Here is a 118,233-nt window from a genome sequence, read left to right as displayed (position 1 = left end):
GCAAGCATATCATGTCTTCTACCTAATCTTGTTGTATGACATTTTTAAACATTATATCGTTTGTAGACAGTTTTAGCGTAATTACTTGGTCAAGAAACTCGTTGAGACTGCCTTGTCTTAGTTGCCTTCTTTGTTTGTTTGTTGACTGTTTGTTGTATACAGTGTATTTGGTATGAGCGGAGATTGCAGTAACAAATAGCGTCCGGTTTAAAACGATTAGTGTCTGTAATCTCGTTTGCTGACCGATCCACCACTGTTTGTATGTTACAGTTGAACAGTGCTGTAAGAGAAACGCTGTCAGCGGAATAAAGAAACTGAGTTTATCTGTATAATTCAAGCGTGCTTGCTCAATTAGTGTGTACCTATTTCTCTCGAAATATAATTTGTTTGTTTGTTTTTTAATTTCGCACAAAGCTACTCAAGGGCTATCTGTGCTAGTCGTCCCTAATTTAACAGTGTAAGACTAGAGGGAAGGCAGCTAGTCATCACCACCCACCGCCAACTTTGGGCTACTCTTTTACCAACGAATAATGGGATTGACCGTCACATTTCGAGAGAAAGAAAGCTGTGGAAATAATCACAATCCAGTAGAAGTAACGGTCTTTTCGCGTGCAAAAATTATGCTGCTTTTTATTTGTATTTGTTTTACAATAAAGATGTTGTTCATATGGTTACATTTATTTGTCTAGTCAAACACACACACGTCAATTTGTTCAAAGTACAACATTACAGGACATAAGCATATGACAGAATCTTAATAAAACAACTTACAAATTTGATTCCACACACACACACACACACACACATAGTGCATGTTACTTATACATATATATATATAAATTTTAGTTAACTTTAATTTTAATGAAATAAAATGATAATTAAAGACTGTTTTCTCCATTATAAACTTTAAAACTAAAAATTTTATGTAAATAAGTTAGTAATTTACATCATTAGATGGCGAGAGTGTACCTCTAAAACAATTTTTAGGCGTTTGTGCTGGTACGTTGTAATTTAGGGGTAAGAAATGGTTTGTATTGAAGTAAAGAAGCAGCATTTTTGACTTAATGAAATTAATTAAACATCGAATTTTGTCTTGTTTGGAAGTGTACTTTGTTTATTAGTGTATAAACGGTTCTTGAACGTAACGTCATCGTATAATGTTAAAATATTTCTGAATGAAAACCGAAACTAAACGGAATTTGATGGTTTTCGTTCTTTGTGTGTTTTAGCCAAGTAAACTACTGGAACTTATTGAATGCTACAAATTTTCAGTTTTCAATCTAGTGTTGGCAAAATATTAGTGATATAACAATAAACAAACTCTGGATTTTAAGACCTTTCTAAAATAACTGAAGAGTTATATCAAAATTACGTTCCAAAAACTAGTGACGTCACAACTAATTACCGCAGTGTTTTTACCAAAGGTTACATCTGCGTACATTTACCCAATCTCCGTAAAAAAGGAGACAAGATACTATCTCCAGGTTGTAACAATCTCCCAGATCCTATCTTACTAGTATAGACACTACGCTTTCATATGTCTCTGACACTTTAAATCCTGTTACATTTCGGAGGAGTCTCACTCATGTAAGTCAGAGTGTGAGAATCCTCAAGACACGCGTGCATCAACAGTCAGAGCTTTGATGTCGATTGCTCGTATAAAAATATTTAGTAAGTTTTTATATAGTCACTTCTCTGCTTCACTTAAAGCAAAAATCATTTAAGTATTTCTTCCGCCAGATTCTATTATTTATGTAATGTCATCTTCTGAACATACCAAAGGTAATGAGCATGCACCGCAATCTTCTTTCAAAGCTTCTCACCCAGAACCACCCTACAGAGAAGGCGCGTATAGCATTTAATAAACTCGGTTATGTATATTGATCAACCGTGTATCCCCTAGCGACTAAATCGCGTATTTATTAATTAGACTAATTGGTTTAATTTTTATCATGTTTCAAGCTTGACCTTTTCACAAAAAAACCGGTTCACTACTAACGTGACTTGTGAAATACTGAAATAAACGAATAGTTCAGTTCGAAATACAAATAATGACTCATCTATGTTAAACTAGTTTTGAAATACTATTTCCTGTCATTAGCAACTTTAATACACTATTGCATAAAACAAATTATAAATTGAAACCACAGGCTAAAACTGAAAAAAGTGTTGTTCATTAGTATAATTAGCATTTCAAGAGGTCAACGTTCGTTACATAGTTAAACATCTATTGTTGGGTCGTTGAATAACTACTTCACTATTTGAACTGTTCAGTAGGCTTAGGCCAGTAGCGTTAAAAACTGTATAATCTCTACCATTATTAGAATATATAATAAAACTTTAAAATGTCAAATTAATCTTATGAATTTATACCGATGAACTAACACAGTCATATTTCTATCATTTTTAATGTTGTTTCAAAGCCATACCAAACTTTGCACATAAAGACTTATTTAACATGTATATAGCAATTGAGTCGCTTATTTACACCGAAATACTCTTCGAATTACAAGTCGCTAACCCTAATGGATAAATACTGAACTTTCACTGGTCACAAGTATGAAGGTCAAGCCCTAATGAAAAGCAGGGTTGGTTAAGGTTACCTGAAGATATGGTGGCTTCAAAGGTTGTTCTTTACATGTTCTGTGCAGGGCAATTACAAATGGCGAAGGAACTTAAATGATTTATCAAAAAGTAAGAAACATGCAAGTACATTTAGGAAATGAAAACAGTCTGCTCTAACCGTCCCTAATTTAGCAGTGTAAGACTAGAGGGAAGACAGCTAGTCATCACCACTCATTGCCAACTTTTGGGCTACTCTTTTATCAAATAATAGTGGGATTAATCGCCACATTATAACGCCCCCACAACTGAAAGGGCGAGCATGTTTGGTGCGACGGAGATTTGAACCCGCGACCCTCAGAATACGAGTCGAACGCCTTAACCCACCTGGCCATGCCAGGTCAAATGAGTCAAACTGATAAAGAGTAGCCCACGAGTAGGCGGTATTGACAGTCTTTATTGACAGTCTTTCAAAATTATGGACAGCTAGAGCAAATGGCCTTCTAGTAGCTTTGCGCGACATTCAACAAATGAATAATCAAAAACATTGATGTCAAAATATTTAAAGAAAACATACTTGATATAATATTAATTGCATATAATTAATCTCAAATTAATACGTGTTTTAGTTAGCCCTAACGTAGAAATATTTAATTATATTCCAAACAATCATTTTAGTAAAATAAAAATCAGTAAATTCATGAACCAAAGAAACTGTGGCAGCTTACTGCAACACTTGTGTTGTTTGATTTTCTGGAACACTTTTTTTACTGTCTAAAAATGTCTAAAATGTGGTCCTACTGTGTGTATGAAACATATATTATGATAAGTTTATCATTTCTCCGTTCTTATACCTTCATATGTTAATTTAATAAATAAATAATCATTCTCTTTATCACTTGTTATCATTAACACAGCTCACACTGTCGAAGTGTAACAGGAGAAATAATATGGACTTCATCATGTAGTTATTTCATCACTTGCTAAGTTTAGTGTTAGATATTAGTTCAATAAATAAATCAATGTCTATCAAGGGTTCGTACCCCCGTTTGTCAAGTTTGCAGCGTCAAAACTTAATTTAATGTGTGTTGTTCTCTATCACGTGCTCCTACTGTTACTTCTTAAGTTCACAGAATCATCTATCAATTAGCCTAACAACTGTAAAGAGGGCTCCTTCATGTTCCTATAACTGCTTATCTCACTTGTCAAGTTTACAGAGTTAATTATTATTCCAGTAAAAATAAATTGTCACACCATTATTTTTCAGGTTGCAAGATAAAATATGGCCCGACATGGCCAGGTGGATTAAGGTGTTCGACTGCACGTCGCACCAAACATACTCGCCCTTTAAGCAGTTTGGGCGTTATAATGTGACAGTCAGTCCCTCTGTGCGTCGGTAAAAGAGTAGCCCAAGAGTTGGCGGTGGGTAGTGATGACTAGCTGCCTTCCTTCTAGCCTTACACTGCTAAATTAGGGACGGCTAGCATTGATAGCCCTCGACTGGTTTTGCGCGAAATTCAGAAACAAAACAAAAAAAGATAAAATATTAACTCGGTAAATATTGTCTCTTTCAAGTTTAATACCACCACTTATCAAGGTTAAAGCATCAAATAATAACCCAGCAACTGTAAAGAATATTTTATCACGTGCTTATAACCGTTTATTTCACTTGGCAGTTTTACAGACTATAAATAAAGAATCAGTAAGTGTGAATAAGTATATAAAAGTTTCTCATACCTTCTCTCATGAGTATTTATAAGTTTCTCATACCTTCTCCCATGAGTATCTATAAGTTTCTCATACCTTCTCTCGTGAGTATCTATAAGTTTTTCATACCTTCTCTCATGAGTATCTATACGTTTCTCATACCTTCTCTCGTGAGTATCTATAAGTTTCTCATACCTTCTCTCATGAGTATCTATAAGTTTTTCATACCTTCTCTCATGAGTATCTATACGTTTCTCATACCTTCTCTCGTGAGTATCTATAAGTTTTTCATACCTTCTCTCATGAGTATCTATAAGTTTCTCATACCTTCTCTCGTGAGTATCTATAAGTTTCTCATACCTTCTCTCATGAGTATCTACAAGTTTCTCATACCTTCTCTCGTGAGTATCTATAAGTTTCTCATACCTTCTCTCGTGAGTATCTATAAGTTTCTCATACCTTCTCTCGTGAGTATCTATAAGTTTCTCATACCTTCTCTCGTGAGTATCTATAAGTTTCTCATACCTTCTCTCATGAGTATCTATAAGTTTCTCATACCTTCTCTCGTGAGTATCTATAAGTTTCTCATACCTTCTCTCGTGAGTATCTATAAGTTTCTCATACCTTCTCTCGTGAGTATCTATAAGTTTCTCATACCTTCTCTCATGAGTATCTATAAGTTTCTCATACCTTCTCTCATGAGTATCTATAAGTTTTTCATACCTTCTCTCATGAGTATCTATAAGTTTCTCATACCTTCTCTCGTGAGTATCTATAAGTTTCTCATACCTTCTCTCATGAGTATCTATACGTTTCTCATACCTTCTCTCGTGAGTATCTATAAGTTTCTCATACCTTCTCTCATGAGTATCTATAAGTTTCTCATATCTTCTCTCTTGAGTATCTATACGTTTCTCATACCTTCTCTCGTGAGTATCTATAAGTTTCTCATACCTTCTCTCATGAGTATTTATAAGTTTCTAATACCTTCTCTCGTGAGTATTTATAAGTTTCTCATACCTTCTCTCATGAGTATCTATAAGTTTCTCATACCTTCTCTCGTGAGTATTTATAAGTTTCTCATACCTTCTCTCATGAGTATCTATAAGTTTCTCATACCTTCTCTCGTGAGTATTTATAAGTTTCTCATACCTTCTCTCATGAGTATCTATAAGTTTCTCATACCTTCTCTCATGAGTATCTATAAGTTTCTCATACCTTCTCTCATGAGTATCTATAAGTTTCTCATACCTTCTCTCGTGAGTATTTATAAGTTTCTCATACCTTCTCTCGTGAGTATCTATAAGTTTTTCATACCTTCTCTCATGAGTATCTATACGTTTCTCATACCTTCTCTCGTGAGTATCTATAAGTTTCTCATACCTTCTCTCATGAGTATCTATAAGTTTCTCATACCTTCTCTCATGAGTATCTATAAGTTTTTCATACCTTCTCTCATGAGTATCTATAAGTTTCTCATACCTTCTCTCGTGAGTATCTATAAGTTTCTCATACCTTCTCTCATGAGTATCTATACGTTTCTCATACCTTCTCTCGTGAGTATCTATAAGTTTCTCATACCTTCTCTCATGAGTATCTATAAGTTTTTCATATCTTCTCTCTTGAGTATCTATACGTTTCTCATACCTTCTCTCGTGAGTATCTATAAGTTTCTCATACCTTCTCTCATGAGTATTTATAAGTTTCTCATACCTTCTCTCGTGAGTATTTATAAGTTTCTCATACCTTCTCTCATGAGTATCTATAAGTTTCTCATACCTTCTCTCGTGAGTATTTATAAGTTTCTCATACCTTCTCTCATGAGTATCTATAAGTTTCTCATACCTTCTCTCGTGAGTATTTATAAGTTTCTCATACCTTCTCTCATGAGTATCTATAAGTTTCTCATACCTTCTCTCATGAGTATCTATAAGTTTCTCATACCTTCTCTCATGAGTATCTATAAGTTTCTCATACCTTCTCTCGTGAGTATTTATAAGTTTCTCATACCTTCTCTCGTGAGTATCTATAAGTTTCTCATACCTTCTCTCGTGAGTATCTATAAGTTTCTCATACCTTCTCTCATGAGTATCTATAAGTTTCTCATACCTTCTCTCATGAGTATCTATAAGTTTTCATACCTTCTCTCATGAGTATCTATAAGTTTCTCATACCTTCTCTTGTGAGTATCTATAAGTTTCTCATACCTTCTCTCATGAGTATCTATACGTTTCTCATACCTTCTCTCGTGAGTATCTATAAGTTTCTCATACCTTCTCTCATGAGTATCTATAAGTTTTTCATATCTTCTCTCTTGAGTATCTATACGTTTCTCATACCTTCTCTCGTGAGTATCTATAAGTTTCTCATACCTTCTCTCATGAGTATTTATAAGTTTCTAATACCTTCTCTCGTGAGTATTTATAAGTTTCTCATACCTTCTCTCATGAGTATCTATAAGTTTCTCATACCTTCTCTCGTGAGTATTTATAAGTTTCTCATACCTTCTCTCATGAGTATCTATAAGTTTCTCATACCTTCTCTCGTGAGTATTTATAAGTTTCTCATACCTTCTCTCATGAGTATCTATAAGTTTCTCATACCTTCTCTCATGAGTATCTATAAGTTTCTCATACCTTCTCTCATGAGTATCTATAAGTTTCTCATACCTTCTCTCGTGAGTATCTATAAGTTTTTCATACCTTCTCTCATGAGTATCTATACGTTTCTCATACCTTCTCTCGTGAGTATCTATAAGTTTCTCATACCTTCTCTCATGAGTATCTATAAGTTTTTCATACCTTCTCTCATGAGTATCTATACGTTTCTCATACCTTCTCTCGTGAGTATCTATAAGTTTCTCATACCTTCTCTCATGAGTATCTATAAGTTTCTCATACCTTCTCTCATGAGTATCTATACGTTTCTCATACCTTCTCTCGTGAGTATCTATAAGTTTTTCATACCTTCTCTCATGAGTATCTATAAGTTTCTCATACCTTCTCTCGTGAGTATCTATAAGTTTCTCATACCTACTCTCCTGGTATCTATAAGTTTCTCATACCTTCTCTCATGAGTATCTACAAGTTTCTCATACCTTCTCTCGTGAGTATCTATAAGTTTCTCATACCTTCTCTCGTGAGTACCTATAAGTTTCTCATACCTTCTCTCGTGAGTATCTATAAGTTTCTCATACCTTCTCTCATGAGTATCTATAAGTTTCTCATACCTTCTCTCCTGAGTATCTATAAGTTTCTCATACCTTCTCTCATGTGAGTATCTATAAGTTTCTCATACCTTCTCTCGTGAGTATCTATAAGTTTCTCATACCTTCTCTCGTGAGTTTCTCATACCTTGTCTCGTGAGTATCTATAAGTTTCTCATACCTTCTCTCATGAGTATCTATAAGTTTCTCATACCTTCTCTCATGAGTATCTATAAGTTTTTCATACCTTCTCTCATGAGTATCTATAAGTTTCTCATACCTTCTCTCGTGAGTATCTATAAGTTTCTCATACCTTCTCTCATGAGTATCTATACGTTTCTCATACCTTCTCTCATGAGTATCTATAAGTTTCTCATACCTTCTCTCATGAGTATCTATAAGTTTTCATATCTTCTCTCTTGAGTATCTATACGTTTCTCATACCTTCTCTCGTGAGTATCTATAAGTTTCTCATACCTTCTCTCATGAGTATTTATAAGTTTCTCATACCTTCTCTCGTGAGTATTTATAAGTTTCTCATACCTTCTCTCATGAGTATCTATAAGTTTCTCATACCTTCTCTCGTGAGTATTTATAAGTTTCTCATACCTTCTCTCATGAGTATCTATAAGTTTCTCATACCTTCTCTCGTGAGTATTTATAAGTTTCTCATACCTTCTCTCCATGAGTATCTATAAGTTTCTCATACCTTCTCTCATGAGTATCTATAAGTTTCTCATACCTTCTCTCATGAGTATCTATAAGTTTCTCATACCTTCTCTCGTGAGTATTTATAAGTTTCTCATACCTTCTCTCGTGAGTATCTATAAGTTTTTCATACCTTCTCTCATGAGTATCTATACGTTTCTCATACCTTCTCTCGTGAGTATCTATAAGTTTCTCATACCTTCTCTCATGAGTATCTATAAGTTTTTCATACCTTCTCTCATGAGTATCTATACGTTTCTTATACCTTCTCTCGTGAGTATCTATAAGTTTCTCATACCTTCTCTCATGAGTATCTATAAGTTTCTCATACCTTCTCTCATGAGTATCTATACGTTTCTCATACCTTCTCTCGTGAGTATCTATAAGTTTTCATACCTTCTCTCATGAGTATCTATAAGTTTCTCATACCTTCTCTCGTGAGTATCTATAAGTTTCTCATACCTACTCTCCTGGGTATCTATAAGTTTCTCATACCTTCTCTCATGAGTATCTACAAGTTTCTCATACCTTCTCTCGTGAGTATCTATAAGTTTCTCATACCTTCTCTCGTGAGTACCTATAAGTTTCTCATACCTTCTCTCGTGAGTATCTATAAGTTTCTCATACCTTCTCTCGTGAGTATTTATAAGTTTCTCATACCTTCTCTCATGAGTATCTATAAGTTTCTCATACCTTCTCTCGTGAGTATTTATAAGTTTCTCATACCTTCTCTCATGAGTATCTATAAGTTTCTCATACCTTCTCTCGTGAGTATTTATAAGTTTCTCATACCTTCTCTCATGAGTATCTATAAGTTTCTCATACCTTCTCTCATGAGTATCTATAAGTTTCTCATACCTTCTCTCATGAGTATCTATAAGTTTCTCATACCTTCTCTCGTGAGTATCTATAAGTTTTTCATACCTTCTCTCATGAGTATCTATACGTTTCTCATACCTTCTCTCGTGAGTATCTATAAGTTTCTCATACCTTCTCTCATGAGTATCTATAAGTTTTTCATACCTTCTCTCATGAGTATCTATACGTTTCTCATACCTTCTCTCGTGAGTATCTATAAGTTTCTCATACCTTCTCTCATGAGTATCTATAAGTTTCTCATACCTTCTCTCATGAGTATCTATACGTTTCTCATACCTTCTCTCGTGAGTATCTATAAGTTTTTCATACCTTCTCTCATGAGTATCTATAAGTTTCTCATACCTTCTCTCGTGAGTATCTATAAGTTTCTCATACCTACTCTCCTGGGTATCTATAAGTTTCTCATACCTTCTCTCATGAGTATCTACAAGTTTCTCATACCTTCTCTCGTGAGTATCTATAAGTTTCTCATACCTTCTCTCGTGAGTACCTATAAGTTTCTCATACCTTCTCTCGTGAGTATCTATAAGTTTCTCATACCTTCTCTCGTGAGTATCTATAAGTTTCTCATACCTTCTCTCCTGAGTATCTATAAGTTTCTCATACCTTCTCTCGTGAGTATCTATAAGTTTCTCATACCTTCTCTCGTGAGTATCTATAAGTTTCTCATACCTTCTCTCGTGAGTTTCTCATACCTTGTCTCGTGAGTATCTATAAGTTTCTCATACCTTCTCTCATGAGTATCTATAAGTTTCTCATACCTTCTCTCATGAGTATCTATAAGTTTTTCATACCTTCTCTCATGAGTATCTATAAGTTTCTCATACCTTCTCTCGTGAGTATCTATAAGTTTCTCATACCTTCTCTCATGAGTATCTATACGTTTCTCATACCTTCTCTCGTGAGTATCTATAAGTTTCTCATACCTTCTCTCATGAGTATCTATAAGTTTTTCATATCTTCTCTCTTGAGTATCTATACGTTTCTCATACCTTCTCTCGTGAGTATCTATAAGTTTCTCATACCTTCTCTCATGAGTATTTATAAGTTTCTCATACCTTCTCTCGTGAGTATTTATAAGTTTCTCATACCTTCTCTCATGAGTATCTATAAGTTTCTCATACCTTCTCTCGTGAGTATTTATAAGTTTCTCATACCTTCTCTCATGAGTATCTATAAGTTTCTCATACCTTCTCTCGTGAGTATTTATAAGTTTCTCATACCTTCTCTCATGAGTATCTATAAGTTTCTCATACCTTCTCTCATGAGTATCTATAAGTTTCTCATACCTTCTCTCATGAGTATCTATAAGTTTCTCATACCTTCTCTCGTGAGTATTTATAAGTTTCTCATACCTTCTCTCGTGAGTATCTATAAGTTTTTCATACCTTCTCTCATGAGTATCTATACGTTTCTCATACCTTCTCTCGTGAGTATCTATAAGTTTCTCATACCTTCTCTCATGAGTATCTATAAGTTTTTCATACCTTCTCTCATGAGTATCTATACGTTTCTTATACCTTCTCTCGTGAGTATCTATAAGTTTCTCATACCTTCTCTCATGAGTATCTATAAGTTTCTCATACCTTCTCTCATGAGTATCTATACGTTTCTCATACCTTCTCTCGTGAGTATCTATAAGTTTTTCATACCTTCTCTCATGAGTATCTATAAGTTTCTCATACCTTCTCTCGTGAGTATCTATAAGTTTCTCATACCTACTCTCCTGGGTATCTATAAGTTTCTCATACCTTCTCTCATGAGTATCTACAAGTTTCTCATACCTTCTCTCGTGAGTATCTATAAGTTTCTCATACCTTCTCTCGTGAGTACCTATAAGTTTCTCATACCTTCTCTCGTGAGTATCTATAAGTTTCTCATACCTTCTCTCGTGAGTATCTATAAGTTTCTCATACCTTCTCTCATGAGTATCTATAAGTTTCTCATACCTTCTCTCGTGAGTATCTATAAGTTTCTCATACCTTCTCTCGTGAGTATCTATAAGTTTCTCATACCTTCTCTCGTGAGTTTCTCATACCTTGTCTCGTGAGTATCTATAAGTTTCTCATACCTTCTCTCATGAGTATCTATACGTTTCTCATACCTTCTCTCGTGAGTATCTATAAGTTTCTCATATCTTGTCTCATGAGTATCTATAAGTTTCTCATACCTTCTCTCGTGAGTATCTATAAGTTTCTCATACCTTCTCTCATGAGTATCTATAAGTTTCTCATACCTTCTCTCATGAGTATCTATAAGTTTTTCATACCTTCTCTCATGAGTATCTATAAGTTTCTCATACCTTCTCTCATGAGTATCTATAAGTTTTTCATATCTTTCTCATGAGTATCTATAAGTTTCTCATACCTACTCTCATGAGTATCTATTAGTTTCTCATACCTTCTCTCATGAGTATCTATAAGTTTCTCATACCTTCTCTCTGTAACGTGCCCATACTACAATTTGCATCGCTTGTTAAATTTAGATTATTTAATATTAACTTAATGTAAACCTCTTTCTTTATTAAACATTAAAAAGTACAAATTCACGAGTAAAATAATCAGGTTATTATTGCTATGGTTTGATTAGGCTTGTCTTTCGGACCTCCAACTACTTGTAATATTACACTTACTTCTGGATCTTGAATAGTGTACAAAAGTTAGGAAACTATTATGACAGTTATAACTGCAGTACTTGTTTAGCGTTACTTGAATTGTGGTAGATAACTTTAGGTAGAAAGATCAGACTTTAGGATATTTAAATTATTAGGAATGTATTTGTTTGTTTGTTTTGGAATTTCGCACAAAGCTACTCGAGGGCTATTTGTGCTAGCCGTCCCTAATTTAGCAGTGTAAGACTAGAGGGAAGGCAGCTAGCCATCACCACCCACCTCTAACTCTTGGGCTACTCCTTTACTAACGAATAGTGGAATTGACCACAACATTATAACGCTCTCACGGCTGAAAGGGCGAGCATGTTTGGTGCGATGGAGATTCGAATCCGCGACCCTCAGATTACGAGTCAAACGTCTTAACACATCTGGCTATGTCGGGCCCACTTCGGTTTACCGCCTTCACCACATCCGAAAGCAACTTATTTCAAATATCAACTGTCCTATCAGAAAAATAAAACTATCTTAGCTAAAGATGATTCCTACTCTGCCAAAAGTTATATCTGTGTTTTGCCATCCTCACTATTATGTAAGACAGAAATGATGCATTAACACTATAAATTTCCTTAACAACCTTAAACACCTAAATCAGACCTCCTTTAACTTTTCTTTTTACAAGAGAAATAATTCCAGAGATTTTAATTTCTCCTTGTACAACAACCCTTTCAACCCAGATTTCATCCTAGTAACTATTTTCTGAACCCTTTCCAACAATTCAATGTCCTACCCAAGGTAAAAAGCCCAAGACTAAACATCGTACTCCAACCCAACGAGGCCCAGCATGGCCAAGTGGTTAAGGAACTCGATGCGTAATGGGAGGGTCACAGGTTCGAATCCCCGTCACATCAAACATGCTCGCCCTTTCAGCCGTGAGACCGTTATAATATTACAGTCAATTCCACTATTCGTTGGTGAGAGAGTAGCCCAAGAGTTGATGGTAGGTGGTGACGACTACCTGCTTTCTCTCTTGTCTTACTCTGCTAAGCTAGGGACGACTAGTACAGATAACCCTCGTGTAGCCCTGCGCGAAATTAAAAACAAATCAAACCACTGACACGGTGAGTAAAGATAAATTGCAGTCAATTTTTATAAGTTTATTCTATTTAACAAGTTTTTTTTTGGCATCTCAAGTATGTTGTGTAACAAAATATTCTAGAATCCAACTTCTCTTTTCTTTCTTACTTTTTACAACAAAAAAAGCAGATGACGTACTTTGTTTCCTTTCTTAGAATTTAACCAACTGTGACCACTTTTATGCTTCCGCCGTTAGCAACAGATGGAAGTATCTTCAAAATACGGGAAGTTGTTTTGTAGGTCAACATCAATGCTTCATATAAATGTACCAGAACTAGGTATACATTTCAAAAAGAGTTTCCTACCAGGTGATTCATCCGTGTTTCAACCTCTTTTGTTGTTGTTGTTATTATTCTGTTTCTGTTTAATATTATATCGAGAAAAAATAGGCTTACGTAGTTACATTGAATAGACAACCTTGTAATGGCCCAGACCGTCAGTTTCGATTTTTATTCAATAGCAAATTACTATTGAATTAATCAGCATCTAGTTGTATAAATAAATTGACTTTTAAAAAAATATTACGGGTGTAAGTTTCAAGGTTTAGGTCTGAAAACCTTGAAGAGTCTGGACTTTTTGTATGTCCGTTTAAAATAGTATAATTTAGCAAGTTACCATGAGTCACTAGGTAATTTGATGTATTACTGATTTATATTAGCTTTGACGTTAAATTCTAAAATAAATTTGCCAAATTTAAATGTAAAACATTTCTACATTGCCGTCCTTATTAGGGATAGCTTTCAAGAGGGAAATCCAGTGCAACAAAAATAAATGTTTTTGCCTCATATCATATGAATGGTATTGTATTTTACATCACTTATCCTGAACATATGGCACTAAATAAACAACATATTTTAATCTTCCTTTTTTATTCGATACATTTGGAGTAAATAACTAATTCATTTTTTGTTTTAATTTTCTTTGGTACACTAGCACATGCTCGTAAGTAACCAAATATAATTACAACAATAATAATGTAAACGAAAATATGCGAATATGTTATAAGAGACAACGTTATTTTGTACTGAAAGTATAAATATTTGTTTTCCTGAGCTTTGGGAAATAATTTTGCCTCTTATCAGATAAAACGTGTAGGACTGCGCAATGGTTAGATAAAATAAATAGGGCAGTTGTTCACTTTGTTTATAATAATCCATACAAAAGGTTTCTTGGTAGCTAAACAATAATCTACAGGGATTATAACGTTCATACTCTGGAAGACAATTCCTGTTGTGGACATAACACTACAATAAACACAACATCAACAACCCATTCAGTGGTTAATAGTTGTGTTCCTATAACCTTTCTTTGTTGGTGTCAAAGGTCTTTATACGTGATTGATTTTTTGTTCATTATAAATCTCGACCATTTCCATCTTTACATTTATATTGTATACATTATCGTAAACTCAATAAGAGTTTATATATTAATAACAACATAATTAATCTGTTTATTCAGTTACTTTTCATTATGAATTATAGTATTTAGGTAACTATCAAAATGAGAGATTTGTGCACATAAATTCTGTCATTCTGAATTTGATAAAACAATGAAAATTTTATCAGATGTCGTATTAATTTCATGATAATGAAATCAACACGAAAACAAAATAGAGGGTATATTATTAACATACACAACATGGATCACATGATTCCATCCCAACAGATGAAGATCTTGTCCAGTTTTGCTCTATACAAAATAGAGGGTATATTATTAACATACACAACATGGATCACATGATTCCATCCCAACAGATGAAGATCTTGTCCAGTTTCGCTCCATACAGCTCCACCAATCCACTGTTTAACTGTTTGTTCCACAGAAGTGATACCTTCCTTGGTTGGATATAGTTTCCTTTTCCAAAGTTATTAAGCTGTGAAACATGAATATTTCAGTTATTCTATTAAGTTGATAGAGTGATGTAATAGTTGTTCCCAACATGAGATGAATCAGGTCTTCTTTACGTTGTTTAATAGTACAGAAACTTAACTGTTGTTTGTTTGTTTTACTGGTTCATCTTCACTGATGGATTTTATGTTTTTCACCATTTCAAAAATAACAACATTTATTTCCCTCAAATAGAGTAAAATATAATATAGTATATACTTAGTAAAACAAAGCTACTTTATTTATAGATATAATGAATGTGACTAAAAACAGACATTACTATGTCAAAGATACATGGAAGTTTGATTTATAACCAAAATTATATGTAATGACATACGTTTAAAAGCTGGTTCATCAGACTATCTCCCACATACTATGACTGCATAAGTCTGATTAATAACACTGTGAAGGTTTTATTCTATTGAAATGTTTACATGTTCTACAGTAATTCCTGTACACTGAATTCGAAAATGATGTCATTTTTTTTTCTTTATCACATACGGAGTTTTCACAAAACGTCATATGTACTTTTAAATAAGTGAATCACTTTCTTTTAAATTAGGTCTCATTTTATTATGATTAAAATCGTAAGAATAATTGGCTGCAGATTTCTGTAGATCAGTTGCGGCGTGACAGTTTTATTATTATATATATAGATATATTAATATCAATGTTTGTTTAAGTTAAATTTATATTTAGAAATGCACATAACTTATTCTGTCAAATCTGTATTGCGAAACACCCGCCTATTCACTAAAGTTGTAGATTATTCTAGTCTATGAGAATCAATAATGTATGTGTGTACGTAAACACTAGTGTATCGTCTTCGTTATTGTGCAGGCTGAAATTTCTAGAAATTTTCCTTACGTCTATAAATGTAACCAACGCGACGAGCAAAGAGACATTATATATTATTGGTTTGCTATAGTTAGGATGTTATAAACCTCGGAAACTACAACTGCGTTTAACGTGTATTAATCAGGATCTTCAGATATTTGACCAGGAACGCTTATACATTTCAAACATTACAAATCATTTAAATTCGGCAAATTCACATTGGACATTAATACTTTCATGAAAACATTATATAACTTCATTTATGGAAAATTCGACGTGTGACTAGGGAAGAAAGAAGAATACAGAGACACCTAGCTATCTGTTTGGTGAATTGAATTGAAAAAAAACTCGAAATTAATTCGCTTATCGTGAACCCTCGATAACATATCAAGGAAGTTTCAAAGTAGGTATAAAACTCAATATTGTTCGTACGTGGTAAAACTTTTGTATATAGACCATTATTTGAGATAACCATTATTGTATATTTTGTTATTGTTTGTATATTAAAATATATTTGTGTTAAAACAGAAAACAATGCGTATGTCAGTTTTGTTGGCAACTATTATGAATTAGGTACGTCTTGATATTTGTTTAATTTCTAAATTTAAATTTCATTTAACTCAGTTTAGGGCTAATTATAATACATAACAATAGTATTTGTTTGTGCGTGCACTTTGACATTATTTTTTCCTTTCCATATTACTTATTAATTGTTAAGGTAAGAAGAGGCTGTGTAAATGACTCATACATATTCTGGTATATTTGTGGATTTGTGGTAAATTTTGTTGTAAAGAAACAAAGGCAAAACATTACAGAACTCGCCAAAAAAGCATATTTTGTGTAGTTTGGAATAAAATTTGGAGATCCAGGGAAATCATGGTCACCACATAAAGTTTTACCATTTATATGAAAAAGTTAAGACAATGTACTAAAGGTACGAAGGAGTCTTTGCGTTTTAGAATTCCAGTGGTCTGGCGTGAGCTTAAAAATCATGGAGATGACTGCTACTTTTCTAATGTAACATGCAAGGCTACAGCATTCGAAATAAAAATATAATTTCTTATCCCAACCTTCAAACTGCTATAATTTTAATAGGGGCTATTTTCAACCTGAAACGCCTGATAAACAACAATTTTTTGCACAAGGTTAACATAATGGTTTGGTGAGAGATTTGGGACTTCCAAAGAATTCTACAGATTTTGGGGTCTACACTTCAGAATGAGAACTTTCTCGAGGGACATCATTTTAGTGGTACAGAAGTCATGAGAAGAGTTTATACTTTGCTTTTCACAAGAAGGTTAATTGATTTGTTGCAACAATATTGCTGAATTAATATCAGTTCTAGGAACTGCTGTTTATAAACCAAATGAATGGCCATTGTTCACTGATTTCTCCAATAGAAGTCTAAAAGGTGTTCTTCTTTACAATGGTAAGATATATGCATCTGTTCCTTGCTCATTCGGTTCATTTAAAAGAAACGTACGAAAATCTCGAACTTTTTCTCAATATGGTCAAGTATAAAGGACATGATTGACTGCTTTGTGAAAACATAAAAGTCATTTGTATGTTGTTCGGTCAGCAATCTGATTATACAAAGTTTCTACGTTTTTTTTGTGTGAATGGGACAGTAGAGCACAAAATCAGCTCTGGGTAAAGAGGCAATGACCACACAAAGTCAGCTTGATACCAGGATCGAAAAACATTGAACGTGAAGTTTGGTTGACACAAAGAAAGTCCTATCACCTCCACTTCACATAAAACTGGGTTTGATGAAGCAGTTTGTCAAGACCTTAGACAACGATGGCTACTATTCCAACTATCTATGTGCACAATGGTTAGATTTATCATAAGAAAAACTCAAAGAAGAGATTTTTGTTGGACTTAAGATTAGGAAACTGATTTTGGATGAACAGTTGGAAAGGACAATGAGGAAAGTTGTAAAAGAAGTGTGGATTGTCTTTAAAGATGTTATTCACAAATTGTTAAGAACCAATCATCAGTAACATGATGGATGAATTCAAAGCGATTGATTGTAATATGAAAGCTTATTTCTTACATTTCTCTGAAATCAAGACATCATGATGGCTAATTACTGCTGGTCATTGGAACAAGATATTCCAGATAAACTGCTTGATAAAAAGACCACAAACACGTAGTTTCGACTAAAAGACGTAGATTTCAAGTTTTGACTACAAAACTTAGATTTCAAGTTTTGACAAAAAGACGTAGATTTCAAGTTTTGACTAAAAAACGTAGATTTCACAAACAAAACCAGAATGAATGAAAATGCATATTCGTTTGACGTCAACTTTCTTCCATTTTCTTCAGTGTGTTTGTATATATATTAACAAACATTGTTCATTATGGTAGACAAAATAATAATTTGATCTAAGTAAGAGTTTTTCTTCCTGGTTTATAAAAAAATCCTGAAGTGATAGAAACAAAAATGAATATCATATTCGAAATATGTGTAACTGATTTATGTAAAATCAGTTATTAAAACCAAAACAACTTTTGTGTAGTTTGAGTGATGACGAGAAAACCCACTTGTAGAGAAAAATATATATGTAAAAACGGCTGGTTTGGATTGAGAAAATTTTTATGTAAAGGAGCGAACAACGTTTCGAACTTCTTCGGTCATCGTCAGGTTCACAAAGTTATCCTTTTCTTTCTTTGAAAGAAGGTTGAAACGCTGTTCGCTCATCTACATAAATATTTTCTCAACCCAAACCAGCCGATTTTACATATACATTTTGTGTAGTTTAAATTTGCAGGCCTGTGTTATTAAAAGAGACGAGGTCTTTATATTTGGAAAGTTCCTCAGATATCTCTGAACATATTTCTATATTACATATAATGTAAATGCATAGATAGAAAAAATGTATTATAATTTACATTTATTTTAATAAAAGTTTCCACCTCTCTGAAACCAAAGATTATAGAGACAGTCAATTGCTTTTAATAATAAAAGCCTTTCTTTTCTTAGTAGAAGGTATGGGTGTGACAAAGTGACAACTTTTCTGTTTCCTAACACCCAAAGTTCAGGTAGCTTGATGTCAGCAAAATGAATTATCAGAGATGATTAAATATAAATACGTGAAACTAAAATTTTAAATTATTGTATGATATACAAATAGGCTTCTTTTTAGAATAATAAGTGATTTATAAAACATCATTAACATAAACTGTGTGCTACAATCGTTGCCTCGTTTGAATAAAAATTTTCGTGTTCTTTGGAGGATGATAAATTTGAAAGTATGTTTAAATGTAGAAAATATAATCAATATATGTTAATAGTGCACTAAATCATGGTTGACTGACTCGATCAACAACTACAAAAGGAATAACCATGGTAAAAACATTTCAGCAGTAAACTCATTGTGTTAGCAACATTATCATCCTATAGGAATAAAAGTAAATTAAAAATAAGATGAAAGCTGCATGCTGTTCTTTGGAATTATGGAAATATCTTCCCAAAATGTATACAATTAAATGTATGTCGACATCTGTATAGTAACATTGCTCACCATTGTAATACGAATAATTATATAGATGAAAATAAAAATATAAGTTGTGAAAGCAAGATTTACGTATAAATGGTTAAGAAATGTAATCAAACATAGAATTAATCAAATAGTTGTTTAAACAAATAGTATTAAATCTAGCCATGTTGAGACACGTTCATCCACTTCATTAACATCATTGTCAATGACGTCATGTCCACCTTCATGGCAGTCTAAAAACTCGCCCCCAGCAACGCCCTCTATGGCGACATCAGTGCATAGCACAATCTCCCTCTGGTTCCGCTTTATTGAACTATTATATAAATGTTTCTGTTGTTCCGTTGTCATGTACACCTGTTATAGCAGCCTAGAAACGCGTCCCTAGCAACGTATCCATCTTCAGCGACCTCATCATCTCTTCAGCGACATCATCATCTCTTCCCTGTTACTTGAAGATGACATTCATTAAAACAGGGTGTTGTGTTGTTCATGGGATAACTACTGACACATGACCACAAAAAAATAACCAATATCTCGCCCTAGCCTTCCTTATTCATTAGATATGATCGTAAGTAAACAAATAATATACTGCTTTAGCTTTCCTTACTTATCAGACATGATCGTAAGTAAACAAATAATATATTGTTTTAGTCTTTCTTCCTTATCAAACATGATCGTAAGTAAACAAATAATATATTGTTTTAGCCTTCCTTCTTCATTAAACATGATCGTAAGTAAACAAATAATATACTGCTTTAGCATTCCTTCTTTATCAGACACATGACTGTAAGTAAGTAACTAATGTATTGTTTTAACGTTCCTTCTTTATCAGACACATGACCGTAAGTAAGTAATTAATGTATTGTTTTAGCGTTCCTTCTTTATCAGACACATGACTGTAAGTAAGTAACTAATGTATTCATTTAACGTTCCTTCTTTATCAGACACATGACTGTAAGTAAGTAACTAATGTATTCTTTTAACGTTCCTTCTTTATCAGACACGTGACCGTAAATAAGTAACTAATGTATTGTTTTAACGTTCCTTCTTTATCAGACACATGACCGTAAGTAAGTAATTAATGTATTGTTTTAACGTTCCTTCTTTATCAGACACATGACCGTAAGTAAGTAACTAATGTATTGTTTTAACGTTCCTTCTTTATCCGACACATGACCGTAAGTAAGTAACTAATGTATTGTTTTAACGTTCCTTCTTTATGAGACACATGACCGTAAGTAAGTAACTAATGTATTGTTTTAACGTTCCTTCTTTATCCGACACATGACCGTAAGTAAGTAACTAATGAATTGTTTTAACGTTCCTTCTTTATCAGACACATGACTGTAAGTAAGTAACTAATTCCTTCTTTATCAGACACATGACTGTAAGTAAGTAACTAATGTATTGTTTTAACGTTCCTTCTTTATCAGACACATGACTGTAAGTAAGTAACTAATGTATTGTTTTAACGTTCCTTCTTTATCAGACACATGACTGTAAGTAAGTAACTAATGTATTGTTTTAACGTTCCTTCTTTATCAGACACATGACTGTAAGTAAGTAACTAATCTATTGTTTTAACGTTCCTTCTTTATGAGACACATGACCGTAAGTAAGTAACTAATGTATTGTTTTAACGTTCCTTCTTTATGAGACACATGACCGTAAGTAAGTAACTAATGTATTGTTTTAACGTTCCTTCTTTATCCGACACATGACCGTAAGTAAGTAACTAATGAATTGTTTTAACGTTCCTTCTTTATCAGACACATGACTGTAAGTAAGTAACTAATTCCTTCTTTATCAGACACGTGACTGTAAGTAAGTAACTAATCTATTGTTTTAACGTTCCTTCTTTATGAGACACGTGACCGTAAATAAGTAACTAATGTATTGTTTTAACGTTCCTTCTTTATCAGACACATGACTGTAAGTAAGTAACTAATGTATTGTTTTAACGTTCCTTCTTTATCAGACACATGACTGTAAGTAAGTAACTAATGTATTGTTTTAACGTTCCTTCTTTATCAGACACATGACTGTAAGTAAGTGACTAATCTATTGTTTTAACGTTCCTTCTTTATGAGACACATGACCGTAAGTAAGTAACTAATGTATTGTTTTAACGTTCCTTCTTTATGAGACACATGACCGTAAGTAAGTAACTAATGTATTGTTTTAACGTTCCTTCTTTATCAGACACATGACCGTAAGTAAGTAACTAATGTATTGTTTTAACGTTTCTTCTTTATCAGACACATGACTGTAAGTAAGTAACTAATGTATTGTTTTAACGTTCCTTCTTTATCAGACACATGATCGTAAGTAAGTAACTAATGTATTGTTTTAACGTTCCTTCTTTATGAGACACATGACTGTAAGTAAGTAACTAATGTATTGTTTTAACGTTCCTTCTTTATCAGACACATGATCGTAAGTAAGTAACTAATGTATTGTTTTAACGTTCCTTCTTTATCAGACACATGACCGTAAGTAAGTAACTAATGTATTGTTTTAACGTTCCTCTTTATGAGACACATGACCGTAAGTAAGTAACTAATGTATTGTTTTAACGTTCCTTCTTTATGAGACACATGACCGTAAGTAAGTAATTAATGTATTGTTTTCACGTTCCTTCTTTATCAGACACATGACTGTAAGTAAGTAACTAATGTATTGTTTTAACGTTCCTTCTTTATCAGACACATGACTGTAAGTAAGTAAGTAATGTATTGTTTTAACGTTCCTTCTTTATCAGACACATGACTGTAAGTAAGTAACTAATGTATTGTTTTAACGTTCCTTCTTTATCAGACACATGACTGTAAGTAAGTAACTAATGTATTGTTTTAACGTTCCTTCTTTATCAGACACATGACTGTAAGTAAGTAAGTAAGTAATGTATTGTTTTAACGTTCCTTCTTTATGAGATACATGACCGTAAGTAAGTAACTAATGTATTGTTTTAACGTTCCTTCTTTATCAGACACATGACTGTAAGTAAGTAACTAATGTATTGTTTTAACGTTCCTTCTTTATCAGACACATGATCGTAAGTAAGTAACTAATGTATTGTTTTAACGTTCCTTCTTTATGAGACACATGACTGTAAGTAAGTAACTAATGTATTGTTTTAACGTTCCTTCTTTATCAGACACATGACCGTAAGTAAGTAACTAATGTATTGTTTTAACGTTCCTTCTTTATCAGACACATGACCGTAAGTAAGTAACTAATGTATTGTTTTAACGTTCCTTCTTTATCAGACACATGACCGTAAGTAAGTAACTAATGTATTGTTTTAACGTTCCTTCTTTATCAGACACATGACCGTAAGTAAGTAACTAATGTATTGTTTTAACGCTCCTTCTTTATCAGATAGAAAAGATAACAAGAAGGAAACATTAGTCCCGCTATGGAATGGTTAGTGATATCTGTTTGATATTTTTAAAAACTGTGTTGTTGTTTGATAATACTTAAACATGAAAAAAAAATCTTACTCTTTATATGTCTGGAATTGTACATGAAGAAAGAAATGATTTTACAAATTCGAATTTGAATTTAATATTTATTCGAAATCGTTCATAACGCACAGGATATGCATGTATCAGTAGTTTAGTACTACAAATAATGATAATTATAAATAAAACAAAGAATATTCACTAATTGTTACTAAACTTCATTTCGATAAAGATCATTACAGCACAAGCAAGCTAATGGCAACACTTTAATAAGGCCCATGTGCATAATGCGCTGTAAGATGGCAGGTAATTTTAGAAAAGGCTTAACTAGAAACTGTTAAGTTTTACACTGGTTTCTTGTCCAACATAATCTACTAATTATAGGGGGATGTTAAAGGATTAAGCTCCAGACAGCACGGTCTCTTCCTCTTCTGATGTAGTGGATTAGATTAGATGTAGTAAAAACCAGAACTGTTACTGTACTCTCAAGATGGCAGGTATGGTTATTAAAACTTTAAAATAAAGTACAGGACAACGTTTTGACCTTATTAGGTCATCTTCAGGTTGACAAAGAGTGTTTGTAGTTAACCTGAAGATGATCTAAGAAGGTCAAAACGTTGTCCTGTACTCTAATTTAATTAAAGCTTTAATACCCACACCAGTATTGAGAATGTATTTATATTTGGGTTTCTCGTCATCACTAGTAGCTATTACTCTCATATTTAATATGACAAGCGCGATTATGAGATATTTATTAAGATCAATAAGCCATTAAGTATAGTTTATACCTTAAATAATGAATATATTAATTTTTATAACTAATATCAGAATTTACTTTGGAGATTATAAAATATATATTAATTTGATACATTTACATTTGATAAAACACTGCAAACATGTGGTCTTTTCTACTTAAGAAATATTAAAACCAATAAATTCTGGAAGTTTATTTAAAATTAACATAAAAAACATAATAGTAAAGAAATAGTAATAATAATGTGGGTGGCATGTGTAAATTGTGCCCAATGTGTATTTAATTAATATCACCACATAGTTCGGTTATTGTAGTGTATAAACTGGGTAATAGGTTATCTGTGCTTTACCAACAACAGGCATCGAAACCAGATTTTTAGCAGTGTAAGCTTGCTGAGTTACTGGAAGAGAGGAGGGGATAACACCATACATTTCAAGAAAACGTGTTTCTGAAAATAACAAAAAACATAACATTACCATGGGAACCAAAAACAACGAAAGGCGGCTGAGACCCGGTGGTAACTTTTTTGTTATCACGTGATCTTTAAAATACTGAAATTTAAATGTTCAGCTTTCTGCTGAACTTCAAATAACACATAAGAAATTATTATAAATACTAATTTTACCAAAGATCCCCTACTAACCAAGGAGGGAGCCCACAAACTCAAATTTAGTTAAATATGACAGAACTATATAAAGCTAGTTGTAGGCCGCCACAAATTCGCTCGTACGTTTCTTCAATCGGTATGATATGGCGGCGTTACGTTTCGTGTGGCATCAACATGTGCGCTTTTCGAGTTAGGTTTATGTTCTGTTGGCATCTAAACAGGCTTCTAGTTTTCGGTTTTAACCAATAAATATCGACAAAACACCCCGATGCAAGAAATAAATACAAGAAATTGATGTTTTATCAAAAAACACAGGAACGTTCATTCAGTTTCTTTTACTGTGTGTGTGTTTTCTTAAGGCAAAGCTACATCGGGCTATCTGCTGAGCCTACTGAGGGAAATCGAACCCCTAATTTTAGCGTTGTAAATCCGAAGACGTACCGCTGTACTAGAGGCGGGCCTTTATATTACTTTCCAAAGTTTCGTTCGTTGGTGGTAAGTTTGATTTTATAATTTAATTTAAAATGTAATTGCTCTTACAAACCTTTGACATAAATAAAACTATATCTTGTATCTGTTATTAATTCCATAATAGAAATTACCAGAGGTGGATTTACGTCAGATGAGGCCGGAAACAATAACTACAAGTGCATAAAATATTCAAAACTTCTTGTTTTTGGGGGACCCAAATGGGCAGTCCCAGATGTAGTTGTTCCCCACCCTTAATATGAAACCAGGAAATTATTGTGCAGAGAATACGCGATTTATTAGTGTACTCATTACAGTACTAAAAGTGAAAACCCCGAGAAAAATCAATTTTAAGGTACTTATATAAAACAGCTAAAAACAAATATACAAATACGTAGGCCTTACATGTAATTTCATCTGCTCATGGCCCGGCATGGTCAAGCGTGTTAAGGCGTGCGACTCGTAATCTGAGGGTCGCGGGTTCGCATCCCCGTTGCACCAAACATTCCCGCCCCTTTTAGCCGTGGGGGCGTTATAATGTTATGGTCAATCTCACTATTTGTTGGTAAAAGAGTACCTCAAGAGTTGGCGGTGGATAGTGATGACTAGCTGCCTTCTCTCTAGTCTTACACTGCTAAATTAAAGATGGCTAGTGCAGATAGCCCTCATGTAGCTTTATGCAAAATTCAAATCAAACAAACAAAACCCACTCTTCATTAGTAAAAGAGTATCCCAAGAGTTGGCGGTGGGTGGTGGTGATGAGCTGTCTGTCTTAGCTTTGCGTGAAATTAAAAAAAAAAAACCAACAAAAACAAACATCTGCTCATTGGAATATTTAATAACTTTAATATGTCACGTAGTTGTAAATCATTATGTTTTTTACATGTAAAAACTGTAAGAATCCGAAATAAAACTAATAGGGAAACTACTTACGAATCTCACACAATAACAGAATTATAACTTTCAACCTAAAAGGGGACACATAGGGTGAAAAGCCAAGTCTAGGTTACGGATGTGGACGTTCTATAATTTTGAACTACTGCTGATCACAGTAACTAATCAGGCTGCAGCACTCGCCGCCACAACTGAATAACGGAATTTACTGTCACTTCCATAACACACCTACGGACGAAAGTACGTAATATGCTCAGTGGCATCACGACTCGAATCTTGGGTTTGTTTTTTGAATTTCGCGCAAAGCTACACGAGGGCTATCTGCGCTAGCCGTCCCTAATTTAACATTGCAAGATTAGAAGGAAGGAAGCTAGTCATCACCACCAACCGCCAACTCTTGGGCTACTCTTATACCAACGAATAGTGGGATTGACCGTCACATGATGACGCCCCCCTACGACTGAAAGGGGGAAGCATGTTTGTCGTGACGGGGATTCGAACCAGCGACCCTCAGATTACGAGTCGAGTGCCTTAACCACCTGGCCATGCAAGACTGATGCTGGTTTTGATATTTCAAAAAAATCACAGGGCGTAAAAGATGTTCTTCCAGGTCTAGGTTAAAAAAAAAACAAATTTGATCGTGTTGTGATAATACGAGCTTTAGAAAGTGGTTTACTAATGTTAACTAGTTGGCACAGCACTTTAAGGGTACATTCCTGCCGACGGATGACGTAAAAATCGAATTACCAGAGAAAGCTGATGCGCAACGTGTAGTCAGCCCTTCTTGACTGACAGATAAGCCCTTGTTTACCAGAAGGGAATAATACAGTCGTTTGAACTGTTGAAAAGTGCTTTACAAACGATTCATAATGTTTCAACAGTGTACCTCAGTTTGCAGAGCACTGGTCAGCCCAGAGTTATTTCTGTTCTCTCTTTGCAGAATAAAACATGATATTCAGGGTTATAAGACCTCAGACTTGCCACTGAACCCGGGGGAAGGGACAACCGAGTAAATAATTTCGGACGAAAAAAGGCGTTAATGACTTTATTATTCCACAAAGTTGGGTTTTGAAACCAGATTTCTTATGTTTCAGACAATTGGAGTTGTAAGAAACATCAATGAAACTTTATTCTGTTACGGAATTGCGATCATGACGACAAACTGTAGTTGTCCAATCAGAAGGAATCCACAATATAATGTCTCATGTTTAATTATAATGAAGGCGCTCCAGCCTATTTCTGATGTTAAAATAAAATATTACAGTTCTTTATCACAATAACGTGTGAAATTGTGATTATTTTATTTTACGAATTATGAAACATCGTAAGTAACAGGACTTCCCATAGTTTGAAGGAAATGGTTTGTTTGATAAATTAGATTAATAAGAGCCTGATACTGAAAAGAAGTCACATAAAATTATGAACGAAGAAAAACAACACAATAAGAGTGAAATTAATTCTAAACTGTTGTACTGCTAAAATAAACACTGACATCTATAGGTGGTTTTAAGTAGCTTTAAGTTATAATAACAAAGAATTAATCCGAATTTAACTTGGTACACTTTGAATGGCATGTTAAAAGTTTTATAAACTTTACCATAAAACTAGGGTAAATAACCGTTTCTCACTGTCTTTTAATCGCTGGTGTTTTGATCATTTTTATGGATGATAAAAAAGGAAGGAACTGATAATTATACTGATCTGTTTGTTAGAATGTGTTTGAACTTTCATTTCACTTCACATTTTGTTCACTCTGTCATACTTTGAAATCAAGATATTTTTTTATGACTGTCAATGTATCCTGACATCCGTATCAAATTCCATTCTTGTCTGTTTGCACTGGTTCATAATTCCGTAAATATTTTTTTAACACCGGAAGATATTATTTCCTCCAAGTTCATGAGCACCGTTTTCCATATTTATCTTGGTCACTTACCTTTCTATCAATATAACATCTTCTAAACCATCCGTATTAATTTCCAACTTGACATTCATAGTAACGGTTTTCATTGGCTGTTAAACCTCTGACGCAAAGACGAATCAGCCAATAGGGTAAGCATCATAAGATGAGATGCATACGTATATTTATTTTTACAATTTAATATCACGAAACGTTACATATATTGCATATTTCTACATAGAGGCTATTAACGTTCATATTGAGAAAAATTCGTTAAGTCCGTGGCTAAAGTTAACATAAGAAGTGAAGGCCATGTCTTTATTTCTGTAAGCGTTGTGACATCAGTGATTTAACAAAGCGTTTGGTGACAGTTCATGTAAGAAATGAACAAAATGTCTTTATTTTTGTAGGCATGACAATCACTTTGAGAAAGATGATTCCAATGGTGTCTTTTCTTGCTGCCTTGCGCATTCTCACAGAAGGTAACTATTTAATATACGTTATTTATATATTGTCTTTGTTAAGTATTGTATTCTGTGTCTCATATTTGTTTATTCAAGTGGATATGAATTACAGCGACGAATGATAAAACTTTGTTTTTAAAAGTGTGTGGGGAACATGTTCCCTGTGTAAATTACGCCTGTGACGTGTTGTTATAGAGATTGTATATGTTTCAGAGTTTGTAAGCTTTGTTAGGCTTAGCTAAATACCTTAATATAACACAGCTAAGAAAAGTTTTAAAATACAGATCATTAACCATGTAATTATGTAGCACTTGGGATCTCACCTGTGGTTTTTATAACATGGAAATATGGAATAAGCGTTTAATGATTATTAAATTAATTATATGAATGTGTGTTTTTCGTATAGCAAAACCAACGCCGATCTATCTGCTGAGCACCCCGAGGAAAATCGAATCCCCCATCTTAGCGTTGTAAATCCGTAGACTTACCGCTGTACCAGCGGGAGATTCTCATGCATAGTTATTTCAAGTTTAGGTTTGGATAAGGTTCGGCAGTATTTGTTTCATAAATTAAATACTTCGTCTTGCTATATATAAATTTGTAGTATTAATCTACAATGTTGAGAGACATGGCTTCATTTCGACATCCATATTTAATGAGGGTAAAGAAAAATATCTACCTGTTTCGTAAATTCCTCATGTTTCCGGTAGACTTAGAGGCAACATCCGGTTAATGTATTGTGAGATGTAGAAGTGACTGCCGAACTCGAGGCCACGAACCCATGAAATCCCATTTTATTTCCGGTATATTTTCACGTCAAAAGAAACATGTGATGAAAATATAAATATGGAGCATGTTTATAAGCTTTGCCTGTATACACTAGCGTTATTAAACTTCCTGTTCCATCAGCCCGCAACACTTCTGTTTCGATCGTGCCAAGTATTAAAAAAACGGAAGTAGAACTGTATAGATGAGCGAATTTGATAAAAAACTTTGTGACTAGAGAGCGTGCACATTCCGAAATGAAAGCGGTTAGATTTGCATAAGAAAACACAATATTTTATCTTCTCTGAAAGTAACAAACAAGTCAAACCTACATTTTAGTTGCATATTAAACTTAAATATAATCAGCTAAATATAACCTCCTTTAAACAAGTCACGGGGTGAGATTTAAAATATAATGATATATGGTATATAAACAGCACTTGAGTTAAAGATATGTGTTATATTAAAACCTTCCGTCAAGACGTCACACAGGATTTTAAAATTTTAAAATATGTGTCATATTAACTCTATTTAAGGAGTCATGGGGAGATCCATGAGTTGATAGAGTTTATTTGATATATTTTAAACCTATACGACAAGTAACTAGAAAACTTATAATATACATAAGTTGAAATACTTTTTATGCCAAATCAATATTTATTGATTATGAAACACATAACATGTATGCAGTTCAGTTTGTTTTTGTTAAACACGAACTTTATAAAGGTTTTTCAAAATTTAATTTAAATTTTAAAATGCTTCAAAACATACTGTAAAAAACTAAATAACTTAAGTAAAACTAAACTTTTCTTATATTTTTTATCTTGTATTAAGTAAAAATTCGGTTTAATGGTGAAGTATTATACAATTTATAAACAGTGGCAGGTATAACGGCCGGTGACAGTGACTGACTGGGCTTGTATTTCCTTTGCTTGATGTATAATACCTGTACGAATAGAGTCCGCTGGGTCCCATTTGTTTATTTTTTGACTAGGTATTTAGGTCTAACTCCAGCCCTGTGAAGTGCTTAGTGTTGTGATAATCAAATTATTCCAGATACAGACAAAATTTTTGTCTACTTAAACAAAACATAACTGTAAAACAGTCCAATAAAAAAACTATTGAAACACAATAACATTTGTCTACTTAAACAAAACATAACTGTAAAACAGTCCAATAAAAAACTATTGAAACACATAATAACGTTTGTCTACTTAAACAAAACATAACTGTAAAACAGTCCAATAAAAAACTATTGAAACACACAATAAGGTTTGTCTACTTAAACAAAACATAACTGTAAAACAGTCCAATAAAAAATTGAAACTATTGAAACACATAACAATAAGGTTTGTCTACTTAAACAAAACATAACTGTAAAACAGTCCAATAAAAAACTATTGAAACACATAATAAGGTTTGTCTACTTAAACAAAACATAACTGTAAAACAGTCCAATAAAAAACTATTGAAACACATAATAAGGTTTGTCTACTTAAACAAAACATAACTGTAAAACAGTCCAATAAAAAACTATTGAAACACATAATAAGGTTTGTCTACTTAAACAAAACATAACTGTAAAACAGTCCAATAAAAGACTATTGAAACACATAATAAGGTTTGTCTACTTAAACAAAACATAACTGTAAAACAGTCCAATAAAAAACTATCGAAACACATAATAAGGTTTGTCTACTTAAACAAAACATAACTGTAAAACAGTCCAGTCCAATAAAAAACTATATGAAACACATAATAAGGTTTGTCTACTTAAACAAAACATAACTGTAAAACAGTCCAATAAAAAACTATCGAAACACATAATAAGGTTTGTCTACTTAAACAAAACATAACTGTAAAACAGTCCAATAAAAACTATCGAAACACATAATAAGGTTTGTCTACTTAAACAAAACATAACTGTAAAACAGTCCAATAAAAAATCTATAAGGTTTGTCTACTTAAACAAAACATAACTGAAACACAATAATAAGGTTTGTCTACTTAAACAAAACATAACTGTAAAACAGTCCAATAAAAGACTATTGAAACACATAATAAGGTTTGTCTACTTAAACAAAACATAACTGTAAAACAGTCCAATAAAAAACTATCGAAACACATAATAAGGTTTGTCTACTTAAACAAAACATAACTGTAAAACAGTCCAATAAAAGACTATTGAAACACATAATAAGGTTTGTCTACTTAAACAAAACATAACTGTAAAACAGTCCAATAAAAACTATTGAAACACATAATAAGGTTTGTCTACTTAAACAAAACATAACTGTAAAACAGTCCAATAAAAACTATCGAAACACATAATAAGGTTTGTCTACTTAAACAAAACATAACTGTAAAACAGTCCAATAAAAACTATTGAAACACATAATAAGGTTTGTCTACTTAAACAAAACATAACTGTAAAACAGTCCAATAAAAAACTATTTGTCTACTTAAACAAAACATAACTGTAAAACAGTCAAATAAAAACTATTGAAACACATAATAAGGTTTGTCTACTTAAACAAAACATAACTGTAAAACAGTCCAATAAAAAACTATTGAAACACATAATAAGGTTTGTCTACTTAAACAAAACATAACTGTAAAACAGTCCAATAAAAAACTATTGAAACACATAATAAGGTTTGTCTACTTAAACAAAACATAACTGTAAAACAGTCCAATAAAAAACTATTGAAACACATAATAAGGTTTGTCTACTTAAACAAAACATAACTGTAAAACAGTCCAATAAAAAACTATCGAAACACATAATAAGGTTTGTCTACTTAAACAAAACATAACTGTAAAACAGTCCAATAAAAAACTATTGAAACACACAATAAGGTTTGTCTACTTAAACAAAACATAACTGTAAAACAGTCAAATAAAAAACTATTGAAACACACCATAAGGTTTGTCTACTTAAACAAAACATAACTGTAAAACAGTCCAATAAAAGACTATTGAAACACATAATAAGGTTTGTCTACTTAAACAAAACATAACTGTAAAACAGTCCAATAAAAAACTATTGAAACACATAATAAGGTTTGTCTACTTAAACAAAACATAACTGTAAAACAGTCCAATAAAAGACTATTGAAACACATAATAAGGTTTGTCTACTTAAACAAAACATAACTGTAAAACAGTCCAATAAAAAACTATCGAAACACATAATAAGGTTTGTTTACTTAAACAAAACATAACTGTAAAACAGTCCAATAAAAAACTATCGAAACACATAATAAGGTTTGTCTACTTAAACAAAACATAACTGTAAAACAGTCCAATAAAAGACTATCGAAACACATAATAAGGTTTGTCTACTTAAACAAAACATAACTGTAAAACAGTCCAATAAAAAACTATCGAAACACATAATAAGGTTTGTCTACTTAAACAAAACATAACTGTAAAACAGTCCAATAAAAAACTATTGAAACACATAATAAGGTTTGTCTACTTAAACAAAACATAACTGTAAAACAGTCCAATAAAAAACTATTGAAACACACAATAAGGTTTGTCTACTTAAACAAAACATAACTGTAAAACAGTCAAATAAAAAACTATTGAAACACACCATAAGGTTTGTCTACTTAAACAAAACATAACTGTAAAACAGTCCAATAAAAGACTATTGAAACACATAATAAGGTTTGTCTACTTAAACAAAACATAACTGTAAAACAGTCCAATAAAAAACTATTGAAACACATAATAAGGTTTGTCTACTTAAACAAAACATAACTGTAAAACAGTCCAATAAAAGACTATTGAAACACATAATAAGGTTTGTCTACTTAAACAAAACATAACTGTAAAACAGTCCAATAAAAAACTATCGAAACACATAATAAGGTTTGTTTACTTAAACAAAACATAACTGTAAAACAGTCCAATAAAAGACTATTGAAACACACAATAAGGTTTGTCTACTTAAACAAAACATAACTGTAAAACAGTCCAATAAAAAACTATTGAAACACACCATAAGGTTTGTCTACTTAAACAAAACATAACTGTAAAACAGTCCAATAAAAAACTATCGAAACACATAATAAGGTTTGTCTACTTAAACAAAACATAACTGTAAAACAGTCCAATAAAAAACTATTGAAACACATAATAAGGTTTGTCTACTTAAACAAAACATAACTGTAAAACAGTCCAACAAAAAACTATCGAAACACATAATAAGGTTTGTCTACTTAAACAAAACATAACTGTAAAACAGTCCAATAAAAAACTATCGAAACACATAATAAGGTTTGTCTACTTAAACAAAACATAACTGTAAAACAGTCTAATAAAAGACTATTGAAACACATAATAAGGTTTGTCTACTTAAACAAAACATAACTGTAAAACAGTCCAATAAAAGACTATCGAAACACATAATAAGATTTGTCTACTTAAACAAAACATAACTGTAAAACAGTCCAATAAAAGACTATTGAAACACACAATAAGGTTTGTCTACTTAAACAAAACATAACTGTAAAACAGTCCAATAAAAAACTATTGAAACACACCATAAGGTTTGTCTACTTAAACAAAACATAACTGTAAAACAGTCCAATAAAAAACTATCGAAACACATAATAAGGTTTGTCTACTTAAACAAAACATAACTGTAAAACAGTCCAATAAAAAACTATTGAAACACATAATAAGGTTTGTCTACTTAAACAAAACATAACTGTAAAACAGTCCAACAAAAAACTATCGAAACACATAATAAGGTTTGTCTACTTAAACAAAACATAACTGTAAAACAGTCCAATAAAAGACTATTGAAACACATAATAAGGTTTGTCTACTTAAACAAAACATAACTGTAAAACAGTCCAATAAAAAACTATTGAAACACACCATAAGGTTTGTCTACTTACTCGTTGACCAAAACAATGTTATTGACTAACATTAATAAAAACAGTCTGTAACTCTAAAAATGATGTGAGGATGGCAGTGTCGACAACAATGTAAACAATAATATAGGGATGATACAACTATATATAGATCATCCATACATGGTTTACAGTATTCAAATTTAATGTTACATTGTAAAATGTACGAGTACTAGATGGTTACGAGGTCAATAAATTCGACCGACCTCGAAACGAGAGTCTGTGATAGACTTTAATAATCAAGACATGTTTTGACTCAACTTGGTTTTGGTTATAAGTAAGTCCTAGGATCTTACTTACACTATACTGATGTCTGTCCTGACGGATCTTACTTACACTGTACTGATGTCTGTCCTGACATAACTATGACGTTATGATAAACAAACTGCATACCAACAGTAAGGAATATATAACTTCTAAATGTCGTGATACTAAAGTCAACAACAAACTGCATACCAACAGTAAGGAATATATAACTTCTAAATGTCGTGATACTAAAGTCAACAACAAACTGCATACCAACAGTAAGGAATATATAACTTCTAAATGCAGTGATGCTAAAGTCAACTATGTCTTTCAGAGTGTAACATCAAATTTAAATCATGTATGGATGATCCATGTATCGCTGTATCATCCAGATATTTTTGTTTACATTATTCTGCCATCTTTACATCATTTTACATTTATAAATGTTTGGTGACGTTTTTTTTCACGACCGAAAGCTAATGTATTCTATGAATGTATTTAATAAAATTTAATATCATGCCTATTGATCTTTTTCTACTCCTTCACTTCATACATAATTATACGGAATGGCTCCATAAAGACATGGATTGTACAGTGTACAAAGCATTGAGTGTCCACTAACGTTCGTCTATTACTGGCTGGTAATTCCTGTTTCACCTTGTACTTAAGCTTTTTAAAATAACACTATATTTCTTTAAAAACTAACTTCAAGGGGTAATGACCTCATTGTTCAAGCTAGAATTGTAATAAACTACTACTAGTTATTACAAATAAGTGATGATAAGATGTAGAAACACACACACTCACTGGATTAAACTGATGTTTGTGATACAGTATACGTGGAGCTGTTTTGACTGAAACAACAAGATGAACAATTTGATGAGTTGGGAACTTTCTGACTTGGTATCTTTGTGATGGTTTCTTGCCTTGCTGTTGGGTTTGTTGGTTAGAGAAACAAATTATAGCTAATGTCAAACAAACCATATTTTAATGTAAAACTCTCTGTTGATTTTCATGCGTGCGTCCTTGTTTGTTCGTATCTTTTGAATTTTTGCGCAAAGCTACACGAGAGCTATCTGCGCTAACAGTACCTAATTTAGTAGTGTAAGACTAGAGGTAAGGCAGCTAGTCATAAACACCCCTCGCTAATGAATAGTGGGATTGACTGTTACATTATAACGCCCTTATGGCCAGTTTGTAGCATGTCTACTGAATAGTGGGATTGACTGTTAAATTATAACACCCTTATGGCCTGTTTGTAGTATGTCTACTGAATAGTGGGATTGACTGTTACATTATAACGCCCTTATGGCCTGTTTGTAGCATGTCTACTGCGTATGTTGGCCATCATTATATATAGTCTGCCGACTGTGATAGTCAGTTTGTTTTGTTTGTGTTTGAATTTCGCGCAAAGCTACACGAGGGCTATCTGCACTAGCCGTCCCTAATGTAGTAGTGTAAGACAAGAGGGAAGGCAGCTAGTCATCACCACCCACCACCAACTCTTGGGCTACTCTTTTACCAACGAATAGTGGGATTGAACGTTGAATTATAACGCCCCCACGACTGAAAAGGCGAGCATGTTTGGTGCAACGGGGATGCGAACCCGTGACCATCAGATTACGAGTCGCACGCCATGCCAGGCTCGTCAGTTTTTGTGAAATTGTTACAAACATATGGTGAGCTATGATAGGTTTGTTCATAATCATTAATAATAATAATAATAATAATAATAATAATAATAATAATAATAATAATAATAATAATAATCATTAATAATAATAATAATAATAATAATAATAATAATAATAATAATCATTAATAATAATAATAATAATAATAATAATAATAATAATAATAATAATAATAATAATAATAATAATAATGTGTGTATTTAACTTTCGAAACAATCAGCACCACTTTTCTGTTTCAGACGATTTTCACAAAATTTTATAAAACTTTATGTGCTGGAAGATGGTTTTTCTGTGGTTCACGTGAAAGACCAACGTTCGAATCATAAATTCTTTGCTCTGTTATACTGCTTATAAATTAAAAAAGGATACACATATATATGTCTAATTTTAGACAAGATGATTGTCTTTCTTCTAAACTTACCAAAACAAATACGATAAAAGAATCTGTGTTTAGATAACGAATTTACTGTCAACGGCATGGAGAACTTTTATACTGTTTTGTTTCTTTCAATTATTTCTTCGGCTCGGTTTCGAACGAAAGAATTCTTGGACGCCCAGCGAGTCCTGTACGAATCGAGATAAAACGTTAATTTGTTGGTGTTTCCTGGTAAGACATTCTTTAAAATTCAAACACAGTAAATGGTCGAGTACAGCGATTCATCTACTCCATATGCCAGTGATTAAGAACTGCAGATATTTTTTATTTTTTCAGAATATATTCCCAACACTGGAATGATTTTCGATTATGTCGTAAGGTGTTTCTTATAGATCTTAAAGAAACCTGAAGTTGAACAAGATTATATAAGTTATAGGCTATCAAACACCTAGATTTGTGTCCATTTTAGTACTTTAAACTTATTATAACTCTTCAAAGCGTCATCCGGGAAATAATTTCGTGGAAAGAGAGGCGATTTTTTATAACCCAAGAAAACTGTTTAACGACGAAAGAATATCTCACACAACTATTCCGACCCATCCACGGGCGCTGGTGTCACACAACTATCCTGACCCACTCACAGGCCCTGGTGTCACACAACTATCCCGACCCACCCACAGGCGCTGGAGTTACACAACTAACCCGACCCACCCACGGGCGCTGGAGTTACACAACTATCCCGACCCACCCACAGGCCCTGGTGTTACACAACTATCCCGACCCACCCACAGGCCCTGGTGTTACACAAGAATCCCGACCCACCCACAGGCCCTGGTGTTTTTACAGCTAAGCTTGTTGCTATCTTCAAATGCCGAGAATTACTACAGAATGGAAATCAGACGATTTGACTGAATTGTAGTTTGTCCACTGGGTTCATTTAGGTTTCCTGTTTCTTCTGTTACTCCGTTTTCTTTAGTTATATTTTATCTTCGATATCTGCAGGACATTGTATGTCTCAACATAATAGACCACGTTTGTCTAGAGGTAACACGTAACTTTCTCATAATTCATACAGGAGGACAACCCTAATAAACGCACGTATATTTCTCCACTTTATTTTTAGTGTTAACAATTCTACCTACTTGTCCATAATTAACAAGTTGTTTTTTACCGAAGACAACTTTGACGTTTAAGTATTGTTCCTGCTGCTTCCCTCTGGTTCAACGCTAAGTCTTCGGGCTTGCGACACTATAATTCAGGTTTAGATACAATTTGTGGGCAAAACACAGATAGCCCACTGTGTAGCTTTGCACTTAACAACAACCAAATTAAACAATATTCCCTGTGGACAAGAGTATGTAATCTCTAATCACACAACTGAGAGACTGTTGGGTGTTTTTTTTATAAAATCACTTTCTGCTAATCAGATCTAGAAACGTTTGTGATTTTTTTCTTACCTCTAATCACAAAACTGAGGGATATTTATTTAAAATAATTACAGTTTACCTTTAAATAGACCCGCAACGTTTTACAGGGATGAAACTGTAAAACACATCCGAAAAAATTATTTCATTTGTTTTCTGTAAACGTGAGAATGAGATGCGATGGTCTATTACAGAGAAAAATTCGTGACATGATGAATGGCTTTTTTCTCATCCATAAACGAAAGGCTAACGTATCTTTACCGGTTTTGAAGATAAATTTCCTGAAGTACAAATAATAGTGACGTGTTTCTATACGTCAAGTTTTGAAACTTACTCCATAAGTAACATTTTCCCTTCGTTTCTTCTGGTGTTTATGACAGCCCAGAGTTGTAACAACGGGATTGGAAAGCTGGTGTATGAAAAAGTTTCAGGTTACAAACTCGTTGGTGGTGGAAACGAATTTGGAGGTGGACGTTCGAGGAGTGAACTGGTAAGTTGTTTGGTTACATGTCAGTCGGTCTGTTGTTTAATTACATATTAATTACTAAAATGTTTAATTATATATCAATGAAGAATAGCTTCGTGTAGTTTAACAGAATTTCTTACATAATTTTCAGAATAATCTACATTATAAACTGCCAACAGCCATCTCAGTTCGATATAACGAACTATATAATTTATGAAACTAGTTCTATATGACGAAATATATAATTTATGACACTAGTTCGATATGACAAACTACATAGTTTATGCAACAAGTTCGATATAACGAAATATATAATTTATGACACTAGTTCGATATGACAAACTACATAGTTTATTCAACAAGTTCGATATAACGAAATATATAATTTATGAAACTAGTTCTATATGACAAACTATACAGTTTACGAAAATAGTTCGATATGACGAACTATATAATTTATGAAACTAGTTCTATATGACAAAGTATATAATTTATGAAACTAGTTCTATATGACAAAATATATAATTTATGAAAGTAGTTCTGTATGACAAAATATATAATTTATGAAACCAGCTGCTATTAAATCCCTATTAACCTCATAAATATGCCCTATTTCAGGGTGTATTTTATCTCTTATTTCCGGTAAAATTTACGATAACCTCGCCAGCGAACGCTGGTTGGTGGAAGATAATACGCACGTGATGGATAATCTTTGTAGTAAGTTAAATGTTCTAAAAATCCATATGCTTTTCATTTATTCATAAATTTATGTTTATAATCATAACTTTACGTTAAAAGTACCCTTCCAAACGGCACTGCTGTAAGTGTGAAGAGATATAACGCTAAAAACGTGGTTCGATACCCGAATTGAGCGCACTACTAATAACCTATTGTGTAGCTTTTTGCCTAATAATAAATAAAATCGATAAAGTAATAACGGATTTAACTCAAGAGAGAAAATTATAATTCTTACAACATGATAATATTGCTTTTTATCAGTTAATTAATAAAAACACATCGAATCATTAGTACATCCTACTTTACAAGCAAGGAATATATAAAATTTTTATCTGATGTTACATCACGTAATATCACTGAACACGCACGTGTTTGTGCTAAGTACGTATTTGATAGAGTTATTTTGATTCTATATAGTGCAACATTTCACCGTTAGGTAACGCGCAAAGACTTACCGACAAGAGTACTTGAAGAATGTATACGTCGTTGTCAGGAGGACCGGACGACCTCTATACAGGAATGTTTATCATTTGACTTCTTTCCCGGTAAACCCCTGTCCTTTTCCGTCCCAGGACACAGGACATTAAGTGAGACTTCTAGAAGGTTCGGAGACTCTGAGTCGAGCAGTAACCAGAGGTTACCTGGCGGTAGCTATAATAACGATAGAAAAACTGCGGAGTCGATTTTAACAACGGTGAAAATTACGAGGAATCTAAATGTTATTTGTACCACGATCGTGCGTCACCAGATGGCACTAATACATTAATCGCAGAGAGAGATGCGTGGCACTTTAATGAAGTATGTTTGTCATGTAAGTTATTTTGTTTATTGTTGTTGTTGTTACGTGCAAGCTTCACCGTTTTTTTAAAACATAGAATTATGATTCTTTAGAATTGGAAATATTATGAAGCAATTGTAACGTTTAAGTCTTCTGCTTTAATAATGTGAATGTTACCCTTTTCACACCGCAGTTGGTGTGTTAACTTGTTTTATATCTCGTTGAACCTTGTCTAAAGTTTACTTACTTTTAATACTCACTTCCACATAATATGGTATTAGACTTACTATCTTAGATTAATACAAGTTTAATAAAATCAAACTTAGTGGAAATCTAAACGATTTATCTTAAAATTCTATGAGTATTCAATATCATAACCACGACTTTTCTAAATTCCAAAATATACCGGTAGCACAGTGTTCATTTTTCAAAATATACCAGTAACACAGTGTTCATTTTTCAAAATATACCAGTAACACGGTGCTCATTTTTCAAAATATACCGGTAACACGGTGCTCATTTTTCAAAATATACCGGTAACACATTGCTCATTTTTCAAAATATACCGGTAACACGGTGCTCATTTTTCAAAATATACCAGTAACACAGTGTTCATTTTTCAAAATATACCAGTAACACGGTGCTCATTTTTCAAAATATACCGGTAACACGGTGCTCATTTTTCAAAATATACCGGTAACACGGTGCTCATTTTTCAAAATATACCGGTAACACATTGCTCATTTTTCAAAATATACCGGTAACACAGTGCTCATTTTTCAAAATATACCGGTAACACAGTGCTCATTTTTCAAAATATACCGGTAACACGGTGCTCATTTTTCAAAATATACCGGTAACACGGTGCTCATTTTTCAAAATATACCGGTAACACGGTGCTCATTTTTCAAAATATACCGGTAACACATTGCTCATTTTTCAAAATATACCAGTAACACAGTGCTCATTTTTCAAAATATACCGGTAACACAGTGCTCATTTTTCAAAATATACCGGTAACACGGTGCTCATTTTTCAAAATATACCGGTAACACGGTGCTCATTTTTCAAAATATACCGGTAACACAGTCTTCATTTTTCAAAATATACCAGTAACACAGTGCTCATTTTTCAAAATATACCGGTAACACGGTGCTCATTTTTCAAAATATACCAGTAACACAGTGTTCATTTTTCAAAATATACCAGTAACACGGTGCTCATTTTTCAAAATATACCGGTAACACAGTGCTCATTTTTCAAAATATACCGGTAACACGGTGCTCATTTTTCAAAATATACCGGTAACACAGTGCTCATTTTCAAAATATACCGGTAACACAGTCTTCATTTTCAAAATATACCAGTAACACAGTGCTCATTTTTCAAAATATACCGGTAACACAGTGCTCATTTTTCAAAATATACCAGTAACACAGTGTTCATTTTCAAAATATACCAGTAACACAGTGCTCATTTTTCAAAATATACCAGTAACACATTGCTCATTTTTCAAAATATACCGGTAACACAGTGCTCATTTTTCAAAATATACCAGTAACACAGTGTTCATTTTCAAAATATACCAGTAACACGGTGCTCATTTTTCAAAATATACCGGTAACACAGTGCTCATTTTTCAAAATATACCGGTAACACGGTGCTCATTTTCAAAATATACCGGTAACACAGTGCTCATTTTTCAAAATATACCGGTAACACAGTGCTCATTTTTCAAAATATACCGGTAACACAGTGCTCATTTTTCAAAATATACCGGTAACACGGTGCTCATTTTTCAAAATATACCGGTAACACGGTGCTCATTTTTCAAAATATACCGGTAACACAGTGCTCATTTTTCAAAATATACCGGTAACACATTGCTCATTTTCAAAATATACCAGTAACACAGTGCTCATTTTTCAAAATATACCGGTAACACAGTGCTCATTTTTCAAAATATACCGGTAACACGGTGCTCATTTTCAAAATATACCGGTAACACGGTGCTCATTTTCAAAATATACCGGTAACACAGTCTTCATTTTTCAAAATATACCAGTAACACAGTGCTCATTTTTCAAAATATACCAGTAACACGGTGTTCATTTTTCAAAATATACCGGTAACACAGTGTTCATTTTTCAAAATATACCGGTAACACGGTGCTCATTTTTCAAAATATACCGGTAACACAGTGTTCATTTTTCAAAATATACCGGCAACACAGTGCTCATTTTTCAAAATATACCGGTAACACAGTGCTCATTTTCAAAATATACCGGTAACACAGTGCTCATTTTTCAAAATATACCGGTAACACAGTGCTCATTTTTCAAAATATACCAGTAACACAGTGCTCATTTTTCAAAATATACTGGTAACACAGTGCTCATTTTTCAAAATATACCAGTAACACAGTGCTCATTTTTCAAAATATACCGGTAACACGGTGCTCATTTTTCAAAATATACCGGTAACACAGTGTTCATTTTTCAAAATATACCAGTAACACAGTGCTCATTTTTCAAAATATACCGGTAACACGGTGCTCATTTTTCAAAATATACCGGTAACACAGTGTTCATTTTTCAAAATATACCAGTAACACAGTGCTCATTTTTCAAAATATACCGGTAACACAGTGTTCATTTTTCAAAATATACCGGTAACACAGTGCTCATTTTTCAAAATATACCGGTAACACATTGCTCATTTTTCAAAATATACTGGTAACACAGTGTTCATTTTTCAAAATATACCGGTAACACATTGCTCATTTTTCAAAATATACCAGTAACACAGTGTTCATTTTTCAAAATATACCGGTAACACAGTGTTCATTTTCAAAATATACCAGTAACACAGTGCTCATTTTCAAAATATACCGGTAACACAGTGTTCATTTTTCAAAATATACCGGTAACACAGTGCTCATTTTTTCAAAATATACCAGTAACACAGTGTTCATTTTTCAAAATATACCGGTAACACAGTGCTCATTTTTCAAAATATACCGGTAACACAGTGCTCATTTTTTCAAAATATACCGGTAACACAGTGCTCATTTTTCAAAATATACCGGTAACACGGTGCTCATTTTTCAAAATATACCGGTAACACAGTGCTCATTTTCAAAATATACCGGTAACACAGTGCTCATTTTTCAAAATATACCAGTAACACAGTGCTCATTTTTCAAAATATACCGGTAACACAGTGCTCATTTTTCAAAATATACCGGTAACACAGTGCTCATTTTCAAAATATACCGGTAACACAGTGCTCATTTTTCAAAATATACCGGTAACACGGTGCTCATTTTCAAAATATACCGGTAACACAGTGCTCATTTTTCAAAATATACCGGTAACACAGTGCTCATTTTCAAAATATACCGGTAACACAGTGCTCATTTTTCAAAATATACCGGTAACACGGTGCTCATTTTTCAAAATATACCGGTAACACAGTGCTCATTTTTCAAAATATACCGGTAACACAGTGCTCATTTTTTCAAAATATACCGGTAACACAGTGCTCATTTTTCAAAATATACCGGTAGCACAGTGCTCATTTTCAAAATATACCGGTAACACAGTGCTCATTTTTCAAAATATACCGGTAACACAGTGCTCATTTTTCAAAATATACCAGTAACACAGTGTTCATTTTTCAAAATATACCGGTAACACAGTGCTCATTTTTCAAAATCTACCGGTAACACAGTGCTCATTTTTCAAAATATACCGGTAACACAGTGCTCATTTTTCAAAATATACCGGTAACACAGTGCTCATTTTTCAAAATATACCGGTAACACGGTGCTCATTTTTCAAAATATACCGGTAACACAGTGCTCATTTTTCAAAATATACCGGTAACACAGTGCTCATTTTTCAAAATATACCGGTAACACAGTGCTCATTTTCAAAATATACCGGTAACACAGTGCTCATTTTCAAAATATACCGGTAACACAGTGCTCATTTTTCAAAATATACCGGTAACACAGTGCTCATTTTTCAAAATATACCGGTAACACAGTGCTCATTTTCAAAATATACCGGTAACACAGTGCTCATTTTTCAAAATATACCGGTAACACAGTGCTCATTTTCAAAATATACCGGTAACACAGTGCTCATTTTTCAAAATATACCAGTAACACAGTGCTCATTTTTCAAAATATACCGGTAACACAGTGCTCATTTTTCAAAATATACCGGTAACACAGTGCTCATTTTTCAAAATATACCGGTAACACAGTGCTCATTTTCAAAATATACCAGTAACACAGTGCTCATTTTTCAAAATATACCGGTAACACAGTGCTCATTTTTCAAAATATACCGGTAACACAGTGCTCATTTTCAAAATATACCGGTAACACAGTGCTCATTTTTCAAAATATACCGGTAACACAGTGCTCATTTTTCAAAATCTACCGGTAACACAGTGCTCATTTTTCAAAATATACCGGTAACACAGTGCTCATTTTTCAAAATATACCGGTAACACAGTGCTCATTTTTCAAAATATACCGGTAACACAGTGCTCATTTTCAAAATATACCGGTAACACAGTGCTCATTTTCAAAATATACCGGTAACACAGTGCTCATTTTTCAAAATATACCGGTAACACAGTGCTCATTTTTCAAAATATACCGGTAACACAGTGCTCATTTTTCAAAATATACCGGTAACACAGTGCTCATTTTTCAAAATATACCGGTAACACAGTGCTCATTTTCAAAATATACCGGTAACACAGTGCTCATTTTTCAAAATATACCGGTAACACAGTGCTCATTTTTCAAAATATACCGGTAACACAGTGCTCATTTTTCAAAATATACCAGTAACACATTGCTCATTTTTCAAAATATACCGGTAACACAGTGCTCATTTTTCAAAATATACCAGTAACACAGTGCTCATTTTTCAAAATATACCGGTAACACAGTGCTCATTTTTCAAAATATACCGGTAACACAGTGCTCATTTTTCAAAATATACCGGTAACACAGTGCTCATTTTTCAAAATATACCGGTAACACAGTGCTCATTTTTCAAAATATACCGGTAACACAGTGTTCATTTTTCAAAATATACCGGTAACACAGTGCTCATTTTTCAAAATATACCGGTAACACAGTGCTCATTTTTCAAAATATACCGGTAACACAGTGCTCATTTTTCAAAATATACCGGTAACACAGTGCTCATTTTTTCAAAATATACCGGTAACACAGTGCTCATTTTTCAAAATATACCGGTAACACAGTGCTCATTTTTCAAAATATACCAGTAACACAGTGCTCATTTTTCAAAATATACCGGTAACACAGTGCTCATTTTTCAAAATATACCGGTAACACAGTGCTCATTTTTCAAAATATACCGGTAACACAGTGCTCATTTTTCAAAATATACCGGTAACACAGTGCTCATTTTCAAAATATACCAGGTAACACAGTGCTCATTTTCAAAATATACCGGTAACACAGTGCTCATTTTTCAAAATATACCGGTAACACAGTGCTCATTTTTCAAAATATACCGGTAACACAGTGCTCATTTTTCAAAATATACCGGTAACACAGTGCTCATTTTCAAAATATACCGGTAACACAGTGCTCATTTTTCAAAATATACCGGTAACACAGTGCTCATTTTTCAAAATATACCGGTAACACAGTGCTCATTTTCAAAATATACCAGTAACACAGTGCTCATTTTTCAAAATATACCGGTAACACAGTGCTCATTTTTCAAAATATACCGGTAACACAGTGCTCATTTTTCAAAATATACCAGTAACACAGTGCTCATTTTTCAAAATATACCAGTAACACAGTGCTCATTTTTCAAAATATACCGGTAACACAGTGCTCATTTTTCAAAATATACCGGTAACACAGTGCTCATTTTTCAAAATATACCGGTAACACAGTGCTCATTTTTCAAAATATACCAGTAACACAGTGCTCATTTTTCAAAATATACCGGTAACACAGTGCTCATTTTTCAAAATATACCGGTAACACAGTGCTCATTTTTCAAAATATACCAGTAACACAGTGCTCATTTTTCAAAATATACCGGTAACACAGTGCTCATTTTTCAAAATATACCGGTAACACAGTGCTCATTTTTCAAAATATACCGGTAACACAGTGCTCATTTTTCAAAATATACCGGTAACACAGTGCTCATTTTTCAAAATATACCGGTAACACAGTGCTCATTTTTCAAAATATACCGGTAACACAGTGCTCATTTTTCAAAATATACCGGTAACACAGTGCTCATTTTTCAAAATATACCGGTAACACAGTGCTCATTTTTCAAAATATACCGGTAACACAGTGCTCATTTTTCAAAATATACCAGTAACACAGTGCTCATTTTCAAAATATACCGGTAACACAGTGCTCATTTTCAAAATATACCGGTAACACAGTGCTCATTTTTCAAAATATACCGGTAACACAGTGCTCATTTTTCAAAATATACCGGTAACACAGTGCTCATTTTTCAAAATATACCGGTAACACAGTGCTCATTTTTCAAAATATACCGGTAACACAGTGCTCATTTTTCAAAATATACCAGTAACACAGTGCTCATTTTTCAAAATATACCGGTAACACAGTGCTCATTTTCAAAATATACCGGTAACACAGTGCTCATTTTTCAAAATATACCGGTAACACAGTGCTCATTTTTCAAAATATACCGGTAACACAGTGCTCATTTTTCAAAATATACCAGTAACACAGTGCTCATTTTTCAAAATATACCGGTAACACAGTGCTCATTTTTCAAAATATACCAGTAACACAGTGCTCATTTTTCAAAATATACCGGTAACACAGTGCTCATTTTTCAAAATATACCGGTAACACAGTGCTCATTTTTCAAAATATACCGGTAACACAGTGCTCATTTTTCAAAATATACCGGTAACACAGTGCTCATTTTTCAAAATATACCGGTAACACAGTGCTCATTTTTCAAAATATACCGGTAACACAGTGCTCATTTTTCAAAATATACCGGTAACACAGTGCTCATTTTTCAAAATATACCGGTAACACAGTGCTCATTTTTCAAAATATACCGGTAACACAGTGCTCATTTTTCAAAATATACCGGTAACACAGTGCTCATTTTCAAAATATACCGGTAACACAGTGCTCATTTTTCAAAATATACCGGTAACACAGTGCTCATTTTTCAAAATATACCGGTAACACAGTGCTCATTTTCAAAATATACCGGTAACACAGTGCTCATTTTTCAAAATATACCGGTAACACAGTGCTCATTTTTCAAAATATACCAGTAACACAGTGCTCATTTTTCAAAATATACCGGTAACACAGTGCTCATTTTTTCAAAATATACCGGTAACACAGTGCTCATTTTTCAAAATATACCGGTAACACAGTGCTCATTTTTCAAAATATACCAGTAACACAGTGCTCATTTTTCAAAATATACCGGTAACACAGTGCTCATTTTCAAAATATACCGGTAACACAGTGCTCATTTTCAAAATATACCGGTAACACAGTGCTCATTTTTCAAAATATACCAGTAACACAGTGCTCATTTTTCAAAATATACCGGTAACACAGTGCTCATTTTTCAAAATATACCGGTAACACAGTGCTCATTTTTCAAAATATACCGGTAACACAGTGCTCATTTTTCAAAATATACCGGTAACACAGTGCTCATTTTCAAAATATACCGGTAACACAGTGCTCATTTTTCAAAATATACCGGTAACACAGTGCTCATTTTTCAAAATATACCGGTAACACAGTGCTCATTTTTCAAAATATACCGGTAACACAGTGCTCATTTTTCAAAATATACCGGTAACACAGTGCTCATTTTTCAAAATATACCGGTAACACAGTGCTCATTTTTCAAAATATACCGGTAACACAGTGCTCATTTTTCAAAATATACCGGTAACACAGTGCTCATTTTTCAAAATATACCGGTAACACAGTGCTCATTTTTCAAAATATACCGGTAACACAGTGCTCATTTTTCAAAATATACCGGTAACACAGTGCTCATTTTTCAAAATATACCAGTAACACAGTGCTCATTTTTCAAAATATACCGGTAACACAGTGCTCATTTTTCAAAATATACCGGTAACACAGTGCTCATTTTTCAAAATATACCGGTAACACAGTGCTCATTTTTCAAAATATACCAGTAACACAGTGCTCATTTTCAAAATATACCGGTAACACAGTGCTCATTTTTCAAAATATACCGGTAACACAGTGCTCATTTTTCAAAATATACCAGTAACACAGTGCTCATTTTTCAAAATATACCGGTAACACAGTGCTCATTTTTCAAAATATACCGGTAACACAGTGCTCATTTTTCAAAATATACCGGTAACACATTGCTCATTTTCAAAATATACCAGTAACACAGTGCTCATTTTTCAAAATCTACCGGTAACACAGTGCTCATTTTTCAAAATATACCGGTAACACAGTGCTCATTTTTCAAAATATACCGGTAACACATTGCTCATTTTTCAAAATATACCAGTAACACAGTGCTCATTTTTCAAAATATACCGGTAACACAGTGCTCATTTTTCAAAATATACCGGTAACACAGTGTTCATTTTTCAAAATATACCAGTAACACAGTGCTCATTTTTCAAAATATACCGGTAACACAGTGCTCATTTTCAAAATATACCGGTAACACAGTGCTCATTTTCAAAATATACCGGTAACACAGTGCTCATTTTTCAAAATATACCGGTAACACAGTGCTCATTTTTCAAAATATACCAGTAACACAGTGCTCATTTTTCAAAATATACCAGTAACACAGTGCTCATTTTCAAAATATACCGGTAACACAGTGCTCATTTTTCAAAATATACCGGTAACACGGTGCTCATTTTTCAAAATATACCGGTAACACAGTGCTCATTTTTCAAAATATACCGGTAACACAGTGCTCATTTTTCAAAATATACCGGTAACACAGTGCTCATTTTTCAAAATATACCGGTAACACAGTGCTCATTTTTCAAAATATACCGGTAACACAGTGCTCATTTTTCAAAATATACCGGTAACACAGTGCTCATTTTTCAAAATATACCGGTAACACAGTGCTCATTTTCAAAATATACCGGTAACACAGTGCTCATTTTCAAAATATACCGGTAACACAGTGCTCATTTTTCAAAATATACCAGTAACACAGTGCTCATTTTTCAAAATATACCGGTAACACAGTGCTCATTTTCAAAATATACCGGTAACACAGTGCTCATTTTTTCAAAATATACCGGTAACACAGTGCTCATTTTCAAAATATACCGGTAACACAGTGCTCATTTTCAAAATATACCGGTAACACAGTGCTCATTTTCAAAATATACCGGTAACACATTGCTCATTTTTCAAAATATACCAGTAACACAGTGCTCATTTTTCAAAATATACCGGTAACACAGTGCTCATTTTTCAAAATATACCGGTAACACAGTGCTCATTTTTCAAAATATACCAGTAACACAGTGCTCATTTTTCAAAATATACCGGTAACACAGTGCTCATTTTTCAAAATATACCGGTAACACAGTGCTCATTTTTCAAAATATACCGGTAACACAGTGCTCATTTTTCAAAATATACCGGTAACACAGTGCTCATTTTCAAAATATACCAGTAACACAGTGCTCATTTTTCAAAATATACCAGTAACACAGTGCTCATTTTTTCAAAATATACCGGTAACACAGTGCTCATTTTCAAAATATACCGGTAACACAGTGCTCATTTTTCAAAATATACCGGTAACACAGTGCTCATTTTCAAAATATACCGGTAACACAGTGCTCATTTTTCAAAATATACCGGTAACACAGTGCTCATTTTTCAAAATATACCGGTAACACAGTGCTCATTTTTCAAAATATACCGGTAACACAGTGCTCATTTTTCAAAATATACCGGTAACACAGTGCTCATTTTTCAAAATATACCGGTAACACAGTGCTCATTTTTCAAAATATACCGGTAACACAGTGCTCATTTTTCAAAATATACCAGTAACACAGTGCTCATTTTTCAAAATATACCGGTAACACAGTGCTCATTTTTCAAAATATACCGGTAACACAGTGCTCATTTTTCAAAATATACCGGTAACACAGTGCTCATTTTTCAAAATATACCAGTAACACAGTGCTCATTTTCAAAATATACCGGTAACACAGTGCTCATTTTTCAAAATATACCGGTAACACAGTGTTCATTTTTCAAAATATACCGGTAACACAGTGTTCATTTTTCAAAATATACCAGTAACACAGTGCTCATTTTTCAAAATATACCGGTAACACGGTGCTCATTTTTCAAAATATACCGGTAGCACAGTGCTCATTTTTCAAAATATACCAGTAACACAGTGCTCATTTTCAAAATATACCGGTAACACAGTGCTCATTTTCAAAATATACCGGTAACACATTGCTCATTTTTCAAAATATACCGGTAACACAGTGCTCATTTTTCAAAATATACCAGTAACACAGTGCTCATTTTCAAAATATACCGGTAACACAGTGCTCATTTTTCAAAATATACCGGTAGCACAGTGCTCATTTTTCAAAATATACCGGTAACACATTGCTCATTTTTCAAAATATACCAGTAACACAGTGCTCATTTTCAAAATATACCGGTAACACAGTGCTCATTTTTCAAAATATACCGGTAACACAGTGCTCATTTTTCAAAATATACCGGTAACACAGTGCTCATTTTCAAAATATACCAGTAACACAGTGCTCATTTTTCAAAATATACCGGTAACACGGTGCTCATTTTTCAAAATATACCGGTAACACAGTGCTCATTTTTCAAAATATACCAGTAACACAGTGCTCATTTTTCAAAATATACCGGTAACACAGTGCTCATTTTTCAAAATATACCGGTAACACAGTGCTCATTTTTCAAAATATACCGGTAACACAGTGCTCATTTTCAAAATATACCAGTAACACAGTGCTCATTTTTCAAAATATACCAGTAACACAGTGCTCATTTTTCAAAATATACCGGTAACACGGTGCTCATTTTTCAAAATATACCGGTAACACAGTGCTCATTTTTCAAAATATACCGGTAACACAGTGCTCATTTTTCAAAATATACCAGTAACACAGTGCTCATTTTTCAAAATATACCGGTAACACATTGCTCATTTTTCAAAATATACCGGTAACACAGTGCTCATTTTTCAAAATATACCAGTAACACAGTGCTCATTTTTCAAAATATACCGGTAACACATTGCTCATTTTTCAAAATATACCGGTAACACAGTGCTCATTTTTCAAAATATACCGGTAACACATTGCTCATTTTTCAAAATATACCGGTAACACATTGCTCATTTTTCAAAATATACCAGTAACACAGTGCTCATTTTTCAAAATATACCGGTAACACATTGCTCATTTTTCAAAATATACCGGTAACACATTGCTCATTTTTCAAAATATACCGGTAACACATTGCTCATTTTTCAAAATATACCGGTAACACAGTGCTCATTTTTCAAAATATACCGGTAACACAGTGCTCATTTTTCAAAATATACCGGTAACACATTGCTCATTTTTCAAAATATACCGGTAACACAGTGCTCATTTTTCAAAATATACCGGTAACACATTGCTCATTTTTCAAAATATACCGGTAACACATTGCTCATTTTCAAAATATACCAGTAACACAGTGCTCATTTTTCAAAATATACCGGTAACACAGTGCTCATTTTCAAAATATACCGGTAACACAGTGCTCATTTTTCAAAATATACCGGTAACACAGTGCTCATTTTTCAAAATATACCAGTAACACAGTGCTCATTTTTCAAAATATACCGGTAACACGGTGCTCATTTTTCAAAATATACCGGTAACACAGTGCTCATTTTTCAAAATATACCAGTAACACAGTGCTCATTTTTCAAAATATACCGGTAACACGGTGCTCATTTTTCAAAATATACCGGTAACACAGTGCTCATTTTTCAAAATATACCGGTAGCACAGTGCTCATTTTTCAAAATATACCAGTAACACAGTGCTCATTTTTCAAAATATACCAGTAACACAGTGCTCATTTTCAAAATATACCGGTAACACATTGCTCATTTTTCAAAATATACCGGTAACACAGTGCTCATTTTCAAAATATACCAGTAACACAGTGCTCATTTTTCAAAATATACCGGTAACACAGTGTTCATTTTTCAAAATATACCGGTAACACAGTGCTCATTTTTCAAAATATACCGGTAACACAGTGCTCATTTTCAAAATATACCGGTAACACAGTGCTCATTTTTCAAAATATACCGGTAACACAGTGCTCATTTTTCAAAATATACCGGTAACACAGTGCTCATTTTCAAAATATACCGGTAACACAGTGCTCATTTTCAAAATATACCAGTAACACAGTGCTCATTTTTCAAAATATACCGGTAACACAGTGCTCATTTTTCAAAATATACCGGTAACACAGTGCTCATTTTTCAAAATATACCGGTAACACATTGCTCATTTTTCAAAATATACCGGTAACACAGTGCTCATTTTTCAAAATATACCAGTAACACAGTGCTCATTTTCAAAATATACCGGTAACACAGTGCTCATTTTTTTTCAAAATATACCGGTAACACAGTGCTCATTTTTCAAAATATACCGGTAACACAGTGCTCATTTTTCAAAATATACCGGTAACACAGTGCTCATTTTTCAAAATATACCGGTAACACAGTGCTCATTTTCAAAATATACCAGTAACACAGTGCTCATTTTCAAAATATACCGGTAACACAGTGCTCATTTTCAAAATATACCGGTAACACAGTGCTCATTTTTCAAAATATACCGGTAACACAGTGCTCATTTTTCAAAATATACCAGTAACACAGTGCTCATTTTTCAAAATATACCGGTAACACAGTGTGCTCATTTTTCAAAATATACCGGTAACACAGTGCTCATTTTTCAAAATATACCGGTAACACAGTGCTCATTTTTCAAAATATACCGGTAACACAGTGCTCATTTTTCAAAATATACCGGTAACACAGTGCTCATTTTTCAAAATATACCGGTAACACAGTGCTCATTTTTCAAAATATACCGGTAACACATTGCTCATTTTTCAAAATATACCGGTAACACAGTGCTCATTTTTTTTCAAAATATACCGGTAACACAGTGCTCATTTTTCAAAATATACCGGTAACACAGTGCTCATTTTCAAAATATACCGGTAACACAGTGCTCATTTTTCAAAATATACCGGTAACACAGTGCTCATTTTTCAAAATATACCGGTAACACAGTGCTCATTTTTCAAAATATACCGGTAACACAGTGCTCATTTTTCAAAATATACCGGTAACACAGTGCTCATTTTTCAAAATATACCGGTAACACAGTGCTCATTTTTTTCAAAATATACCGGTAACACAGTGCTCATTTTTCAAAATATACCGGTAACACAGTGCTCATTTTTCAAAATATACCGGTAACACAGTGCTCATTTTCAAAATATACCGGTAACACAGTGCTCATTTTTCAAAATATACCGGTAACACAGTGCTCATTTTTCAAAATATACCGGTAACACAGTGCTCATTTTTCAAAATATACCGGTAACACAGTGCTCATTTTTCAAAATATACCGGTAACACAGTGCTCATTTTCAAAATATACCGGTAACACAGTGCTCATTTTTCAAAATATACCGGTAACACAGTGCTCATTTTTCAAAATATACCGGTAACACAGTGCTCATTTTTCAAAATATACCGGTAACACAGTGCTCATTTTCAAAATATACCGGTAACACAGTGCTCATTTTTCAAAATATACCAGTAACACAGTGCTCATTTTTCAAAATATACCGGTAACACAGTGCTCATTTTTCAAAATATACCGGTAACACAGTGCTCATTTTCAAAATATACCGGTAACACAGTGCTCATTTTTCAAAATATACCGGTAACACAGTGCTCATTTTTCAAAATATACCGGTAACACAGTGCTCATTTTTCAAAATATACCGGTAACACAGTGCTCATTTTTCAAAATATACCGGTAACACAGTGCTCATTTTTCAAAATATACCGGTAACACAGTGCTCATTTTTCAAAATATACCAGTAACACAGTGCTCATTTTTATACAAAATATACCGGTAACACAGTGCTCATTTTTCAAAATATACCGGTAACACAGTGCTCATTTTTCAAAATATACCGGTAACACAGTGCTCATTTTTCAAAATATACCGGTAACACAGTGCTCATTTTTCAAAATATACCGGTAACACATTGCTCATTTTTCAAAATATACCAGTAACACAGTGCTCATTTTTCAAAATATACCGGTAACACAGTGCTCATTTTTCAAAATATACCGGTAACACATTGCTCATTTTTCAAAATATACCGGTAACACAGTGCTCATTTTTCAAAATATACCGGTAACACATTGCTCATTTTTCAAAATATACCAGTAACACAGTGCTCATTTTTCAAAATATACCGGTAACACAGTGCTCATTTTTCAAAATATACCGGTAACACAGTGCTCATTTTTCAAAATATACCGGTAACACAGTGCTCATTTTTTCAAAATATACCGGTAACACAGTGCTCATTTTTCAAAATATACCGGTAACACAGTGCTCATTTTTCAAAATATACCGGTAACACAGTGCTCATTTTTCAAAATATACCGGTAACACAGTGCTCATTTTTCAAAATATACCGGTAACACAGTGCTCATTTTTCAAAATATACCGGTAACACAGTGCTCATTTTTCAAAATATACCGGTAACACAGTGCTCATTTTCAAAATATACCGGTAACACAGTGCTCATTTTTCAAAATATACCGGTAACACAGTGCTCATTTTTCAAAATATACCGGTAACACAGTGCTCATTTTTCAAAATATACCGGTAACACAGTGCTCATTTTTCAAAATATACCGGTAACACAGTGCTCATTTTCAAAATATACCGGTAACACAGTGCTCATTTTTCAAAATATACCGGTAACACAGTGCTCATTTTTCAAAATATACCGGTAACACAGTGCTCATTTTTCAAAATATACCGGTAACACAGTGCTCATTTTTCAAAATATACCGGTAACACAGTGCTCATTTTTCAAAATATACCGGTAACACAGTGCTCATTTTCAAAATATACCGGTAACACAGTGCTCATTTTTCAAAATATACCGGTAACACAGTGCTCATTTTTCAAAATATACCGGTAACACAGTGCTCATTTTTCAAAATATACCGGTAACACAGTGCTCATTTTTCAAAATATACCGGTAGCACAGTGCTCATTTTTCAAAATATACCGGTAACACAGTGCTCATTTTTCAAAATATACCGGTAACACAGTGCTCATTTTCAAAATATACCGGTAACACATTGCTCATTTTTCAAAATATACCGGTAACACAGTGCTCATTTTTCAAAATATACCGGTAACACAGTGCTCATTTTTCAAAATATACCGGTAACACAGTGCTCATTTTTCAAAATATACCGGTAACACAGTGCTCATTTTTCAAAATATACCGGTAACACAGTGCTCATTTTCAAAATATACCAGTAACACAGTGCTCATTTTTCAAAATATACCGGTAACACAGTGCTCATTTTTCAAAATATACCGGTAACACAGTGCTCATTTTCAAAATATACCGGTAACACAGTGCTCATTTTTCAAAATATACCGGTAACACAGTGCTCATTTTTCAAAATATACCGGTAACACAGTGCTCATTTTTCAAAATATACCGGTAACACAGTGCTCATTTTTCAAAATATACCGGTAACACAGTGCTCATTTTTCAAAATATACCGGTAACACAGTGCTCATTTTTCAAAATATACCGGTAGCACAGTGCTCATTTTTCAAAATATACCGGTAACACAGTGCTCATTTTTTCAAAATATACCGGTAACACAGTGCTCATTTTTTCAAAATATACCGGTAACACAGTGCTCATTTTTCAAAATATACCAGTAACACAGTGCTCATTTTCAAAATATACCGGTAACACAGTGCTCATTTTTCAAAATATACCGGTAACACAGTGCTCATTTTTTTCAAAATATACCGGTAACACAGTGCTCATTTTTCAAAATATACCGGTAACACAGTGCTCATTTTTCAAAATATACCGGTAACACAGTGCTCATTTTTCAAAATATACCGGTAACACAGTGCTCATTTTTCAAAATATACCGGTAACACAGTGCTCATTTTTCAAAATATACCGGTAACACAGTGCTCATTTTTCAAAATATACCGGTAACACAGTGCTCATTTTTCAAAATATACCGGTAACACAGTGCTCATTTTTCAAAATATACCAGTAACACAGTGCTCATTTTTCAAAATATACCGATAACACATTGCTCATTTTTCAAAATATACCGGTAACACGGTGCTCATTTTTCAAAATATACCGGTAACACAGTGTTCATTTTTCAAAATATACCAGTAACACAGTGCTCATTTTTCAAAATATACCGGTAACACAGTGCTCATTTTTCAAAATATACCAGTAACACATTGCTCATTTTTCAAAATATACCAGTAACACAGTGCTCATTATTCAAAATATACCGGTAACACAGTGCTCATTTTTCAAAATATACCAGTAACACAGTGTTCATTTTTCAAAATATACCAGTAACACAGTGTTCATTTTTCAAAATATACCAGTAACACAGTGCTCATTTTTCAAAATATACCGGTAGCACAGTGTTCATTTTTCAAAATATACCAGTAACACATTGCTCATTTTCAAAATATACCGGTAACACAGTGCTCATTTTTCAAAATATACCAGTAACACAGTGTTCATTTTTCAAAATATACCGGTAACACATTGCTCATTTTCAAAATATACCGGTAACACATTGCTCATTTTTCAAAATATACCGGTAACACAGTGCTCATTTTTCAAAATATACCGGTAACACAGTGCTCATTTTTCAAAATATACCGGTAACACAGTGCTCATTTTTCAAAATATACCGGTAACACAGTGCTCATTTTTCAAAATATACCGGTAACACAGTGCTCATTTTTCAAAATATACCGGTAACACAGTGCTCATTTTTCAAAATATACCGGTAACACAGTGCTCATTTTCAAAATATACCGGTAAAATATACCGGTAACACAGTGCTCATTTTTCAAAATATACCGGTAACACAGTGCTCATTTTTCAAAATATACCGGTAACACAGTGCTCATTTTCAAAATATACCGGTAACACAGTGCTCATTTTTCAAAATATACCGGTAACACAGTGCTCATTTTTCAAAATATACCGGTAACACAGTGCTCATTTTTCAAAATATACCGGTAACACAGTGCTCATTTTTCAAAATATACCGGTAACACGGTGCTCATTTTTCAAAATATACCGGTAACACAGTGCTCATTTTTCAAAATATACCGGTAACACAGTGCTCATTTTTCAAAATATACCGGTAACACAGTGCTCATTTTTCAAAATATACCAGTAACACAGTGCTCATTTTCAAAATATACCAGTAACACAGTGCTCATTTTTCAAAATATACCAGTAACACAGTGCTCATTTTTCAAAATATACCGGTAACACGGTGCTCATTTTTCAAAATATACCAGTAACACAGTGCTCATTTTTCAAAATATACCAGTAACACAGTGCTCATTTTTCAAAATATACCAGTAACACGGTGCTCATTTTTCAAAATATACCGGTAACACAGTGCTCATTTTTCAAAATATACCGGTAACACAGTGCTCATTTTTCAAAATATACCAGTAACACAGTGCTCATTTTTCAAAATATACCGGTAACACAGTGCTCATTTTTCAAAATATACCGGTAACACGGTGCTCATTTTTCAAAATATACCGGTAACACAGTGCTCATTTTTCAAAATATACCAGTAACACGGTGCTCATTTTTCAAAATATACCGGTAACACAGTGTTCATTTTTCAAAATATACCGGTAACACAGTGCTCATTTTTCAAAATATACCGGTAACACAGTGCTCATTTTTCAAAATATACCGGTAACACAGTGTTCATTTTTCAAAATATACCGGTAGCACAGTGCTCATTTTTCAAAATATACCGGTAACACGCTGTTCATTTTTCAAAATATACCGGTAGCACAGTGCTCATTTTTCAAAATATACCGGTAACACAGTGCTCATTTTTCAAAATATACCGGTAACACAGTGCTCATTTTTCAAAATATACCGGTAACACATTGCTCATTTTTCAAAATATACCAGTAACACAGTGCTCATTTTTCAAAATATACCGGTAGCACAGTGTTCATTTTTCAAAATATACCGGTAACACAGTGCTCATTTTTCAAAATATACCGGTAACACAGTGCTCATTTTTCAAAATATACCGGTAACACGGTGCTCATTTTTCAAAATATACCGGTAACACGGTGCTCATTTTTCAAAATATACCGGTAACACAGTGTTCATTTTCAAAATATACCAGTAACACGGTGCTCATTTTTCAAAATGTACCGGTAACACAGTGCTCATTTTTCAAAATATACCAGTAACACAGTGCTCATTTTTCAAAATATACCAGTAACACAGTGCTCATTTTTCAAAATATACCGGTAACACGGTGCTCATTTTTCAAAATATACCGGTAACACAGTGCTCATTTTTCAAAATATACCGGTAACACAGTGCTCATTTTTCAAAATATACCGGTAACACGGTGCTCATTTTTCAAAATATACCGGTAACACAGTGCTCATTTTTCAAAATATACCGGTAACACAGTGCTCATTTTTCAAAATATATTGGTAACACGGTGCTCATTTTTCAAAATATACCAGTAACACAGTGCTCATTTTTCAAAATATACCAGTAACACAGTGCTCATTTTTCAAAATATACCGGTAACACGGTGCTCATTTTTCAAAATATACCAGTAACACAGTGCTCATTTTTCAAAATATACCGGTAACACAGTGCTCATTTTTTCAAAATATACCAGTAACACAGTGTTCATTTTTCAAAATATACCGGTAACACAGTGCTCATTTTTCAAAATATACCGGTAACACAGTGCTCATTTTTCAAAATATACCGGTAACACGGTGCTCATTTTTCAAAATATACCGGTAACACAGTGCTCATTTTTCAAAATATACCGGTAACACAGTGCTCATTTTTCAAAATATACCGGTAACACGGTGCTCATTTTTCAAAATATACCAGTAACACAGTGCTCATTTTTCAAAATATACCAGTAACACAGTGCTCATTTTTCAAAATTTACCAGTAACACAGTGCTCATTTTCAAAATATACCGGTAACACAGTGCTCATTTTTCAAAATATACCGGTAACACAGTGCTCATTTTTCAAAATATACCGGTAGCACAGTGCTCATTTTTCAAAATATACCGGTAACACGGTGCTCATTTTTCAAAATATACCGGTAACACAGTGCTCATTTTTCAAAATATACCGGTAACACAGTGCTCATTTTCAAAATATACCGGTAACACAGTGCTCATTTTTCAAAATATACCAGTAACACAGTGCTCATTTTTCAAAATATACCAGTAACACAGTGCTCATTTTTCAAAATATACCGGTAACACAGTGCTCATTTTTCAAAATATACCGGTAACACAGTGCTCATTTTTTCAAAATATACCGGTAACACAGTGCTCATTTTTCAAAATATACCAGTAACACAGTGCTCATTTTTCAAAATATACCGGTAACACAGTGTTCATTTTTCAAAATATACCAGTAACACAGTGCTCATTTTTCAAAATATACCGGTAACACAGTGCTCATTTTTCAAAATATACCAGTAACACATTGCTCATTTTTCAAAATATACCAGTAACACAGTGCTCATTATTCAAAATATACCGGTAACACGGTGCTCATTTTTTCAAAATATACCAGTAACACAGTGTTCATTTTCAAAATATACCAGTAACACAGTGCTCATTTTTCAAAATATACCAGTAACACAGTGCTCATTTTTCAAAATATACCGGTAACACAGTGCTCATTTTTCAAAATATACCAGTAACACATTGCTCATTTTTCAAAATATACCGGTAACACAGTGCTCATTTTTCAAAATATACCAGTAACACAGTGTTCATTTTTCAAAATATACCGGTAACACATTGCTCATTTTTCAAAATATACCGGTAACACATTGCTCATTTTTCAAAATATACCGGTAGCACAGTGCTCATTTTTCAAAATATACCGGTAACACAGTGCTCATTTTTCAAAATATACCGGTAACACAGTGCTCATTTTTCAAAATATACCGGTAACACAGTGCTCATTTTTCAAAATATACCGGTAACACAGTGCTCATTTTTCAAAATATACCGGTAACACATTGCTCATTTTTCAAAATATACCGGTAGCACAGTGCTCATTTTTCAAAATATACCGGTAACACAGTGCTCATTTTTCAAAATATACCGGTAACACAGTGCTCATTTTTCAAAATATACCGGTAGCACAGTGCTCATTTTTCAAAATATACCGGTAACACAGTGCTCATTTTTCAAAATATACCGGTAACACAGTGCTCATTTTTCAAAATATACCGGTAACACATTGCTCATTTTTCAAAATATACCGGTAACACATTGCTCATTTTTCAAAATATACCGGTAACACATTGCTCATTTTTCAAAATATACCGGTAACACATTGCTCATTTTTCAAAATATACCGGTAACACAGTGCTCATTTTTCAAAATATACCGGTAACACAGTGCTCATTTTTCAAAATATACCGGTAACACAGTGCTCATTTTTCAAAATATACCGGTAACACAGTGCTCATTTTTCAAAATATACCAGTAACACAGTGCTCATTTTTCAAAATATACCGGTAGCACAGTGCTCATTTTTCAAAATATACCGGTAACACAGTGCTCATTTTTCAAAATATACCGGTAACACAGTGCTCATTTTTCAAAATATACCGGTAACACAGTGCTCATTTTTTCAAAATATACCGGTAACACAGTGCTCATTTTTCAAAATATACCGGTAACACAGTGCTCATTTTTCAAAATATACCGGTAACACAGTGCTCATTTTTCAAAATATACCGGTAGCACAGTGCTCATTTTTCAAAATATACCGGTAACACAGTGCTCATTTTTCAAAATATACCGGTAACACAGTGCTCATTTTTCAAAATATACCGGTAACACAGTGCTCATTTTTCAAAATATACCGGTAACACAGTGCTCATTTTTCAAAATATACCAGTAACACAGTGCTCATTTTTCAAAATATACCGATAACACATTGCTCATTTTTCAAAATATACCGGTAACACGGTGCTCATTTTTCAAAATATACCGGTAACACAGTGCTCATTTTTCAAAATATACCGGTAACACAGTGCTCATTTTTCAAAATATACCGGTAACACAGTGCTCATTTTTCAAAATATACCGGTAACACATTGCTCATTTTTCAAAATATACCGGTAACACAGTGCTCATTTTTCAAAATATACCGGTAACACAGTGCTCATTTTTCAAAATATACCGGTAGCACAGTGCTCATTTTTCAAAATATACCGGTAACACAGTGCTCATTTTTCAAAATATACCAGTAACACAGTGCTCATTTTTCAAAATATACCGATAACACATTGCTCATTTTTCAAAATATACCGGTAACACGGTGCTCATTTTTCAAAATATACCGGTAACACAGTGTTCATTTTTCAAAATATACCAGTAACACAGTGCTCATTTTTCAAAATATACCGGTAACACAGTGCTCATTTTTCAAAATATACCAGTAACACATTGCTCATTTTTCAAAATATACCAGTAACACAGTGCTCATTATTCAAAATATACCGGTAACACGGTGCTCATTTTTCAAAATATACCAGTAACACAGTGTTCATTTTTCAAAATATACCAGTAACACAGTGTTCATTTTTCAAAATATACCAGTAACACAGTGCTCATTTTTCAAAATATACCGGTAGCACAGTGTTCATTTTTCAAAATATACCAGTAACACATTGCTCATTTTTCAAAATATACCGGTAACACAGTGCTCATTTTTCAAAATATACCAGTAACACAGTGTTCATTTTTCAAAATATACCGGTAACACATTGCTCATTTTTCAAAATATACCGGTAACACATTGCTCATTTTTCAAAATATACCGGTAACACAGTGCTCATTTTTCAAAATATACCGGTAACACGGTGCTCATTTTTCAAAATATACCGGTAGCACAGTGCTCATTTTTCAAAATATACCGGTAGCACAGTGCTCATTTTTCAAAATATACTGGTAACACGGTGCTCATTTTTCAAAATATACCAGTAACACAGTGCTCATTTTTCAAAATATACCAGTAACACAGTGCTCATTTTTCAAAATATACCGGTAACACAGTGCTCATTTTTCAAAATATACCGGTAGCACAGTGCTCATTTTTCAAAATATACCGGTAACACAGTGCTCATTTTTCAAAATATACCAGTAACACAGTGCTCATTTTTCAAAATATACCGGTAACACAGTGTTCATTTTTCAAAATATACCAGTAACACAGTGCTCATTTTTCAAAATATACCGGTAACACAGTGCTCATTTTTCAAAATATACCAGTAACACATTGCTCATTTTTCAAAATATACCAGTAACACAGTGCTCATTTTTCAAAATATACCGGTAACACGGTGCTCATTTTTCAAAATATACCAGTAACACAGTGTTCATTTTTCAAAATATACCAGTAACACAGTGTTCATTTTTCAAAATATACCAGTAACACAGTGCTCATTTTTCAAAATATACCGGTAGCACAGTGCTCATTTTCCAAAATATACCGGTAACACAGTGCTCATTTTTCAAAATATACCGGTAACACAGTGCTCATTTTTCAAAATATACCGGTAGCACAGTGCTCATTTGTCAAAATATACCGGTAGCACAGTGCTCATTTGTCAAAATATACCGGTAACACAGTGCTCATTTTTCAAAATATACCGGTAACACATTGCTCATTTTTCAAAATATACCGGTAACACAGTGCTCATTTTTCAAAATATACCGGTAACACGGTGCTCATTTTTCAAAATATACCGGTAGCACAGTGCTCATTTTTCAAAATATACCGGTAACACAGTGCTCATTTTTCAAAATATACCGGTAACACGGTGCTCATTTTTCAAAATATACCAGTAACACAGTGCTCATTTTTCAAAATATACCAGTAACACAGTGCTCATTTTTCAAAATATACCAGTAACACGGTGCTCATTTTTCAAAATATACCGGTAACACGGTGCTCATTTTTCAAAATATACCAGTAACACAGTGCTCATTTTTCAAAATATACCAGTAACACAGTGCTCATTTTTCAAAATATACCAGTAACACGGTGCTCATTTTTCAAAATATACCGGTAACACGGTGCTCATTTTTCAAAATATACCGGTAGCACAGTGCTCATTTTTCAAAATATACCAGTAACACAGTGCTCATTTTTCAAAATATACCGGTAACACGGTGCTCATTTTTCAAAATATACCGGTAACACGGTGCTCATTTTTCAAAATATACTGGTAACACAGTGTTCATTTTTCAAAATATACCAGTAACACGGTGCTCATTTTTCAAAATATACCGGTAACACAGTGTTCATTTTTCAAAATATACCGGTAGCACAGTGCTCATTTTTCAAAATATACCGGTAACACAGTGCTCATTTTTCAAAATATACCGGTAACACAGTGTTCATTTTTCAAAATATACCGGTAGCACAGTGCTCATTTTTCAAAATATACCGGTAACACGCTGTTCATTTTTCAAAATATACCGGTAGCACAGTGCTCATTTTTCAAAATATACCGGTAACACAGTGCTCATTTTTCAAAATATACCGGTAACACGGTGCTCATTTTTCAAAATATACCGGTAACACATTGCTCATTTTTCAAAATATACCAGTAACACAGTGCTCATTTTTCAAAATATACCGGTAACACGGTGCTCATTTTTCAAAATATACCGGTAACACAGTGCTCATTTTTCAAAATATACCGGTAACACGGTGCTCATTTTTCAAAATATACCGGTAACACGGTGCTCATTTTTCAAAATATACTGGTAACACAGTGTTCATTTTTCAAAATATACCAGTAACACGGTGCTCATTTTTCAAAATATACCGGTAACACAGTGCTCATTTTTCAAAATATACCAGTAACACAGTGCTCATTTTTCAAAATATACCAGTAACACAGTGCTCATTTTTCAAAATATACCGGTAACACGGTGCTCATTTTTCAAAATATACCGGTAACACAGTGCTCATTTTTCAAAATATACCGGTAGCACAGTGCTCATTTTTCAAAATATACCGGTAACACGGTGCTCATTTTTCAAAATATACCGGTAGCACAGTGCTCATTTTTCAAAATATACCGGTAGCACAGTGCTCATTTTTCAAAATATACCGGTAACACGGTGCTCATTTTTCAAAATATACCAGTAACACAGTGCTCATTTTTCAAAATATACCAGTAACACAGTGCTCATTTTTCAAAATATACCGGTAACACGGTGCTCATTTTTCAAAATATACCAGTAACACAGTGCTCATTTTTCAAAATATACCGGTAACACAGTGCTCATTTTTCAAAATATACCAGTAACACAGTGCTCATTTTTCAAAATATACCGGTAACACAGTGCTCATTTTTCAAAATATACCGGTAGCACAGTGCTCATTTTCAAAATATACCGGTAACACAGTGCTCATTTTTCAAAATATACCGGTAACACAGTGCTCATTTTTCAAAATATACCGGTAACACAGTGCTCATTTTTCAAAATATACCGGTAACACGGTGCTCATTTTTCAAAATATACCAGTAACACAGTGCTCATTTTCAAAATATACCAGTAACACAGTGCTCATTTTTCAAAATATACCAGTAACACAGTGCTCATTTTTCAAAATATACCGGTAACACGGTGCTCATTTTTCAAAATATACCGGTAGCACAGTGCTCATTTTTCAAAATATACCGGTAACACAGTGCTCATTTTTCAAAATATACCGGTAACACGGTGCTCATTTTCAAAATATACCGGTAACACAGTGCTCATTTTTCAAAATATACCGGTAGCACAGTGCTCATTTTCAAAATATACCGGTAACACGGTGCTCATTTTTCAAAATATACCAGTAACACAGTGCTCATTTTTCAAAATATACCAGTAACACAGTGCTCATTTTCAAAATATACCGGTAACACAGTGCTCATTTTTCAAAATATACCGGTAGCACAGTGCTCATTTTTCAAAATATACCGGTAACACAGTGCTCATTTTTCAAAATATACCAGTAACACAGTGCTCATTTTTCAAAATATACCGGTAACACAGTGCTCATTTTTCAAAATATACCAGTAACACAGTGCTCATTTTTCAAAATATACCGGTAACACAGTGCTCATTTTTCAAAATATACCAGTAACACATTGCTCATTTTTCAAAATATACCAGTAACACAGTGCTCATTATTCAAAATATACCGGTAACACGGTGCTCATTTTTCAAAATATACCAGTAACACAGTGTTCATTTTTCAAAATATACCAGTAACACAGTGTTCATTTTTCAAAATATACCAGTAACACAGTGCTCATTTTTCAAAATATACCGGTAGCACAGTGTTCATTTTTCAAAATATACCAGTAACACATTGCTCATTTTTCAAAATATACCGGTAACACAGTGCTCATTTTTCAAAATATACCAGTAACACAGTGTTCATTTTTCAAAATATACCGGTAACACATTGCTCATTTTTCAAAATATACCGGTAACACATTGCTCATTTTTCAAAATATACCAGTAACACGGTGCTCATTTTTCAAAATATACCGGTAACACATTGCTCATTTTTCAAAATATACCGGTAACACAGTGCTCATTTTTCAAAATATACCGGTAACACATTGCTCATTTTTCAAAATATACCGGTAACACAGTGCTCATTTTTCAAAATATACCGGTAACACAGTGTTCATTTTTCAAAATATACCGGTAACACAGTGCTCATTTTTCAAAATATACCGGTAACACATTGCTCATTTTTCAAAATATACCGGTAACACAGTGCTCATTTTTCAAAATATACCGGTAACACAGTGCTCATTTTTCAAAATATACCGGTAGCACAGTGCTCATTTTTCAAAATATACCGGTAGCACAGTGCTCATTTTTCAAAATATACCGGTAACACAGTGCTCATTTTTCAAAATATACCGGTAACACAGTGCTCATTTTTCAAAATATACCGGTAACACATTGCTCATTTTTCAAAATATACCGGTAGCACAGTGCTCATTTTTCAAAATATACCGGTAACACGGTGCTCATTTTTCAAAATATACCGGTAACACAGTGCTCATTTTTCAAAATATACCGGTAGCACAGTGCTCATTTTTCAAAATATACCAGTAACACAGTGCTCATTTTTCAAAATATACCGGTAACACGGTGCTCATTTTTCAAAATATACCGGTAACACGGTGCTCATTTTTCAAAATATACCGGTAACACAGTGTTCATTTTTCAAAATATACCAGTAACACGGTGCTCATTTTTCAAAATATACCGGTAACACAGTGCTCATTTTTCAAAATATACCGGTAACACAGTGTTCATTTTTCAAAATATACCGGTAGCACAGTGCTCATTTTTCAAAATATACCAGTAACACATTGCTCATTTTTCAAAATATACCGGTAACACAGTGCTCATTTTTCAAAATATACCGGTAACACAGTGTTCATTTTTCAAAATATACCGGTAACACAGTGTTCATTTTTCAAAATATACCGGTAACACAGTGCTCATTTTTCAAAATATACCGGTAACACAGTGCTCATTTTTCAAAATATACCGGTAACACAGTGCTCATTTTTCAAAATATACCGGTAACACAGTGTTCATTTTTCAAAATATACCGGTAACACAGTGTTCATTTTTCAAAATATACCGGTAACACAGTGTTCATTTTTCAAAATATACCGGTAACACAGTGCTCATTTTTCAAAATATACCGGTAACACAGTGCTCATTTTTCAAAATATACCGGTAACACAGTGCTCATTTTTCAAAATATACCGGTAACACAGTGTTCATTTTTCAAAATATACCGGTAACACAGTGTTCATTTTTCAAAATATACCGGTAACACAGTGCTCATTTTTCAAAATATACCGGTAACACAGTGTTCATTTTTCAAAATATACCGGTAGCACAGTGCTCATTTTTCAAAATATACCGGTAACACAGTGCTCATTTTTCAAAATATACCGGTAGCACAGTGCTCATTTTCCAAAATATACCGGTAACACAGTGCTCATTTTTCAAAATATACCGGTAACACAGTGCTCATTTTTCAAAATATACCGGTAGCACAGTGCTCATTTGTCAAAATATACCGGTAGCACAGTGCTCATTTGTCAAAATATACCGGTAACACAGTGCTCATTTTTCAAAATATACCGGTAACACATTGCTCATTTTTCAAAATATACCGGTAACACAGTGCTCATTTTTCAAAATATACCGGTAACACAGTGCTCATTTTTCAAAATATACCGGTAACACAGTGCTCATTTTTCAAAATATACCGGTAGCACAGTGCTCATTTTTCAAAATATACCGGTAGCACAGTGCTCATTTTTCAAAATATACCGGTAACACAGTGCTCATTTTTCAAAATATACCGGTAACACATTGCTCATTTTTCAAAATATACCGGTAGCACAGTGCTCATTTTTCAAAATATACCGGTAACACGGTGCTCATTTTTCAAAATATACCGGTAACACGGTGCTCATTTTTCAAAATATACCGGTAACACAGTGCTCATTTTTCAAAATATACCGGTAACACAGTGCTCATTTTTCAAAATATACCGGTAACACAGTGCTCATTTTTCAAAATATACCGGTAACACAGTGTTCATTTTTCAAAATATACCGGTAACACAGTGTTCATTTTTCAAAATATACCGGTAACACAGTGTTCATTTTTCAAAATATACCGGTAACACAGTGCTCATTTTTCAAAATATACCGGTAACACAGTGCTCATTTTTCAAAATATACCGGTAACACAGTGCTCATTTTTCAAAATATACCGGTAACACAGTGTTCATTTTTCAAAATATACCGGTAACACAGTGTTCATTTTTCAAAATATACCGGTAACACAGTGCTCATTTTTCAAAATATACCGGTAACACAGTGTTCATTTTTCAAAATATACCGGTAACACAGTGCTCATTTTTCAAAATATACCGGTAACACAGTGCTCATTTTTCAAAATATACCGGTAGCACAGTGCTCATTTTCCAAAATATACCGGTAACACAGTGCTCATTTTTCAAAATATACCGGTAACACAGTGCTCATTTTTCAAAATATACCGGTAACACAGTGCTCATTTTTCAAAATATACCGGTAGCACAGTGCTCATTTGTCAAAATATACCGGTAACACAGTGCTCATTTTTCAAAATATACCGGTAACACATTGCTCATTTTTCAAAATATACCGGTAACACAGTGCTCATTTTTCAAAATATACCGGTAACACAGTGCTCATTTTTCAAAATATACCGGTAACACAGTGCTCATTTTTCAAAATATACCGGTAGTAACACAGTGCTCATTTTCAAAATATACCGGTAGCACAGTGCTCATTTTTCAAAATATACCGGTAACACAGTGCTCATTTTTCAAAATATACCGGTAACACAGTGTTCATTTTTCAAAATATACCGGTAACACGGTGCTCATTTTTCAAAATATACCGGTAACACGGTGCTCATTTTTCAAAATATACCGGTAACACAGTGTTCATTTTTCAAAATATACCAGTAACACGGTGCTCATTTTTCAAAATATACCGGTAACACAGTGCTCATTTTTCAAAATATACCGGTAACACAGTGTTCATTTTTCAAAATATACCGGTAGCACAGTGCTCATTTTTCAAAATATACCAGTAACACATTGCTCATTTTTCAAAATATACCGGTAACACAGTGCTCATTTTTCAAAATATACCGGTAACACAGTGTTCATTTTTCAAAATATACCGGTAACACAGTGTTCATTTTTCAAAATATACCGGTAACACAGTGCTCATTTTTCAAAATATACCGGTAACACAGTGCTCATTTTTCAAAATATACCGGTAACACAGTGCTCATTTTTCAAAATATACCGGTAACACAGTGTTCATTTTTCAAAATATACCGGTAACACAGTGTTCATTTTTCAAAATATACCGGTAACACAGTGCTCATTTTTCAAAATATACCGGTAACACAGTGCTCATTTTTCAAAATATACCGGTAACACAGTGCTCATTTTTCAAAATATACCGGTAACACAGTGTTCATTTTTCAAAATATACCGGTAACACAGTGTTCATTTTTCAAAATATACCGGTAACACAGTGCTCATTTTTCAAAATATACCGGTAACACAGTGTTCATTTTTCAAAATATACCGGTAGCACAGTGCTCATTTTTCAAAATATACCGGTAACACAGTGCTCATTTTTCAAAATATACCGGTAACACAGTGCTCATTTTTCAAAATATACCGGTAACACAGTGCTCATTTTTCAAAATATACCGGTAACACAGTGCTCATTTTTCAAAATATACCGGTAACACAGTGCTCATTTTTCAAAATATACCGGTAGCACAGTGCTCATTTTTCAAAATATACCGGTAACACAGTGCTCATTTTTCAAAATATACCGGTAACACATTGCTCATTTTTCAAAATATACCGGTAACACAGTGCTCATTTTTTCAAAATATACCGGTAACACAGTGCTCATTTTTCAAAATATACCGGTAGCACAGTGCTCATTTTCAAAATATACCGGTAACACAGTGCTCATTTTTCAAAATATACCGGTAGCACAGTGCTCATTTTTCAAAATATACCGGTAACACAGTGCTCATTTTTCAAAATATACCGGTAACACATTGCTCATTTTTCAAAATATACCGGTAACACAGTGCTCATTTTTCAAAATATACCGGTAACACGGTGCTCATTTTTCAAAATATACCGGTAACACAGTGCTCATTTTTCAAAATATACCGGTAGCACAGTGCTCATTTTTCAAAATATACCGGTAACACAGTGCTCATTTTTCAAAATATACCGGTAACACAGTGCTCATTTTTCAAAATATACCGGTAACACAGTGTTCATTTTTCAAAATATACCGGTAACACAGTGTTCATTTTTCAAAATATACCGGTAACACAGTGTTCATTTTTCAAAATATACCGGTAACACAGTGCTCATTTTTCAAAATATACCGGTAACACAGTGCTCATTTTTCAAAATATACCGGTAACACAGTGCTCATTTTTCAAAATATACCGGTAACACAGTGTTCATTTTTCAAAATATACCGGTAACACAGTGTTCATTTTCAAAATATACCGGTAACACAGTGCTCATTTTTCAAAATATACCGGTAACACAGTGTTCATTTTTCAAAATATACCGGTAACACAGTGCTCATTTTTCAAAATATACCGGTAACACAGTGCTCATTTTTCAAAATATACCGGTAACACAGTGCTCATTTTTCAAAATATACCGGTAACACAGTGCTCATTTTTCAAAATATACCGGTAACACAGTGCTCATTTTTCAAAATATACCGGTAACACAGTGCTCATTTTTCAAAATATACCGGTAACACAGTGCTCATTTTTCAAAATATACCGGTAACACAGTGCTCATTTTTCAAAATATACCGGTAACACATTGCTCATTTTTCAAAATATACCGGTAACACAGTGCTCATTTTTCAAAATATACCGGTAACACAGTGCTCATTTTTCAAAATATACCGGTAGCACAGTGCTCATTTTTCAAAATATACCGGTAACACAGTGCTCATTTTTCAAAATATACCGGTAGCACAGTGCTCATTTTTCAAAATATACCGGTAACACAGTGCTCATTTTTCAAAATATACCGGTAACACATTGCTCATTTTTCAAAATATACCGGTAACACAGTGCTCATTTTTCAAAATATACCGGTAACACAGTGCTCATTTTTCAAAATATACCGGTAACACAGTGCTCATTTTTCAAAATATACCAGTAACACAGTGCTCATTTTTCAAAATATACCAGTAACACAGTGCTCATTTTTCAAAATATACCGGTAACACGGTGCTCATTTTTCAAAATATACCGGTAACACAGTGCTCATTTTTCAAAATATACCGGTAACACAGTGTTCATTTTTCAAAATATACCAGTAACACAGTGCTCATTTTTCAAAATATACCGGTAACACAGTGCTCATTTTTCAAAATATACCGGTAACACAGTGTTCATTTTTCAAAATATACCGGTAGCACAGTGCTCATTTTTCAAAATATACCAGTAACACATTGCTCATTTTTCAAAATATACCGGTAACACAGTGCTCATTTTTCAAAATATACCGGTAACACAGTGTTCATTTTTCAAAATATACCGGTAACACAGTGTTCATTTTTCAAAATATACCGGTAACACAGTGCTCATTTTCAAAATATACCGGTAACACAGTGCTCATTTTTCAAAATATACCGGTAACACAGTGCTCATTTTTTCAAAATATACCGGTAACACAGTGTTCATTTTTCAAAATATACCGGTAACACAGTGTTCATTTTTCAAAATATACCGGTAACACAGTGTTCATTTTTCAAAATATACCGGTAACACAGTGCTCATTTTTCAAAATATACCGGTAACACAGTGCTCATTTTTCAAAATATACCGGTAACACAGTGCTCATTTTTCAAAATATACCGGTAACACAGTGTTCATTTTTCAAAATATACCGGTAACACAGTGTTCATTTTCAAAATATACCGGTAACACAGTGCTCATTTTTCAAAATATACCGGTAACACAGTGTTCATTTTTCAAAATATACCGGTAACACAGTGCTCATTTTTCAAAATATACCAGTAACACGGTGCTCATTTTTCAAAATATACCGGTAACACAGTGCTCATTTTTCAAAATATACCGGTAACACAGTGCTCATTTTTCAAAATATACCGGTAACACAGTGCTCATTTTTCAAAATATACCAGTAACACATTGCTCATTTTTCAAAATATACCGGTAACACAGTGCTCATTTTTCAAAATATACCGGTAACACAGTGCTCATTTTTCAAAATATACCGGTAACACGGTGCTCATTTTTCAAAATATACCGGTAACACGGTGCTCATTTTTCAAAATATACTGGTAACACAGTGTTCATTTTTCAAAATATACCAGTAACACGGTGCTCATTTTTCAAAATATACCGGTAGCACAGTGCTCATTTTTCAAAATTTACCAGTAACACAGTGCTCATTTTTCAAAATTTACCAGTAACACAGTGCTCATTTTTCAAAATATACCGGTAACACGGTGCTCATTTTTCAAAATATACCGGTAACACAGTGCTCATTTTTCAAAATATACCGGTAACACAGTGCTCATTTTTCAAAATATACCGGTAACACGGTGCTCATTTTTCAAAATATACCGGTAACACAGTGCTCATTTTTCAAAATATACCGGTAGCACAGTGCTCATTTTTCAAAATATATTGGTAACACGGTGCTCATTTTTCAAAATATACCAGTAACACAGTGCTCATTTTTCAAAATATACCAGTAACACAGTGCTCATTTTTCAAAATATACCGGTAACACAGTGCTCATTTTTCAAAATATACCAGTAACACAGTGCTCATTTTTCAAAATATACCGGTAACACAGTGCTCATTTTTCAAAATATACCAGTAACACAGTGCTCATTTTTCAAAATATACCGGTAACACAGTGCTCATTTTTCAAAATATACCGGTAACACAGTGCTCATTTTTCAAAATATACCGGTAACACGGTGCTCATTTTTCAAAATATACCAGTAACACAGTGCTCATTTTTCAAAATATACCGGTAACACGGTGCTCATTTTTCAAAATATACCGGTAACACGGTGCTCATTTTTCAAAATATACCGGTAACACAGTGCTCATTTTTCAAAATATACCGGTAACACAGTGCTCATTTTTCAAAATATACCAGTAACACAGTGCTCATTTTTCAAAATATACCGGTAACACAGTGCTCATTTTTCAAAATATACCGGTAACACAGTGCTCATTTTTCAAAATATACTGGTAACACGGTGCTCATTTTTCAAAATATACCAGTAACACAGTGCTCATTTTTCAAAATATACCGGTAACACGGTGCTCATTTTTCAAAATATACCGGTAACACAGTGCTCATTTTTCAAAATATACCGGTAACACAGTGCTCATTTTTCAAAATATACCGGTAACACAGTGCTCATTTTTCAAAATATACCAGTAACACAGTGCTCATTTTCAAAATATACCGGTAACACAGTGCTCATTTTTCAAAATATACCGGTAACACAGTGCTCATTTTTCAAAATATACCGGTAACACAGTGCTCATTTTTCAAAATATACCGGTAACACAGTGCTCATTTTTCAAAATATACCAGTAACACAGTGCTCATTTTTCAAAATATACCGGTAACACAGTGCTCATTTTTCAAAATATACCAGTAACACAGTGCTCATTTTTCAAAATATACCGGTAACACAGTGCTCATTTTTCAAAATATACCAGTAACACAGTGCTCATTTTTCAAAATATACCGGTAACACAGTGCTCATTTTTCAAAATATACCAGTAACACAGTGCTCATTTTTCAAAATATACCAGTAACACAGTGCTCATTTTTCAAAATATACCGGTAACACAGTGCTCATTTTTCAAAATATACCAGTAACACAGTGCTCATTTTTCAAAATATACCGGTAACACAGTGCTCATTTTTCAAAATATACCAGTAACACAGTGCTCATTTTTCAAAATATACCAGTAACACAGTGTTCATTTTTCAAAATATACCAGTAACACATTGCTCATTTTTCAAAATATACCGGTAACACAGTGCTCATTTTTCAAAATATACCGGTAACACAGTGCTCATTTTTCAAAATATACCGGTAACACGGTGCTCATTTTTCAAAATATACCGGTAACACAGTGCTCATTTTTCAAAATATACCAGTAACACAGTGCTCATTTTTCAAAATATACCGGTAACACGGTGCTCATTTTTCAAAATATACCAGTAACACAGTGCTCATTTTTCAAAATATACCGGTAACACAGTGCTCATTTTTCAAAATATACCAGTAACACAGTGCTCATTTTTCAAAATATACCGGTAACACAGTGTTCATTTTTCAAAATATACCAGTAACACGGTGCTCATTTTTCAAAATATACCAGTAACACAGTGCTCATTTTTCAAAATATACCGGTAACACAGTGCTCATTTTTCAAAATATACCAGTAACACAGTGCTCATTTTTCAAAATATACCGGTAACACAGTGCTCATTTTTCAAAATATACCAGTAACACAGTGCTCATTTTTCAAAATATACCAGTAACACAGTGTTCATTTTTCAAAATATACCAGTAACACATTGCTCATTTTTCAAAATATACCGGTAACACGGTGCTCATTTTTCAAAATATACCGGTAGCACAGTGCTCATTTTTCAAAATATACCGGTAACACAGTGCTCATTTTTCAAAATATACCGGTAACACAGTGCTCATTTTTCAAAATATACCAGTAACACAGTGCTCATTTTTCAAAATATACCGGTAACACGGTGCTCATTTTTCAAAATATACCGGTAACACGGTGCTCATTTTTCAAAATATACCAGTAACACAGTGTTCATTTTTCAAAATATACCAGTAACACATTGCTCATTTTTCAAAATATACCGGTAGCACAGTGCTCATTTTTCAAAATATACCAGTAACACAGTGCTCATTTTTCAAAATATACCGGTAACACAGTGCTCATTTTTCAAAATATACCGGTAACACGGTGCTCATTTTTCAAAATATACCGGTAACACAGTGCTCATTTTTTCAAAATATACCAGTAACACAGTGCTCATTTTTTCAAAATATACCGGTAACACAGTGCTCATTTTTCAAAATATACCGGTAACACAGTGCTCATTTTTCAAAATATACCGGTAGCACAGTGCTCATTTTTCAAAATATACCGGTAACACGGTGCTCATTTTTCAAAATATACCGGTAACACAGTGCTCATTTTTCAAAATATACCAGTAACACAGTGCTCATTTTCAAAATATACCGGTAACACAGTGCTCATTTTTCAAAATATACCGGTAACACGGTGCTCATTTTTCAAAATATACCGGTAGCACAGTGCTCATTTTTCAAAATATACCAGTAACACAGTGCTCATTTTTCAAAATATACCGGTAGCACAGTGCTCATTTTTCAAAATATACCAGTAACACAGTGCTCATTTTTCAAAATATACCGGTAACACAGTGCTCATTTTTCAAAATATACCGGTAACACAGTGCTCATTTTTCAAAATATACCAGTAACACAGTGCTCATTTTTCAAAATATACCGGTAACACAGTGCTCATTTTTTAAAATATACCGGTAGCACAGTGCTCATTTTTCAAAATATACCGGTAACACAGTGCTCATTTTTCAAAATATACCAGTAACACAGTGTTCATTTTTCAAAATATACCGGTAACACAGTGCTCATTTTTCAAAATATACCAGTAACACAGTGCTCATTTTTCAAAATATACCGGTAACACAGTGCTCATTTTTCAAAATATACTGGTAACACAGTGTTCATTTTTCAAAACATACCGGTAACACGGTGCTCATTTTTCAAAATATACTGGTAACACGGTGCTCATTTTTCAAAATATACCAGTAACACAGTGCTCATTTTTCAAAATATACCGGTAACACAGTGTTCATTTTTCAAAATATACCAGTAACACGGTGCTCATTTTTCAAAATATACCAGTAACACAGTGTTCATTTTTCAAAATATACCAGTAACACAGTGCTCATTTTTCAAAATATACCGGTAACACGGTGCTCATTTTTCAAAATATACCAGTAACACAGTGTTCATTTTTCAAAATATACCGGTAACACGGTGCTCATTTTTCAAAATATACCAGTAACACAGTGCTCATTTTTCAAAATATACCGGTAACACATTGTTCATTTTTCAAAATATACCGGTAACACAGTGCTCATTTTTCAAAATATACCGGTAACACAGTGTTCATTTTTCAAAATATACCGGTAACACGGTGCTCATTTTTCAAAATATACCAGTAACACAGTGCTCATTTTTCAAAATATACCGGTAACACAGTGTTCATTTTTCAAAATATACCGGTAACACAGTGCTCATTTTTCAAAATATACCGGTAACACAGTGTTCATTTTTCAAAATATACCAGTAACACAGTGCTCATTTTTCAAAATATACCGGTAACACGGTGCTCATTTTTCAAAATATACCAGTAACACGGTGCTCATTTTTCAAAATATACCAGTAACACGGTGCTCATTTTTCAAAATATACCAGTAACACAGTGTTCATTTTTCAAAATATACCAGTAACACAGTGCTCATTTTTCAAAATATACCGGTAACACGGTGCTCATTTTTCAAAATATACCAGTAACACAGTGTTCATTTTTCAAAATATACCGGTAACACAGTGTTCATTTTTCAAAATATACCAGTAACACAGTGTTCATTTTTCAAAATATACCGGTAACACATTGCTCATTTTTCAAAATATACCAGTAACACAGTGTTCATTTTTCAAAATATACCGGTAACACAGTGTTCATTTTTCAAAATATACCAGTAACACAGTGTTCATTTTTCAAAATATACCGGTAACACAGTGCTCATTTTTCAAAATATACCAGTAACACAGTGTTCATTTTTCAAAATATACCAGTAACACAGTGTTCATTTTTCAAAATATACCAGTAACACAGTGCTCATTTTTCAAAATATACCGGTAACACAGTGCTCATTTTTCAAAATATACCAGTAACACAGTGCTCATTTTTCAAAATATACCGGTAACACAGTGCTCATTTTTCAAAATATACCGGTAACACAGTGCTCATTTTTCAAAATATACCAGTAACACAGTGCTCATTTTTCAAAATATACCGGTAACACATTGCTCATTTTTCAAAATATACCAGTAACACAGTGCTCATTTTTCAAAATATACCGGTAGCACAGTGTTCATTTTTCAAAATATACCGGTAACACAGTGCTCATTTTTCAAAATATACCAGTAACACAGTGCTCATTTTTCAAAATATACCAGTAACACAGTGCTCATTTTTCAAAATATACCAGTAACACAGTGCTCATTTTTCAAAATATACCGGTAGCACAGTGTTCATTTTTCAAAATATACCGGTAACACAGTGCTCATTTTTCAAAATATACCAGTAACACAGTGCTCATTTTTCAAAATATACCGGTAACACATTGCTCATTTTTCAAAATATACCGGTAACACAGTGTTCATTTTTCAAAATATACCAGTAACACGGTGCTCATTTTTCAAAATATACCGGTAACACAGTGCTCATTTTTCAAAATATACCAGTAACACAGTGCTCATTTTTCAAAATATACCGGTAACACAGTGTTCATTTTTCAAAATATACCAGTAACACAGTGTTCATTTTTCAAAATATACCAGTAACACAGTGCTCATTTTTCAAAATATACCGGTAACACAGTGTTCATTTTTCAAAATATACCAGTAACACAGTGTTCATTTTTCAAAATATACCGGTAACACAGTGCTCATTTTTCAAAATATACCAGTAACACAGTGCTCATTTTTCAAAATATACCGGTAACACAGTGTTCATTTTTCAAAATATACCGGTAACACAGTGCTCATTTTTCAAAATATACCAGTAACACAGTGCTCATTTTTCAAAATATACCGGTAACACAGTGCTCATTTTTCAAAATATACCGGTAACACAGTGTTCATTTTTCAAAATATACCAGTAACACGGTGCTCATTTTTCAAAATATACCGGTAACACAGTGCTCATTTTTCAAAATATACCAGTAACACAGTGCTCATTTTTCAAAATATACCGGTAACACAGTGTTCATTTTTCAAAATATACCAGTAACACAGTGTTCATTTTTCAAAATATACCAGTAACACAGTGCTCATTTTTCAAAATATACCGGTAGCACAGTGTTCATTTTTCAAAATCTGTTTATATATGAGAGATTTTGACGTTAATATTGTTAGTTTATTGTTTATATATATGAGAGACACCATTAACGTTAATATATTAGTTGGTTTATTGTTTATATACATGAGAGATCGACGTTAAATATTAGTTAGTTTATTGTTTATATAGAAGATGAGACATTAATTTTAATATTAGTTGTTTATTGTTTATACATGAGAGAATTCACCACTGACGTTAATATTGTTGAGTTTATTGTTAGATTAAAACAAAAGTTATGTTACTAGTGGCTTGTTTTACAATTTTTCAAAATCCAAAATACAGCAATTTAGTTATTTAAATTTTTCAAAATTGTAAAACAAGCCACTGAAGTAACGACTTTTGTTTTGAAATCTAACGAAGTTCACCAGTAAACCAACTAATATTTAACGTCAGTGGTTGGTCTCTCTCATGTATATAAACAGTAAACCAACTAATATTTAACGTTAATGGTGTCTCTCATGTATATAAACAGTAAACTAACTAATATTTAACGTCAGTGGTCTCTCTCATGTATATAAACAGTAAACCAACTAATATTTAACGTTAATGGTGTCTCTCATGTATATAAACAGTAAACTAACTAATATTTAACGTCAGTGGTCTCTCTCATGTATATAAACAGTAAACCAACTAATATTTAACGTCAGTGGTCTCTCTCATGTATATAAACAGTAAACCAACTAATATTTAACGTCAGTGGTCTCTTTCATGTATATAAAGAGTAAAACAACTAATATTTAACGTCAGTGGTCTCTCTCATGTATATAAACAGTAAACCAACTAATATTTAACGTCAGTGGTTGGTCTCTCTCATGTATGTAAACAGTAAACCAACTAATATTTAACGTCAGTGGTCTCTATCATGTATATAAACAGTAAACCAACTAATATTTAACGTCAGTGGTCTCTCTCATGTATGTAAACAGTAAACCAACTAATATTTAACGTCAGTGGTCTCTCTCATGTATATAAACAGTAAAGCAACTAATATTTAACGTCAGTGGTATCTCTCATGTATATAAACAGTAAACCAACTAATATTTAACGTCAGTGGTCTCTCTCATGTATATAAACAGTAAACCAACTAATATTTAACGTCAGTAGTCTCTCTCATGTATATAAACAGTAAACCAACTAATATTTAACGTTAATGGTGTCTCTCATGTATATAAACAGTAAACCAACTAATATTTAACGTCAGTGGTCTCTCTCATGTATATAAAGTGAGATTTATAAAGTGAAAATTAGTTGTTGTGTTTTTACTTTCAGTTAGCGTGTTTTTAGTATATGTTGTTTTTATTTGACTGAACTTGAGTTTTCATGGGTGGGTTGGTGGAAGTGGGTGGAACACGAGAATTCAACTGTCATTATCAAATGAACAAATGTGCTCCTAAAAACTTCACTGTAATCCTAATTCATTAGTCTTTTCAAGTCAAATGTACCTACGATTGATAACGAAAATACAATGAGAGAAATACGCTCATATGACAGTCTTCGCCCTCCACAGCCATCACTTCCTTTAACACATAAATAACACACGTTGTGAGAGTAAAATGTTTATTTCTCCAGCCGCGAAAGTGAGCACAGAATGTGCTGACCAGTTGTATGTCTTCGAAAGAACACCAGGGTACAAATTTGAGCGAGACGACGACAATGAAGTGTTTGCTTCCGACAGGACAGAATGCCAAGACAAATGTCTCAACGAATATAATTTCGTCTGTCGCTCGGCAACGTTCGATCGCGCAGGTCAGAAATGTCGAATCAGCCGAGGGACAAAGTACACGGCACCTGATTCCTTTCGTCAAGATTCGAACAGTGACTACATGGAAAACATGTGTTTATCAGGTATGTGTGGTTTCAGTTTGACTTTTAACTGATTAATAATTTATAAAGATCGTATTTAGGTTTATTTTTATGGCCGATAGGTGGCTAGAGGCAAAGGGTTAACTTATCGGATTGTGAATTCTTCCGATGGTCCATGGTTCGGGCCCCGCTTCTGCAGTATAGTGTTTCCTACACTAGCATCAAGGCATTCATTATTAAATTAGAGTATCCCAAAATTTGGCGTTAGATACTGTTGGCTAGCTGCTTTCTATCTGGTCTGTTTGTAAGGACTGATGACATACACAACCCTTATGTAGCACAACCCTTATGTAGCATTTTATTGCGGCTAATACTGAAACAAACAAACTTCGTCGACAATTTCGTATCAGTAATTATTATACTGGCACTTTAAATGAGAGTGTCAGTAATGACTATCTGTATAGTTAGACTCGCAATCTGAGAGTCGCGGGTTCGAATCTCCATCACACCAAACATGCTGATAGCGTGTGGGAGAAAATAGCCGTGGGGAAGATATAGTGTGACGACAATCCCACTATTCGTTGGTAAATGAGTAGCCCAATAGTTGGCGGTGGGTGGTGACAACTAGCTGCCTTCCCTCTAGTCTTACACTGCTAAATTAGGGACTGCTAGCGCAGATAGCCATCGTGTAGCTTTGCGCGAAATTCAAAACATTACAATAATCCACTGAACCTGACGATGACCGAAGAAGGTCGAAACGTTGTTCGCTCCTCTACATAGAATTTTCTCTATCCATACCAGCCGTTTTTACATACATATTTTTCTCTATAAGTGGGTTTTCTCGTCATCACGGATTGTTTGAAACACAAGTAAACACTGTTTAAACATTAAAATCTAGATAATCAAATAAAACGAGTTTTCAAATTTCTTAATTAGATTTTAATATTTAAACAGCGATTACTTGAAACACGTTGTTCGCTCATCTTCGGTAATCGTCAGTTTCACAAAGAAAGAGGTAACTGACCAGTAGCTGACCACATGTTTGAAGGGGGTTGTGCAACTGAATGTAGGAATGTAGAGGGCGTGCTTAGATGTTTGATTATATATATTAATATGGGTATAAAGGTGTTCATTTGTATTTGTTTATTTTGGGTTTAAGTTGTTGTATAAGTAAGGCTTCTTTAATTTTGCGTTTGTTTATGTTTGTTTCTTTATTTAGTATTTGAGTGTTTTCTATGGTTATGTTGTGTTTATTTGACTTGCAGTGTTCGAAAACGTGTGAAGGTGACTTTTTATGTTCTTTGAATCTGGTTTCCATTTTTCTACTTGTTTCTCCAATATAGAAGTCATGGCAGTTATCACATTGTATTTTATAAATAATGTTGGTGTGGTGTTTGTCAGTGTAGTTTTACATAGTATAGACCCCAGTTTTGTGCCGGGTTTTGAATAAATTTGGTATTAACTGGAATGTCATATTTTGTTACTAATTTTTGCCAAATGTTGGTTATTTGTTTGCTGATGTCGGGAATATATGGTATGCAGCAGTATATGGTTTCGTGATTTTTTAATTCGTGGGATATATTTACTTTTGTTAGTTGATTTTGCTTTCTGTCTAGATGTGTGCATATAATGTTTTCTACGGTTTGTGGAGGAAACTTTTTGATGTTGATAAAGTATTGTTTTATTTTGTCTAATTCATCGTTAATTTTATATGGTGAGCATAGTTTTATGGCTGTGCTTATTTGGTTTATTAGTATGTTGAGTTTTTGTTTTGTTTCATGTGCTGAGTCCCAAGGAATGTATAGTCCAGTATGGGTGATTTTTCGGTGGATTTCTGTTTTAAATTGTGTGTCGGTTTTTGTAATTTTGAGGTTAAGAAATGATATTTGATTGCTTTCTTCCTGTTCACATGTGAAGTTAATTTTGGCATGTATAGAGTTAATGTGATTGAAAAAATTATTTATATATAATAAAATACCATTTCTTTATCCATCTCACAACCAGCAGACATCCTAAACGTTAATGTCTTCAGCAGCATGTAGACAGTCTGTAGACCATTCATTTGTCTACGTCATTGATGTAAATCAAAAAGAGCAAATGTCCTAACACTGAATCCAGTTTGACTGATGTATCCCACTTGTTCCATTTTGACTGATGTATCCCACTTGTTCCATTTTGACTGATGTATCCCACTTGTTCCAGTTTGACTGATGTATCCCACTTGTTCCATTTTGACTGATGTATCCTACTTGTTCCAATTTGACTGATGTATCCCACTTGTTCCATTTTGACTGATGTATCCCACTTGTTTCAGTTTGACTGATGTATCCCACTTGTTCCAGTTTGACTGATGTATCCCACTTGTTCCAGTTTGACTGAACTCCATTTATAGCAACCCTCTGCTTTCTTCCGGGTAGCCAGTTTTCTATTAAGTGAACCAACCTCTCTCCCACAACTAAAGAGATAACTTTTTAATAAACCTTTCATGTTGTACCTTGTCAAATACTTTCTGATAACGTAGATATATCAAACTATATCCGTACACTAATTTGCCTGACGTCTTCAAAGAACGTCAGAAGACCTGTAGAACAAGATATTCCCCAGTGAAACCATTCTGGCTATTCAATAAAATTTTAAACTTTGTTAAATAAAGGGCCTTTCAAAGCACTATCAAGCAGACTTCTCACCACTGGTATAAAATTAATAGACCTGTAGTTACTGTGACAAGTGTTATAATCTTCCTTGAAAGGATAAGTAACATGAAAACAACTTCCAGACTTCTGGTATTTCTTCAATAACTTACATAAGATATTAGTTAGTGACTCAGATATCCAATCCTTAACCTACTCTAAAACCCTTGGGTAAATATTACCTAGCCCAAGAACTTTAGCATCGCATCAGATAGTTCATGAAACCATGTGAGTGTTGAACCAACTAGGATGAAGGTTTGAACATACAAAGGTTTTCTAGTAAAACGTTTTTTAACAAGTAAAGTGTCGACACTGAAATACATTTGTTGTAACTTACAAGCAACACGTGATAGGATGACGTATTGTAGAGCTGTATACACTAACATGTGTACTGGAAAGAATCTTACAATAATATCAATCAGATATTTGGAAGGAGACACACAGCTGAAGATAAAATGAAAATAAAGATAATAATAGTACAACTAAACAACTTATTGGTTATAACACTACTAATACAACTGAACAACTTATTGGCTATAACAGTACTAAATCAACTGAACAACTTATTAGTTATAACAGTACTAAAAAAACTGAACAATTTATTAGTTATAACAGTACCAAAATAACTGAACAACTTATAAGTTATAACAGTACTAAAATAACTAGACAACTTATTGGTTATAACAGTACTAACACAACTGAATAACTTATTAGTTAAAACAGTACAAAGACAATTGCGTTACCATCAAATTCAAGGTTAGATCCCTTCCAATACTGAGATGCGATTTAAAAATTGTAGGTGAACATAAACTGATAAAGATGGTGGAAACAACTGATTAACGTTCCAGTTGTCAGCTAGAAACAACTAATTAACGTTCCAGGTGTCAGCTAGAAACAAATAATTAACGTTCCAGGTGTCAGCTGTAAACAACTGATTAACGTTCCAGGTGTCAGCTAGAAACAACTAATTAACGTACCAGGTGTTAGCTAGAAACAACTAATTAACGTTCCAGGTGTCAGCTGTAAACAACTAATTAACTTTCCAGGTGTCAGCTGTAAACAACTAATTAACGTTCCAGGTGTCAGCTGTAAACAACTAATTAACGTACCAGGTGTTAGCTAGAAACAACTAATTAACGTTCCAGTTGTCAGCTAGAAACCACTAATTAACGTTCCAGGTGTCAGCTGTAAACAACTAATTAACGTTCCAGGTGTCAGCTAGAAACAACTAATTAACGTTCCAGTTGTCAGCTAGAAACCACTAATTAACGTTCCAGGTGTCAGCTGTAAACAACTAATTAACGTTCCAGGTGTCAGCTAGAAACAACTAATTAACGTTCCAGGTGTCAGCTGTAAACAACTGATTAACGTTCCAGGTGTCAGCTAGAAACAACTAATTAACGTACCAGGTGTTAGCTAGAAACAACTAATTAACGTTCCAGGTGTCAGCTGTAAACAACTAATTAACGTTCCAGGTGTCAGCTAGAAACCACTAATTAACGTTCCAGGTGTCAGCTGTAAACAACTAATTAACGTTCCAGGTGTCAGCTAGAAACAACTAATTAACGTTCCAGGTGTCAGCTGTAAACAACTGATTAACGTTCCAGGTGTCAGCTAGAAACAACTAATTAACGTACCAGGTGTTAGCTAGAAACAACTAATTAGCGTTCCAGGTGTCAGCTGTAAACAACTAATTAACTTTCCAGGTGTCAGCTGTAAACAACTAATTAACGTTCCAGGTGTCAGCTGTAAACAACTAATTAACGTACCAGGTGTTAGCTAGAAACAACTAATTAACGTTCCAGGTGTCAGCTAGAAACAACTAATTAACGTTCCAGGTGTCAGCTGTAAACAACTAATTAACGTTCCAGGTGTCAGCTGTAAACAACTAATTAACGTTCCAGTTGTCAGCTTGTACCCATCATACTACTGGATAAACTAGAACAACTTGAGTAAAAAGTATTGTTCAAAGAGAAAACAACATGTTGCGAGCAGGTCTTGAACTTGTAACCATCCAAGTACGAGTTTCAAGAGTGAAGTTTTGAAAGACACGGTCTCACACTATATAACAAATATGGTACAAATGCTATTATAATCTAATATAATTTTGTGTTAAACACTGAACTGATCAAAATAAACAACTTCTAGTGTTTGTGTCATTCAGGTAGATATTTAGACATTATGTTGTACTGCCACAGTGTTATTACATTGTATGACGTCATATATTTTAAATATATGTTGGTTTCGTTCCACACGTATTCAGGAAGTAAAAAGTCTGGAGACAGCAGTGGCCAGACCATGTTGTTCCTTATAATATATTACAACAGTTATTTTTTCTTTTATTATTGGAGTTTATTATTACTTTGTGGAGGTTATCTCCAGTTGCGTAGTGGTAGTTAAAGAAGTGAGTGAAGCGATTTGAAAGTGTTCTTATGATTAACAACTATTACGTCACGAAGACATAAAAAACACATACTTCAGAAATAGTGCCTGTAAGTTGTAATTGAAATTAAAATCTACATTTTAAAATGTAATTAAAATAATAATTTTCTTTCACCTTGAACATTTGAATTCCTAGACAACTTATTAAGAAAACTTCCAAGCTTGGTCACTAGTGAGTTCCTTGGACTGGGATACTCGTGTTTATGTGTCAACTGAGATCTAAGTCATTGGATACATAGTCATCTGGTTTCCAGTTTTGAATCAGAAGCCGTGAAGCTAATGAACACGAGATTTGTCACATGGCTGATTAACAGTCTAAATCTAGTTTCTACAGTGATAAGGTTCATGATGCTAAAGTCTTGTCCACAGTTGGAAGAATTGTATGGGATGCCTTTTAAATACCGGATTAGAATATTAAGATCTGATAGCATATGGTGCTCACAGTTTTCTAGGAAGTATTTGTATGTCGTGATTGTGTTTGGAAGTAGCAGTATGAAACGTTTACAAAGGAACTCTATTTCCTTTCTCCAAAGCGTGGGTTTATCTTTGTTAGCCATTCATTTATTTCTAAAGTATGGAGCTTAGAAATTATGTTTGACATGGAATTAAAAGTTCCAGCCATGACCCATATGGTTCATGAAAAGAAGTTGATGTGGATAACCATTGTTTCATGTTGTTTATAATACTAGTTAAATATTGACTATGGCTGACTGAAATAATCATTTTGTGTCCGTCAGTGTTATTAATAAAACTTCATTTCTTTACTGGCATTATATACTTCTAACACCTTTGTAACACTTATATTACTTCATTGGTTCTAAAAACCAAATGCTTTGATGAATAAACTTGTCTTCATAAACTGTACTAACACCCATTGTCTGTAAGGCTACTCAGACTGTAACGCTAAGTGAGAAATATTAGATAAATTGGTCATATTTATATCACTGGAAATTATGTATTTATTTGTTACTGTGTAAGTGTGGTTAAACAGGAAGTTCTTCTACACTTTTACACCTAAATTGTAACTAACATTCAAATACATAACAAGTTTACTGGATCAGGTTTTATACACAGTCATATTGTGAATGTTTTCTTTCCCTTTTATATAGTAGTTAATACAATGCTTGTTGTAATTATTGTACTAGAAACAAGCCAATAAACCTTACCCAACATGTTTTCGAAGTTTATTATTTAGAGTGGCGATTCATTGCTTTATTTTCGAACGGTTTGAACATCAGCACTGACAGTAAAATAAACATAAGAAATAGGTGTGAAAATATTGGGAGTAGAAATTCTGAGCAGATCTATGTTGAAATATCGTGATCCGTGCTGATAAGTACCAACAGTACTTTGTTTCATAGAGTAGCTATGTCATTTACTAACAACATGATTCCTTACTGATAAGTACCAACAGTACTTTGTTTCATAGAGTAGCTATGTCATTTACTAACATTGTGATCCGTGCTGATAAGTACCAACAGTACTTTGTTTCATAGAGTAGCTATGTCATTTACTAACAACATGATTCCTTACTGATAAGTACCAACAGTACTTTGTTTCATAGAGTAGCTATGTCATTTACTAACATTGTGATTCGTGCTGATAAGTACCAACAGTACTTTGTTTCATAGAGTAGCTATGTCATTTACTAACATTGTGATCCGTGCTGATAAGTACCAACAGTACTTTGTTTCATAGAGTAGCTATGTCATTTACTAACATTGTGATCCGTGCTGATAAGTACCAACAGTACTTTGTTTCATAGAGTAGTTATGTCATTTACTAACATTGTGATCCGTGCTGATAAGTACCAACAGTACTTTGTTTCATAGAGTAGCTATGTCATTTACTAACATTGTGATCCGTACTGATAAGTACCAACAGTACTTTGTTTCATAGAGTAGCTATGTCATTTACTAACATTGTGATCCGTGCTGATAAGTACCAACAGTACTTTGTTTCATAGAGTAGCTATGTCATTTACTAACATTGTGATCCGTGCTGATAAGTACCAACAGTACTTTGTTACATAGAGTAGCTATGTCATTTACTAACAACATGATACCGTACTGATAAGTACCAACAGTACTTTCTTTCATAGAGTAGCTATGTCATTTACTAACATTGTGATCCGTACTGATAAGTACCAACAGTACTTTGTTTCATAGAGTAGCTATGTCATTTACTAACATTGTGATCCGTGCTGATAAGTACCAACAGTACTTTCTTTCATAGAGTAGCTATGTCATTTACTAACATTGTGATCCGTGCTGATAAGTACCAACAGTACTTTGTTACATAGAGTAGCTATGTCATTTACTAACAACATGATACCGTACTGATAAGTACCAACAGTACTTTGTTTCATAGAGTAGCTATGTCATTTACTAACATTGTGATCCGTACTGATAAGTACCAACAGTACTTTGTTTCATAGAGTAGCTATGTCATTTACTAACATTGTGATCCGTGCTGATAAGTACCAACAGTACTTTGTTTCATAGAGTAGCTATGTCATTTACTAACATTGTGATCCGTGCTGATAAGTACCAACAGTACTTTGTTTCATAGAGTAGCTATGTCATTTACTAACAACATGATAACCTCAAAAATATGTGTAAAAAGGTGAAAATATAAACTTTGACCATAGTTGTTTGGAACTTTGTCATCAATATCAACAGAACTACATGTTTTATTTTGTGTTTTGCAATATATTCTTTCATTATACTTTGATAACTTACAGTCTGGATGAAACGGTTAATAATTCTTTTTTTTCTAGGGGTGGTCAAAAGTTTACAAGTTCAGATCGGATTTGTTGGAAATAGCGAGAAAACGTTGTTTCCACACTACTGGTTATCTCTAGGAAAACGAGAATGAGACAGCTTGACAGTCTCAAATAATTAATATCAGTTTTAAACTAAGCAGTCAAACATTTTAAGGGTAATTTACAATACGTGAAATAACAAATAATTATAGTTTTAAGGGGTGAAAAAAGAATACACTAAGTAAATTTTTTAAAAAATCGACTTTGTTTGAACTTGTGCCATACTCTCGCCCCTAGATAACCTCTTGAACAACGCCTCCTACGAGTGCTACCAAAGGAAACGGTTAGCTGGATCTCACGAGGCAGAGATCAAAGCCTTCTCCTTCCGAGAATGTCTGGACGAGTGCATGAGGCGTTATGGCCGCGATTGTTGGTCAGTTGAGTTCAGCTCGCGTTATCAAACTTGCCGATTTAGTAGCTACGAAGGTCATCGGAATGGTAGGCCTAACTTGGTCGACGATGATTACTACGACTTTTACGAGTTTAAATGGAGTAAGTAGTCGTGCTGCTAAGGTCTTGTGACAGTTAGGCATAACGTGCTTGATCTCGTGTGTCTTACGTAACGATTCTCACAGGGTTTCCTGTTTTCATGTTCAAGATCCAGAAATAACTTGCTTTTAAAATAATCAATGAAAGTTTATCCAAGATGTGTGTTCTGTAGTATCATTTTTCGAAATTGTGAGATACAGGTAAAAATAATTTTGTTAAAAACTGAATTAATAAAACGTATTCTGTGGTTATCTGTTGTTGTTTTTTTGTTCTTTGATTTTCGCACAAAGCTACTCGAGGGCTATCTGTGCTAGCCGTCCCTAATTTAGCAGTGTAAGACTAGAGGGAAGGCAGTTAGTCATCATTGCCCACCGCCAACTCTTGGGCTACTCTTTTACCAACGAATAGTGGGACTGACCGTCACATTATAACGCCCCCACGGCTTGGAGGGCGAGCATGTTTGGCGCAACTGGGATGCGAACCCGCGACCCTCAGATTACGAGTCGCACGCCTTAACACGCTTGGCCATGCCGGGACCTGTGGTTATCTAACTTTATAAAGAGAAAGCTATGCTTGATTTTGGAAATGACAATATTTGTTGTTGTTTTTTGTAAGCAGGAATGTTTGGTGCTAAAATGTGGTTAATTATAAAAACAATAGTTGTCCTGAAATAAATGGAATATTCCTAGATTTTTTAATGGAAATGCGATAATCGGTGTTAGTTTTTTTGGTTACAGTAATGATATAAATCTTTCTTTTGGGCATCTTTCAGCTTTCAAGGCCAAATATATTTCTCAATTGAGTTTGTTTTTGTTTTCCCATTTTGGTTAGTTTTCTTCGAAAAATCGTGTTTACTGTTTTTGGAAATTTGAGTTTTGGAAAAAATGTTTATGAAGAACTCAGCTTTGAAACTCTGCGAAAATGAGTTTTTTGATGGATCGTTTACAAATAAAAGGAAATTATTTGCTTTGTTTTTCTGTTAACGTATATTTGAACTAAATTTTCATAACTTTAATTTATAATTATGGCAAAATTCAAATATCACCAAACAATACATAAATCCTAAGATCAGCTATCACTTATATATACATATTCGGAACTATATTATCATATTTACAACTTATTTACGATATAGAGATCATAAGCATATCATGAACGCTATATATCATAGTTGTGTTCTTCTTATAAAAGGTTCACTTAGGCCAGTTTAATTCTTTTCGAAGTTCAACTGACGAGCCGAACTATTTTCTTCTATCATTATCATTAAACCATCCAAATATAATTCACTTCCTTTACGGTCGAGTTATCACAGTTGTATTGTATACTTCTAAAATCGTCTGCTACTTTTCTCTTTTTGTTAAAGTCCACAGAAGTTATTTTAGAACTTTCATTGACGAGTGTGCGTTTTCTTATAGCAAAGCCACATTGGACTATCTGCTGAGCCCACTGCGGGGAATCGAACCCCTGATTTTAGCGTTGTAAATCCGAAGACGTACCGCTGTACCAGCGGAGAACTTTTCATTGACGAAATAAATTATTATTATTTCCTGTTTCAACACCGCTGGTCTCATTCTAACATAATAGATGTTAGGCTCTTTGTCCTACAACGAAATCCTTGTCGTAGCTTTACTTCTCGTCTGCTTTGTCTTTGTCTGTCTACTTTTCCAGTTTGTTTGTTTGTTTTGAATTTCTCGCAAAGCTGCACGAGGGCTATCTGCTCTAGCCGTTCCTCAATTGACAATGTAATGCGAGGGAAAGGCAACTAGTCATCAACGCCAACTCTTGGACTACTCTTTTATCAACGAATTGTGGGATTGACCGTGACATTATGGCGTCCCCACGGTTAAAAGAGCGAACATGTTTGGTGTGACGGTGACTCAATCCTACGACCCTCATATTCCGAGTCGAGCGCCCTAACCACCTGGCCATGCCGGGCCTTACTTTCCCATTCATTTTACACTATTTATATGTTTATTACTTAACCGTCTGCTCACCATATTCTCTAAATCAACCAATTTCACGCGACGTTCGGCAATCTCGACATCAGTGACTTACAAACTCTTATCGAGTTACGTCATTAAATTTTCCACAACATTTACTTTAAAATAATTGCTTTTAATTCTCTTTTTATGAATAAAAACTATACAATCATAAACTATTGACGTAAAGAATAAATTGATTAATAAGATTTAATGAATCAATTAACAATATTTAAATTAATTAACAATATTTAATAAATTAATTAACAATATTTAATAAATTAATTAACAATATTTACACTAAACAGTTTTTTATATCATTACATTCTGTGCATACTTTGAAACTGTCATACTTTGAGTCGTAGTTTGATGCCGTCATACTTTGTTGTTGGTTCTATTTGAAAGAATAGAATTGTTGCCGAACTGGCTGAGCCACCCTAGTATAATTGGTTTTACCATTCATGATTGGCTTATTCTTATTATTTTAATGAGGCCTGGCATAGCCAGGTGATCAAGTCACCCAACTCGTAATCCGAGAGTCGCAGGTTCGAATCCCCGTCCCACAAAACATGCTCGCCCTTTCAATCCCACTATTCGTTAGTAGCCCAAGAGTTGGTGGTGGGTGGTGATTACTAGCTGCCTTTCCTTTAGTCTTACACTCCTAAACTAGGGACGGCTAGCGCAGATAGCCCTCGTGTAGCTTTGCGCGAAATTCAAAACCAAACCGTTATTTTAACGAATTGAGTGATTGATTGATGCCATACCCAGGTATCATTACTACTGTTAGTTTTTAATAAGTAATATTACTTGTTTATGATGGTTGATGACCTCTGTATAAACGGTAATCCAACTCGAACTTTGTTTTTAAGGCTTTAGTTATTATGACTTAATTTTACTTCTGTCCGAAGTATTACCGTAGTGTTATTATTCTTATTTCTACAGGAAGAACTGAATCCCCTAGAGGATCTCGATACCCTGGAAGAGGAGGATACGGGGGAAGCTATGGAGGATATCGCGGCGGAGGTCGTTTGGATGATAGATCAGACTACGGGGGAGGAAGCGGCGGCTGGGGAGAGAACAGGTGGAATGACAGGCCATACTTCTGGAGTAGTTATCCTGTTCAGTACCCACCTCCTCCTGATAATCGTTACGGGGGGAGTTTTGGAATAGATCGTCGTTATCCTGCACCATATCCCCCTGGTCCTCGACGTCCACCCAATCCTGGAGTCTACCCAGTTTGTCCACCAGGAGGGGTTGGAGAAGGACGACCTTTTCATAGGTTGAGGGAAGGCCTTAGAATCACCAGATTTTACATCCGGCGCGTGCTTCAAACTGATAGAATCGAAGAGTGCGAACGTGCTTGTTTAGAAGCTCGAGACTTTATCTGTCGTTCTTTCAATTACAGGTTAGTAACTAGACTTTATCTGTCGTTCTTTAAATTACAGGTTAGTAACTAGAGATACTTAAAATATAAGACACAACACACGACAGACTTTATAAAGAGCTAGAAATTACAGGTTAGTAACTAGAGATACTTAAAATATAAGACGTAATACAAGACAGACTTTATAAAGAGCTAGAAATTACAGGCTAGTAACTAGAGATACTTAAAATATAAGACATAACACACGACAGACTTTATCTGTTGTTCTTTCAATTACAGGTTAGTAACTAGACTTTATCTGTCGTTCTTTAAATTACAGGTTAGTAACTAGAGATACTTAAAATATAAGACACAACACACGACAGACTTTATAAAGAGCTAGAAATTACAGGTTAGTAACTAGAGATACTTAAAATATAAGACGTAATACAAGACAGACTTTATAAAGAGCTAGAAATTACAGGTCAGTAACCAGAGATACATAAAATATAAGACACAACACACGACAGACTTTATAAAGAGCTAGAAATTACAAGTTAGTAACTTGAGATACTGAAAATATAAGACACAACACACGACAGACTTTATAAAGACCTAAAAATTACAGGTTAGTAACTAGAGATACTTAAAATATAAGACATAACACACGACAGACTTTATAAAGAGCTAGAAATTACAGGTTAGTAACTAGAGATAGTAAGACACGACACATGACAGACTTTATCTGTCGTTCTTTAAATTACAGGTTAGTAACTAGAGATACTGAAAATATAAGACACAACACACGACAGACTTTATAAAGAGCTATAAATTACAGGTTAGTAACTAGAGATACTTAAAATATAAGACGCAACACACGACAGACTTTATAAAGAGCTAGATATTACAGGTTAGTAACTAGAGATACTTAAAATATAAGACGCAACACACGACAGACTTTATAAAGAGCTAGATATTACAGGTTAGTAACTAGAGATACTTAGAATATAAGACGCAACACACGACAGACTTTATAAAGAGCTAGATATTACAGGTTAGTAACTAGAGATACTTAAAACATAAGACGCAACACACGACAGACTTTATAAAGAGCTAGAAATTACAGGTTAGTAACTAGAGATACTTAAAATATAAGACACAACACACGACAGACTTTATAAAGAGCTAGAAATTACAGGTTAGTAACGAGAGATAGTAAGACACGACACATGACAGACTTTATTTGTCGTTCTTTAAATTACAGGTTAGTAACTAGAGATACATAAAATATAAGACACAACACACGACAGACTTTATAAAGAGCTAGAAATTACAGGTTAGTAACCAGAGATAGTAAGACACGACACATGACAGACTTTACCTGTCGTTCTTTAAATTACAGGTTAGTAACTAGAGATACTTAAAATATAAGACACAACACACGACAGACTTTATAAAGAGCTAGAAATTACAGGTTAGTAACTAGAGATACTTAAAATATAAGACGCAACACACGACAGACTTTATAAAGAGCTAGAAATTACAGGTTAGTAACTAGAGATAGTAAGACACGACACATGACAGACTTTATCTGTCGTTCTTTAAATTACAGGTTAGAAACTAGAGATACATAAGATATAAGACACAACACACGACAGACTTTATAAAGAGCTAGAAATTACAGGTTAGTAACTAGAGATACTTAAAATATAAGACACAACACACGACAGACTTTATAAAGAGCTAGAAATTACAGGTTAGTAACTAGAGATACTTAAAATATAAAACATAACACACGACAGACTTTATAAAGAGCTAGAAATTACAGGTTAGTAACTAGAGATAGTAAGACACGACACATGACAGACTTTATCTGTCGTTCTTTAAATTACAGGTTAGTAACTAGAGATACATAAAATATAAGACACAACACACGACAGACTTTATAAAGAGCTAGAAATTACAGGTTAGTAACTAGAGATACTTAAGATATAAGACGCAACACACGACAGACTTTATAAAGAGCTAGATATTACAGGTTAGTAACTAGAGATACTTAAAATATAAGACACAACACACGACAGATTTTATAAAGAGCTAGAAATTACAGGTTAGTAACTAGAGATAGTAAGACACGACACATGACAGACTTTATCTGTCGTTCTTTAAATTACAGATTAGTAACTAGAGATACTTAAAATATAAGACACAACACACGACAGACTTTATAAAGAGCTAGAAATTACAGGTTAGTAACTAGAGATAGTAAGACACGACACATGACAGACTTTATCTGTCGTTCTTTAAATTACAGGTTAGTAACTAGAGATACTTAAAATATAAGACACAACACACGACAGACTTTATAAAGAGCTAGAAATTACAGGTTAGTAACAAGAGATACTTAAAATATAAGACACAACACACGACAGACTTTATAAAGAGCTAGAAATTACAGGTTAGTAACTAGAGATACTTAAAGTATAAGACATAACACACGACAGACTTTATAAAGAGCTAGATATTAGAGGTTAGTAACTAGAGATACTTAAGATATAAGACGCAACACATGACAGACTTTATAAAGAGCTAGATATTACAGGTTAATAACTAGAGATACTTAAAATATAAGACACAACACACGACAGACTTTATAAAGAGCTAGAGATTACAGATTAGAAACTAGAGATACTTAAAATATAAGACACAACACACGACAGACTTTATAAAGAGCTAGAAATTACAGGTTAGTAACTAGAGATACTTAAAGTATAAGACATAACACACGACAGACTTTATAAAGAGCTAGAGATTACAGGTTAGAAACTAAAAAATACTTAAGATATAAGACGCAACACACGACAGACTTTATAAAGAGCTAGATATTACAGGTTAGTAACTAGAGATACTTAAAATATAAGACACAACACACGACAGACTTTATAAAGAGCTAGATATTACAGGGTAGTAACTAGAGATAGTAAGACACGACACATGACAGACTTTATCTGTCGTTCTTTAAATTACAGGTTAGTAACTAGAGATACATAAAATATAAGACACAACACACGACAGACTTTATAAAGAGCTAGAAATTACAGGTTAGTAACTAGAGATACTGAAAATATAAGACACAACACATGACAGACTTTATAAAGAGCTAGAAATTACAGGTTAGTAACTAGAGATACTTAAAATATAAGACGCAACACACGACAGACTTTATAAAGAGCTAGATATTACAGGTTAGTAACTAGAGATACTTAAGATATAAGACGCAACACACGACAGACTTTATAAAGAGCTAGATATTACAGGGTAGTAACTAGAGATACTTAAAATACCCTGTTATTTGAATCAAATAACCGAACAAATATACTGTTGATTGTGTTTCTCAGGAGTATCTCTCGATTAAAGACGATGGTTCTTGAATCGTAGAGGTCTCTGGTCTGACATGCGCATAAGGAGTTGTTCGTGTTAAAAATTCTAATTACGATTATTAGTACTTAAATAAACTTTTATAAACTTACCATTTCACAACTAACACGAAAATACATTTAGTTTCTGATAAAACTGAATATTCAACGTGATGTTATCCAGATAACATACATTATAATTTTGCTTTATTATTATATTTTAAATTTACCAAATTAGGTTGTTTTTTAAATGTAATTTAAATCAGTATGGTTGTAGATTGAGAAAGTTTCACATTTCCAGACCGTTCGCTCCAGACAACTGTGAACTAAGCGACATAGATTTGTCTCAACTAAGGATCAACAATCCTTCCCATTTCGATCAAAACACTCAGTTTGATTATTTTGAAAGAGATGGTTTCGGACCGGGAGGAGGTAACTGTTTGGATGGTAAGTTTTAAAACTACTTGTTACAGTATCACAAATAAAGTTATTTGTTTGAGATACGTGTTTGGAAGTGGATTTATAGGGCGTTCTCTCAGTTACAGTATTTGTCCTAATTCTTCTGAATTCATGCGGGAGGGCAGTCCCCTATGTTTCAACAGATACGGCTGGAGGGCTGTCCCCTATGTTGCAACAGATACGGTTGGAGGGCTGTCCCCTATGTTTCAACAGATACGGCTGGAGGGCTGTCCCCCATGTTTCAACAGATAAGGCTGTTCACACACATTTTCTGTATTAAATTGGGTAGTTACTAATCACATTTTCTGTATTAAATTGGGTAGTTACTAATCACATTTTCTGTATTAAATTGGGTAGTTACTAATCACATTTTCTGTATTAAATTTGGTAGTTACTAATCACATTTTCTGTATTAAATTGGGTAGTTACTAATCACATTTTCTGTATTAAATTTGGTAGTTACTAATCACATTATTTTCTGTATTAAATTTGGTAGTTACTAATCACATTATTTTCTGTATTAAATTTGGTAGTTACTAATCACATTATTTTCTGTATTAAATTGGGTAGTTACTAATCACATTTTCTGTATTAAATTGGGTAGTTACTAATCACATTTTCTGTATTAAATTTGGTAGTTACTAATCACATTTTCTGTATTAAATTTGGTAGTTACTAATCACATTTTCTGTATTAAATTGGGTAGTTACTAATCACATTATTTTCTGTATTAAATTGGGTAGTTACTAATCACATTTTCTGTATTAAATTGGGTAGTTACTAATCACATTTTCTGTATTAAATTGGGTAGTTACTAATCACATTTTCTGTATTAAATTTGGTAGTTACTAATCACATTTTCTGTATTAAATTTGGTAGTTACTAATCACATTTTCTGTATTAAATTGGGTAGTTACTAATCACATTTTCTGTATTAAATTGGGTAGTTACTAATCACATTTTCTGTATTAAATTGGGTAGTTACTAATCACATTTTCTGTATTAAATTGGGTAGTTACTAATCACATTTTCTGTATTAAATTGGGTAGTTACTAATCACATTTTCTGTATTAAATTGGGTAGTTACTAATCACATTTTCTGTATTAAATTGGGTAGTTACTAATCACATTTTCTGTATTAAATTGGTAGTTACTAATCACATTTTCTGTATTAAATTGGGTAGTTACTAATCACATTTTCTGTATTAAATTTGGTAGTTACTAATCACATTTTCTGTATTAAATTGGGTAATTACTAATCACATTTTCTGTATTAAATTGGGTAGTTACTAATCACATTTTCTGTATTAAATTTGGTAGTTACTAATCACATTTTCTGTATTAAATTGGGTAATTACTAATCACATTTTCTGTATTAAATTTGGTAGTTACTAATCACATTTTCTGTATTAAATTGGGTAGTTACTAATCACATTTTCTGTATTAAATTGGGTAGTTACTAATCACATTTTCTGTATTAAATTGGGTAGTTACTAATCACATTTTCTGTATTAAATTGGGTAGTTACTAATCACATTTTCTGTATTAAATTGGGTAGTTACTAATCACATTTTCTGTATTAAATTGGGTAGTTACTAATCACATTATTTTCTGTATTAAATTGGGTAGTTACTAATCACATTATTTTCTGTATTAAATTGGGTAGTTACTAATCACATTATTTTCTGTATTAAATTGGGTAGTTACTAATCACATTATTTTCTGTATTAAATTTGGTAGTTACTAATCACATTTTCTGTATTAAATTTGGTAGTTACTAATCACATTTTCTGTATTAAATTTGGTAGTTACTAATCACATTTTCTGTATTAAATTGGGTAGTTACTAATCACATTATTTTCTGTATTAAATTTGGTAGTTACTAATCACATTTTCTGTATTAAATTGGGTAGTTACTAATCACATTTTCTGTATTAAATTTGGTAGTTACTAATCACATTATTTTCTGTATTAAATTGGGTAGTTACTAATCACATTTTCTGTATTAAATTGGGTAGTTACTAATCACATTTTCTGTATTAAATTGGGTAGTTACTAATCACATTTTCTGTATTAAATTGGGTAGTTACTAATCACATTTTCTGTATTAAATTGGGTAGTTACTAATCACATTTTCTGTATTAAATTGGGTAGTTACTAATCACATTATTTTCTGTATTAAATTGGGTAGTTACTAATCACATTTTCTGTATTAAATTGGGTAGTTACTAATCACATTTTCTGTATTAAATTTGGTAGTTACTAATCACATTTTCTGTATTAAATTTGGTAGTTACTAATCACATTTTCTGTATTAAATTGGGTAGTTACTAATCACATTTTCTGTATTAAATTGGGTAGTTACTAATCACATTTTCTGTATTAAATTGGGTAGTTACTAATCACATTTTCTGTATTAAATTGGGTAGTTACTAATCACATTTTCTGTATTAAATTGGGTAATTACTAATCACATTTTCTGTATTAAATTGGGTAGTTACTAATCATTGTTGAATGGTAGATAAACTTGTTATTTTAACTTATAAGTACTAATTATATTCAAATAATAATTTTTAATAATTCCTAACACAACGTAAGTCAACATTCATAAAGCAATGTTAAGGTTCCAAATACACTTCATAATGTTCAAATTAAATGGTTTCCTAAGGATTAGTCTCAGAAATAATTATTCCTCAGACTTTAGTTTCCTTACTTCTCATAACCTCATTCGAGTACAAATGCAGCCCCTTTCTAATCCCCCCCCCCCAAACCTATAGATGCGTCTGATTACTAGATTTCTCAAATGACTGGTGAAGTTTGGAAGGCCCCCCTAGTGGCTCAGCGGTATGTCTGCGGACTTACAACGCTGAAAACCGGATTTCGATACCCGTGGTGGGCAGAGCACAGATAGCCCATTGAGTAGCTTTGTGCTTAATTCAAAACAACAACAAAGTTGGAAACGAACATTTTAAAAGTTATGAATTTTTTTAATGTATTTCTTTTTCTCGAGGTTTCACAACATAGAGTTTATGTCGAATAGCAGTAAGTGTGTGTGTATGTTTTATCATAGCAAAGCCACATCGGGCTCTCTGCTGTGTCCACCGAAAGGAGTCGAACCCCTGATTCTAGCTCTGTAAATCTGAAGACTTACCGCTGTCCCAGCTGGGGACAGCAGTAAGTAACATCCAGCTGGGGACAGCAGTAAGTAACATCCAGTTGGAGACAGCAGTAAGTAACATCCAGCTGGGGACAGCAGTAAGTAACATCCAGCTGGGGACAACAGTAAGTAACATCCAGCTGGGGACAGCAGTAAGTAACATCTAGCTAGGGACAGCAGTAAGTAGCATCCAGCTGGGGACAATAATTTACTAAACAATAGTAAAATATTGTAATTTGCATAACCTGCCCTTTCCCTTATTATCACTCTCAATGTAATTTGTTTTTCACTAAACAATAGTAAAATATTGTAATTTGCATAACCTCCCCTTTCCCTTATTATCACTCTCAATGTAATTTGTTTTTCACTAAACAATAATAAAATATTGTAATTTGCATAACCTCCCCTTTCCCTTATTATCACTCTCAATGTATTTTGTTTTTCACTAAACAATAATAAAATATTGTAATTTGCATAACCTCCTCTTTCCCTTATTATCACTCTCAATGTAATTTGTTTTCACTAAACAATAATAAAATATTGTAATTTGTATAACCTCCCCTTTCCTTATTATCACTCTCAATGTAATTTGTTTTCACTAAACAATAATAAAATATTGTAATTTGTATAACCTCCCCTTTCCTTATTATCACTCTCAATGTATTTTGTTTTTCACTAAACAATAATAAAATATTGTAATTTGCATAACCTCCTTTCCTTATTATCACTCTCAATGTAATTTGTTTTTCACTAAACAATAATAAAATATTGTAATTTGCATAACCTCCCTTTCCTTATTATCACTCTCAATGTATTTTGTTTTTCACTAAACAATAATAAAATATTGTAATTTGCATAACCTCCCCTTTCCCTTATTATCACTCTCAATGTATTTTGTTTTTCACTAAACAATAATAAAATATTGTAATTTGCATAACCTCCCCTTTCCCTTATTATCACTCTCAATGTATTTTGTTTTTCACTAAAGAATAATAAAATGTTGTAATTTGCATAACCTCCCCTTTCCCTTATTATCACTCTCAATGTAATTTGTTTTTCACTAAACAATAATAAAATATTGTAATTTGCATAACCTCCCCTTTCCCTTATTATCACTCTCAATGTAATTTGTTTTCCCAAAAATATTTATTTTGAATATTCTTGTTAGTAACTCAGTCGTGCTCACCGGACGGTATGGAATTTTCGCTACGGACACCAGGTGGCTTCTTTGGCCGTATCTACACATATGGGTTTTTCGAAACGTGTTTCTATGATGGAAATGGCGGTAATGTGAACGTGCTGAAGATCAGTCGGGCGAACGGTTTCCCGCGTTGTGGTACACAACAGGTACGATGAGTTGTTGTTGTTGTTTTCTAATTTCACACACAGCTACTCGAGGGCTATCTGTGCTAGCCGTCCCTAATTTAGCAGTGTAAGACTAGAGGGAAGGCAGCTAGTCATCACCACTCACCGCTAACTCTTGGGCTACTCTTTTACCAACTAATAGTGTGATTGACCGTCACATTATAACGCCCCCACGACTGAAAGGGGGCGAGCATGTTTGGCGCGACGGGGATGCGAACCCGCGACCCTCAGATTACGAAGCGCACGCCTTAACGCGCTTGGCCATGCCAGGCCCGGTAGTATGAGTTTTTGTTGTTGTTGAAGTTTCTGATATGTCAGGATTTTGTCTGATAGATGCCCAACACGTCTGATTGGTACGACCACACATACATTATCTGTTAGGATTTAACGATGACAATGAGGAGTGGTAACAAAGGAATCATCTTAACTTTGGTCTCATTATGATGTTGTTGTCCTACGTCCCAGTAAGTTAACTGATAACAAATATTAAGTGCAGTAATTCTTTGATAACTTGGAATTTCATATAACACGATTTTCCTGATAAAATATTCAAGCTTTTTAACAGTGTGAAAAGAATCCTCTCAAATTCTCCCAAGCAAATAACTAACTTTCTCTTGGGAAAAGTTTGTTTATAACAAGACAAATTTAGATGTTTCTGTTGAGAATACAGCGAAATACATCATTACATTTTGTAGACACAAATATTGACTTTCTATTGGTTGTAGACTATATATAGTTAACGTGAGAAATAACAATTAAAGAATCCTGAAGGATTGGGTGCGACAAGAAAGGTCTGTAACAACAAAAAAAGTAAGTTATGGTTAGTCTTAACAATGACACTTTATAGTGAGTTATTTATGTTGAATTTCGAGGGAGGATGGATAAAACAGATTGGAGAATATATCTAGAGAAAATGTGTTACGTTTATCACACTAGGGGAAATTTAAAATTTTAAAAAAATATTGTCTTATATAATTAAGAACTTAAAACGAATATACTATTAAAATATAGATTATTAGCTTAGATTTTATGCTATACTATTTCATATAACAAATAAAAATTTGTTAGGCAGCTAGTCATCACCACCCGCCGCCAACTCTTGGGCAACTCTTTTACCAACGAATAGTGGGATTGACTGAAACATTACAACGCTCCCACGGATAAAAGGGCGAGCATGTTTGGTGCGACCGGGATACGAACTGCAACACTCAGATTACGAGTCTAGCGCCTTAACCACGTGATTATCATGGACTGTCTTGTAAAAAGAATTATATTGTATAAAGTTGTTTACGAGGTCTGTTCAAAAAATACGCGGACTGACGTCATAAAACAAAATGTACTTTATTTAGAAGTTACAGGTCTGGGACCCCTTCAAAGTACTCTCCTCCCCAACGCACACACTTATCCCAACGGTGTTTCCACTTGTTGAAACAGTCCTGGTACACTTCTTTTGTAATGTCCTCCAGCTCCTTCGTCGCATTTGCCATAATCTCGGGAATCGTCTCAAATCTTCTTCCTTTCAAGGGTCTTTTGAGTTTGGAGAACAAGAAAAAATCTCAAGGAGCAAGGTCAGGTGAGTAGGGGGGTGGGGAAGAACAGTGATCGAGTGTTTGGCCAAAAACGCACGAGATCTGAGGCACAAATTTCGCAGCAACGCGGTGCATCTTCAATTTTTCGGTCAAAATCTCGTAACAAGATTCAACTGGTATCCCACACTCTTCAGCAAGCTCCCTGACAGTCAGACGTCGATTTGCCCGCACCAGAGTGTTGATTTTGTCGACGTGTGGGTCGTCAGTTGACGTGGAAGGACGTCCAGGACGCTCATCATCTTCAATGGACTGTCGACCATCCTTAAAACGTTCATGCCACTTGAAACATGCCGTAAGATTCATAGCAACATCACCGTAAGCCGTGTTAAGCATAGCAAAAGTTTCAGTCGCAGATTTTCCAAGTTTAACACAAAATTTCACAGCAAGTCGTTGGTCATTCATTCTGAAATCCGCCAAACGAAAAAATCGCGCTTCACTTAAAACCGCGTAGCTAATACACAAATGAAGATATCTGCAATCGGGAAATGGCGTCATAATCAGCTGATCTGTGCGAACCTAGCGACACCAAGCGGATTCCCCTGAATCAAATGGAGCCGCGCAATTCAAACAATCCGCTTATTTTTTTGAACAGACCTCGTAAGTTTAGATTCGTGTAAACCGATCAGGTAGCACAGAGAAGCAGGTTTTACAGGCAAATACCCTTTTCTTTTAGATGTATTTATGTACAACATAAAATATGAAACGGAATTTTAACTTGTTACATAAATATACGTTTTATCCATAAGGGAAAATAGTAAGAAAATATATTTCAACTGCTATAATACAACGATGCTTTATTTTGATTTTGTTACGAGGTAAATATCATTATTATTAAGATGACATGTTTTATTTATTTATTCTTTGACAGTATAGTGACGTCATGACCAATATCGTGGTGGTACAATTCAACGACTATGTTCAAACGTCACACGATAAAGTATACAACCTAACGTGTTATTTAGCTGGACCTGGCGAGACCGTGGTGACCTCCAACTATATGGATAGTAGAACTGATGGGTTAGTTTGTTTGTCACTCAGTTCTTTAGAATTAACGAACCACTCTGTCTGTTCTTACACTGACATTTTGGTTCTTGGTGAACACTTACACACAGAGATTAAACAATAAATAGAAAGTTCTGCAATAAACACGATAAACACTTTGTCAATGACCCCTTACAATGGGTTTGTCTGAGGTTATAAGACGACGTTTATTATGTATTTTTCCAAAGTAAAATTTGTTGATGTGAAGACAAAAGAATGAAGGTCAATCAAAGTCCATTTGGTCAGTCTGCCTTTCTGGGAAAACTTACTTAAGAAGGGAATTTCTGTTTTATAGCCGTTATCCGACCCAAATAGAACATCTACCAGCGCAGAACATTCTAACATCAAGTGTCACCTTAAGAATTCTGTATCGGGGAACACCAACCAATACTATAGCTGTGGGTGATCTTTTGACCTTCAGGTTGGAGACCCGAAGTCAATGTAAGTGTTACTTCTGTCCCACGATATTTGGGCCTATAATAATTAAAACGATAATACTGATAAATATAATACGTTACTTCAAAATGTTTATTTATATTTAGATTAGAAAACCTCTTGTTTTCGTCGTTTTTGTAAATAACGTTAATCAGATAAAGATGTAAACATTTGAACGCGAACATAAAGTCGTAAATATTCTTGAACCAGCGAGTGACACCAACTTACGTAAATAATTATTGACAAATGCTCGTTGTAAAACAAAGCATTTTACGTTCGTTACATCTCAGAACTACTTGAGTTAAAAGTTCAAAGTTCGTTGATATTATGTTATGTTGATTAAACTAAGCATAACAACAGTATTTTATTTTTAGATCGATATGATTACTTTACTGGAGACATCTTTGCAACATACGTCATCGCTAAAGATCCCTACTCTGGAAGACAAGTACATCTTATTGACTCCAGGGGGTATAAAACAACAATTTAATTTTATCTATCTCTTCCTTCCTTCTTTTGTGGCCCGGCATGGCCAGGTGGTTAAGGTACTCTACTCGCAATCCGAGGGTCGCGGGTTCGAATCCCCGTCACAATAGCAGGTACACAACACTTGTTATGAGACCAAAGCCAGTGTTGAAATCAAAGTTTATTATAATGTTTGAACATATATCATCGAGTACGTTTAGAAAAACATGTAGTTTTACACATTTTTACATGTGGTTTTACACATTTTTCTGTTATCTAATAAAATATATAACAAATGAAGAACGTTTTCGGGGGGAGGGAGGCACTTCTCCAATATGGCCATACAAACAACAGTATCATATAATTCATAAAACACCTGAACAGATAACATCCAGTCACACAGATCAAGACGTAAAGCAACAACGAGCGCCACTTTCCAAGTGCGATGCTCACCAAAACACAATTCTTTGTTTACCTGCAAATATCTTAACAGTGAAACAAATTACACCATCTTCAAGGTTTTACGAAGAACCACGTCGCGAAGATAATTGTTGGTTATTGTTAGTAATTATTAATTCTCGCTTTGACCGACAGCTGTCGTCATCGATTGGTGTAGTTAAGCCTAGTCCTCAGCACTGTCGTATTGCGCTCTGAAAATAGTTTTGTAATACCTGTAATTGTAATATCGTTAAGTAATCTTCACAACAAAGTGGTAGTGACCGTATAGTTGTTTTGGATAAATAGTTACTGTGTAAGATATTTTTGGATGACTTGTGAAGAACGAACTTAGAAGGTCATTGTAAAATATAGAGTTTCTCTTCAGGGTTTTATATGAATATTGCTGACATCGTTTCGTTATTTTTAAATCATAAGTTGTAATAGGTGAAACGTGCTGCAGCTAAGATATAATGAATGAACACTTGTTGAACATCTCAGATGTGTTGAACATCTCACATTGTTTCTGAGCTAATAATGCCTACCCCACATCTCACATTGCTTCTGAGCTAATAATGCCTACCCCTAAAATAAAAACTGTTACTTTATAATAACGTTTGTTTTGAATTTCTCGCAAAGCTACACGAGGGCTCTCTGCGCTAGTCGTCCCTAAGTTAGCAATGTAAGATTAAAGGGAAGGCAGCTGGTCATCACCATCCACCTCCAACTCTTGGGCCAATCTTTACCAACGAATAGTGGGATTGACCGTCAATTATAATGCTCCCACGGCTGAAAGAATGAGCATGTTTGGTGTGACGGGGATTTGAACCCGCGACCCTCAGATTATGAGTCAAGTGCCTTAACCGCCGGGCTTGTTATAATACTGGGTGTCTGGAAGTTATGGTGACACATTTGATTTGTGTTTCTGAAATGTTTCGGAGTGTGGAAGTTCTAATGTTCTCTGTGTTTCGTGTTAAACACAAATTTTTTTTTATAAGTCCTCAGATTTCCCGTTGAGCTACCACGATAAAACATTTGTTAACACAGTTGTTTTGTAAGACATTGTATGCTCACTATTACATGACGTTTTATGACTATCAGTGGACTTAATGAGTTCTAATTGCTTCAGAAAACAAACTTGTTAGTTTTATTATTCACTCCAGATGCCCTGTGGACCTTTACGTTTTTCCAGAGCTTCACCGAACTCCTGAAGGGGCGTTGGAAGCAGATTTCTACGCTTTCAAAATACCAGGTTCTAACTTACTAGTCTTCCAAGCTACCGTTCGCACCTGCCGGGGACCTTGTGAACCAGTAATAACTTCAAACGTTTCTAAAGTTAGATTCGGTATTAAGAGCTTTAGACTAGGGATAGTTTGAAACAAAGATTATGTGTCGGTAATTATTTACAAACACACGTGATACATTTAATAGCAATGAGAAAATACAAAATGTAAACAAATAAACAATATTACACCATCGAATATGAAGTGAAAATAACTGTCATACAATAATTCACAGGAACTACTGTAGTGATTCGTTCATATTATTAAATATAACTCATTAATCACAGAGGCATTTTATGAAACGAAAAATGATAGGAAAATATAATGTGATTTATCTGTGATATAATTTAGCGAACTTAGTCAAGTCACGTGCACAATCCACACAGGTAATATGCAGTGATGGGGTCGTCCAGGGTCGTTTCCCTCCTGGGGACGAAAAAAGGGCAGTTTCGTCTCCTGTTTCACTTGTCACGCCAGTAGCGCCACCTAACTCGACGGACAGTATTGACCACGAAGAGGAAGTTCACGAGCTGTTGAAAGTGTATCTGTCCCGATCAGATATACCTGCGGTGTCTAAAGGGCTTGGTAAGTAGAGGGCGCTGTAGAGTCAATAAAGTTAAAAGTACATTTTTGTTTAGCATTAAACTTCATGATGGGCTATCTATGCTCTGTCCACCTGGCGGATACACTTCCTCACTATCACGCAGTATGCACATGAACGTATAACACTAGATACCGGGTTTCGATACTCGTGGTGTACAGAGCACAGATAGCCCATTCTGTAGCTTTAAACAAACAAACAAACAAACAAATCACTGCGAGGAATCGAATCCAGAATTTTAGCACTGTAAGATCTGAAACTTTTGCTGCTCCATCGTTTTGTTTTAAATTAACAAAAATTTACCCTTGTTATTAAAGTACTTCTTCGTCTAATATACATGGAATGTATATTAAACTCTGAAGCAGTTGTAACGAGAGCTTTATATCAGTGTTTTAATAAGATACATCACTTCTTTATGTAGAAAAATATGATGATCAGAAAGTATTTAATTAAATAACGTAATGAACTTTAACATGTGACTAGTTCATGACTTTGCTGATAAGTGAACTTTAACATCTGACTAGTTCATGACTTTGCTGATAAGTGAACTTTAACATGTGACTAGTTCATGACTTTGCTGATAAGTGAACTTTAACATCTGACTAGTTCATGACTTTGCTGATAAGTGAACTTTAACATCTGACTAGTTCATGACTTTGGTGATAAGTGAACTTTAACATCTGACAAGTTCATGACTTTGGTGATAAGTGAACTTTAACATCTGACTAGTTGATGACTTTGCTGATAAGTGAACTTTAACATGTGACTAGTTGATGACTTTGCTGATAAGTGAACTTTAACATGTGACTAGTTCATGACTTTGCTGATAAGTGAACTTTAACATCTGACTAGTTCATGACTTTGCTGACAAGTGAACTATAACATGTGACTAGTTCATGACTTTGCTGACAAGTGAACTATAACATGTGACTAGTTCATGACTTTGCTGATAAGTGAACTTTAACATCTGACAAGTTCATGACTTTGCTGATAAGTGAACTTTAACATCTGACAAGTTCATGACTTTGCTGATAAGTGAACTTTAACATCTGACTAGTTCATGACTTTGCTGATAAGTGAACTTTAACATGTGACTAGTTCATGACTTTGCTGATAAGTGAACTTTAACATGTGACTAGTTCATGACTTTGCTGATAAGTGAACTTTTAACATGTGACTAGTTCATGACTTTGCTGATAAGTGAACTTTAACATCTGACTAGTTGATGACTTTGCTGATAAGTGAACTTTAACATCTGACTAGTTCATGACTTTGGTGATAAGTGAACTTTAACATCTGACAAGTTCATGACTTTGGTGATAAGTGAACTTTAACATCTGACTAGTTGATGACTTTGCTGATAAGTGAACTTTAACATGTGACTAGTTGATGACTTTGGTGATAAGTGAACTTTAACATGTGACTAGTTGATGACTTTGCTGATAAGTGAACTTTAACATGTGACTAGTTCATGACTTTGCTGATAAGTGAACTTTAACATGTGACTAGTTCATGACTTTGCTGATAAGTGAACTTTAACATGTGACTAGTTCATGACTTTGCTGATAAGTGAACTTTTAACATGTGACTAGTTGATGACTTTGCTGATAAGTGAACTTTTAACATGTGACTAGTTGATGACTTTGCTGATAAGTGAACTTTAACATGTGACTAGTTGATGACTTTGGTGATAAGTGAACTTCAACATGTGACTAGTTGATGACTTTGCTGATAAGTGAACTTTAACATGTGACTAGTTGATGACTTTGCTGATAAGTGAACTTTTAACATGTGACTAGTTGATGACTTTGCTGATAAGTGAACTTTAACATGTGACTAGTTGATGACTTTGGTGATAAGTGAACTTCAACATGTGACTAGTTCATGACTTTGGTGATAAGTGAACTTTAACATCTGACTAGTTCATGACTTTGCTGATAAGTGAACTTTAACATCTGACTAGTTCATGACTTTGCTGATAAGTGAACTTTAACATCTGACTAGTTCATGACTTTGCTGATAAGTGAACTTTAACATCTGACTAGTTGATGACTTTGCTGATAAGTGAACTTTAACATGCGTCTAGTTCATGACTTTGCTGATAAGTGAACTTTAACATGTGACTAGTTCATGACTTTGCTGATAAGTGAACTTTAACATGTGACTAGTTCATGACTTTGGTGATAAGTGAACTTTTAACATGTGACTAGTTCATGACTTTGCTGATAAGTGAACTTTAACATGTGACTAGTTCATAACTTTGCTGATAAGTGAACTTCAACATGTGACTAGTTCATGACTTTGCTGATAAGTGAACTTTTAACATGTGACTAGTTGATGACTGCTGATAAGTGAAGTTTAACATCTGACTAGTTCATGACTTTGCTGATAGGTGAACTTTAACATCTGACTAGTTCATGACTTTGCTGATAAGTGAATTTTAACATCAATGTTGGTAAAAGAAATGTGAATTAGATCAACCATTTGCTCAACAGCCCCTGAAAGATGGATGGTCTGTGTCCCTAAAGATGGCTACTACACTCTGATGTTTGTAGTGGGTTTCGTAGTGTTTATCACCATTGCTATAGCTGTGGCAGCCGTATCTTACATCCGAAGAATCAAGACAATGGTAAGAGACGCGTTCCAACATTAATAAAACCGTATGTAATCCACCAATATCAAGGTTCGTCACTGGGGTTAAAGTAATGTGCTGGAATATGAAGACAATTTAAGTTCACTAATTTGTTGTTGTTGGTATGATTATGAAGGTTGGTCTAAATTAAATCAGTAACATATTTATTTTAATTAAGTCATCTTCAAACGTGCTTTTAAAATTTTAAGTAATTGTAACAATGGTATCCAAGAGTTAACGTTAATGTACATAAAAGTTACTTTATAGCACATGAAATAGCTCATTTTCATGGGCACAAGTATTGTGTGGGTAAATTGCCTTCCAGCGGCTCATTCTGTGGACTTTATATATGCCAGAAACCTAGTTTTGATACCCGTGGGGAATCAGAACTGGTAGCCCATTTTTGTTTGCCTAAAGACGTATTGAACAAAAAGAAAGATGGATACGAAAGTGTGGTTTGTTAAATAATATGAAATTAAATTATTTAAAAAATACGATTGATAAGTTTATATAATGCACTGTCTTGTTGAATGTCTTGTTTCAATATAACTCGAGGTTATTTTTAATTCTCCAGTTACTTATTTAATTATTTATTGCTATCAATGATATAAAACCTATATTAATATCAACTGACTCACCTCGCCTTGTATGTCCTCAAAGGTGAAGGAATCTGACGCCGAGAGTACATCACCTAGTACAACCGAGTTTTATATATCCGAGTTTCAAGCTCCCAAGTTTGAAGACCCCAGCGAACCCATTTATACTGACCAATCCATGTTCGAAAGGTCTCGGAGCCTTCGAAGTATGACAATTTCCAATCTTGGAAATGTCATTAAAGCCAAAGGAGATTTCTATTAATTAATTTCATGATGTTTTATAAATTAATTAGTACGATAATAAATGCGTTATCTGTTCTGATTCTTGTTTATTTAAACATAGAAAACAAGTTGTTTGCGAGATATCGTAATTGGTGGCGGAGTATTTGAATAATTATAGTTTTATAACAATTGGACACCTAGTTTTTAGTTTATTTTAAAACAAAAAACTCTTGTTTGTAAATAATATACGTTAATGTACTATTCGAAGAGGATATGTTATTCTGTTGAAGCGATAAAATCTGGTAGCTTTACTTTGTAAGTGATTTTGAAAGCTTTAATGGATGCAAGTTTCAGCTACACGTTTAATATGTTCGTCGTATAAATATCCAACAAGAATGTAAAAACGTAATTCTTCCTAACACAAGACTTTAAACATTATTCTTTAAGCCTTATTAGCACAGATATAAAATTGTGTAAAATTTATTCACGCAGCAGATTTATTTTTATTTGACACATATAAAATCTTTAATATTCAACTGTTAACCTAATTTCTCAAGTAACATATTTGAATGGAATTTACGGTCTTCAGTGTTTAATAAAACTTAATAATTTCATCACAATCTATTTTATATATTAAAAAAAGAATAAATGTTACCCTTTCGTTATTTTGTGCGAGCATTCCATGCATTTTCTATTTTGACGATAGTTTCATTGAAGATTAATTAATTATTTAGTTATTATAAAGCTACGCAATGGGCTGTCTGTGTTCTGCCCACCACTGATATCGGAACTTGGTTTCTAGCGATGTAAGTCCGTAAACATACCGCTGTGCCACCAAAGGACTTCGCAGAAATAATTTGTGTTTTAATCAGTTTAATTTATTTGTTATTATTATGGATCATTCTAATACTGTTTTATTACTTAACTTGATATAAATTTCCATAGCACATTGTAACAAATTTGGAAATTAGATTTCATTCCAAACTGTATTTTCAAACTATGCTGTCAGTTAACATGACCTGACAATAAAGAAAGAATAATGATAAAAACAAAACAAGATGTAGTTAGTACTTTGTCTAAATATGAATTACATTTTCTAGGGTTTAAAGTATTTAAATTATTTCTATTACACTGAAAAACAGTGCCGTACACCTCAATCTGTTTCATCTCAAAATGAAATGTTTTGAAATTAATTAACAAAACAAGATGTAGTTAGTACTTTGTCTAAATATGAATTACATTTTCTATGGTTTAAAGTATTTAAATTATTTCTATTACACTGAAAAACATTGCCGTACACCTCAATCTGTTTCATCTCAAAATGAAATGTTTTGAAATTAATTAACAAAACAACCTTATTAAATACATTTATATCTACCAGTTTTTTATGCATTGATAAATTGTTTTAGAACATTATTCAAGAAAATTTTGTGTATCTTAAAATCGCCACTGACAAAATTACCTCATCAGATAATTGAAAGTTTTTAGCATAGTATTTTACTTCTAATATTGACCAATAAAGAGTTTACATTTTAAAATCTCTGATGACGTTTTTTGGTGTTTCTTGCAAATCTTACATTTTATATTCGTAGGTGAAACGGCCCTCCCTGTTTCAACAAGTGTAGAGAATGTTAACTGCGCCATCTGCTGGCTTATTAGATACTACCAAACTGCATATTTTATAACATTTTCAGGAGTTTATAACTTACACTTAGAAATAATCTTTTTCTTCTTCGACTTTTTAAATATAAAATTCTATCAGCGGGTGAAATAAACTCATATTTATGTAATAATGAAACAAATTCTGATTACTGAGTATTAGCTCGAACAAGTGGCCACATTTAATAGTAAATGTTTCAAGAAGCTTTTGAAATGTAATACGAATGCCTATGATAAAGTAATTTAACGCAATATAGGAAAAGGTTTATATCCTAGCCTAACTGCTTTGTGCCATAAAACACCAAATATCCAAATTAAATTGTTTGCGGTAAACACGAATAAACGCATCGAGTATTACTCAATATTATAACCTCAGTGGAAGCTTATAAAATAGGCTACATAATATTCTACATAATAGAATATTGATCAATAATAACATGTATGATTGAACACAATTGGCTAGCTGCTCATTCTTTAACTTTAAAATCTCAGAATTCCCTTTATTTGCCAGAAAAGCGTTCAGAAGTAGATAAGTTAAATGCTTTTCATGCATAAGTAACTTTACACTTACGTAACGAGTGTCTGTTTGAAGTTACGCACAAAGCAACACAATGGAATATCTGTTATCTGCCCACCACGAGTATCGAAACCAGGAATCTAGCTTTGTAAGTCCGCAAACATACCTCTGTACCACTGGAGGGAAGGGATACATAAAGTGTGTCAAGGGGAACTGAACACTTGATATATTTTTCTGTTTTACTTCTCACGATAAAAAAATATTAGTGATGTTAAATTAATAAAACAGCTACTTTCTATCAGACTTCCCGCCTGGAATATAGTGCTTAGTCCTGGAATATAGAGCTTAGTCCGATTACATTTTAATGACTCAGTTTACTATCTTTGTGATTTTTATTTGTATTTATGTCTAAGCTATTTGCCGACTTCTCTAATCTTGAACTACTGGCCAGAGAGATGACAGACAGTCAGCAACATTTACACTAAGGGATTGACTGACACTCTTATAATACACTTCCGGATTAGAGTGCAGGAAACATTTTGTAGTGTCCTACTGATTTTATTTCTTCAAAAGTAGATCCACTTAAAACAGGAAGAACGAGTGAGATAAATTGTGAAGCAAGTGTGGGTTTAACTACAGTGACAGAGTTTTGAGCCAAGAAGATGATGAATCGGTGTGTCTGTATGTTATATTATGACCAAATATCTCCACACGGTTGGTTGTACAATTGTAGCTCCTGCACGTATCTATACATTTCTACTATTGATATCACAGTAGTTACGAATGAAAGTTTTATCTGACTAGCCATTTCGCCATTTTGAGTTTCACTGATGGATGGGTCAACTTTTGGAAGTCAAGGAAACTTAAGTCTCTGAACGGTTTTGGTTGGTTGAAATCTAAAATGTATATATATATATATATTTTGAGAGCACTTTCTCTCATTTACTAACCATCTACACAGCACTCATTACTAATGTTATATTTAAATATTGTTCCCAAAATAAACACTTGGTATCAAGCACAACCTCCCCTAGTCCTACCTCAGTATCGTCCTTCATCCCCACTGTTACGTCACTGTGAATTTATCTAATATCCTTCATGCTAGGATACACTAGATATCCTATTATGTGCTTTTATCCTTGGCGTTTTCCTTTGTGTTAAAGATATATCTCCCTAGTGGCTCCACAAATAGTCTGAAGACTTATAACACTAAAATTTGTACTCGATAACTGTAGTGGGCATAGAACCAATAACCCTTGTGTAGCTCAATGTTAATTGCATAACGTTATTTATTTGTTGCCTCTAATTTCTAAATAATGTAAAATATGGTTTATGCCGGAAGCAGCAGTGATATTCTTGTAAAGAAAACGTTTTTTGTACTAAGTATCACAACACTAATTTCAATACACTAAATATTATTGTTTATTCTATTCTTTCTTATTTAACCGGTTTGCCAAATTTATCTACAGTATTTTCTTATTTCTTCCATCGCTTTTAAAATATTACATTACTAGATTAAGATAATAATGACAAATGTTCATCAAAATATGTTTTTATATATTTTTGAATGACTACAAGATTAAATTGAGTTAACAAATAAGCACGAAAATTAAGTAACAAAAAATGTTATATATATACATATTACAATTAAACATATGAATTGAAATGTATAAAATATTATAAATAAATTATATTTGTTTAACAAAAAGAGAGAGAGAAAAAAGAGGGAGCAGTTACCAAAATCTCTGATGTGTGAAGTTAACTCCTGCGAAAAAAATACTGAGGTAAAAATGTTAGTTTAGGCTTACGTAATAACTTATTCAATAATTTTATGCAATGTTTCTTAACTGAATTCGTAGGCAACTAAACATTCACGTGAAGTTTATTGTTCCAGTAATTTTACCCAAGTGTTACTTTCAGTACATAAAATATGTCGGTTAGTTGGCCCTTTATTTAAGTAAATAATATATATTAAGAATTTTTAACAATTGGATTACGTATTTTACTACCATTTTGTTTTTATAACTGTTTCGTTGACTTTGTTGAAATATACTTAAAATGTAAGAAAATTCGAGTTCAGTTTTACTTACCCCCTTTTATTCTTTTTTATACACGTCTTCTGGTAAGTCAGCGGTAAATTTCTGGAATTGTAAATATTATAATGCCAAAACTCGAGGTTCGATCTCACTCAGTGGATGCATCGCTAGGAATCCCAACAACATTGCTGTACAAAATCTTAAGTAAACCTTCTTACTTGAACTATTAACATATTATTAAAGTAAACCAAGTGTTTGTCATACTTGTTACTTTAAATTATTTCACTGCCTGTCGTCTTCATACAAAATAAGAAACATGTCACATTATATTTTCTATTTAATTAATTATATTTAGTTTATTTTTCTTATTTTCTCTTCAGCGCAAAACTACACAACGATATATCGAAAGTCAGTTTATATTAACAGAGTTATAATCCCTCAAACCTAATTAATTAAACATGTGACATTATGAAAGTGATCACAGCCCTGCCATAGTAATTATAAATCCCTGTCTCCCTGAAGGGTCATACTTTCCACAGGGGTAGTTTTAAACTAATCTCACAACTCCTTTCCTTCTCAGTTTCTCTGGATCCTCGGTGACGGCAGCTATAACATCGGTAGTACACAAAACCTACCAAACACTTTAATCATTTACATGTTTCTTTATGTACTAAATGTGTGCGTACGTGTATATTCACATATGGGTATAGATTATCTTTTTCTGTTTTCAAGTTGAGTGTCAAATTAACCTTCAAACCACTTCTGGGATGAAGAGAGACCGATTAATTTTTGCATGATCATCCCTAATTTCCTAACCAAAACTCCATGTTTGGACAGACGGACTCTGGTGTTGGATGTACCCAAAGATGTTGTTGCAAGAACGTATGAGCGAAAATTATGAAGAATGTAACAGTTTGTGAATCACAACACAGCTGCCATATCTATAATGAACAAGTCCTTTCATCTGGCTCGGCATGGCCAAGTGTAACCCACTCGTAACTCGTTCGACTCGTAATCTGAGGGTCGCGGGTTCGAATCCCCGTCGCACTAAACATGCTTACCCTTTCAGTCGTGGGCGTTATAATGTTACGGTCAATCCCACTATTTATTGGTAAAAGAGTAGCCCAAGAGTTGGCGGTGGGTGGTGACTAGCTGCCTTCCCTCTAGTCTTACACTGTTAAATTAGGGACGGCCAGCGCAGATAGCAATTGTGTAGCTTTGCGCGAAAATTCAAAACTACAAAATTCAAAATGGTTCCTTATTATAGGACCAGCTAACACACGACATAAATACATTTTAAGAACTCAAAAGGTCAGATTAGAGAAGAATATATCGGCTTACAATTAAATATAAATTAAAATATCTAATACAGACATACGAAAATCATTTAAATACCAATCACTATGAAGTTTACTGTTAAGCGATTTTAGTATAATTATAGATGAAGTAAGAATAACACATTAAAGTCAGCATAAATATCAAACTGTTTAAATGTCATTACACAAGAGATGTTCACGTCGAATGGTTCAAGGAGTCAGTAATTTTATTCCTCAAACCGAACGAAACTGAAGCTATTGTCGTACACTTCTCTGCTGTCGGACAACCGTTTATAGTGGGCGCGTACGTAGGAATTTTAAAAAATAAAAATATTTATAATTACGAACACAGTCGTTTTGAATACGGTACAATGATGTTTTTTATTCTTTTTCTGAGATGTAAGGAACCTTCGGTTTAATAAACATAATATTCATTACTAATTAAAGTTACAAAATTAAATTGAGGAAATCGAAAAATAATTTTGTGTAGCCAAGTTTCAACGTTGATTTTAATGTATTACTTTATTGGATAAGTGAAAAGTGTTAATTCAAATGATTTAGTGATCAACCAGCGTAGGTTGAAAATCTAACATTTAATAAGACAAAAAAAAGGTGACAGATTGCCTGTTAATATATTCTTTTTTAGTGATAAAAGTCATCTTATACTTTATCTAATAATAAATTTAAAATGTGTAGTCGAGGTCTTTTGAGAACGACCAGCACTAATTAAAAGAAATTTCAATCCAAACATCAAGGGTTATATATATATATATATTTACAACAACTTGAACGAGGGTATACTTCTGCACCCACCTTGGGGAGAAATGAAATAATTTAAATCCCTTCTTTATTTTTAAAAGAATCTTTCAACCCTACACATAACTGATGTAAGATGCTGGATTTTGAACGAGTGATTGTTTAATGTCAGGAAAATTAAACTTGCTCAATTGGAGAGTAGATTCGTCTTTATCAAATTTTGATTTTGTGTTCTTTCATCTTGTTGGCTTCATAATTTAGCAAAAGCGAAAAAAACAGTGAAAGCCTCGTGTTCCATCAGTTCCCAGAATAATCTTGGAAAATTTGATAAGAACACCTCTTTTTCTTAAGATATTTAACCTGTCCAAATAAGATCATCATAACATCTTTGGAACAATTTTAATAGTACCAGACACAAGGTAAAAGTGGAACTTAATTTCTACTGACTGGCAGAACAGTATTCAGAACTTAAAGGCTTTCAGTTAAATAGGTAAAAAAACAGGACATTAAATTCTTAAAAAGTGGCATTTAGAATAAAGCTTCAAAGTAACATATAATAGTTTACTTGTCTGAAAGCCTATGGTGTCGTTATTAATCTTTTATTACAATTAAAATGTATTCTTCTGTTTTAAAACTTGTTTTGCTACATTAGTAACAAAGTAACTGTAAATCCTCAAAATTGGGTAAGGTAAAATGTAGAACTATCGACACCTTCCATAAGTATAACCTATATACAAATATATTTGAAGTTTGTAGTACCTGTATTTGTAAATTTAAATAATAAATTCAGTTCAAGTCTATGGTGTGCATACATAAATACCACAAATCAAAACACATGTAAACAAAATGTCTGAAATACTGACACTATATGCTGTATAGTAAATACCACAGACCTTTTGTCACAAATTAAAACACCTGTACACAAATGTCTTTAATACTAACACTACATGCTGAATAGTAAATACACAGACATTTGTACAGGTGTTGAGTACCTGACAAAATGTCTGTAATACTGACACTACATGCTGAATAGTAAATACACAGACATTTTGTGTCACAAATTAAAACACTTTGTGAATGTCATTGAATGCTGTATTTCATGACATGACACTTCTTGACACAAACCATATGTAATACAGATGTTTGATACTGAAAACTAAACACACCTCATTAGTTTCAAAAATGAAATATTAATATTCAAATATTCTCTGTAAAGATGTATGTTGTGGGAATGAATATAATTTAAATTTATTAGTAGTAATTTCTAATGTTTTTGTGCACAGCTTATGGAAGGCCTCATGTCTTGTAGTGTAATAAAAGAAACTGTATCCCTCATCAGTAAGATGTTTAATGTTTCTGAATTATTTAATGTTGTTATTTTTTAAGGATTGTTTTAACATTTTTTTGAAAATATCGATATTTTTCTTTTTCAGATGTCATTGTTCAGCATTTTATCTTATCCATTGTTGAGAATTTACAATAATCTGTCATTGATGTATCATATAAATGTCTAAAACAGTAAAATATATTTTAAAATAATAAGGAATTAATTATTACATCTAAGAAGTTCAACCAAGTAAAGTTTTGTCTGTTTGTTTTTGAATTTTGCACAAAGCTACTTAAGGGCTATCTGTGCTAGCCATTCCTAATTTAGTAGTGTAAGACTAGAGGGAAGGCAGCTAGTCATCACCACCCACCGCCAATTCTTGGGCTACTCTTTTACCAACGAATAGTGGGATTGATCGTCACTTTATAATGCCCCCACGGCTGAAAGGGCGAGCATGTTTGGCGCAACAGGGATTCGAGCCCGACCCCTCAGATTACTGAGCGCAAGCCTTAAAATGCTTGGCCATGCCAGGCCTACCAAGTAAAGTACTATACAATATTTGTAACTTCATTTGAAATGCATTTTTTTTTACCTATTTTATGGAAAGAGATTTTGAGTGCAATTGGCCTTGTTCTGAATGCCATTCTCTCAGTAAGTGGAACTGAGTATTTTCAATCTGTGCCAGTAAGTTTGTAGCCTTTCTTACGTATAGAGACTAGAAATCTTTAACAGTGTTCTTCATGAGGCCTACTGTTGAGAGAGTTATTTTCAGCTCAGTATATTAGATTGAAAAGATGAACCTGTTTCTTGTGTGTACAGTTATGCTATTTTGTATGCATTCACAATATGTATACATTCTGATCATAACAAAGTTTCATATTTGTACTTTGAAAGATATTTGTTTAAATATCTCCTGAGATCAACGCCTTCATTTTGACTTATTTTCCAGTTTCGTCAATCCAGAATTTTGATAATTCATTGGTACTGCCAGGAAACCTTCAAGAGAGAGAGAATTATTAGTGTATTACTAGTCAGTATCAGTCCAGCTCATAAAAGTACATAAGTGTATAATACTAGTCAGTATCAGTCCAGGCTCATAAAGTACATAAGTGTATAATACTAGTCAGTATCAGTCCAGGCTCATAAAGTACATAAGTGTATAATACTAGTCAGTATCAGTCCAGGTTATTTCATAAGTGTATCATACTAGTCAGTATCAGTCAGGTTATTTATAATGTATAATTACTAGTCAATATCAGTCCAGGTTATTTCATAAGTGTATAATACTAGTCAATATCAGTCCGGGTTATTTCATAAGGGTCATAATGCCTAGTGCATCAGTCCAGGCTCATAGAGAATTATTTCATAAGTGTATAATACTCAGTATCAGTCAGGTTATTTCATAAGTGTATAATACTAGTCAGTATCAGTCCAGGCTCATAGAGAATTATTTCATAAGTGTATAATACTAGTCAGTATCAGTCCAGGCTCATAAAGTATATTTACTAAATCTTTTTTGTCTGTGAATTTATGAAACTTTTACCAAGTCTGACTCTGGCTTTGACTACTTTGAATACTATATGATTTTTATATTAAGAATACAACTATATTTTTATCTTAAAATTTAATGTTTCATTTGCATAACCTCTAAACTTTTCTAAATTAAAACTTATTTTACTTTAACACTAACTGTAGTAAAATTACCAACATCCAGTGAAATGAAAATTAGTAAAATTAAATATAATGAACAGTACCATTTTCCTTTGTATGTTTTATTTTACCTTATTAGTTGTCTTTTCATCTTCACATGGTTTAATTTAC

The 118,233-nt window shown here is 33.5% G+C and overlaps 1 pseudogene across 1 annotated transcript; it reads left to right on the top strand.

Moving 5' to 3' along the window:
- The first annotated feature begins 27,386 nt into the window (after positions 1-27,386).
- LOC143248428 (uncharacterized) lies at positions 27,387-108,897 on the top strand (annotated as a pseudogene). The gene is made up of 15 exons (XR_013026984.1): positions 27,387-27,602; positions 37,398-37,507; positions 38,658-39,032; positions 79,085-79,360; positions 87,512-87,766; positions 90,685-91,147; positions 94,823-94,968; positions 99,306-99,484; positions 101,960-102,108; positions 102,428-102,573; positions 102,942-103,038; positions 104,631-104,778; positions 105,137-105,335; positions 107,847-107,980; positions 108,644-108,897. The product of XR_013026984.1 is annotated as an uncharacterized LOC143248428 (transcript).
- The last annotated feature ends 9,336 nt before the right edge of the window (positions 108,898-118,233 follow it).

Source organism: Tachypleus tridentatus, chromosome 4 (genome assembly GCF_004210375.1).
Source record: "Tachypleus tridentatus isolate NWPU-2018 chromosome 4, ASM421037v1, whole genome shotgun sequence".
Taxonomy (NCBI): Eukaryota; Metazoa; Arthropoda; class Merostomata; order Xiphosura; family Limulidae; genus Tachypleus; species Tachypleus tridentatus.
This window is presented reverse-complemented; position numbering and strand designations above follow the sequence as displayed.